The sequence below is a fragment of the Dasypus novemcinctus genome, chromosome 13 (assembly GCF_030445035.2).
Source record: "Dasypus novemcinctus isolate mDasNov1 chromosome 13, mDasNov1.1.hap2, whole genome shotgun sequence".
NCBI lineage: Eukaryota > Metazoa > Chordata > Mammalia > Cingulata > Dasypodidae > Dasypus > Dasypus novemcinctus.
In genome coordinates, this window is record NC_080685.1 from 89,130,698 (window position 1) to 89,274,876 (window position 144,179).

Consider the following 144,179-nt stretch of genomic DNA (forward strand, 5'->3'; position numbering starts at 1 on the left):
TGCTTCCCCCTGCTCTAATTTTTAAAATTGCTATCTCATTCCTTCTAGGATGTACATGCTTTCAAATGTTAATGTCTCTCCTCAATGACCTGTCAGACTTTAACTGGCTTGCAGGTTTTCTCGAGGTCCATAAAATAATAGAGCATTTTACAATCAATGATAACTTAAATATGAGGAAATATAACTATCAACTATGTATACAGCCTGGCAGTGAGGCCAGGAAAACAATTTGGAAAGACCTAGGCTGGGAAATTCTTAAGCTGTTTGGAGGGCCCTCTGTTAAATTGAAAATCCCTAGGTATTGTGGCACAGACAGAAGTTGGTTACCAGCAACCTGCTTGTTAGGTCTGGTTGACATGGCAATAACAGGCTATTGACATGTAAGGTAGGGATTGGGGCTAGGATTCTAATGTAGTGGTTTACCACTTAGAAGAGAGATAAAAGCCCAAGTGTGAGGAAAATCAGGACCTCTCTGACCTGATAGATCTCCAGTCAAGAGCTGCCTGGGACTCACACCAAGCTGGCAGCTGGCCACACAAGCCAAGAGAGAACAAAAGGTGGCTGGAGTCCTGTTTGTTTTACATCAAGTGTATCCTTTCTTGGTAGCCCAACTTATCCTTTATCCAAGTTAGGTAACATGTTGACACCTAAGCAAGTTTTGCCACCTACTAACCCAGGGAGATCTTGGGCTCCTACCATATCAATGTAATATACATATTTGCATACAAAAAAGATAAGATATATCCTAAACTGAGAGGTTATTTCTCAGGTATGAGATTAATAGAGATTTTAACTTTCTTTTCTTTTTTTTTTTTTTTAAAGATTTTTTATTTATTTAATTCCCCTCCCCTCCCCCGGTTGTCTGTTTTCTGTGTCTTTTTGCTGTGTCTTGTTTCTTTGTCCGTTTCTGTTGTCGTCAGCGGCACTTAACTTTCTATTTCATATAGTTTTACATTATTTAAATCTAAAAAAAATCCACACGAGTCATTTTTATAATGGGGGAAGGTAAAAACATTCAAATGAGAAAATACAGGATAACGTTTAACATTGAATCAGGGAGGCGACTGCTTATGTTTTCCTCTTTCAGCCCCAAACCCTCATGAAATTTTTAATAAGAATGAATTACTTTTACAATACAAAAATTTGTTTTGAGAAATAAATTCCTCAAAGCCCAATTTCACTTTATCAAATAAAAGTCAGTACACAAATTCTTCTACATTGCATGCGAAAAATTCAATTTATTTCTAAATTAAATTTATACACAGTTTGGACACTTGATTCATTAAGCAAACACTTTGCTAAGAATATACTGAATGCCTACTGTCAAGCAGATACGGTTCTTGCGGCTTTCACATTTGTTACCTCTTTTGACTCAAAAAAAAAAAGACTTTACCCAAAGATGTTTTCAAGAAACCGTTAACTTTCTAAAATGCCTTCCTTGGAAACGAAGGAACCCCGCGGTCTAGCACCTCCCTTCTCACGTGACCGTGTGACCCCAGGACGCCATCTTGAGCATTGCCTCATAGAGGAAACTACATCTCCCAGAATCCTTGCGCTCTGCGTCGTGCTGGCACTTTTACTGGCCGGGTCTTAGAACTGTGCTTGTAGTCAAGCGCCATCTTTGACGCTGGCAGTCTGGGATTTCTGCTGGTGTTGCAGTTCCGAGGACGGCGGGCGGCAGCGGATAAGAGAGAAGAAAGACGTGGCAGCAAGCGGGAATTAGGGATAGTGTCGTCGGTTCGGTAAAGTTTCTGTTCTCTGGTAACTAGACCCGTTTTTTGATTCCCGGGTGGTTGGGGGCCGGGGAGGTGGGGTCAGGGTGACGGGAGTGGCAGTGGCCTCCCCTCGCCCTTGGGTCGCGGCCTAGCCCGGGAAGTTAGAACGGGTCCCTTAGGCCCCGCCGTAACGATCTCTTCCCCCACCTCCCGGCCGCTGCCCTCGCCGGGGCGGGCTGGGAGCCCTAGGCTCCCGCTCACTTTTCCCATCCACCCCACCCCCACGGCGCCTGCTCCTTTCCCAGCCAACCTCCTCCCCTCCCCCACATCCGGTGTTAGCGAAATTGTAGGAGCCGGAGCAGCCCCAGAAAGCATTCTGTTCTCCCGACTCCCGGGGAGAGAACTGACACTAGATTGCTTTCTCCGGGGCAACAGTTTCTCTAGTTTAGCGGACCCCGACTGCTTAAATCGAACAGTGCAAGGAGCTGAATTTACCTACTCTCATTCCTCTCCAGGATCCCACTACTTTGGAAATTTTCTCAAACTCCACATAGAGAAAGCCACCGACTTTATTCCGGTATCCTACACCCATTCCCTACCCTAATTACATTCCCACTCCCAGCCCTCAGCATCGGAGTCAAGAGCATCAGGGACACTTCCGTTCTTGTATGATTGGTGAAACCGTAATGAAGAACACCCCCCAAACTCCCATAATCGGTGCGGATTTCTATGGGGAAGGCCTATATTGTTCGCATCTTCTAGGCCTTGGTTCTGGACCTTGAGAAGGAGGCTGTGAAACTAGTGATAGCGATGCTTTTTAGAGTAAATGTATGTAGGTATTGGGGGAAGAGGAGGGATCAACCGAGAAGCAATGAAAGTGGTTTAAAGCTTTATACACTCGTAGAGTTCAGCTTGTGAGGTACTCATTTACAGGCTGCGTAAGGCTTCTGCTGTCTAAAAATGTCGGAAAAATACACTTGAATTGATCCTTGATGCAAACAGTAAATTGAAAATGCAGTTTGTAACCTTGTTTTGTAATTTTACTCCCAAAGCATTTTTTTCAGGCACCCACCTTTTTAAAAACGGTAATACTTTTAGTTAGAGCTGAGAGGCCTCAGCTAGCATTTGCTGTTAATGACCAGTATGTGGAGTTCGATTTAGCTTTCCAGAATTGACTTTTTGGCTTGTTTTGGCAAATCACAGTCCTAAATGAGAAATGTTGAATGATGCACTATGTTTTTGTTTAAATAAAGTTTCCTGAAAATAATTAATTTCAGAATTAAGGAGAAATCGATGTTGCTGTCATGAAGCATCATAAAAATATATTCCTGTAAAGCTGAAGGCAGTTATAGTTCTTGATGAAGCAGAAGGAACATGGACTTGGGATTTGGAAGACCTGGCTTCTAGCTGCTCCTGACCAACTAACTCTATGACTAGGAAAGTGGGCCTTCGTTCTTTTTTCTGTAACATGAGGAAACTGAACTCTTTGAATTCAGAACTCAGAGAGTTGGAAGGGATCTTAAAGCCCTCTAAGAAAAATTTCGGGAATGTTCTCCGTTGTTGTCACTTTTCCTTCAAAAATAACCTGGCTTACAAGTCACTGGTCCAGAGGGAATTTGACTCCCCATAGAAACGGGAGAAAAGGTAACGTAAGTAGAGAGGAACAGCTGTGTTTCTGCTTGAGTAATAATCCAACTACCCGATCCTGGTACGAATTTTGGAGACCTAACAAGAATGAGTGTATGTACCTTAAGTGTGCCAGTTTCCTCACTCTCTCCTAGGAGAAGATGCAGCACTTTAAGTGGTCCTGGGATTCTGGGATGTGTTCCTATTAATTCCAGTACAGGTGAGGAAGATGTGGTAGAGGGAAAGATGGTGGCGGAAGGAGTAGATAAAGAGACAAAGTTGCCTGCCAAAAAGAAAAGAAAAAAGGGTTTGCGAATGAAGGGGAAGAGGCGCCGAAAAAAATTGATCCTTGCCAAAAAGTTTAGTAAGGATTTGGGATCTGGGAGGCCTGTTACAGATGCTCCTGCTTTATTAGCTTCCAGTGTTCCGGGGCAAGATGAAGAAAGTCTTTTTGAGAGCAACATAGAAAAGCAGATCTATTTACCTAGTACCAGAGCCAAGACGTCCATTGTGTGGCATTTCTTTCATGTTGACCCCCAGTACACATGGCGGGCTATTTGTAACCTCTGTGAAAAAAGTGTCAGCAGGGGTAAACCAGGGAGCCATCTTGGTACATCCACTCTTCAAAGACATTTGCAGGCAAGGCATTCACCTCACTGGACCAGGGCCAACAAATATGGAGTCACCAGTGGGGAGGAGGATTTTACCTTTGATGTACCTTTATCTCCCTCTTCTCCTGGAAGCAGTGGAAGCTTTGAATACATTTCTACTGATCCATTAGATGACAGTAGAATGGGTAAGAAACGTGATAAATCAGCATCTGATGCCCTGAGGGCAGAAAGAGGGAGATTTCTCATCAAAAGTAACATTGTCAAGCATGCTTTAATTCCTGGAACAAGAGCCAAGACATCTGCAGTTTGGAATTTTTTTTATACTGATCCTCAGCACATCTCAAGAGCTGTTTGTAATATATGTAAAAGGAGTGTGAGCAGGGGTAGACCAGGTTCCCACTTAGGAACTTCAACACTTCAAAGACACCTGCAGGCCACGCATCCCATCCATTGGGCTGTTGCTAACAAAGATAATGGTGCTGTTGGAAATGGATTAGATGAGGTTGAGACTGAGAGAAATGATCTCTTAAGTGATTCTCTGCATGGTGCAAAGTCTACAGGCAGGCAAGATTTAACAGCTGAGGAGCTTAGTGACTCTGAATCAGATGAACCTCCTGTGTTAGAGGTTGAAAGTAGGCGATCTGAGAGTCCCATTCCTGTGGCAGAGCAGGACAATCTGGTGCATGCCCAGGAGAGGGAAGCAACATATTGTGGAAATTCTGTCTCAAGTCAAATAAGTCAGGCAATCATTCAAATGATTGTGGAGGATATGCATCCTTACAACTATTTCTCAACCCCAGCCTTTCAGAGATTCATGCAGATTGTGGCCCCTGATTATAAGTTGCCATCAGAGACTTACTTTTTTACTAAGGCTGTACCTCAGTTATATGACTGGGTCAGAGAAAAAATTTTCTTAACTTTGGAGAATGTTCAAAGCCAAAAGATACATCTCACTGTTGACATATGGTCCCATGACCCATCCACTGACTATTTCATTGTTACTGTACACTGGGTCTCTTTGGAAACCACACCTCCTCCCAATAATGGTAGGAGCCCCAATTTTAGAAAGTGGGCAGTGCTTTGTGTAACAGGTTTGGCCAAAGACTGTTTAATAACCAACATTTTACAAGAATTAAATGACCAGATTGGTCTGTGGCTTTCGCCTAATTTCCTCATCCCTAGGTTCATTGTTTCTGACAATTCCTCTAATGTAGTACATGCAATCAAAGATGGCGGTTTTACCCATGTGCCATGCTTACTACATTGTTTAAATATAGTCATTCAGGACTTTTTCTGTGAGCACAAAAGTATTGAGAATATGTTAGTGGCTGCTAGAAAAACCTGTCATCGTTTTAGTCATTCAGTCAAGGCCCGTCAGATATTGCAAGAGTTTCAAAATGATCACCAACTTCCGTGGAAGAATTTGAAGCAGGATGAAACTGGCCATTGGATTTCTACCTTTTATATGTTAAAATGGCTCTTAGAGCATTGCTACTCAGTTCACCATAGTCTTGGCAGAGCCAGTGGTGTTGTGCTCACTTCCCTTCAGTGGACTCTAATGACCCATGTTTGCGATATTCTTAAACCATTTGAGGAGGCCACTCAGAAAGTGAGTGTGAAGACCACAGGATTGAATCAGGTGCTACCCCTCATCCATCATCTATTCCTTTCCCTGCAGAAACTCAGAGAAGATTTTCAAATCAAAGGTATTACTCAGGCCCTTAATCTGGTGGACAGTTTATCTTTGAAACTTGAAACTGACACCCTACTAAGTGCTATGCTCAAATCCAAACCCTGTATCTTGGCTACTTTGTTAGATCCTTGCTTTAAAAACAGTTTGGAAGGCTTTTTTCCTCAAGGTGCTGATTTAGAAACTTATAAGCAGATCCTTGCAGAAGAGGTTTGTAACTATATGGCATCTTCACCAGGCGTATGCCATATTGCAACTTCAGAACCTTCTGGTCCTTCAGCTGCAGTAGGAGCTGATTCATTTACCTCACCTGTAAAAGAAGGCACTTCCAGTTCAGGCCCCATTGATAGCTCAGCTGTAGATAGTGTTGGCATTAGAAGCAAAAGCTTGGTGTTCCCTTCTGCTCTAGCAGTAGTGGATGAATACTTCAAAGATAGGTATTTAGAGATCTCAGGAGGTGATGACCCTTTGATTTACTGGCAGAGGAAGATGAACATATGGCCAGCTTTGACCCAAGTTGCCATACAGTATCTAAGCTGTCCCATTTGTAGTTGGCAATCGGAATGTATCTATACTACAAATAGCCACTTTCATCCAAAACAGATCATGAGCCTGGACTTTGACAATATAGAACAGCTGATGTTTCTGAAAATGAACTTGAAAAATGTCAACTATGATTATTCTACATTGGTTCTGAGCTGGGATTCTGAGAATGAAGTTCAAAGCAACGAAAAAGAAATACCTTAATTTCTTTTCCCTTTCTCCACATAAAATGGACACCTTCTTTCTACTACTGTATCCTAATAGTCATACTAATTATTATTTAAAAACAAATCTGGGGAAACTTGAAAACATTAAAAGGGCAAGAAATTCCTTGGAGGCAATATAACATTGATAAAGTGAAGATTAACTTCACAGATGTCAAGTGCTAGCTCTGTGTAGCTAGCACTTGAAATTTTGTTTATACCAATTGAGAGAAGAGATATATTTTTTCAATAAAAATATAGTGCAGCATTGAAAGGCCTTGGGCTATTTCTGGCTGGTAGATTGAGGTAGTAATTGGTTTTAACTAAAAATTCCCCTCTCTGTGGGGAGCATGATTCCTCTGAAACCAGTAGAGTGAGAATAAAGCATTCTAAGCTGGTATTCCTTTTTTTTTTTTTTTAATCCATTTTTCTCTTCAAAAGCCCTCATGCTTACCTACAACTTGGCAAAAACAAACTCCTATGAAATTGTTTTATATTTGGAAAATTCTAATTGCCTCCTCATACTGGTCAGCTTTATAAATTTCAACTTCTTGAGTGCGTTAGAGTTATCCCTTATTTATCCGGTTGGGTCTTTAAAAGAATTGGGAAACATTAGAAAACAATTAAGAAAAAATTACTTTTGTTCTTTGAATCTTTCTTTAGCCTTAACAAAATCATGTAAATACTATAAAAGACTTGGTACATTTGCATAATTTATAGGTAAATGACATTTAAAAAGTGGAAAAAGATTGAGTGAGAATTGGATTGAAAGCCCCATGAGCATATACTTTGGATAACCCCAGTATGAATTTTTTAATTGATCTTAAATGTCTTTTAAAAATATAGCGAATGATCCATAATACTGTGTTTTTTACTTTGAGATTGGTTTTGACCACAGTATTCTAAACTTAAAATAAGCAGTCAGTATTTTCATGTGTTAGGAATACCTCACTAGTAGAATGAGGAAATTGATCTCAGTGATCTTCAAGGTCCCTTTCCACTCTGAAAGTATGTGATTGAGTGGGAAGTCAGAAAATTGACGGCTTTTAGTAAAAGTCTATTTGAAGTTTCAGACTGAATAACTAATTTAAGATCCCAATTTTTCCTTTTTTTCATTTTAGATTTGGGGATATTCCCTGCCCAAAAAAATCCTGGAAAATTGACTAGTATTAAGTGTGAGTAAAAGGTGTCCACTTTTTTTTTTTTTAAGTTTTGATTTTAGTTTTGTCTTGGATAGTATTTGGCAAGATTTAGCCTAGAAATTATGTAGTTTTTATTACATGAGAATCAAAATTGCTTTGTTACTGGGCTGGTTTCAAAATTTAGAACTCATTTCTATGTATCAAAATGGTTTTTTGGGGTTTTTGTTTTTGTTTTTAATTCTAAAAGGGTGTATACACCATTCATTGTGAAATGAAATTTCAACTCCAATAGCTTATCCTTTGCTAACTGGAGTAAATGGATGATTACAAAGTCTTTAGTTATAGCCATTAGTAGTAAAGAATTCAGAACTAGGCTGCATAAGTAAGCCTTTGCAGGCCAATATTAAATTGTCATACGAATGACATTGGTGTTGATATAAAAGAAAAAAAAAATCTTCCCTTAGTAAGAGTTCTGTGTTTTAACTGTGCCAGTTCAGGATGGCTATAATGCTGCTCTGCCTTCTACAGCTTGCTGCACCACTCTGTAGTTACTCTATAACTATACGTTTCTATCTTTTTTGGTTAAACACTCCCTGAAGATAGGATGACGATATACATACATCCATATTATACACATTCATATATGTGTAAGGATTTCCCTTCATCTTTGTTTTGTGGGCCGGGCAAAATTTAGTGTAACATAATGACTTCATGATACTTTGATATAAGAGTAAGTTCACTATTTTTATAATGAACCCAAATCTAAAGGCTTTTATATTTATCTTAAAAGGGAAAGCTTACTCAAATATTTTATTTCTACACATTTGTGTATATGTGTGTGTGTATAAGCTAGTTAGTATATATATATGTATGTTATATACATAAAACACTATATTTTTACATACAAGTATGCTTTTATTATACAGATAATAAAGATGGGGGAAGGTTTCTGTTTTTTTCTTAATAGGTGAAGAAATCTTGAAGACCAGAAATTGGATCTTATTGAATTTTGATGTGTTTTTTTTTTTAATTTTTTGTTTTTGTTTTTGTTTTTAAATTATATTGTTCGGCTATGGAAGATGGATCTTTTTTCTTTTTCTTTTTTTCCCAAAAACCCCTTGAATCTCAGGTTCATCTTTAAATGAACTCTTTTTTGGTTTTTGGTTTTTGGTTTTTGTTTTTGAGGAGATAACTAACTTTAGCTGTCTCCAGTCTGACAAAGGTTATTCAAATGGACTTACTCTCCCAGTAGTTGGGAGATGTTTTAAAAAAACACGTCCTGTGTTTGACTTGTGGCTGAGAGATTTCCTTGGCATTGTGAGGAGGAAAATTCTTTCTGCCTCATTATTATTAATTCATGGATTGAGTGTTGGTTCGACCTACAGGAGTAATAGATTGGAACTCATTGAAGACACAGACGTTCCTGTTGCGATCAACCAGCTAATGTAAGTATGAAAATGGTTTTTTTGGTGTTTTTTTTTTTTTAAATCTCATTAAGGGACTGAATATTTTTGTAAATTAAGACAGATACTTTTCATGGATTAGTAAGAAATTAAAAGGTAATTGTCAAGACAGTTTTCTTTGTTCACAGGCTGTTTTTGTGCAGAAGCTTTTTTCAAAATAATGCATGCACATTGTAAAAGGTAAAAACGATATAGCCAAAGTGAAAATCCCCATTATATTTTCCCACCAGAGAAAGTACTGCTGATAGTTTATATGAGCTATCATGTCCATTCATCCATTCATATAGGTCAGTGCATACTTGCTTCACCTTTTTTTAATGACTATGTAATGTTCCATTATATTGCTATGCCGTAATTTATCGTGCCCTCATTGATAGACGTTTGATGGTCTTGCATCCAGTAACAGCTTTATATACACATCAGTGAACTTGTTTATTTATAACCAGTTCTCAGATATAAATTTGTTGAATTGTGTTAAATATTACTTTCAAAAAAGGCGGTACCAATTTACTGAACAACTGACAAGTTCTTTTTGATTTGTAAAAATCGTTGATGCATCCCATATATGTATATACACACACATTTTTTTTAACTTAGATTACATAAATGTTATATAAAAAATATAGGGGATTCCCATATTCCCCAGTCTCTACACCTTCCGCATTTTCCTCCATTAACAACATCCTTCATTAGTGTGGTACATTCATTGCAGTAGAGGTTAATCCTTTTAGCAAAGATACTGATCATTGATTATTTTGCTGATAGGTCTTTTGCTATATAAATGTTTTTCATTTTATGTAGCCATATCTATCAATTTTTTATTATCAGTTTTAGTTTTGTTACCATGCTAAGAAGGATGTTTTGTTTTGTTTTTACCCTGAGCTTATAACCCTACCTTTTTCCTACAACTTGGGTAATTATACTTTTTATATTTAAAATGTTATCAGCGATTGTAATTATGTCACATTGCACTCTTCCTTCTGCAAACCTAGACTATCAAATATGGCTTGTCTTTTTGCTGAGCGCCATTGGGAATTCAGAATCCTTCTTAGTTTAGTGCTCAACTTAACCAGCATTGACCTCTTCCATCCCTACTTGAATTCCCCTGGAATTTTTTGTATGAAGTAGAAATGATTTTTTTCAAATTGCTAGCCAGTTTTTTGTCAGTTTCAAATGTTATGTTTTTCATAAATCACAATTATTCATAGACTTCAGTTCTATTAATCTGTGTACTCATTCAGTTGCCAGTTTTACATAAATTGTTATATTTCACATCTATTATAGTATCAATAGAACAAGGCCCTTCCATTCTTTAAAAAAAAAACTTTTCCTGGATAATTTAAAAATCAGTCAAGCTCCAGTGATAAACTCTCACTGAGATTTTGATGTGACTTGCATTCAATGCGTGGATATTTGGGGGAGAAGTAACTTCTTTAAGCTTCTTTATCTAGGTCTTTTGTCCCTTAGTAGTTTCATAATTTTTTGTTTTTTGTTTTAATTTGGTATGGGTCTTGCATACTTCTTAAATTTTTAAATTTCTTCCTGTATATATTATCATTCATTATGAATAGGACTCTTTATTACCATCTTATTGCTGGCATATGGGAAATTTACTGATTTTGTTCATCTTACTAGTCAGTTTACTGAATTTCATTTTCATTATTTTTAGTTGGTGGATTTTCCAGTTTGCAAGCATATAATCTGCAGATGTTTTGTCTCATCTAGTATTTGTAACAAAAAAAAATTGTTACTATACTTTCCAGAACCTCTTAAATAGTGTTGCAGGATAGTAGATAAAGTGGACATTCCCTTTCAGTGAGTGTTTTCTTTGAGTGAGTGTACCTGTAGTAGTGAGTGTACCTGCAGATGCTGATGGTTTCCTTAGCACTGATGCTGAGGATGTTTTCTAGTTTACTAAGGGTTTTTATCAGTAGATGTTGCAGTTTAGCTTTTTTTTTTCCTTTAAACTTTTTGGTATCTTAAGATGATGGCAGGGTCCCTGCCCCTCTCATCTATTAATGTAATGAATTATATAGTACATTTCCTAATGTTAAATCATTCCTAGTTGAGGAGTAACTCTTTTTGATAATGAGATGCTATGCTTTAAAACTTTTTAAAAAGCAGTGAAATAGTGCCTTTGACATGGCTTATTTTTTTTTTTTAAGTTTTATTCTTTTCTTCTAAAATTTTTCAAGAATACATGGAATATATACATGGAATATTTTTTAGAGGCTTTCCTTTCCATGTCTGAAAACTTTTTTGTCCAGAGCTGTCCTTGAAATGTAGTTTGAAAGGCAAAATCTAAGGTTATAATCTCTCCTTCAGAATTCTGGATTCATAGTGTTATTGTTTTTTACTTTTAGAGATTCAGATGAGAGTCCAATACCAGGTTTGATTTTCCTGTCTTTGTAATCAATCTGCTTTTTCCTGGAAATTTGAACTTAATTTCACCATATCTAGTACAGTAGGTATGTTGTTAAAGAAAATTTCTTTTTGGCATCTGATGAGCCCCTTTAAAAACACGAGTCCTTCCAATTTAGGGAAACTTTCTTGGATTTTTTTTTATTATCTGTATCATATTCCACTATTTCCTGTTAGAGTTTGCATTGTGTAAAAATTGGGTCTCCTAAATCTGTTTCCATGTCATATACCTTTTATATTTACAACTCTTTGCAGTTTCACCTTGCATTCCACGAGGTGTCCTGGCAGTGATATCTTTTTTTTTTTTTTAAGATTTATTTTTTATTTATATCTCTTCCCCCCTCCCCACCCCAGTTGTCTGTTCTCTGGGTCCATTTGCTGCATATTCTTCTTTGTCCGCTTCTGTTGTCGGTGGCACAGGAATCTGTCTCTCTTTTTGTTGCGTCATCTTGTTGCATCAGCTCTCCGTGTGTGTGGTGCCATTCTTGGGCAGGCTGCACTTTTTTTCACGCTGGGTGGCTCTCCTTACGGGGCGCACTCCTTGTGCGTAGGGCTCCCCTACGCAGGGGGCACCCCTGCGTGGCACAGCACTCCTTGTGCGCATCAGCACTGCCCATGGGCCAGCTCCACACAGATCAAGGAGGCCCAGGGTTTGAACCATGGACCTCTCAAGTGGTTAGATGGATGCCTTATCCATTGGGCCAAGTCTGCTTCCCAGCAATAATATCTTATAATTCAGTTTTTCATTTCTCATCAATGTTTATTCTGCTGTCCATTCCCTCTTTTGAAATCTCTTTGGGAGTGGAGCCTGGAAAATTGAATTTTCTTACTTTTTGAGCTTTATCTTCCAACTTTTTTTTCACTTGTATCAATGAAATGCATCCTTTTCAAGTTTTCTGGGAGTTTGTATTAGAATTTTAAAAGAATTGTCCCTTTTTCAAAGATTAAAGTGTAGATCACTCATTTTGACCTCTCACTTTCAAATGGCTATTTTCAGGTTTTCTTAACCTGGATACTTTTTGTTCCTTTTAAAACTTAAATTTATCAGAATACATTTTGGGGTAATATTGATACCTGTCAATTTTTAAATTTTTAATTTCTAGAAAGTTTTTTTTTTTGGTCATTTTGTTGACTAGCCAGTCCATTTTTTTTTTTTTTTCGTAGTGAGTTATTGAAGTTCAGTGTGTAAAATAGATTATGTATATGAAGGAAAATTTCTGTCCCAAGTTTTACTAATGGGTACACATCTACTCATAATCTTCCCACGGCCTGCCTATCCCTGAGGGAGCCATAAAAGCCTAATATGAAAATAGTTACCATAGTACAATTCATGCCATTTGGTTGTTTAATCATTATGTTGGGAGGAGAGTCCTCCTGAAAACCAAGAATAGATCCATATATGTTCTTGGGATGTTCATTCTTGTCAGATGATGACTTTTTCTTTTTTGCATATGTATCATTGTGACATTGGCATTCTGTTAAAGGTCTAAGCTTTGTTCCATTCTTCAGCAGATCACTGGTCATGAGGCCAGCTAGGCAGACTTAAAATTTTTATTATGCCTATTTTACACTGTATAGAAAAGTTAGTATGGTGCCGAGTGATAAACAAGATAAGTACTTATAATCCTGCCAATATGGCAGTAACTACAGCCAACATTCTGATGTTTATTCTTTTAAGCTTTATTTTATATAAATATATTTGTTTATGAGTATGATTTGTTTATGAGTATAGATAAATGAGATCATATTATTTATGTGTATTTTTGTAACCTTTAAAAACAAATAATCCATAGTTCCATAGTACAAATATAATCTTCAGTGGCTTCATATTGGTTTTTTTGTTTTTTTTTTTTTTTTTTTAGATTTATTTTATTTATTTATTTTCCCCCCCTCCCCTGGTTGTCTGTTCTTGGTGTCTATTTGCTGCGTCTTGTTTCTTTGTCCGCTTCTGTTGTCGTCAGCGGCTCAGCGGCACGGGAAGTGTGGGCGGTGCCATTCCTGGGCAGGCTGCTCTTTCTTTTCACGCTGGGCGGCTCTCCTTACGGGGCGCACTCCTTGCGCGTGGGGCTCCCCTACGCGGGGGACACCCTGCGTGGCACGGCACTCCTTGCGCGCATCAGCGCTGCACATGGCCAGCTCCACACGGGTCAAGGAGGCCCGGGGTTTGAACCGCGGACCTCCCATATGGTAGACGGACGCCCTAACCACTGGGCCAAAGTCCGTTTCCCTCATATTGTTGCATTATTTGGATGTTACAGTTATTTTTAAAGTCTTAAAATTCTTTGATCATTTAGGTTTTTAGGTGTTTTTCCATTATTAGAAACAAGATGTGATAAACTTGTGCATTATTACCTAGCATTTTTGTCCTTTATTTACCTCAGGACAAATTGTAGAAAGGGAATCCTTGGGTCAAAAGGCATGCAGATTTTTAAAATTTTGGTATGTGGCAAGTGGTAGACATTAACTCCTAACCTAGGTTATTGATCTCAAGGCTTGTTTCATCTTGGTGTTGTAGAATATTTGCTTAAGATTTATCAGTGGGATATATGCTTGAATTTGGTTTAATTGATTTCAGATTGTTTATTAGTGTTTCTGAAACCTGAGCTATTGGTATAGGAGTTGGTAGGCACCCCTCAGTATTCTGAATAGGGCTCTTGTCATGTGCTTTTACTAGAGGTTTTCTTGGACACTTTTTTATTGTTGTTGTTGTGTCATCTTGCTGTCAGCTCTCCATGTGTGTGGCACCATTCCTGGGCAGGCTGTACTTTCTTTCGCGCTGGGCAGCTCTCCTTACGGGGCACAATCCTTGTGCATGGGGCTCCCCTACATGGGGACACCCCTGCGTGGCAGGGCACTCTTTGCACCGCATCAGCACTGCGCATGGGCCAGCTCCACATGGGTCAAGCAGGCCCGGGGTTTGAACCGCGGACCCCCCATGTGGTAGACAGACGCCCTAACCACTGGGCCAAGTCCACGTCCCTTCTTAGACACTTTAATGGGGACCTGGTTATGGCAGGGACTGGGGCTTCCCTTAGTGTTGGTGGTTGTAATCTTGGCTGTTTGTTGAATCACTGTTTTATGGAAAGAACTTGGAGGAATTCTTTTGCTCCTTGTTTATGATTGGTGTGCAACTCTTGAGCCATCTTTATTACGTAAGCTAGATCAATAGATGTTTTTAGAGATAATTGTTTCACCAGTTATTCTGGCCAGTTTTCCCCAAATAGTATAACTTAATACCTTTTTTTTTTAAGGTTTAATTATATTTTATTTTTTAAATTAACCTCCCCTCCCCCAGGTGGTTCTTTTTGTCTGTCTCTTCATTGTTTGCTCACCTTCTCCAGGAGGCACTGGTAATGGAACCCAGGACCTCCTGCCTGGGAGGCAAATGCCCAGCAGCCTGAGCCACACTCACTCTCCTAATATACTTTTTTTTTTTTTTTAAAGATTTATTTATTTATTTAATTTCCCCCCCTCCCCTGGTTGTCTGTTCTTGGTGTCTATTTGCTGCATCTTGTTTCTTTGTCCGCTTCTGTTGTCGTCAGCGGCACGGGAAGTGTGGGCGGCGCCATTCCTGGGCAGGCTGCACTTTCTTTTCACGCTGGGCGGCTCTCCTCACGGGCGCACTCCTTGCGCGTGGGGCTCCCCCACGCGGGGGACACCCTTGCGTGGCACGGCACTCCTTGCGCGCATCAGCACTGCGCATGGCCAGCTCCACACGGGTCAAGGAGGCCCGGGGTTTGAACCGCGGACCTCCCATATGGTAGACGGACGCCCTAACCACTGGGCCAAAGTCCATTTCCCCCTAATATACTTTTGAAATAGCAAAACTGCTTGTGAAAATATTGAAAATTTGTTAGGTGAGAAAAATTCAGTTTGTCAGAATGTATATTTAGCAAGTATCCTGTGTAAAATAATCTAAATATAAAATATAGATCATTTGTTTAGTTAGCAATGCTTATTTAATTTATGCTGTGCATTATAAGAAGCACCATAGAAAATACAAAAGAAAGAAGGGCATGGCTGTTTTCCTTAACAAAAAATATACATTGTGGATGGGAATGTACCATATTTACATAAGAATAAAATATGAATCAGTGTTTACAAGGTTATGTATAGGCAAGTACATATTAAGGTTCGGTTTTAACAATGTGATCTCATTAGTCATATTGATTTGGGGAAGGAAGTTGAAGAATTTACCTGCAATACTTTAATTCAATGTCTCCTCATTTTAGGATTACATTTTAAAGGCAATTTCTGTCATTGAATTGTCTTTTGGAAGAGTAAACCCATTTCAAGAGGTCTTGGAGCTGGTCCTCATCTTGAGGAAGGAGTGGTTTGTGTTCAAGAAGCTGCTTCTAATCCAAGGATCTACTCAGCATGCCTAATCAAGGAGAAGACTGCTATTTTTTTTTCTATTCTACATGTACCAAAGTAAGAATTGACATCTCTGTATCAGTTCTTTCTTACAATTTCTTTTTTTGAGGTACCAGGGGCCAGAGATTGAGGTACCGGGACCTTGTATGTGGGAAGATAGCACTCAGCCACTGAGCCATATCAGTTTCCTTGAGTGGGTTTTTTCTGTTTGTTTTGCTTGTTTTTTCAGGAGGCACCAGGAACTGAACCTGGAACCTCCCGTGTGGGAGGCGGGGACTCAGCTGCTTAGGCCACATTCCCCTCCCCACCACCAGGTTGTTTTTATGTTTTGTTTTACCCAACTTTTTATCTGCTATCAGATTTTTAGTAAAGGATAACATATCTAGGAGAATGCGTATTCATTTTTTTTCTTTCATTTTTTATATAACTGTAATTTTCCCATGTTCTCCAAAAGTGAAAAGGCCCATGGCATATGGTTGTCAGTCAGTGTTCTCTATAACTGATCTATTCTGTGTGTCTTTGGAATCAAGGGCACTTTGGCCAGTGGATTCCTAACTTTGATTTTATTTACTTTGTATTAAATATGTGGGTGGTTTTTATTATACTTCTAGAAACTGTCATGGATTAAATTTGATTTCTTTCCCAGTTTTCCTCTGAAAATTCCTAGAAATAAATTCAGTATAAAAATTTAGAACTATTTTTTTATTCATTTTTTTTTTAATATTACATTAAAAAAATATGAGGTCCCCATTCACCTTCACTGTCCCCACCCCACCACTCCCCCCACAGTAACACTCTCCCCCATCATCATGACACATCCATTGCATCTGGTGAGTACATCTCTGGGCATCGCTGCACCCCATGGCCTGTGGTCCACACCATAGCCCACACTCTCCCACGTTCCATCCAGTGGGCCATGGGAGGGCATACAGTGTCCAGCAATTGTCCCAGCAGCACCACTCAGGACAACTCCAAGTCCCGAAAATGCTTCCACATCTCATCTCTTCCTCCCCTTCCCCGCACCCAGCAGCCACCATGGCCACTTTTTCCACACCAACCCCACATTTTCTCGATTATTAACCACAATAGTTCATGAATAGAATATCATTAAGTCCACTCTAATCCTTGCCGTATTCCTCCTTCCTGTGGACCTTGGCTTGGTTGTGTCCATTCCACATCTGTGTCAAGAGGGGGCTTAGATTCCACATGGATACTGGATGCAATTCTGCTTTCAGTTGCAGGCACTCTAGGCTCCATGGTGTGGTGGTTGACATTCTTCAACTCCATGTTAGCTGAGTGGGGTAAGTCCAATAAATCAGAGTGTAGGAGCTGAAGTCTGTTGAGGCTCAAGGGCCTGGCTATCATATTGTCAGTCCAGAGATTCAAATCCCCTAGATATATCTTAAACCCCAGCACCAACTACAATTACAGTAAAGTAGCATGAAAGGCTTGTGAAAAGAGATCACATCTCAGTCCAGCTCCATCACGTAGAAACACCAGCTCCAAAGAAGGGCCAACTGACATGGCAGTGAACTCCCATCTGCCATGACCATAGAACCTGTGGGTCTCTTTAGCCCTCAAAAGAACCAATACCTGGGGTTGTATCTACTTTATCTGTCTCTGAGACTTTGCTCAGGTGTGCATAAGGGCAATCCTTCTGACAACCTCCAGCCTCTTTTTTAGAGACTTATAGCCATATAAACTCATTTGTCCTTTCCATTTCCCCCTACTTTAGGTCAAACAGCATTTTTAACTCCTATTATTATATGTAGACAGGGATATTCTGCTGGTCCGCATTGAACCTTTAATTCAAGGTCATTTTCTAGTTACGTCATCAGCTGGTACTTGGTAGTGATCCCTTGGTGCCAGGGAGGCCTTTCATCCCCAGGTGTCATGTCCCACGCTGGGGGGAAGGCATTGCATTTACATGCTGAGTTTGGCTTTGAGACTGGCCACATTTGAGTAACACGGAGGCTGTCAGGAGGGAACTCTTAGGCACAGTGCTGCTCTAGGCCTTGTTCTTATTTCAGGCGTATAGGCTCACAAGCATAGTCATTAGTATCAGGGGGTCATTGTTGGACCCTCATTCCTTCCTGGTCCTTGCCTTTGCACCTGGGGGACTGCCACTGCTCCCCTAGGGACCACGACAGAGCCTCCCCCCCCAGCCCCCCAGCCAGGAACCCAGTACCTCCCCCAGCTTTTAATTGTTGTTTTTAATTGTTTCCGCTATGAGTATATCCAAATATTTCCATGCACCCTGGACACATGACCTATATAACTCCTTGTCAACCATATGTCCTCTGTCAATAACATCCCATACCAGTATTCCTCTGCTGCCATTGTTGAACCACTCTGTGATCCAAAACTTCCTGAAAAATGAAGCCCAATATAATGTCAGTTTCCCTTACTAGTAAAATGGAATATAGCGATGAGTTTAAAGGTTAGATATAGAATACATACTGATTTGGAAAAATTCTACATCCTATCTTTTTCTTTTCTTTTTTCCTAATTATTGAGCTTCTCTTCACAAGAGCCTTAGATCACAGTAATTCATATATACAATATACAGTACTCTCACATATCCATTATAAAACCTTTTCCTTTCCACAGCAATAATCTTTTAACTTATTCATGTCATATTTACTGAAACTGATGTACAGATATTGAGACAATAGCTTTTAAACAAGGTAACATTTGTGTTTACATTGTGGTTTATACTTTAGGCTATACAATTTTCTAAATTTTTTAGTTATCCTATGTTTTACATTATGGTTTACATTTTTAGGCTGTCGTCCGCTATAGGTTTTTGGTGTAATATTACATGTTTTATATCCATCCTTGTGTACTCTTGTGAAACACTTCTTTTGCCCTCACATTTACTTTGGTTCCATCTATTTAATACCTATTTCCCCCTCCCCTTGGGGCCCACAGTGACAGTCAATCTTCATTTCTTTTTTTTTTATTATTTTTTTAATTTTAATTCAAACACCCCGCCCCGGTTGTCTGTTCTCGGTGTCTATTTGCTGCGTCTTGTTTCTTTGTCTGCTACTGTTGTCGTAAGCGGCACGGGAAGTGTGGGCGGCGCCATTCCTGGGCAGGCTGCACTTTCTTTCGCGCTGGGCGGCTCTCCTTAGGGGGCGTACTCCTTGCTCGTGGGGCTCCCCTACGTGGGGGACACCCCTGCGTGGCAGGGCACTCCTTACGCGCATCAGCAGTGCGCATGGGCCAGCTCCACACGGGTCAAGGAGGCCCGGGGTTTGAACCGCGGACCTCCCATGTGGTAGATGGACGCCCTAACCACTGGGCCAAGTCCGTTTCCCAATCTTCATTTCTTGAGGAGCCATGTTCAGAGATACTTGCAACAGTGTTGAGGGCTTGACTTGTTCAACTGCCTTAATGCTCTGGGAGCCACCATTTCTCTTGAGAGATACAGTTCCCTCTATTTGATGGCATTAGTCCTCCCCAGGTTGTGGTCTACCTTCACTCTCATTATATGGGTCTCTACCCAATGGTATAACCCACTCTGGCAAAATGAGCATTCACATATTCCCTAGGAGTCTGTCCTGCGTCAGATTATCCCCTTTGAGTATCTTAAAACAGGTAACTTTCCTAATTATATTTTGAAAAGGTTTTCTCAGCATTTTACTCTCAACCAACACCTGACAATCTCCTATTAGAACTATTTTTATAAATATGCTTTTGTACCTTCTTTGCTTTATGTTTGTGAGAACTTTCTCTTTTTCCATGTGATTCTTCTGCAGCTCTTGTTTAGATGTATCTGCTGGTTTTCTGTCATTACATATGATCAGTTCTATAAATCTATGTTTTCAGATTTTTTTCTTAAATCTTAATACTTTGTTTTAAATTACCAGTTTTGAGCAAAACTCTGGTAATTTTATTTATCTTAAATATAGCAGTTTATGTAGAGCAAATGTAAGTCAGTGGTTGAGTGCCTGTTTCCCGTGTACAAAGTCCCAAGAAATACAGTAGTTCCAACAACAGTAGTAGTATGTTTCAGGTATCACCATTGTACAAAGTACGTAATGAAGCATAACTTACTTTCTGATTTTTCCATCAAAAGCTAAAGTTACAGAAATTGGAATGTATGAAACAGTTTTGAAGGTAAACTATAAAATGTATGTTTAAGGATTACTTAGTACTACCCTTGTCTTTTTCTCTGTTATCTCAGCTTATGGCATTCATGTTTTCAGATCAGATGAAGGGTGCTATCAAGAGATACAGGGAAGTGGATTTGACCCAATGGATAGGGCGTCCGCCTACCAAATGAGAGGTCCAAGGTTCAAACCCAGGGCCTCCTGACCTATGTGATGCACTGGCCCACGTGCAGTTCTGAGGCTTACAAGGAGTGCCCTGCCACGCAGGGGTGTCCCCGGCATAGGGGATCCCCATGTGCAAGGAGCGTGCTCCGTAAGGATAGCTGCCCAGTGTGAAAAAAGTGCAGCCTGCCCAGAAATGGTGCCGCACACATGGAGAACTGATGCAGCAAGATGACACAACAAAACGAGACAGATTCTGGGTGCCGCTGACAAGCATACAAGCGGACACAGAAGAACACACAGGGAATGGACACAGAGATAGACAATTGGAGGGCGGGAGGGAGAGGAGAGGGGAAAAAAGAGAGTACAGGAAATTATTTTTTTTGCCCTTAGTTTGTTGTCTTCATATTTGTTTTCTACCTTAACTAACTTTTCTTGACCCTTTATGCTTGTCTACATTCCAGAAAACTCTTATTATGGATATTTTAACTTGGGATGTATTTTGAAGCCACAATTCTTTATTTTCTTTTTATTTATAGGGAGACAGCTGCCCATTCCGTCACTGTGAAGCTGCACTAGGAAATGAAACTGTTTGCACATTATGGCAAGAAGGGCGCTGTTTTCGACAGGTGTGCAGATTCCGGCACATGGAGATTGATGTAAGTTTTCAGTTTGCATTATTATGATATAACAAGTAGTCTGGGGTCATGGTGGACCCCTAAAAAACAGGAAGAAGAATCACATTTTGTTTTATGCATTATAACATGGATTAAAATTTTTTAAAAATGACCCAGTGAAATTTCTCTTATTATTATAGTACTCGCTTAATATCTAAATGTTTTTCAGCATGACTTGCAAGGTATAATGTTTCTGAGAGACAGTTTGGTAATACATCTGAAGCTTAAAAATAGAAATGCGTATTTGAGGAGTATTTATATTTCTATTTTTTAATTTGTTTCCTTTTCTTTTTTTGAAACAATCTCAAACTTAGAGAAAAATTGTAAATACTATCTAAAACTTTTCTGAACCTTTTAAGAATTGTTACTGATATATTTCCTTTTACCTCCAAATACTTTCATTAATATTTACTACAAATAAGAACCTTCTCCTCCATAACTACAGTACAGCCATCAAAATTAGAAAATTATCATTGATATGTTACCTCCATTTAATCCATTCATGTTTTGCCAGTTGTCACAGTAAATGTCCTTTTTAGCAGAAGGAGTGAGTCCAGATTCAGATTTGCATTTAGTTGTCATGACTTTTAATCTCCTTCAGTCAGGAACATTTGCTTATTCTTTTCTTGCCTTTATTGGCCTTCACACTTGGTGATTACAGGTCAGGTATTTTGTAGAATATCCCTCAGTTTTGGTCTGTTTGACTTATGCTAATGACTAAATTCAGTTTGTGTATCTTTGGCAAGAATATCACAAAACTGATATTTTTCTCTTTGGCTGCTGTCAGGTGTTAGACAGTTTTTAATTTTCCGTTTACTGGTGATGTTGACTTGGATCACTTGTTTAAGGTGAGGTCTGCGGGACTTCTTCGCTCAAAAGTTTTTCTTTTTGTTATACATATTCTTTGGAGAGGTACTTGGACACCCTGTAAATAACTCATTTCTCTTCAAACTTTTCATCTTTTTCCAGTGTTTGTTTATATTAGTGGAAACTCATGGTTTCCTGTTACTTAGTGTTATAATCTGTTACTGCTAATAATTTTTTATGCTCAAATTGACCCAGATTTGGTCATTACGAGTGCTTCAGATGTGTTTTTTATGTGTCCTTTGACATATTTCCATCATTCTTTGAGCAACTGTTTGCTTTCTGGAAACAAGGTTTCCGGGCTCAACCTGTCCTTTTCCTATCTAGTCCAAAATCAGCCATTTCTCCAAGGTACCCTGGTTTCAGCATATAGAAACTAGGGTCTGGGCTGCTTCTGTTACTTTTAGACCCTCTGAGTGGACAAAAAAATGCCTGTATTGAAAATTATGGGTTAACATGGGTGCCTTCAATTCCAGTCGACTACCACAGGGTTTATTCTAGGCATCTCCTTTTTCATACTTGTAACTTTCTTCCCCAAAAGTGAGAAACTTGATTCCTGTTGTCCTTAATATTCTTACTTATTTGGTCAGTCATCTAGTATGTAAACTAATACTATATTACAGTCCCTTCCTCTGACATCACACATGAGGGTGCCTCTCCACAAGGACATCCTTCTCTCATCTTGTGCTGACTCCAACACCCTGTGCCAGGCCACCCTACCCCACTATGGGGACCCCATGCTTGGACCACAACACCCCACTCTGGATTCCTCCCCACCACCAACATGGATGTCCTTTTCACTCATTCAGGCTCTTATATCCTGCCCATGTGCTGATCTCCTTACCTTGCTCATTCTCTCTTTGCCAGGTCCCTGCTTTAGGAAAACTTTGCTTGTTTTTTGATTCCCTGTTCCAGGCTGCCACTGCATGGGGACACCCTTCTTACTCTGCATTAGGTTGCCTTTCTGCACAGAGGCCTTGCTCACCATGCCCAAGCTCCAACACTGTGTAACGCCACCCTTTTATGTAGATGCCTTTCTAACTCATGGATTCTGATACCCTTTGCCAGGCTTCCACTTCATCCGTGGATACTGTGCTCTGGGCCACCATCTCCTTCCCTCCCCCAGCATGGATGGCTACCTCTCTTAGCCCCATCTAATAACTTTGGACTGACTTGTTTGAGAGGAGGTGGGGAAAGAAGGAAAAGACTGCATTTTGTATGTCTGGGGTCATGTAAGAACTCTGGTTCCAGATTTCTCTTCTCTTTACTACATTTAGTGCTACCTGTCTTCCACATAGCAGGAAAGTCACTAAATAATTTCAAGGGAAGGAATACTTTGCAACATTTGAAAAATCATGTTGTAACATTGCTGGCAGAGCGTAAATTGGTACAACTCCTATGGAGGGTGTGTTGGAGTCTCTAAGACTGTCCCTACATTTAGAGATTCACTAGAAAAGCTCACGGGATTCAACATATGGTTCCATTCATGGCAAAGATTTATTGCAGTGATAAGTTAAGGATACATACATAGCTGGATCACAAGGAAATAAGAAAAAGGCAGAGTCTGGAAGGACCCTTATGCAGATTTCCTTATGTTCTCTCCTTCCCATGAGGAGGCACAGAATGTACTCTTTCACCAGCAGTGAAAATGCGGCAACACAGATGTGATGTTTTTGCCCAGGCAAAACCGTTTAGAGGCTAGTCACCCAAGGTTTTTGGGGGGACTGGTCATATGTATCCTCTCTCTAACAACTACCTACATTCCAGGCTTCTTTATGGAAGGCAGGTGTTCAGCATAAACCATATTGTTTGCACAGTCAAGGCAAAGTGAACCACCCTTAGCAGTTAACTGACTGGGAACATTCACAGAGCCAAGTTCCAGATGCCAGCCAAGGCCAACCTTGTAAGCAGCCCTGTCAAAGGGTAGCAGTCTGCAACCAGCTATTTTCTTTTGCTCCTTCCAGCGACTGTATTATCTTTATTAAATGGAGTTAGAGGCCAATAGTGCTAGTACTCTCCATTCAGTTTACAAAAAAGTGGTCACATTACCCACCTTGGCTCTCAGAGAATCCATCTTGACTTTATACACTCAGTTTTGCATGTTATATCACAGAGAGGGAGGAAGTTCTGGGTGCCAGTTTTAAAATGAGAGTAAGGCATCCCAACTGCTCTGAAACCAACAGCCATCCCATTTCAGCTGCCAACTTCACACTGAGCATTAACAAAAAAATAAAATAAAATAAATGGAGACTATTGGGAAATAATGCTTACATGCAGAGAAAGTATGTATCCACTTAAGTCTTTCTAAAAACCACTTGCTGTAATAATTTTATTGCTCTATAACACAATATATCAAAGTGGTGCTGATTCCAAAGTCATTATGAGTTGATGTTTAACCATATCGGTGGTTAATATGATGCAAGTTTGGATGCTAAGGGGAGGGTTAGGAGGAGGGCATCACAGTACATTGCGTTTTACAAACATTAGTACGAGTACAGAGTAATAGAGATTCTCCAACTTTCCAACAGGCCCTAACTCCCTCTGCCTTCAGAAAGATGAAGTATTAAGGATTCTTTTCCACTTTACAGCTGCTAGGATATATTATATACTGCCCTCAAGACAAATGGATTCCAATTCAGCCACATTTCTTCTAAGATGCTGTATTAGTCAGCCAAAGGGGTGCTGATGGAAAGTGCCAGAAATCTGTTGGCTTTTATAAAGGCTATTTATTTGGGGTAGAAGCTTACAGTCACAGGGCCCTAAAGAGTCCACCTTAGGGTACCATAAGAGGTACTTCGGGAAGGAGATGTGGCTGAACAGATAGAGCTTCTGTGTCTGCCTACTATATAGCAGGTCTGGAGTCCGATACCCAGGGCCTCCTGGCCCATATGGTGAGCTGGCCCACGTGCAGTGCTGCCGTGCGCAAGGAGTGCCCTGCCACGCAGGGGTGTCCCCTCTGTAGGGGAGTCCCACATGCAAGGAGTGCACCCCGCAAGGAGAGCCACCCCATGTGAAAAAAAGCGCAGCCTGCGCAGGAGTGGCACTGCACACACGGAGAGCTGACACAGCAAGATAATGCAACAAAAAGAGACAGATTCCCAGTACCACCAAGAATGCAAGGGAACAGAAGAACACACAGCAAATGGACACAGAGAGCAGACAATGGGGTGGGGGGGTGGGGGTGGGGAATGGGTACGGAAAGGGGAGAGAAATAAATAAAAAATAAATCTTAAAAAAAAAAAGGTACTTCCTCCGCCAAAGTCATTTGCCACGTGTTGATGGTGGGCATGCCTTCCTCTTCCAGCTTCGTGGTTCCAGTTTCTTCCAATCTCAGCAGTATACTGGAGGGCTCATCTCTTTCCCAGGCTCAGCTTCTCAGGGCTCTGGTCTTTACAGCTAGAATGACTTGGCTTTCTCCTGGGGGCTCCAGCGTCCAAAACTAAGTTCTCTCCTCTGTTGTGTCCTTTTTCTGTGTGAGTGTCTACCCACCAAGGGGGCAGGGACTCAGTCTCCTGCTGATGTGTCCATATTTAATATAATCAAGTAAAAGTGAAACTTCTGAACCGAATACCATCTGAAACACCCAGAGAAACAGCAGTTTACAAACAACGGTATCTCTTTTTGGAATCCCAGAGAAACAGCAGTTTATAAACATAACAGTATCTCTTTTTGGAATCCATAAATAGATGCTGTTGTTGGTTCCAACAAAAGTTTTTAACGAAGACCGATTTATCTATTTTTTTTCTTTTGCTACTCATACTTTTGATATACAGCCTAGGAAACCATTGCCTAATACAGGGTTCTGAGACGCTTCCCTAAGCTTTCTTTTAGGAGTTTAATTCTTTTGGTTCTCATATTTAGGTCTTTGATCCATTTTGAGTTAATGGTCCATTTTGTATGTTATGAGGTAGAGGCCCACCTTCATTTTTGGCATATTACTATCCAGTTTTCCTAGCACTCATTTTTTGAAGAGATGATTCTTTCCCCGTGCAATGGACTTGGCACCCTTGTAAAAAGTAAATTGGCCATAGATATGAGGGTTTGTTTCTGACCTCTCAGTTCATTTCCATTGGTCTGTTTGTCTGTCCTTGTGCCAGTTCCACGCTGATTTGATTACTGTGGCTTTGTAATAGTTTCTAAAATCAGGAAGAGCGAGTCCTCCAACTTTGTTCTTTTTCAAGATGGCTTTGGCTATTTAGGGTCCTTTAACTAAACTTCCATATAATTTTTTTTAACAAGTCAATTTTATTGATACGTAGTAATAAAGCATAAATCCATCCAATGTGTACAATCACTGATGTTTGGTATAATCACTGCAGTCATATTAGAGCATTTTCATTTAAATAATAATAAACAACAAAAATAAACTCATCACCTCTCAATCTCTCTGTGCTTCCCCTCCCATATTAATGTAAATTTGTTGATTGGTTTTTCCATTTCTGCAAAGAGAGCTGTTGGAATTTCTGTTGGGGCTGCATTAAATCTGTAATCGCTTTGGGTGGACTTGACATTGTAACAATATTTAGTCTTCCAGTCTGTGAACTGGTAGTGTTTTACCATTTATTTAGGTCCTTTTTTCTTTCTTTTAGCAATGTTTTGTAGTTTTCTGTGTATAAGTCCATTACATCCTTGGTTAAATTTATTCCTAGATATTTGATTCTTTTATTGGCTATTATAAATGAATTTTTTTTCTTGATTTCCTCGTTTTGTTCATTACTACTGTGTAGAAACACTACTGATATTTGTGTGTTGATCTTGTACCCCACCACTTTGCTGAATTCATCTATTAGCTCTAGTAGCTTTTTGTGGATTTTTCAGGATTTTTTGTATATTTGATCATGTCGTCCTCAAATAGGGAGAGTTGTATTTCATCCTTTTCAATGTGAATGCCTTGTTTCTTTTTCTTGCCTAATTTCTGTGGATAGAAATTCCCAGTACCTTGTTGAATAACACCAGTGACAGTGAGCATCCTTATCTTGCTCCTGATGTTGGGGGAAAGCGTTGAGTCTACCACCATTAGTATGATGTTAACTGTAGGTTTTTCATATATACCCTTTATCATGTTTGAAGTTTTGCTTCTATTCCTAGTTTTTGTTTTCTGTTTTTATCAAGAAGGGATGCTAGATTTTGTCTGATGTCTTTTCATTGTCAATTGATATGATCATATGGGTTTTTCCCCTCCATTCTATTAATGTAGTATATTATATTAATTGATTTTATTATGTTGAACCACCCTTGATCATGGTGTATAATTCTTTTTTCTTTTTTTCTTTTTTTGAGGTACCAGGGGCTGGGGATTGAACCTGAGATCTTGTATGTGGTGAGCTGGAGCTCAGCCAGTGAGCCCCATTGGCTTCCCTGAGTTGGTTTTTTTGTTTGTTTTGCTTGTTGTTTGCTTTTTATTTTTTCAGGAGGCTCCAGGAACCAAACCTAGAAAGAACCTCTCAACTGCTGGAGCTGTAATGTGCTGTTGAATTCAGCATGCTAGTATATTATTGAGAACTTTCGGCATTTATATTCATAAGGGATATTGGGCTGTAATTTTCTTTGCTTATGGTATCTTTATCTGGCTGTGGTATTAGAGTAATATTGGTCTCATAGAATGAGTTAGGGAGTCTTCCTTTCTCTTTAATACTTTGGAAGATTTTGAACAGAATTGGTTTTAATTCTTTTTGGGATGCTTGGTAAAATTCACCGTGAAGCCACCTGGTCCTGGGCTTTTCTTTGTTGGAAGATTTTTTTTTTTTCTGGTGATGTACCTCCTTGGTGGGCCAATATAAATTGGACACTCACTCATGTAGACACTCCAGAAGAGAGAGCTCTGTCATTTTTGATCCTGGGGCCCCGGAAGTGGGGAGCAAAACAGCTGAGACCCATATTGAAAGCCCAGGAAGAAATGAGTCCTACCTGTGCCAGGAGAAAGATGAAACCCTGAGAGGCAAGCCCTATGCCACCCTGCAGCTAAGAGAAAGGAAACCCAGAGGGGAAGGCTGAACCGTCGCAGAAATCTGCAATTATCTTGCTACAACGTGTGGTGACTGGGAAGTGGACTTGGCCCAGTGGTTAGGGCGTCCGTCTACCGCATGGGAGGTCCCTGTTTCAAACCCTGGGCCTGCTTGACCCGTGTGGAACTGGCCCATGCGCAGTGCTGATGCGCACAAGGAGTGCCCTGCCACGCAGGGGTGTCCCCTGCGTAGGGGAGCCTCACGCGCAAGGAGTGTGCCCTGTAAAGAGAGCCACCCAGCGCGAAAGAAAGTGCAGCCTGCCTAAGAATGGCGCCGCCCACATGGAGAGCTGACACAAGATGATGCAACCAAAATCCACAGATTCCCATGTCACTGACAACAACAGAAGCGGACGAAGACGACGACGCAGCAAATAGACACAGAGAACAGACAACCAAGTTGGGGGGGGGAGTGGGGGGAGGGAAGAGAAATAAATAAATCTTTAAAAAAAAAGAAAACGTGGTGACTGACTTTGGTGAGAAAGCAGCCTTGAGTTGTACTCTTTAGAGCCTTGTAACTATGTTTTTACCTGAAATAAATACCCTCTATAAAAGCTAACAGATTTCTCATACTTTGCATTGGATTCCTTTGGCAGACTAATATAGAATTTGGTACCAGGAGAGTGGAGTACAGTCTGTTGCAATTACCAAAAATGCTGAAACTGTTTTATAAATGAGTAAGGGGTATTTTTTTTGGAGGAGTCGTGAGGTGCTTGATGGGAAAGGCCTAGATTGCTTTTCTTTGTCATTCTAGTTAAAAAATTTTTTTTTGTTTTATTTAGCCTTTTAAAGAACCAACTTTTGGTTTTGTTGATTCTCTTAATTCTTTTAAATACTTTAATTTTTGTTATTTCCTTCCTTTGCTCACTTTGGGTTTAGCTTGCTCTTTTTTTAGGTCCTCCAGTTATGAGGTTAAGTCTCTGATCTAGTCTCTTTTTTAATGTAAGCACTTAGAGCTAGGAATTTCCCTTTCAGCACTGCGTTTGCTGCATGCTTTTTGTTTTCATTCACCTCAAGATATTTACTAATTTCCCTTGTGATTTCTTTTTTTCACCCATTGCTTTTTATAACAGTGTGTTGTGGAATATCCACATATTTGTGAGTTTCCCAGTCCTCCCTCTTATTGATTTCTGGCTTCATTCCATTGTGACTGCAGAAGATGCATTGTATGATATCAATATTTTTCAATTTATTGAGACTTGTTTTGTGACTTAACATATAGTCTATCCTGGAGAATGACCCACGCTCACTAGAAAAGAAAAGTATTCCTTTGTTGGTTTAGGTTTTCTTTATTTGTCAGTTATATCTATTTAGTTCAAGACTTCTTTTACCTTATTGATCTTCTGTTTAGATGTGGTGTATTGAAGTCTCCTATTAATGAAAATGGTCTAGTCTATTCTTCCTTCAAATCTGTCAATATTTACTGTATGTATTTGGGGCTCTGCCATAGAGTGCATATATCTTTATGTGTTCCTGTTGAATTTTATGAAGTATGTGAGGCCTTCTTAGTCCTTCATAACAGTTTTGGCTTAAAGTTTATTTTATATAAGTATGGCTGTCCCAACTTTCTTTAGGTCCCTACTTGCATGGTATATTTTTTTCCATCCTTTCACTTTCAACCTCCCTATGTCTTTGAGTTTAAGATGAGTTTCTATAGATAGCACATAGTTGCGTCATGTGTTTTTATCCATTCTGTCAGTCACTGCCTTTGACTGGAGAGTTTAATCCATTTACATTTAAATTTACTCCTCTTAATGCAAGACTTTCTTCTGCCATTTTGCTATTTTGTCTTTGTAAGCCTTGTACCTTTTTGATCCTCAGGTTTTCCATTACTGTCTGGTTTCATATATATTTGATTGTTTTGTAGTGATACTATTTTGAGTTCCTTCTCATTCCTTGCTGTATATTTTTCATATATTTCCTTTGTGTTTACCATGGGGCTTGCTTTTAACTTTCTAAATGTATAACAGTTATGTTTGATTTGATACCAAACTTCATTTGGGAAGGATAAATACTATCTTTGTGTGTTACTGTATACCACTTTCAGCAGCCCTCTTCATGCTCAGAATCATCTCACATGCCTCAGGTTTCTGAGCCCTGATACAAACTTTGTCAGAAAACATATTTACCAGATTAATATAGGCCTCGCTTCATTTTTTACTTTTTAAAAATGTGTTTTTCCTTCCTACAGAAAAAACGCAGTGAAATTCCTTGTTATTGGGAAAATCAGCCAGTGGGATGTCAGAAGCTAAATTGTGCGTTCCATCACAACAGAGGACGTTATGTTGATGGCCTTTTCCTACCTCCAAGCAAAAGTAAGATCTATTTTTAATTTTAAAAGAATAATTACCAATTAACAAATGCTTACTATGTGTATTCTACGGAGTTATTTATGTGCAGTGCCTTCTTTCAGTCTAATAACAGTGGTATATTCTAATTTACAGATAAGGGAACTGAACTTTATTAAGGTTAAATGAATTGTGTACATGGTCACACAAGCAATAAAAGGCAGAACCATGATTAAAACTTTATTTTACCAAAGGCCATGCTGCCTCACAAATGTTTCTTGGCATTACAGCTTAGATTATTATAGTGTATTTCATTTCCCATTTTCTCACCTGACCTGTATAGATTTTCGAAAGAAACTTGATTCTCTAGGCCAAGAATCAGGAAATCTGGTCCTTTGCCTGTTTTCTCACTCATTCATTTACATATTTTCTATAGCCAATTTTGTGCTACAGCTGAAGAGTTGAATACTTGAGACAGAGACCTTATGCCCTGCAAAGCTTAAAATATTTAATACGTAGCTCTTTAAATAAAAAGGTTTGCCAGCCCTGCTCTAGCCATAATCTAAAATAGGACTTGCACTCTACAAAAAACTAGAATTTCCTTGGTGATGCAAGTTGAAAATAAATGCTAATAGGATAAAGAGAGGGAATGACCTGATCCTGTAACATTAAATTATTTCCAAAGCTCCAGAGCTTGAAAGAATTTCCTTGTATAATGACTAGCCATTTAAAAGTAAAATCTTCAAAAGTGTCATCTACTATCTCTTAAAAGCTATTCTTTGCTGAACAAAAAGCCTAGGACTTATATATTAATTTAAACATCTAGAATCTGCCAACAGTTACCATGCACCTAGCTTCCTGTTCATTCTCTCAGCAGTGTTTTGAATGTGTTTATATATAGGGAAGAGTTATTAGCTAAAAGGCATATTTCTCCCTCTGGGAGTTTAGAATCTACTTGGGAAAATTAGGTGAAAAGACATAAGTGCTCATAAGGAAAATACACCTAACTTAACCTAGATGGACAGGGAATTATTTTAAAAATTAATTTTATTGATACATTTTAATAAAGTGTACAGTTCATCCAAAGTGTAGAATCAGTGGTATTTGTTATAATCACATGGTTGTGCATTCATCACTTCAATCATTATTAGAGATTTTTATTATTCCAATAATAATAATAAAGGAAAATAAACCAGGGTTTTGATGAATTAGGGTTATATCATCTATTTTTTAATTTAATGCTGATTTTGTATGTTTAGCTGTGTTGCCCACCGTGCCTGAGTCACCAGAAGAGGAAGTGAAGGCTTGCAGCCAGCTCCCAGTTCAACAGAACAAATTGTCTGTCCAGTCTAATCCCTCCCCGCAGCTGCGGAGTATTATGAAAGTAGAAAGTTCAGAAAATGTTCCTAGCCCCACACATCCACCAGTTGTAATCAATGCTGCAGATGATGATGAAGATGATGATGGTAAGTTTTATTAGCTCTTTCTTGAAGGTCAGCATCATTTAGTGAATTAAACAGAATCAGGATTAAAGCTTTGAGCCTGTTTTTTATTGTAAATTTGCCTTAAATGTTGATATTTAGATCAATTTTCTGAAGAAGGTGATGAAACCAAAACACCGACCCTGCAACCAACTCCCGAACTTCATAATGGATTAAGAGTGGCTTCTGCCCGGAAACCGGGGGTCAGTTTAAAGCAAGGTAAGAGGAGGCTATTGGTGCTGGCCCTGCTAATAAATATTGCACACTACATGAATATGTATAAATTATTTTAACTACCTTTGGAATTTAGTTCACTATCATCACCTCCCTCTTCCCTTCCCATATGCTTCTCCCCAACACACACTTTTATCTTATTAATTCAGAAAAATTTGAATGTTAGATAAAGATAAAATGCAAAGGTGAGAAGATACTACTTCCTCATGTGATTTCTTTTTGCGTTTTTTAGGTGAATGTTTGAATTTTGGAATAAAAACTCTTGAGGAAATCAAATCAAAGAAAATGAAGGAAAAATCCAAGAAGCAAGGTGGTAAGTCATCAGATGTTTAGACATGTATGGTTGTATATTGCTAGAAAAGGATAATGAGGTCACTTCTGGAAGCAACAACCAAAGTTAACAAATAGATTTTGACTTCTGTGGCCTTGCGTGAAGTAAAACACAGAATTCAAATCATGATTGCTTTTAGAGTTCATTGCAGCTCTGTTTCAGTCCCTAATGCTTCAGAGCTAGGCATATATAGTAAAGAATCTGAAGGAACCTATTTATCTTAAGAAATATAACTCTGAAGAACAGCATATAAAGAGGGGAGAAACTTCATTCTATTGTAGAAGAGTTCTTCTGCAAGGGCTACAAGAATTTTCCTCTGGTCTGATTGACATACATTTCCAACCCTAAAAATTATAGATGTAGTATGAAATGAATTTAAAGAGAAACAATGGTGGTGGGTTCTAAGAACCATCTTGCTACAGCTTTTTTATAGGATACTTGGCATTATGCTTTGCAGGTGATTAAATTCAGATAGAAAAGGTTGATTTGACACATCTCATGCCAAGTGTACTTCTCAAGTTATTTTTACAGTATTTAACAGTTGGTATATTTTGTTTTCACAGTGTGCCTGGAGATGATAAGAAACAGGGATATTATCTCCCTTCCCTGCCCCCATTTCACTATAGGCAAACAGATACAGAAAGACTGCTTGGCTTGTAGTCATTGGACAGTCTATATTGGACTTAGCTGGATGCAAAAACAAAATTTCTTGTCTTGTGATAACTTTGCTATTTTGCATAAAGTATATCTTGTTCTTTGACTTGCTTTATTCAGAAGGTTCTTCTGGAGTCCCCAACCTTTTGCGCCAACCTGAGCCCATTCCAGGTCCTGAAAAAGAGAATGTCCGGACTGTGGTGAGGACAGTAACTCTGTCAAGCAAACAAGGTAGGACTTAAAGCTGTCAGACTACTACATTTATATAATTGGGTGAAAAAGATGCTTGACAGTTTCTGCCTTTGATGGATTTGCAGATAAACTTTTTAGCATGTTGATCAGTTACACAAATGAAATAAAATGTTTGTGCATTTCACTTTTTACTGTTTTAAAAATTAAAATTCTTATTCAAGCAGCCCTTGCATTTAATGTGTTAATTTTCACATTTATTGTCTATTTGTGTCCATTCAACAAATTTAATTGATTTCCCATTGTGGTAAAGAACTGTAGTAAACCCTTTGAATTAAAGAAAAATGCAAAATTTTCCCCTCTTCAATAATTTTAAACCTAATCTAGCAAGAAAAGTGATACAAGTAATTGTAGTATGTAGATTCATCTAAATATTTTTGCCAAAAAACAAAGATTAGAAGAAAGAGACCTTCTTTCTGGGATGATCAAGGAAAGTTTTTTAGTAGGATTAGCATTAGAGTATAGAGTAGGCTTTCTTTTAACATATTAAAGTACACAAGCAAAGTTATAGTTTGGGCTTTATAATCAGTTGATTAGAAAAACCACCTGTCATCTTATACTTGGCTACTGTAAATAATTAGGACTGTGTCACTTCTTCCCATTAGAAGGTGCTTTAATTTGGCTATTTAATAGTTAAAAATCTTTTTCTCCCCTTAAATGTGATTGTCTTACATCCTTAAGACTGAGGTAGGATTTTTCAAGAGACTTTTTGGTTGGTTTTATGTTAATAGGAGAACATTTTTTTTTTTCATATTAGTCGTTACCTAATACAGAAAAATGTGCTAATGTGGAGAAATTCTTTTTCCATTTCAGGAGAAGAACCCTTGGTTAGATTGAGTCTCACTGAGAGACTGGGGAAACGAAAATTTTCAGTAGGTAAGTTAAGTTTTGTGCATATCCCTTTTTTTTTTTTTTTCTTGTTTGTGCATGAATATGATCACTTCTCCAAAACTTTATCTGTGCAGATCCATTGTCAACATTGGTTGATTTGCCAATCCATCTGTATCTTTTTTCAAAAAAGCAATTTTATTGAGAGGTAGTCACATATACAGCCCATCTAAAATATGCATTCATTGGCTTTTGGTATAAGCCCAGAATTGTTCGTTCATTACCACAGTCAATATAGAGCATTTTCATTACTCCAAAAAGAAAAACCTCCTATCCCGTAGCAGTCACCTCTGAATCCCTCTGTCCTTCCCTGTCGTGCATGTCTACTAATCTAATTTCATCTCAATAAATTTATTTATATTTACATTTTATATAAATGGAGTCAACATGCAGAACTTTGTGTCTGGTTTCTTTTGCTTAGCATAATTCTCTTTATTTTTTACAGTCGATGAAAATACATTAGTACATTACTATTCACTGTAGTGTATAGTTTGCTTCCGTGTATTTTTGCCCAAATACTACCCTATTATTAACATTTTATATATATTTTTTTAACATCTGATCATGATTTAATGACTGGAATATACAAACAACACCTAAAACCCAAAAACAAAAAGACAGCCCAATTAAAAATGGACAAGGGACTTGAACAGACGCTTTTCCAAACAAGACACACAAATGGCCAACAAGCACATGAAAAGATGTTCCACATCAGTGACCATGAGGCAAATCAAAATAACAAACTAACACTTCAAATGCATCAGCATGGGTATTATTAAAAACAGAAAACCAACAAAAACAGAAAATAAGAGTTGAAAAGATGAGAAATTGGAACCCTGACGCATCTTTTAAAAATCAGTTTTATTGATACATATTCTTAAAGCATATAGTCCAAAGTGTACAATCATTGGTATTTAGTATAGTCACAGAGTTGTGCATTCATCACTTCAATCAATATTAGAACATTTTCATAATTCCAATAATAATAATAAACAGACAAAAAAAATTCTTCTTAATCGTTTTTCAATCTCTCTGTCATTTCCCTGCAGTTCATAGCTGCTATTCTGTTACCGTCTAATTTATTTAATATCTTGTAATATTAATATATGTTTATTTTGTATTCTTGATTGAAAGCACTTTTATTAAACTCTTTTTTTAATGTGTGCATTACCCCTTTTATTAAAGTTACAGAAGTTATCATAGTCTAATTAGATTATGGCCAACTTTTAGAAGGTAATAGGTTTAAAAAAGAATACCTCACTTTCTTTGGATAAATTGAAGTTTGAGTTTTTTAGAGGGAAGAAAGAATCCAGTTAAAACATAGTTTGGGTCCTTGCATTTATTGGTGCTATTTTCTATTTAGGGAAGTACTTTGCATCTTTTTACTGAATTTTTTTAATATATGTGCTATATATAAAATACACTGTATATGTTGCAAAAGAATTATTTTGAAAACCTTTCCTGACTTCAGAGGTTTCTTCATTCTCTTTTAAAAGTGTACATACAAATATGAGACATATCTTTATTTTTGTTGTCTTTGAGACTGATTTCACTGCTTCATCTTTAAAACGGTTCTGAACCTACATTTCAAGTTTTCAGACTGTCAGAAAATGTGAACGAATCTTTGATAATGTTTAGAATTATTGACCTTATTGACCAATTATTGACCTGAGTTTTATATACTCAGATGAACTTACTATAGGTTATGTGGTCATTTCCAAAAAGAGAGCTTAGACAGAAATGGGGCAGTCTTTACAAATCTTTCCTATCTTTATTTCAAGAAACAGCCTTACTTGATCTTTTACCAGTTCTGTTTTTAAAAACAGAGTTTGATTATCTAAGCATGTGTTTAGCACACAATCCAGAAATTGAGACTTCCAGCTTTGATAAAACTGATCTAGAAAGTTTTAAGTAAAACAAATAAATAATACAGAAGTAAGCTGTTCTGATATCTGATACATCTAAACTTTATGATTTTTGGTTTCACATTTAAATTATAAATGAGGGGAGAGGGAAAATGAAGTGTGTAGTCTTTCACGGTTATAATCTGACCCTGCAAATGAATATATCTTCTGTAAAGCAAGCTGAAAAACAGTTTTTAAAAATCTGTGACATTTTAAAAACTTGTATCAAACAGTGTAATATAAACCAGGGGTCAGGAAACTTGGATTTGGGTCTTGGCTCCATCAATAACTAGACAGTAATGTGGGTGGGTTTCTGAACTTTGAACTTCAGCTTTAACCGGGACTTATGGTTCTTCAGTCTTAGTTTTAGTTGATCATTTGGTAAATGCTGATTTGTACATTCTAATCTTTTGTTCCTTCCCTTACTGTTTCTGGGACATTTTTATTCCTTCTCTTACATTGAGTTCCATGGGAGCAGACACCACATAAATGCAGAAAATTTACAGAATTATTTTACATTGTCTGTTTTCTGTTTGTATTTCTGGACCTTGCTTAAGATTGAACTCTTAAACTCTGTTCCCCATTTGTAGGTGGTGACAGTGATCCTCCATTGAAGCGTAGCCTTGCACAGAGGCTAGGGAAGAAAGTTGAAACTTCAGAAACTAACACTGACAAAACACCAAAGAAAGGTAAATTTTTTCTAATACGTGGGGTGTGTTTGTACTTAACACTTGTTTAATGTTGTGTTAACAACTGTGGTCTGTCATTCTTTTGTTCAGATAAATTAGATTATCTAATAGTATCTGTTTTATTATTCCTTCAGTAAACATGAGTGCTTACTCTGATTAATTCTGGCTATATCCCACTAAATAAAATAAACACCACACTCTTAAGGAGCTTATAGTATAATGATTGATTTGTAAAATTTTAATATTGTGATAAGTTCTGTCATGGAAGTATACAGTGCTATGGGAGAACATAGGAAGAGTACTTAATCTTGCCATCTGTTAGGGAAAGATTCCTAAAGGAAAGGATGTTGAAGCTTAAACCTGAAACATGAGTTAGGAAGTAGCCAGATGGAGTTTGATGGCATGGAGTTTGATGGCCAGGGACTGTGTTCCAGGCATCAAGAACAATGTGCAAAGGCCCAAAGATAAGAAAGTATGATGTGCTCAAGGAAGTGAGTATGACTGAAACATAGAATTGGGGTCAAGAATTGGGATCAGTTGTAGAGGGAAGAGGGAACTAGACTCTGTAGACCTTTTAAAGTCATGTTCAAGGGGTAGCAAACCATGAAAAGTTCATAAACAGGGTTCAAAAGCTTAGATAAGCATTTTAGAACCATTGCCCTACCTGCAATATGGTGAAAAATTAGAAGAGGACAAGATTGATTGCTGGCCTTAAGAAGTTGATAAAATAATTCAGACAAGTTAGTGGTATAGATTTAGTGTTCTAAAAGTAGGTCTGGAAAGATATGAACTAATCAAGAGATATTTGGGAGTTAGAATGATTTATAGTTGAGGGAGAGAAAGTAGTCAAGGGTTAGCTCCTTTTATAACTTGCAGTTAAACACTGGACTTACTTTTAAAAGAATAGGTATTTTTTTCTTTCTCATTTAGTTTTTAATTTTTCTTGAAAATAAGAAATTAGCTTAGATACCTTCTTTCCGCTTTTCCTCTAGCCCAAGAGGTAGTGATGAGTAGTAGTTCTTGTTTTGGGACATTCTCTATCATTCTCAGAGAAAGCAAAGGTTACTTTTAACTTGGCTGCCAAATTCCCTTCCCCCTGCTTCCTTTCTTCTTTGTGTATCAATTACATTGATTATATCCATGTAACTAAAAAGCATGTTTCCAAGAGATTTAAGGGGAAAAAATCTTTGATGCCAATAAGATTTTTGAAGGTTGTGCAGTAATAAAATAAGGGAAGCAGATTTGAACCAATGGATAGGGTGTCTGCCTACCACATTACTACTGACCCGTGTGATGAGCTGGCTCATGCGCAGTGCTGATGCGCGCAAGGAGTGCCGTGCCACTCCACACAGAAGGAGTGCGCCCTATAAGGAAAGCCTCCCGGCACGAAAAAGTGCAGCCTGCCCAGGAATGGCGCTGCACACACAGAGAGCTGACACAGCAAAATGACACAACAAAATGAGGTGCAGATTCCAGGTGCCACTGACCAGAATACAAGTGGACACAGGAAAACACAGCAAATGGATGAAGAGAACAGCCAACTGGGGCAGGGGGCGGGGGGGGGGGGGGTGTGGTGGAGGGGAGAGAAATAAATAAAAAATAAATCTTTAAATAAATTTAAAAATCTTTTGAAAAACATTCTTTTTACAGTTCAAGTTTCTAAGTCTCTGAAGGAACGATTAGGCATGTCCAGTGATCCAAACACTGAGGAGGCAACAGGTAGGTAAATTCTGAGACCAGGTTCTGATATGTTTTCCTGCCATAAAAATCTTTGTTTTTTCTACAGTTTCGTAGTGCAGTTAGATTATGGCTTGTGTTTTTTGTGGGTTTGTTTGTTTTTTTGCATAATGAATTACTTGCTGGTATAAATTCCCTTTTTGTATTTGATGTTCATCACAGCATTAATTGTGGAGAATTAGAAACATCCTAAATATCCAACAAAAGGGAATTGGATTAAATTATGGTAGTTATGTGCTAAAATAAACATTAAAAACCATGTTCTGAACAATAATGACATGGGAAAATACTTATATTATACTAAGTGAAGAAAGGTTACAAAAGAGCATGTATCTTTTTTAAGATTGTTTTTTTTTTTTTATTTTTTATTTTATTTTACTTTATTTATCCCTCCCTTCTCCCAGATGGTTCTCTTGTTTGTCTGCTCATTGTTTCCGTGCCTTCTGCAGGAGGCACTGGGAACCGAACCTGGGACCTCCCACATGAGAGGCGACTGCCCAATGGTCTGAGCCACATCCACCGAGGGCGGAGGCAGTGTCTCACTCGTTGTAGCAGGGGTGGCTTCTGCTCTCTTCTTTTAAGAGGCACCAGGACCCAAACCCGGGACCTCCCATGTGGTAGACTGGCGCCTGACTGCTTGAGCCACATCATCCCCATATATCACTTTTGGCTTAGAGCAATAGAGGAATCTTTTTTTCTTTCTTTTTTTAAATGATGTTATTTTCTTATATAGAAACTTTTCAGGAAAAATATCCGTATGTATGGGATAATTCCAGCTTTGTACAGTATTGAAATTTTTAAACTTTTAAAATTATGAGATATAACTACTTAAGTGTATATATGCACAGCTTAAAGAATAATAAAAGAAACATCCATGTACTTAATCATTCAGCCTTTTTAGACATTGCTGGATTCCATTTAATGCTTGTTTAAGGTTTATTTTTATATCCATATTTATAAACGATGTTAGCCCGATTAATTTACCGTGATAGCCTCATCTGATTCAGGTATTAAGATTACATTAACATCGTAAAAGGGAATCTAATATCAGATCTTCTTTTGTAGGCAACCTGAATTCATACCCCAGAAACTTCTTAGGATTTTTTTCTTTTTATCCTTGGTATGCTGCAACATCACTGTGATGGATCTAAATCTGCATCATTTTAATTCATTCTTCTCAGTGTTCAGCAGGCCCTTTGGATCTAAGGACTTGTCCTCTGTCTTCTTTAGTTCTAGGAAACATTGCTATAATTTCTTGTGGTCCTCCCAACTTTTCTTTGTTTTCTCTTTATGGAATTCTTGTTAGACAGATGTTAGAACTTTTGGATATAATGCTCTAAATGTCCTTTGACTTAACCTTCATGCTTTCCATTGCTTTCTCTTTTTTTTTTTTTTTTTTTTGCCTCACTTTCTGTGAGCTTTCCATGGCTTTAATTTATAAATTGGGTTGGCAGATTTTTTTCTGTAAAGGGCCACATAGTAAATGTTTTTAGGCTATACAGTCCACAGTCTGCCACTGCTCTATGTAAGTGAATGAGCATGGCTGCATTCCAGTAAGACTTTATTTATAAAACTAGACGGCAGCCAGATTGGCCCACAGTCTGTATGTAGTTTGCTGACCCTGTTCTCTATGGCTGGTTTCAGACTAGCCTTGCCTGCTATACTATTCAGTTCTTCAATTAGATATGTTTTTATTTTCTGAGTACTTCTTTTGTTTTCTGATTTCTCCTTTTTCATAACCTGATTTGGCTGCTCTGGAGTTTCTAATTCAAATTTTTTTAGAGGTTTTTATTTATTTAATGTGTTATTTTGGCTACTTAATCACTTCTCTTTATCATGGTTTTTTTAATTGAAGTATATCACTTATACATAAACATACATAAACAATAAATGTATAGTAATAGTTTTGAACTTAAAAAAACAAACATATATAACATCATACAGGACTCTCATAACTCACCCTACCACCAATAACTTGAACTGTTGTTAACCTTTTTAATGATAAATGAGCATTGTCAAAATATTACTACTAACCAAGGTATTTCCCCCCCAACCAATCCTATTATTATTATCTTTATATCATTTATATACGAACATACACATAAACAAGTGTATGGTAAAAGTTCTGAACTTAAAAAGCAAACATGCATAACATCATACAGGGGTCCCATACATCAACCCTCCACCAATACCTTTCATTGTCATGAGATGTTTGTTACAAATTATGAAAGAATACTGTCAAAAATCTTACTACTAATTAGTCCTTACCTTAAATTTGGTATGTTTTCCCCCAACCCACCCTATTATTATTTTTTAAATATATTTTTATGACAAGTTTTAAACTTATGAAACAATCATGCACATGTGCAGAATTCCCAAACAACACCCCTCCATCAACACAACACAATGTGGTATGTCATTTGCTACAGATAAAATAATATGATTGTTTCCATGGCCATAGTGTACATTTGGCTCACATTTTCCATACTGCCTCATTATCAACACAGTACATCTCTCACATAGGTGCAAGAATATTATATTATTACTACTAACCACAGTCCATAGGTCACTCCAGCTATATTTTTCCCATGCTTCTCCACATTCCCAACACCCTGCAGTAGTGATATACATTTGCTGTAGCTCACAAAGAACACTCTTGCATCTGTACCATCAACCACATTTCTCATCCACCTCTTGGTGTACTGTGCTATCCTGTTCCTAGATTATTCTCTAGCATTCTGTCAATTGGCATTTACATAACTAGACTACCATTTCAGTCCCATCCCCATTTATAAACTACGTGTTACTGTGTGTTACCATCCAGTCAGTACATTTCCACAAGAATCCACCATCTACCACCAGGTCTTGAAGATATTTTCCAATAATTTCTTCTAGAAGTTTTATGGTTCTTGCTTTTATTCTTAGGTTTTTGATCGATTATGAGTTAATTTTTGGATAGGGTGTGAGATAGGGGTCCTCTTTCCTTCTTTCGGCTATGGATATCTAATTTTTCAGCACCATTTGTTGAATGGACTGTTCTGCCTGAGCTGTGTGAGTTTGATGGGTTAGTCAAAAATCACTGGACCATACCTGTGAGGATCTGTTTCTGAACCATCAATTTGGTTTCATTGGTCTCTTGTGTCTGTCTTTAGGCCAGTAACATGTTGTTTTTACCACTATAGGTCGGTATTATGATTTAAAGTCTGGGGATGAGGGTTCACTTTTCCTTTTTATGATGTTTTGGCTAAGTCAGGCCAACTAGCATGAAAAGCAATAGCCAGAATGGGCTTGGGACCCTTAACAAAAATCAACTGCCATAGATGTGTGGGTTTATTTCTGGACTCTGAATTTTATTCAGATGGTTTATATGTCTATCCTTACTCCAGTACCACTCACTATTTAACGTAGTGTAGTTTTTTGTAGTAAATATTGAAATTTGGAAGTGTTGGTTCTCCATCTTTGTTCTTCAAGATTGTTTTGGCTTTTCGGGGCCCCTTGCCAGTTTCATTTGAATTTGAGGATTGGCTTTTCCATTTCTACAAAAAACAACTCCTGAAAGTTGGATTCAGTTTGCACTAAATCTGTAGATCAGTTCATGTAGTATTGACATCTTAACAGTTTTAAGTTTTTTAGTTCATGTACACAGATTGTATTTCCATTTATTTAGATTATTTTTTTAAGGAGGTACGGGGGATTGAATCCAGACCTTGTACATAGGAAGCAGTGCTCAACCACTGAGCTACAATCACTTCCCAATGAGAGTTGGTTTTTTCGTTTGTCTTTGTTTTTAGGTGGTACTGGGGATCAAACCTGGGACCTCATACATGGGAAGCAGGCACTCAACCACTTGAGCTGTATCTACTCCCCTATTCAGGTCTTTAATTTCTTTCAGTATTTTTCAGTTTTCATTTTACAAGTTTTTCACTTCCTTGATGAAATTTATTCCTGGGTAATTTTTTCTTTCAGATGCTATTATAAATGGATTCTAAATTTCCTTTTCAGATTAGACACTACTGGTATATAAAAACACAGTGGGCTTTTTTGTGTCAATCTTGCATCCTACAACTTTGCTGTAATCATTCAGTAGTTCTTTTAGCTTTCTTATGGATTCTTTGGGATTTTCTGTATATAATCATGTCATCTTCAAAGAGAGATAGTTTTACTTCTTCTTTTCCAATATGGGTGCCTTTTATTTCTTTCTCTTACCTACTTGCTTTGGCTGGAACTTCTGGCACAATATTGGATAGCATTGGTAACAGTGGGCATCCTTTTCTTTTTCCTGATCTTACCATTGAGTATGCTATTTGCTGTGGATTTTTCATGCCCTTTATCATGTTGAGAAAGTTACCTTCTATTTCTAGTTTCCTGAAACTAGATGCTGGGTTTTGTCAGATGCCTTTTCTGCATCCATTATTTTTGTTGTTTGTTTTGTTTTTTGATTCCATGTTTTTTTTCCCTTCATTATATTATTGTATATTATATTGATTGGTTTTATTATGTGGAACCATGCTTGCATTCCTGGAGTAAATCCCACTTGATCATGGGGTATAGCCCTTTTTTTTTAAAGATTTGTTTTATTTCTCTCCCACCCCAGTTGTCTGTTCTCTGTGTCCATTTGCTGCATGTTCTTTTTGTCTGCTTCTGTTGTTGTCAGCAGCACTGGAATCTGTGTTTCTTTTTGTTGCTTCATCTTGCTGTGCCAGCTCTCTCTGTGTGCGGTGCCATTCCTGGGCAGGCTGCGTTTTCTTTCTCACCGGGCAGCTCTCCTTAGGGGCGCACTGCTTGCGCGTGGGGCTCCCGTATGCGGGGGGGCACCGCTGCGTGGCAGGGCACTCCTTGCGTGCATCAGCACTGCACGTGGGCCAGCTCCACACGGGTCAAGGAGGCCCCGGATTTGAACCGCAGACCTCCCATGTGGTAGAGGGACGCCCTATCCACTGGGCCAAGTCCACTTCCCTAACCTTTTTATTATATTAAATTCTGTTTGCCAGTATTTTGTTGACGATTTTTGCATTTATATTCATAAGGGATTATGATCTGTAATTTTCTTTTCTTGTGCTTTATCTAATTGTATTAGTCAGCCAAAGGGGTACTGATAACCAGAAATCAGATTGTTTTTATAAAAGTTATTTATTTGGGGTAGAAGCTTACAGTCACAAGGCCCTAAAGAATCCAACTCAAGGGACCATAAGAGGTACTTTCTCACCCAGAGCCTGTTGCTATGTGTTGGCGCAAGATGGCACATGATGTCTGCGAGGGTTCAGTCTTCCTCCTTCCATGGCTCCATGGTTCCACATTTTTCCAGTCTCAGCTGTAAGCTGGCATAAGGCTTGTCATTCTCAGTGTGGCCCAATCAAAGCCTTAATTGTTATTTAATCAAGTAAAAGTGAAACCTCTGAATCCAGTCCAATCTAATATGCCCAGAGGAACAGACCAGGTCACAAACATACCCCAATATTTATTTTTGGAATTCATAAATAATACCAAACTGCTGCACTGATCAAGTGTGAATTTAAACAGATTTATTATTAAAAATAGCTCCTCAATTAGGTTTCATGACATAACCCTGTCTGGACCCTTTCCTGATTTTCTTATATCTTGTTAGCAGTTTTATATCCTTTGCATCTTTTCATCATTTAAATACCATTAACTCTGTAAAGTGTCTTTTTTTTTTTCTTCCCTATCTGGTTGTGTCTTTTTTCTTTCTTTTTTTTTTTTGGGTGTGCCTCTTTGTACCTTGTAGGTCTGGGATGCCTTTTTTCTTTTTTTACGAGGAGGGTCCTGGGGATCAAACCCGGGTAAACAAGAGCTCAGTTGCTTGAGCCACAGCCGTGCAAAGCGTCCTTTAACTCATTGCCAGATGAAGGTTGGAATTCTTGCTCTGTGCTTCTATAGCATACTTTTTTTTAATGAAAGTAATTTCATTATCATACTTTGTTATTGCTTGTGTAATTGTTGGTTTTTGTTAGAGTGTAAAATTACATGTGGGTTGAGATTGTTTTTGCTTGCTATTTTTTATTTCTAGCACAGTGTTCTGGATATGTTTATATGAGTGAGCAAAAGAATTTATTGTTATTTTTAATGGGATGGTTTATAATGACAAGTCTCCAACTAGTAGTGACTTTCAAGTGCCTCAAGAATAAGCCTCTGAATAGAAACACGTATCAGTAATTTTTGCCTTTTAAAAGTTTTTCTCGAGGGTCACTACCTGAAACATGCAATAAGGTAAAATTGGGATTGAAACTAATGTAGTACTTTAGATTGTTGTCCTTGCCTGTATAAATGATACCTATTTAGAGGACTTTGTTCTATTTCAAGAGTAGAGGAATCACAAGTCAATAAGTGATATACCCCAGGTATATTGAGAACAATGACATATTATTTTTCCCCATGAAAACAGAGAGAGTTACTAAAGTTGGTGAGATCCATGTGAAGACACTTGAAGAAATTCTTCTTGAAAGAGCCAGTCAAAAACGTGGAGAATTGCAAACAAAACTCAAGACAGAAGGATCTTCAAAAGCTGATGATTCCATCTCAGGAACAAGAAGCTCCTCCACTATCCGAATCAAAACCTTCTCTGAGGTCCTGGCTGAAAAGAAACATCGACAGCAGGAAGCAGAGAGACAAAAAAACAAAAAGGATGTAACTTGCATCAAGTTAAAGACTGATAGTGATGTTAAAAAAACAGTGGTTTTGCCACCCATAGTTGTCAGCAAAGGACAGTCAGAGGAGCCTGCAAGTAGAACAAAGCCTATGCAAGAGGTGCATATCAAAACGCTGGAGGAAATTAAGTTGGAGAAAGCACTGAGGGTGCAGCAGAACACGAGCAGCACCAGTTCCCAGCCTCAACCTGAGGCCACCCCAGGGACAAGGCGGCTGCTCCGCATCACCAAAAGAACAGGTACAAAAGAGCTTAGACTGTAGATCCATGTCCCCAAATGATATTCCAAAGGGCATTGTTCCACCAGATATTCATGGGAGTTCTATGAGAATTTTTCTTCCAGTAACTTTCAAAACCATTAGATTAAATGAGGTTAATCTGTTTCTTTACAGCAGCACTCTTCAGACCCTATATACCTGTAGTGTGCATTTTGAGACCTGAAGAAAATTCTTAGTTTTAGATTGTTAGACTGTTGGTTTTATCTACAATTTGATTTGTTCTGTTTTCTATGCATTAGGAAAAATTATGTTTAATTTCAGACATCATGTAGTTGCAGCCTAAATGAAATAACCAACTATGTGCTTAATGTGAATATAGGTATAAAAGAAGAGAAGAAACTTCAGGAGGGAAGTGAAATTGTTTCTCAGAGTAGTGTTACTTCAGCAGACCCTAAAGAGGTAAGTTAATTTAGAACCATTTTATAAAGTTTTGTCTCATGGCAAGCAAGGGCTACAACATGGATGGTAAAATATGCTGCTTAGTTTTCACTTAAAATAAATTTCTGTTCAACACTTCAGTGACATATTAGTAAATAGTCTTTCACTATGCATATAGTTGTTTATGAGAAGTTTTCTGTACTTCTATTATATCAGTGTTCTCTGCCCTTATAAAGTTGTTTTTAATTGATCATTAATTTTTTTTAGGAGGTATGGTGGCATGAACCTGGGGCCTTGAAACAGGCACTCAGTCACTGAGCTTCACCTACTCCCCATAATAGTTTTTAAATTAAGTTTTTTCCTGCCTTTGAGAGTAATATTGCTCATCATTCTTAACTTGGGAATTTTTACTTTGGAAAAGAATGAAAAATTCTTTTTTCCACAACCAGACATAGCCACCATTAATTTTTTCGTGGATTTCTTTCAAGCCTTTTGTTTAGATATGCATGCATCTGAACTTGTTTAGTGTTTAATTCATGCTTAAAACACAATTGCGAACTTGTAGCCTGCCTCTTCTTAAAAATAATCTTTATCATAGTGATAATTCTTTAGAAACATTTATTTTTGCTCGCCACATAATATCCTATTGTACATATATAATCTGTTTCCCGAACATTTAGATTTTGTCTTACACAATTATAATTAGTAGGGTAATGAATACTTTAATACGTAAATCTTTGTTCAAGTGTATGAGTTAGGGGTCATGATTGTGTAACCTGTAAAAGCTGTGGGTTATTGTTCCACACATCTTTAATTCTGATCTTTCATCTTAAGCTTGGCATTGTCTCTTTAATATCACTTAGCTTTTCACTTCACTTCTCTCAAATTGTGCTTGACTTAGATGTTAGCCTGTTACCTAGTAAATAATGTTTATCATATGGGTTGTTAGGAATACCTGATTCTATCATTTAAATTTATCTGCAGGCTTCAGATGAGACCACAGCAATTGAGATCACGAAAATTCACGTCAAGAGATGTGAGACCATGAGAGAGAAGCACATGCAGAAACAGCAGGAAAGGGGACCTCAACAGAAGGAAAAATCAGTTTTCATACCCCTTCAGGGAGATGTAGCCTCTTGCAATACTGAAGTGGTGGAGAAACCTGTGTCAGGCATCCCTCGGCACCTGACAAAACGACTTCCAACAAAGTCATCCCAGAAAGTAGAGGTAGAAACCTCAGGGATTGGAGATTCAATATTGAATGTGAAATGTGCAGCACAGCCCTTAGAAAAAAGGGGTAAAGGTGAGTGTTCCTTACAGTGCATCTTGCTTTAGGACTTCACAATTACCAAATTTTCATAACTCCCTGGAAACATTTAATTGGCCTTGTATACAGTCAGGGAGCTAGAAACTAGTATTTCTGATGACGCTATTTGAAAAGACAAAACTAGATGAACTCCTTTCCAGAATTTAAGATTGTTGTTTAAAAAGCCCTATCTTGGAAAGTGGATGTGGCTCAAGTGGCCGAACGCCTGCTCCCCACATGGGAGGTCCTGGGTTTGGTTCCTGGTACCTCCTAAAAAAAGCCAACAACAAGGAAACAAACGGAAGAAAAAACAACTCAAGGAAGTCAATGTGGCTTAGTGTTTGAGCATTGGCTTCTGACATGCAAGGTCCTTGGTTCAATCCCCGGCCCCAATACCTCAATAAAGGAAAAAAAAAAAAAAGTCCTGTTTAAAACTTTCTGTGGGTGCTTCTTCCTTCTGGAATAAAAATACCAGAAATAGAAGAATAGTGGAGAATTTAAGAGTCAGTGAAAAGGATCAGTTGCATATGTAGCATTATGGCCATATGTAGTACAGATTGCCTGAGGGTAATTTTCAACGCTTTTTAAAATAGTTGTGGTATATATAATAAAGAATTTTTGGTATTTTATTTGGAATTATTCTCCATGTAAAAGAGATTATTAATCAGATATTTTCTGCCCCTTGTAGCAAAACCCAAAGTGAATGTGAAGCCATCTGTGGTTAAAGTTGTTGCATCCTCTAAATTGGCACCCAAACGCAAAGCAGCAGAGGTCCACCCTGCCGTCATTGCAGCTGTGAAGCCACTCAGTTCCAGCAGCATCCTTCAGGAAAACCCAGCCAAAAAAGTAGCTGTGGTAAGAAGGAATCCAACTTCATAGTACTTTATGTAGGAGGAAAGGAGAAAAAATTAACTCTTTATCTTTGTGTAATACTTCCTGCCATTTCCTAAGCATTTCAGTTGTTTAGGTTGTTAACTTTATTTTACATTTACATTAGACATTTGTGGAGTGGCAGGTGGGTGTTTTAGATTTGTTTGTTTAAGCTAGTGTTTAAAGTATTTACTTATTTGAACACTTGACCTTGGGTTACTGATTATTGGACTTCCAGGATAAAGATAACTATGATTCTAAGAGCAAAAGAAAATGAATATGGTGAGATAAAAAAGCCTGGCTCTCTCACTGAATTGTCCCTCTTCTTTCTTTTGCAGGCTGTTGTCCCACTCCTCTCTGAGGACAAATCAGTCACTGTGCCTGAGACAGAAAAACCTAGGGACAGGTAATACCTTGCAATTCTTGTTAACTCAACTTTATTTATTTATTTTTTTAACTTTAACCTCTGCTTTTTATTATCTTTTAGTTCAATTTATGCAATAATTTGTATCTGTACAAATTCAAGTTTACTGAATAAAAGGCATTTTTTATGGTTTATAAAGCAAAGAAAAATAAGTTGCTGATGGGGTAGCATTTAGTGAATCAAATAATACACATTTCCCAATAGATCTATATTTATACATAAAATAAACTGCAAAAGAAAATGTTTGTATTATGACACCACGAAGCAGATTTACATACAACAATAAGTAAAAAAAACAAAAAAATTTCGGTGATCCCACTAGAGGTGCCCTTTCCTTGACCATAAGAAAACCAAATGTTTTTAGAAGTTAAAGTTTAAAGGGTTTATAGTCACACAAACACCAAAACATTTTAAGTGAAGCATTATTTTTAAGGAAAAAAGTATGTTCTTGGCATAAATTTTAATTCTTTTCGGTAGACCCAAAACCTCCTGAACCCCTTTCAGTGACATCCAAAACCTGAACTTCCTCTATTTCTGGATAAAAAATCCATTCACAAATCAGCTGTGCAATTCGATCACCCTTTTTCACTTCAAACTTTTCTTTGCCAAAATTAAAAAGCACAACACCAACATTTCCTCCATAATCTTCATCTATGACACCAACTCCTACATCCGTGGAGTGTTTTGCAGCCAAGCCAGAACGTGGAGCTACTCTTTCATAACATCCAGAAGGAAGGGCTCTCTGAATGTCTGCTTTCACAAGGGCTTTCTCCATGGGTGGTATTGTATAATCATAGGCACTGTACAGGTCAAAGCTGGACCCCTTGGCCGGGGCCATGGCGTGCTCCGAAAGCCGAGCAAAGCAGATCCGCACGCCGCCCTCCTCTGCAGGCCGGGCCCGCTTACTGGGGGAAATGGCGGGGGTCTCTTCAGAGCAGGGCATGGTGGTGTAGAGAACGGAAGAGAGAAGAAAGAACCCAAAAAGAGAGCACAAGATGAGGCCCCCAGGAGGCAACAGACCAAGTTCTCTGTTAACTCAACTTTAGACTACAGTTATTTTGCAACCTAGAGTATAAACACTGTTAAATAACTTTGAACATTTACAGTTTAGCCATATCTAAATAAATCCTCTAAACTTCTAATTAATTGTAAGAAAACATGAAACTCAGAATTACTGTTCTCTCTGTATCATCTTGTTTATATTTTGCTATATTATATAAAAGATGAATTGAATTATGCTTTAAATTATGAAGATGGTTGGTCCCAAATTAGTAAGACAGTTTTTTGTGTCCTAAGAAACAAGTCTTGGTAAACCTTTGTGTCCCTGAAACTAGGCGATTCTGCAGACCACTGAAAAGGGTCAGCTTTCTAATCTTTTTTATTTTTCTCCTTACAGTCTTACAATGCCTCCAACCCAGTCTTTTTCAAATCCCTCATCACCAGAAGTATCTGGCCCTTCCTCATCCCATACGGCCACAAAAACTCGCCGGCTCAGCTCTGCCTCAACAGGAAAGCCCCCGCTCTCTGTGGAGGATGATTTTGAGAAATTAATATGGGAGATTTCTGGAGGCAAATTAGAAGCTGAGATTGACCTGGATCCTGGGAAGGATGAAGATGACCTTCTACTTGAGCTATCCGAAATGATTGATAGTTGAAGGTGGTAGTGAACACACGTTTAAAAAAAAAAAAAAAAAAAAAAACTCACCAAAAAAACTGGACTTAGTTTCATCTATTATAACATTTACCCAAGGTGATGATTTCTTTAGTCTAGAATTTGCCCCAAATGAGAAGTATACCTCTGAATTATCTGTATGTGTCCTGTATTCTTTGGGGTCAGATTTTTAAGACCCTTGATAACCATTTTTGTCCATTTGATGCCATTGTTTAGCATCTTTGAGATGAAGTTCTGTTTTACCTTTCTCTCCACCAGAGACTGAGAGGGAGATCCAAATGAAAGGGTGCAAGAGAACTTAGTGACTCCTTGAGGTGTTTGTCATTTGTGACTTATTTTCCCCCTTTGTTGTATTTCCTTTCTGTGTTGTGTTAATGTACTTAATATTACATGAGTTTGAAAGGATGAAGACAGCTGCTACCATTAAGGACCAAATTTCATGCTACCACTAAACAAAAAAATCAACTTAATCTGTGTTAAACTGTATGTCTTTTTAAATGTATTTAGAGATTCAACTGAGCTTTAGAGAGGGCTAAGCAGCTCACGAAGCTGGTAATCTGGACCTACTCTTTGGACCTGATTTTGATGCTTCTGCTGCTCTGTAAGCCTCTGAAGAGCAATAGCTAATTTATTATTACTGTAATTTTTTAATTTTTTAAGGCTTTAAAGTGCCTCAGGGGTCCCCTGAAACTAATTTTCTATTTCTGGGATTCCTTGGATTCTCTATAAGAGGTGACATGATTAGAGGAATTCTTTTTTAGTATGAAAGTTGTCCCTTTTCTTCTTCAGCACTTGCTTCTTACTGGCATTGAATTATACAAGGACAAAAATTGGTTAATTTTTTAATTTTTAACTCTCCAGTATTTATTGGGTGCCCTTTAACCACCTAAGGGAACAAAATGAACTCATTCAAGCTGCCGATATTTATCTATTGACTGTAGCAGTACATTGAAGTGTACTGTAGCTGGGATATTGAGATTCTCTGGGGGTGTATTGTATACCTTCCATTACTACCATTTTTTTCATTTCAGAATTGAATTTTCTTTTCTTGATGTTGGTCTCCTTCATATCACCTCAAGGGTTTAGACTTGTGAAGGAACAAGTATGATGGGGATAATAATCTTAACGGAGACACATTGTACAATAATCAGAAGAGGAAAGAAGGACTTGCCCATTTTGATATTTTGCTCTGGGTGGCCAGTTTTGTTTCTCATAGGGAAATCTGACCCACCTGTCATGTTGGCTCCTAAGGAACTGCTGTTGTAAGCAGCTCATCAAGAGTTGAACTTCATGTAGCCTTGTTGGAAATATGGAAAAAGAAGAAAGCCACAGGATTACCTTGTTCATTCTTGGAAAGATCTGGATGATTCTGCACAAGCAAAACTGGCTTGAAATTTATATAGAGACATCTTTCTACTGATCCATCTTCAACTGAGTGTTGTATGATAGCCCTTCTCCAAAGCAGAAATGGAATGTTGTGGTTTCACCACAGATTTTCTACTCATATCATTTTGGGATCAGCTTGCCGATTCCAGGTCCCTTTTGTATATAACCTTGATTCTTTTGCTTTTTTAAAAAATAATTTTGTTTCATATTTAAATCCCTTGTATTAGTCAACGATTCATGTTCAGCATTATCTGAATCATTTGCCATTACAGAGAGAAATACCTATTTGTGTTTTAAATAAAACTGGTGTAGGAAAGTCTTGATGTGAGTAAGTAGTCTTACTTAAGCCTAGGATCTGCCTTGACAGAGGTAACCCTCAGAAAGCTGTTCGCCTTTTGTGTAAATGCTCAAATTTCACAAATATTTGGCTCTAGATATCTTTCACTAGGACATGGCGAAAAATACCCACAAATGTGCTTCAGTTCTGGGTGCTTATACATTAGGTAAGAATACATACTATTATGTCATCTATCACATGGACTATTTTTCTGACACTGATATTTAGTTGTTTATCAGTATAATTCAAGTGGTGCCATTAATCTTTTAATGGAGGGTTTAAAAGTGATCTTAGCATCTGTGATTTAGAATTTTAAAGTATGAAGGTATATAAAAATTTAATTCAGTAGAGTCCAAGTTTTTTTTAGCAGTGTGCTATTTTTTTATAGCACAAGGATACATATAAACTTGAACAGATTTTTTAAAGTGGTGGTATAAAAGTAATCCCAACATGCAGAATTATTTTTCCCAAAAAAACAAAACATTCATTTGAATAATGATGTTTTTCAATTTTAACTGTAGAAGGACCCAAATATTGCAGAGTTTGGCATAACCAAAAATTTCAAGATTTGGAATTCACGTATTTATCTCAAATGATCCCCAAAGTTCTAACCTTAACCCCAAATTCCAGCAGATCAAGCCTGTCATCTCTACAGACAAGTTTACTTTCAACTCAACCAGTCTTTGAAACCACACAGAAATAAAGACTAATATTTAATAATTACAGCTTCAGGAACAAAGTTTGATCTATACTGGTCAAAGTTCTATTATCCTTTTAGAAGACAGGCTTAATTTTGCCAGAATAATTAAGAATTTTGCAATTCTTCAAAATATTTAATTGCAATTTGGCAGTTTAGCAGCAGGAAATGTATGGTGTCCAGGTGCCAATTGCCTAATAGTAAACTCTATTTTAAACTGGCTAACACTTATTGATCACTTGCAGTGGCCTCTCAATTCACATATCCATTTTGACACTAAGTCTTGCATCCCATTCGAAGATCACTGCCATTTCCCCCCCAACTGTAGGTTCAAGTTCAGTAAACATATCATAGCTGTGAGAGTACACTTAGGAGCCATGAGATTTGATTAGTTTAACCTTTGAAAGCTTTTTTCCCCTAAATCTGATCGTAGGAGTCTGCTCAATAAATTTTTGCAAGTTTCCACAATTCAAATTAGACTGCATTAATCTCCAGACTACTTCAATTTAATTTGCAAAATGATGTTAAGGGCATGAACACAAAATACTTGATCATTTTAATGTGCAATGAAAAAGTTCTTGATCCATTTCAAAGGCTGTGAATCTTTACTAGTCTGCCACTGCCTATTCCCAATTCCTTTCTTTGACATGCTTCTAGTTAATGAGGCTAGGCAACCATCCAAGTTGTAAGGTTTCTGGGTGAGATGGAAGGAAACTTCAAGCTGAGAGAAAGGATGCACTTAAATATTTGGGAGGCCTGTAGGTAACTTCTAAGTCGTATCTCTTTGGGTCAGTGACTCTCAAAGTCTTTTGCAGATAGCTTGGCAAAGTCATGACAATCTCAAATTTTATAAGCACATTATGATTTGTTGCAATCAAAGGAAATAGGGAAGCAGATGTGGCTCAAGCAGTTGGCACCTGCCTACCACATGGGAGGTCCCAGTTTCCTTTCCCAGTGCCTCCTAAAGAAGATGAGCAAGCAGTGAGCTGAGACAACTAAGACGCAATAAGAGGCAATAAGCGACAATAAGCGGGAGCAGAGCTGGCTCAAGCCGCGTGGGAGGTCCTGGTTTGGTTCCAGGTGCCTCCTAAAAAGAAGACAAGCACACAACAGAGCATATAGGGAGTGCAAAACAAGGGAGGAGGGAGAAATCTTTAAAAAAAAAAAAAAAAAAAGTTTCATAGCACTATCCACTATTTAATAGTTTTTTTTTCATTCATTGGATTGGTGATAAATTCACAAGTTTCAAAATTCAAAAAATATGAGTATACAGTAAAAATCCTCCCTCCTACTCTTGCCCCAACAACCAAGTTCTCCAGAATTGATGTTATCAGTTCCTCAGGTATAGATCCAGAGATATTTTAGGTATATAAGCAAATATACTTTCATACAATATCATGTATTTTATATACTTGCTTTTTTTAATTAGGGAAAATTCAAATATATTCAGAAGTAAAAAGTGATAATAAATCCCCATGTAATTACCCAGCTTCAACAATGACAAATTCATGGCCCATCCTGTTTCATCTATAACCATACCAACGCATCTCTATTCCCAGAGCCTGGACTAGGGTGAGGCAAGCAAGGCACCTAGGCACAAAATTTAAGGAGGCACTCATTCTCATTGTCATGCTCGCCACCTTAAGTTTTGCTGCCTAGGTGCCTGCCTCCTTTGCCTCACTCTACTTTCTGCTTGACTCTACCGGATTATTTTGGGGTAAATCTCAGACATATCATAGGTTGTTGGTTTTTTTCTCTTAACACATATTGGAGGGAAACGGATGTGGCTCAGCCAATTCAGCTCCTGTCCACCCTATAGGAGGTCCAAGGTTCAATGCCCAGGGCTTCCTGGTGAGGGCAAGCTGGCCCACACAGCGAGCTGGCCCATGCAGAGTGCTGGCCCATGCGGGAGCACGGCCCCCGTGCAGGAGTGCCGCCCTGCGTGGGAATGCCTGCAGGAGTGCCGCCCTGTGTGGGAATGCCGTATCCCAGGGGAAAAGTCACTCCATGCAGGAGTGCCAGCAGATGTGGAGAGCTGGCACAGCAAGATGACTCAACAAGAGACACACAAGAGAAAATAAGATGTAACAGAACAGGGGAGCTGAGGTGTTGCAAGAGAGTAATCCCCTCTCTCCCACTCCGGAAGGTCCCAGGATCGGTTTCTGGAGCTGCCTAATGCGAATACAAGCAGACACAAAAGAACACACAGTGAAAGGACACAGAAGACAGACGGAAGGGAGGGGTATAAATTTAAAAAAACATATTGGAGATCATTTAATATCAGAACATAAAAAAGGAGCTTCAATTTTTACTTGAGTAAATATTGAAATATTTATTAAAATATGTAATATTGCATAATATTACACAATATGCAATAGCAATAATTTAGCTAGTTCCTGTTGATAAACATTGTGGCAGTTTGAAATTCTTTTATGAATCCCAAAAAGAACTAATCTATTCCTGTGGGTGTGATACCCCTTGATTGCATGAAATTTAGTTGAGGGGTCTTTGATTAGATCATTTGATAAGATTGATTTAGGGCTTTTGATTGGTATGATTCAGGTTGGGTCTCCGCCCTCTTGCTGGGGCTGATAGAAACTATTACACAGCCATATTTGATCCTGCCATGTGAGAGAGTTTTCGCCCACAGCTGAGCTGCAAAGAGAGAAGCCCCTGAGAGGCTCCAGGAGTGGGGGGGCAGGGAGGAGGGAGAGAGAGAGATACTCTGAAAAAATTATATCTCAGTGTAGTTTTAATTTGCACTTCTCTTATAACTGGTGAAGTTGGGCATCAGTTCATATGTTTAAAGACCATTTGTATTTCCTTTGCTGTGGCATGACCCAGGTTAAGTCTCCACCCTCTTGCTGGGTCTTATATAAACTGAGAACACACAGAGAGAAAGACACACAGAAAAGGAGCTCTGCCATTTTGACCTGGCCATGTGAGAAAGTGGACTGCAGGTTCACCTACAGCTGCAGAAAGACAGATAAGCTTGGAGAGCCTCCCAGAAACAAAGCCCAGGGAGAGATGCCTGATGGCCTGCGGCTGAGTTCCAGGAGAAATTAGAGACAGCCTGGCAGACCCGCCATTTTGCCTCACTACGTGGCAGGACCCCAGGACTGGCTCACAGCCGACCTTCGGTGAGACAGCATCTCTGATGATTCCTTCATTTGGACATTTTTGCAGTCATGGAACTGTGTGTAAGCTTTTACCCAAATGCCTTTTGTAAAAGCCAACCCATTTCTGGTATTTTTCCATAGGCAGCCTTTGGCAGACTGACAGCGAAATTAGCTATTTGTCTGATAACTTACAAACATTTTTCCCATTGTAACTCGATTTTGTCTAGGTTCTTGACTATGCTACAGAAACGAATTTCAAGAGCATATCGGGTGAATAAGGCCAGTAATTTTTTAAGGTAGGGAGGGAAGAGAAATGGGAGAAAATAACAGATCATGGGTCCCAGCTTAAGAAGGGCCTGAAAAGTGATAAAGTGGACTGATTTACAGACTACAATTTCCCATTATAGATTATAAATGCCCAGGTTTTACTTGAGTGTTGATCCATGTGGGGGGGCATGATGAGAGAAAGGCACAGAAGGCAGGAACAGGGCAGGACTGGCACCGGGACAGGGAGAAGGCAAGAGAGCAATACTTGGTGCTTGCTTTTTAAACCATTCATTATTCCATGCCATGCTAATGGCAGGGGAGGAGTCCCAGCTGTTTGCTGTTTTGATTGATTACTCCACCTATCATTCCCCCAGGAGGGCCCAATAATTAAGTCCTTGGGAAAAATCAGGGCTTCTCCTGGCTTCCAAAGGAAATCTTGCTCTGAACGGCAGAATCTTCTGGGGGGGTGGGGAGGAGCTCTTCCAGCAGCCATCTTGGGGTTACTGATGTTCACATGGACTCTTTGCCAGGTACCAGATCCATCTACTGATTCCCTTACTAAGCGGCTTCACCTAGTTCTTTTGACTTTGCTCATTATGATAGATTTTTAGTCATGTAAACTTTATAATTTTTTATGTAATTTAATTCATCATTCTTTTTCTTTTAGAAACTAGACAACCAACTAGAGCATATGATTAAGGAAAAGACCCATTTTTTAAATAACGAGATGAAATATCTAGGATTAAACTTATAAAATGCACTAGAGCTATATGAAGAAAGAAAAAACTTCTGAAGTACTCAAAGAAGGATATGAACAAATGGAAATATGTCATGTACTTGGATAAATTATTCTATTTAATATAAAAACCCCAATAAAAATCCCAAAAGGACTTTTTTAGATTAAATAAACTAATTTTGAAGTTTATATTAAAAATAAGTAAACAAGAATAGCTACGAAAATTCGTCCTACTTTTGGTTCTATCATAAAAAAACGTACAACTATAGTAGTTCTGTGTTCTGGTCCATAAAAACTCAAGTATCAACTGAACAAAATACAAATCATATTTATATATGCATATATACATACACACACACATATATATACATACACTTGGTATAAATGTGGCATTTTAAATTGAAAAAGGAAATTTTTTCTTGTAAAGAAGATGGAAAACTGGGTAGCTATCTAGAAAATACAAAGCTGCATCATCTCTAGGATATATATTAGGATACTAAGCTAAATTCCAGATGGATCACAGATTTAAATGTAAAAAAGCAAAATCATGCTTTTTTAAAAAGAAGAAAACCACAGCAATTCAGATGCGTTGTATGATCAGTTAAATGAGTGGTTTTAGGAATCAATTTCCAAAAGTTTAAGGAATCATAATTTCAGAAACAGATAGGAAAATACAAAAACAAGTAGCTAAGTCTCCCTGCATCTGAGATGGAATAGATATTGCTATTGCTGGTGTATTCTACAAATACTAATTTTAATACAGCATATATTTCTCAAGTTTACTCTGTGAACAGTGTGAACAGTGTGAACAGTGTGACTCCCCAAATTGGGTTTGGGGAATAAATTTTTAAAAGAAATAACCAATGCATTTCTTAGCTCTTTATATTGCTTAAAAATCACTGTCATATTATTTGATCTCGGCATCTTGATTACATAGGCATTAGTGTTATCTTCCTCTAAACAGAAATTAAGCAAGTTCTCATTCTGCCAGTTTCTCTAAGTGATGTACCCTCTAAACGAGTTCCTTCAGCTGGTCTATAAAATGGGAAGTCTAATTAAATGATTTCTGCCAGGCCACAAGTCATAATGACATAATAGTGAGACAGGGTAGACTTTGGGGTCAGACACCCTCACAAATCACTACTCCCCTCACTTACTAGTTGTTACCCAGGGAAACATATGTAACATCTATCATTGACTGAGACTTCAATGTATATACATACAAACTATTACTTCATCGAATCCTCACCAGAACCCCATGAAGGAGGTACTATTATTTTACCTCCATTTTACAAAAGACTGTCTTTGGGGAGCGGATGTGGTTCAAGCAATTGAGCATCCACTTCCCACATGGGAGGGTCAGGGTTCATCCAGGTGTCGCCTAAAAACCAGCGACAAGTAAAACAAAAGAAAACCCAACTCAGGGGAGCCAACGTGGCTCAGTAGTTGACCGCCGGCTTCCACCACAAAGGCGGTCTGGTGTTCAATCCCCGGTACCAAAAAATATACATAAATATACATATATACACATCGGCGAGGCTAAGTAACTTATTCTTTTGTCACACAACTAGCGAGCCAGATTCGAGTCCAGCAATCGGATTTCAGCGCCTTCACGCTAGACCACCATACAATAAAACTCCTTGCAAAGTTGATGCAAGAATTGAATCCGTTTTTGGAGCAAACCACAGCGCCTGGCTTTTGCGTTCAGAATGCCTGGTGCTAAGAGTCCTGGAGTTTGTTTGGGCTTCTTGCCGCCCTACCTTCTCTCCTACAACGCTACCCTCAATGTTAAATTCCAGGAAACTAGGCCTCAGAAAAAACACCAAGTTAATCAATTTTACGGACAAGATTAGCAGTCGGGAGATGGTGGTTCATAAAGCACAATCAGAAAATGGAAACGCGCTGGCGCCTGCGCCTTGGCCGCCTCCACAACACGGCCGCAGCACCGCCGAAGTCCCTCGGCACTTCCGGCTGTCTCCCTCCAGGTGGCGCCATAGGCTCTACCCAGGTTCCAAAATGCGGTTGCCTGGGTTAGGCTTCCCCCGAATGCTGCAGAGCACAGAGAAAGCGACCCCGCAGCTAGAGAGGCACTTCCTAGGCACCGCCCAGATCGTCGCGTAGGCAGCATACACTTCCGCTTCCGGTTTTTAATTCCGGAAGTTGCTTTCTGAGGTGCTGTGCTGGTTCGTGTGGTCTTTGTGAACTTCCACCATGGCTTACCGTGGCCAGGGCCAAAAAGTGCAGAAGGTGATGGTGCAGCCCATCGTATCCTACGCGGAATGTCAGGACTAGAAGGTTCAGACCAGGGATCGGGGCGAAAGAGCAAGTAGAAAGCGGTTCAGAGGGAGCAGAGTGCGGCTCTACATCCCATCAGCCCCCGGGGCTATCGAGACTGGGAGAAAGCGCGGGTAGTTGAAGAACCGGTGGGAGGTGGGAAATGCAGGAATGCGAGAGGTGAGCGGAGGGAAGACAATTTATTAAATTGCGAGTTACGGTTTGGGGAAGGAGGAAAATTTTAGCGCCAAGGAAACCCCTGGAGAGTAAGGGAATCGGAACAGATTCCTTCAGGATCTTTAGGAACCCTTGTTGACTGCCTTTTTTCGGGCACTCTTCGTCGCGTAGATACCAGGCCTCGCTTTCAGAAAACCAAAAAAAAAAAAAAAAAAAAAAGTGAGGTGGGGGTGGGAGCGGCCAGTTTCGGGAAGCAGAGCCTCTGCTATTCGTGTATTTTTTTTCTTAACCACTGTGGTGCAGAACCTCATCTTCAGATATTTGCAAAATGTACGTAAGTTATTTGTTGCTTTATTATGGTATTTTAAGTTGAGTGACTTTATTTAGCTGTTCCTGTCAACGTGCCCAATCTGATGTGTTACTAAAGTTAAAAAAAAATAGATGAAAGTTGGGGTTGTTGGGAATGAGGGGAAAGGATCGCAAGGAAAGCTCTAATGTGATAAAATGGCATGTATTGCTGCCATCTCCAAGCATGCAAAGAATTGTACTGTCTTTACTAATTTTAAAGCTATTTATTAGCAGACATAGCAATGGTATGTGGACATTGGTTCTTTTATTGTGATTTTGGCCAGATCATTGGCTCCTTCCTCCCTGTCCCCAATGGTTATATTGCTTGGAAGAAAAACCCAACCAATTTAAGCCTTGTCACAAGGTTGTGTGTTTGGTGCCTGTGGGAAAGCTTAAATATAAAAAAGACACTAGAAGGGAAGAAAAGTAATATAAAAAAGACACTGAAAAGGGGGAAGAGGAGAGGTAGATTCAGAGAATTTAGTAGCAGACTGCTTTCTTTGAGTTGGCAGGTCAGGGTGTTTTTAAGTTATGACTGAAAGAAAATAATTCCTGTTGCTTTGGCAAAGTTTAGTGTGTGATAGGCAACACAATTGTAAAATGGAGTAAATAAAAGCCATTGTAATCTCTAATCACCGGAATTAATGATCCCTCCCTGATTATTAGATGTGTGACGTGGAACATTCAGAACCTAGAGGAACCTCTGATTTGAGGCTAGGTTTTGCTTTAGAAGATAAAGAAGAAGCCCTTAGTCTTGATCTTTGAAAACTAACTGATTCGCCCTTAGTTGTCACCAGTTTTCACTCTAAATATTTTAGGACTAGAAGCAGTAAGAAATCTGATCAAGTCCCAAGGTAATAGAAAAATTATCAGCTGGGACAGGCTCAGTATAGCATTTTTTAAATGAAAAGGTTTCTTGGCAAATAACCAACCTTCATTCTTAGGTTCAGGTTTTATGGTTAAAACTGCTTCTGTTTGTCAGAAAGTTTTTAGGAGATATGTTTCTCTTCTTTTCAACCAGGGTGATTCAATTTTGTTTACTTATTTTAACATTTCTATCTTTATGATTATTTCAGAGATCCCGGATTCAGGTGTGGCTCTATGAGCAAGTAAATATGCGGATAGAAGGGTGTATTATTGTGAGTACCCAGGATATTTTATTTTAAAGCAGTTTGTTCATAGAAAAAGATTCATAGAACAAAGCCAGCAGAGGTGTATACAAGAAGTCAGTTTTAAATTATTTAAATAACAATATTAGTATATGCGGAAGGAGACAGAAAAGATAAAACATAACAATAGAGGGTGAGATTAATAGAGTATTAGTTCTGGATTGAGTGATAACTGAGTAGGGCTAGCTGGATTAAATAAGATTTCCAGAATGGGAGGATACCCTGAATAGTATACAGATAAAACATGACTGAAAGTACTGTCTCAGGGCCCTTTGGTATTCTGTTTGGTATTCCATCTTAGAATCCATCAGTACTCTCTTCCCCATTTAGCAGTTAGAAAACAAGTGTGGTTAGTAGTAAATCATGTTTTGTGTGAAACATGGGTAGAGTAGTGGCAATAGAAGCTAACTGATAAATAGTCACACCTATTTTATATTGGACAGGTTAGAAAAGATAGGGAAAATGTATCCTTGGCATAGTTTATGAAATATTAAGTCCAAAGGATTTGAGAAGTAATTTAAAATATATTCTGGCTTTTTTTGTTATTTAAAAAGACTTAGGGTGGGAGGCAGTGCCTCCATTTGCCTTGTTTCAGCTGAAAGGTTGTTAGTGGGGTGAATTTCTGAAGTTCGTTGACATTCTAGATAGGTATATCTGTTTTGGAATGGTTTGGATATATCTCGATGATGACAATGAATTGGCTTATCTTCTAGGGTTTTGATGAGTACATGAACCTCGTATTAGATGATGCAGAAGAAATTCATTCTAAAACAAAGTCAAGAAAACAACTGGGTAAGAATATAGATGGTCTTAAAGAATCCCAGAAGTTTTTATTCACTTGCAGAATTGAATGATCTGCAGCTCAGTTCATGTTTAAATTTAGTTTGCATTTCAGAAATTATTGTTTGGGGCAGTGGTAGGTCTTTAGGTCTTACCCTACTCCATTCTGTTTCTGTCAGTCCATCCAAACAACTTTCACTAAGGTCACCGTGTTAAATCTATAGTCATATTAGTCCTTATTTTACTTAAGAGTGATAAGCAGCATTTGATATTGTTGGGGGTGGAGGGGAATGACACACCATTTTTCAGAAAGGCCCTGCATGATTTGGCAGTTACCTCCCTCTTGAAGCTTACATTGTATCACTCTCTGCTTCTTTTTTTTTTTTTTTTTTTTTTCCTGCTTCATTTTTTGAGCTTCAGTCACACTTGGCTTTCTTTCATTTTTGAGTCTGCAAATCTGTCCCACCATAAACCTTTGTGTATTATATGCTGATTCCTATATGTAAGTCAGATATCACTTCATCTAAGCTCAGGCTTTGGTGATGGTTTGCTAGAGTAGGGGGCTATGATATGTTCTTTGAATTTATAGTAAAGCATTTATTAGTAGGGTTATTTTATTATAATAGCCTTCCATTATACATAAGTGCATGCACGGATCATGTCTTTTTTGCTCCTAGTGTACTCTGCTAATTGCTCAGTACCTAATTCAATTCCTGACACAGTGGAAAATCGAAAATATTTGTCAACAGTGAACAGTTGATGCAGTTTCTTAACCCAGTGAACAGTCTTTAGGATACATGGCTTCACCAAGACGAACTGAATAATACCTCATTGATTTGAGGTTTATTCAGGTATTTTGTCTTTTCTTTATTTCTTTAAAGACCACAGGTAGATTTCAGGTGACTTTTCCAGACCCTGAGGACTCTCTTGAGCCTCTATTAGAAATATGGAAATTAGATTTTGAGAAGTGGTATGCTATTTCACTGTGCTTCTTCCTTCTTTTCTTATGAAAGTCTTGACTTTTCAAATTTAAAGATGCTTTGCCTTGAAGGGCAAGTTAGCCTTATTAAGATTATATTATTTATAAATTATTTGAAAAATGTTGAATTCCATCCTCTGGAATAGATTAATATACTGCTTTACCTATGGAAGCCTGGAAAAGTGAAGCAATTTAAACACTGTCAGAGTTTATTAGCATTTCCCAAGCTGTTTTGCTGAACTCTAGCAGTACTCAAGAGATTTATAGGGATTCTCTGGGGGGCGGGTAGGTGATCGGTGTTCAAGTAAGTTTAGGAAATGTTGGGTAAAGCTTAAACAAGCTAGTTTATTACAGGATGGGCCGTTATAACATTTAACAGCTCTAAGAGTAGGGTTATATAGTATGCTTGCTGCATTTCCTGAATTGTTTGACATGCAACCTGTTTCTATACTTTCACAAATACAAAAAGTTAGGAAATGCTGGCATAACTTCTTGGGTTGACTTAGCCTGAGTGTACTTTTCATAAAATAACATTCATGTACCTTCCTGAGGTCATTGTTGAAAAAGTGTTATAGAGCCTAACAGCTTTTAAGTATACAGACACTTGAAATGTTCACATACCTTTATAAGAAAGCATTTTCAAAATATTTTTCAAATAGGATGTGAAATTCTGAGGTTAAAAATTTGTGTGTGTGTGGCTTTTAATAGTTTCTTTTTTCTGTGTGTTGCAGGTCGGATCATGCTAAAAGGAGATAATATTACTCTGCTACAAAGTGTTTCCAACTAGAAATGGAGTGACAAGTTGTTGAGAAATGAATACATTTTTTTAGGTGTCAGTTGTTAGAAGTATAGTTCTAAAACAATTGTTCAAATTTTTTTTTATTACCGTTATATTATTATCATACCACAATAAATGCTTTGGGGTTGTTTTTATTGAAAAGTTTACATTGTTTTTATATCCACTGATCGAGACCCTGGTAGGCACAGTGACACCATTAGTTGCTGTATTTATTTTAACGCTATTAAAAGGTGGCAGTTTCCCTGGACATTTGCTAGTCTCTGAGCACAGACCTGTAGGGTTCCCTCCCCTCCCCCCAATATTTATCTATCTGTCTGTCTGTCCATCCATCCATCCCCCGCTCCTCTTTGTCTGTTCTCTCTGTCCATTTGCTGTGTACTCTTCTGTGTGTCTGCTTATCTTCTCTTTAGGCGGCCCTGGGAAATGATCCTGGGACCTTCTGGAGTGGGAGAGGTGCTCAGTCTCTTGCACCACCTCAGCTCCCTGGTCTGCTGTGTCTCATTGTCTCCTCTGTGTCTCTTTTTGTTGAATCATCTTGCTGCACCAGCTCTGTGTCGGCCAGCTTGCCATCACCAGGAGGCCCCAGAAATTGAACCCTAGACCTTCCATATGGTAGACAGGAGCACAATCGCTTGAGCCACATCTGCTTCCCCTGTAGATTCTTAAGGCAAGGTTTAGGAATTCTCTTTGACAGGTAAGCTTTCAGTTTTGGACTTGGGAGAAGAGAGAGGGATCACAAAATAAACAAGAGTTATTGCACTAATTATATGTGTCTTCATCACATTCTGGATACTGAAACACTAAGGTTTTAATTAACATGTTGGGGACATATTAATAGCTTCAGTATTTACTCAGCATTCTCATACTCTTATAAGGTCCTTATGAATTCTTTTATCACCAAGATCAAAAGGTAAAAAGTATTTGAGAATAGGCAAAGAATGAAATGTCTTAAAAAGTACATTAAAAATGAGCTCTGAGAGAGATTATGAGCCTAGTCTGAAAAACACAAGGCAGAATAATAGGCGGAATAATAGTATGCTTGAATAAATGATTGTCTTTTTTTCCTGTCTTGAGAATTTTGTTTTCTCCCCTAGTAATTGCATATTTCCTAGTTGAATTCTTAAACAGAATAAATTTCCCTTCTCAATATGTCTGGATGCTTCTATTTAAATTTCTGTTAAACAAATGGTTATTGAGCATCTGCTCTTTGCTTAGGCACAGAGGATGGGGATACAAAAGTAAATACAATAAGACAGACTGGTAGCAAGTAGTTTCAATACCGTGTGCTAAGTGATATTTATTTAAAGATTTATTTTTTTATTTCTCTCCCCTTCCCCCCCCCCAGTTGTCCTCTGTGTCCATTTTGCTGCATGTTCTTTGTCCACTTCTGTTGTCAGCAGCACAGGAATCTGTGTCTCTTTTTGTTGAGTCATCTTGCTGCATCAATTCTGTATGTGCGGCGCCATTCCTGGGCAGGCTGAACTTTATTTTGCACTGGGCGGCTCTCCTTACAGGGCACACTCCTTGCGCGTGGGGCTCCCCTAAGCGGGGGACACCCCCATGTGGCACAGCACTCCTTCGCATATCAGCACTGTGCATGGGCCAGCTCCACACGGGTCAAGGAGGCCCGGGGTTTGAACCGTGTACCTCCCATGTGGTAGATGGACGCCCTAACCACTGGGCCAAGTCCACTCCCTGTAAGTGATATTTAAACGGCATCTTGAAAGATGATTCAAGACCTAGCTTAAATTAGCTAGTAAGGCAGTATTGTTATGGATGGGTTAAGGAAGTAGCACTTGAAAGTCTTAATTCCTGCTTTACCAGGTGCCAATCAGAGAGAAATATTCTTTGAACTGAGTAAAAGGAAATTCCTAAAATAGAGGAGATTTGTAGGTGAGTTTGACTTGTAGAAGTCAATCCAACTTTTACCATTTTGGTCATATTTTGAAATAAAGACAGTTTTAGATCTTTTAATATATTTGAGTTTGAAATATGTTGAATGAATCACTTTACAGCATGCACAGAAAGCACTGGGCAGCAGAGGGAGTTTCAGCCCTGAGACTGCCTCAGCCCTTTGGTGAAAAGATTGGCGCTGTTTTAGAACAGCAAAGACTTCCCTGTAGTTTTCTTGGCACCAAAATAGCTGGGAAGAAGGATAAAAGCTGGAGCAGTATAATCCCTAAGAAAACCTGCTGGCTGCTTTTTCAATTTCCCTGTATGGCCTCTGACCTGGCTGCCCTGTGTAAGCAGAGCTGTGCCTGCTGTGGCTTATTCTGAATGGATCAAGACATGGAAGGTTCTATTTTTGGCAGAGCAAATGATGATAGTGAGAAATAAGGTACAGTGAACTCTTAGAATTGAGCTCTGTATTTAGAAATCTCTGCTTGCTTTTCTGCTTTACTGGAGCCTGTGGTGTTTGCTTTTTAAGTTGTACTTTTCCATAATCTGTAGATCTTTTCTTCCAACCAGATTTTGTATTATAGGAGCTGTTGCTCTATTTCATTAAAGTCACTAAAACATGCTGCTGGGAAGTTGCTGTTAACTGCCAGCCCTTGGTATGTGAGCAATTATTTTTGTAGAATGGCTCTTGGTTTCTGAGTGGGTCTTGTTAACCACCCTTATAACATTCCTGGAGCAGGGGTAGGAGGGGTAGAGAAATAAGCTCTGAAAGAAAAGTAAGTGGGCCTGGTTTTCTATTAGTATGCAGTAGGTAGGGAGAAAGAAGAATAAGAATAGTTTGAAAACCCTGTGATTTTGTGTTTCAGGTACCAGCTCTTGTCATTGTATCACATTTGTCAAAAAAGTTTTGTATTTAGGGAGTAGATCTGAGTTTAATTTGGATTAAAGCCTTTTGAGCCAGGAGGTATCATGGCATCAATGGAATTTTTAAAAACTCAATGAAAAAAACGAGTGCATTTATTGATGAAAATGTGGACTACAGAAGGATATAAAGTAGAAAACAAATGTTGTTCTTTTCCCACTGCTGTTCTTCAGAGGTAACCACTCTTAGGAAAGAATTAATGTATAGGTATAGTTTGGTTATTTTGGTATTTTTACTTGTCTATGCACACATATTGTCTTTAACTTGACTCTTTAACAACAAAATTTGGATATTTCCCACATTAAACAGATGTGGTCTGTTGTGCAATTCTCAATTTAAGTAATCACTCCCCAGTTGATGGGTATTTTAGGTGGTTCCAATTTTTTTCTTTTAAAAAGTTTTGTAACGTTTTTATTTCTGGTTTGTGTGTGTATGTGTATGCAGTTACATATTTCTGTAAGTTGAGTTAGATGTGGAATTGCTAGATGAAAGAATTTGCACATTTTAAAAAATTCTATAGTTATTCTAAATTTCCCTCCAAAGCACTTAAGAGAAAATTCTTTCCCTTATACCAGCCAACCATCAGGCAGCACTTTAAATGAAACTCACAGGGTTGTTGCAAGGCTAGTATGAAGTAATAACCACCAATATCCTTAGGATGGCTGAGTAGAAAAATGGGGGAAAACCTGCTTTTTGGTGACTTTTGAGCCAAAAAATTATCCATGTGGAACTACCCTTCCATCAAACTTGGTATGTGAAATAAGTTTCCCTACTTAGGCCTGTTGGAGTTGGGTGCCTGTTTAATACAGACCATAAAGAATTGTAATTGTTCCAGAACAGGGACCTCCTATCTTCAGCCTGGAAGGGAATTGGGTGTTTGGTTAAGAACTGTTAAATGCCAATTGAAGTAGTAATCTTGGGCTAGATGGGGGAATACAAATGAAGTCATGTGACTGATTTTCCTTATCTGGTAGCTGAAGTATACAAGGAACCAGGGGACTTGGTTTTAACTCCTGGAGAACTGGTCCTCATTCCCAGGGGTATCTTTCTCAATAAATAGTAAATTTAACTCCCTTCCCTAGTTAAGAAAATAATTCCTGAGAAAGATGATCTTGGATCATCATTTCATGTCCATAGAAACTACTGTCTCTGGAGTATTAACAGATTAGTTTGTCCCCAGGGCCATCCTGAGATGAGAGATGTTTTGTTGTGCAGGGAAGAATAAACAAATGAATGCCTCTTGCTGATGGATTGCATTGCTAAACCAGAGATACGGTAGGAGAGGTGGTGAGTGATTATTATTTCTAGAAAAGCAGTCTGGTTTGTATCCTATACTTGATAAGGAGCTCAGTTTGGGAGGTTGTTATATTTTTCATCAATGTCAGTTCTACTGGATGTTAATATGTTAGACACAGTAAAGAATGTAAAATTTAGTTTTTGTTTTTGGATGCCTCAAATGCTTAAGAATTATTTGTCTACAAACAAGGATAATTTGTGGTTTAAAATTTTTTTCTGTGAATGTGTGTGGGGAAAGGTAAACTCAAACTTTTATTTCACACAAAGCAAGACAGATTTTTAAAACTTAGTTTAACATGTTTAATCTCAAACTTATAGGAAACAGCATAAAAGGTAACATTAAAAGCACGTACTTGCGTATAGGACAGTTTTGAAAAGTACAATGAATGGATGGAATCTACTGTATAATAAAAGTGCTACAAACACCATTTAGTTGCTGTCAGTAAGAAATTTACTTCTTTTTTAAAAAAACTAAATGTTGGCATTGTCCAGAAAAATTTAATAGGTTTATTTATAATTTTTATAAAGTTGAACTGTCGAAACTTGTTCACTGAAACATTTTTTTTTTTAAAGATTATTTTATTTATTTATCTCCCCTTCCCCCCAGTAGTCTGCTCTCTCTGTCATTTGCTGTGTGTTCTGCATCCGCTTGCATTATCCGGTGGCACTGGGAAACTGCATCTCTTTTTTGTTGCATCATCTTGCTGCGTCAGCTCTCCATGTGTGCAGTGCCACTCCCAGGTGGGCTGTGCTTTTTTCACACGAGGTGGCTGTCCTTATGGGGCATGCTCCTTGCGTGTGGGGCACCCCTACACGGGGGAGCCTCTGCATGGCACGGCACTCCTTGCGTGCGGCAGCACTGTGCGTGGGCCAGCTCGCCACACAGGTCAGACGGATGCTCCATCAGTTGAGCCATGTCTGCTTCCCAAAACATTTTGACTTACATCAATGCTCAGTCTCTACATTTATATTTAAAAACCACATAAGTGAAAATAGAAAAATTACCAATACCTGATTTCTATCTGTGTATTTCCATTCGCTATCATACTTAGGTACCTTTTGACCCCATGGAAGAAAATACTTAATGTTTGAAACTGCCAGTAACAGGAAGAAGGTAAAAAATTTTTTTGAGAAAAATGTTTCCCATCATGGTGGATTCTTTTGCACATTCTCCATTATATAGCACACTAGCTGGATATCTTGGCATAATTGCCATGGATAGCAAACAGGTTGATGTCTTCAAAAAAGGGCAGCCAGATGGGCCTCACTTGCCTCCTGCAAAGCACTAATAGTTGTGTTCTGGAAACATTTGTTTTGAAGTTTTGAGTAATTCCATGCACGTACCAGGTGCAGGAAGGGAAGTTTGTGAATCAGAAGTTCAGTGAACTTCTGACAATGTCCAGTTTCACAGTGCCACAATACCAGTAATGAAGTTTTGTGGGTTTTTTTCCTCTCCTCGCCCCGCCCCTCAGTTGTCTGCTCTCTCTGTGTTCTGTGTCCGTTTGTATTCTTGTCAGCGGCGCCTGGAATCTGTCTTGTTGAGTCATCTTACTGCATCAGCTCTCTGTGTGTGCGGTGCCATTCCTGGGCAGGCTGCACTTCTTTTTTCACACGGGGCGGCTCTCCTTACAGGGCACACTCCTTGCGCATGGGGCTCCCCTACGCGGGGGACACTCCTGTGTGTCAGGGCACTCCTTGCGTGCATCAGCACTGCACGTGGGCCAGCTCCACATGGGTCAAGGAGGCCCAGGGTTTGAACCGCAGACCTCCCGTGTGGTAAGTGGACGCCCTATCCATTGGGCTGAATCCACTTCCCAGTAATGAAGTTTCTTCACCCCTCCAAGAGGGGTCATGATATAATACTTTTGAGATTCACATTGTTGTTTATCAATAGTTCATTCCTCTTTATTGCTGAATACTATTGTGTTATATGGATATATAAGAATTTGTTTATCCATTAACTATTGATGGACATTTGGGTTTCCAATTTTTGTCAATTTTGCATAAACTGCTGTAAATACCATATGCAGGCCTTTTGAGGGGACATGTTTGCACTTCCTTGAATAAGTATCTAGGAATGAGCTAGATCAAATGAGGTGTGTATGTTTAAATGAGACTGTCAGGCTGTTTTAAAGGTGACTTTACAATTTTTGCATTACTACCATCAATGTATGAGAGTTCCAATTGCTCTGTATCTTCACCAGCACTAGGAATTGTCAAATTTTTTGTTTTTAATTTTTTTCCATTCTCATATAGATGTGTAGTGCTATCCTGTGGTTTTAATTTGTATTTGTCTAATGCCTAACAATTTTGTGGGCTTTTCTTGTACTCAGTTGACATATATATCTCTTTGGTGAAGCATCTCCTCAAATGTTTTGTCCATTTCTTAAATTGTGTTCTTGCCTCTGTGTGTGTGTGTGTTTTGATGTTATAATAAGTGGTTCTCTTTCTAATTTTGATTTCCAATTATTTATTTTTAGTATATAGAAATACAGCAGTTTTATAATTGACCTTGTTTGTATCCTATGACTGTTAAACTGAGTTATTAATTTGAGTAGCTTTTTTGGGGCGATTTTTTGGGATTTTCTGTGTAGATGATCATGTCTGCAGATATAAGAATCAGTTTTATTTTTTCTCCAAATGTAAACCTTTCCTTTTTTCCCCCTTATTACAATGCTAGGACCACTCTACTGTCAATAGTAGGAGGAGACATCTTTGTTTTGTTCTTCTTTTTTGGGAGAAAATATACCATTAAGAATGATACAGGGAAATGGATGTGGCTCGACCAATTGGGCTCCCATCTGCCATTGGAGGCCCAGGGTTCGATGCTCAGGGCCTCCTGGTGAGGGCAAGCTGGCCCACGTGGAATGTCGGCCCTGCACAGAAGTACGGCTCCGTGCAGGAGTGCCGCTCTGCATGGGAATGTCGCCCAGCGTGGGAAAGGCACCCTGCGCAAGAGTGCGGACCAACACAGAGAGCTGGCGCACAAGATGATGCAACAGGAGACACGGAGGAGAGAAAATGAGAAGACGTGGCAGAACAGGGAGATGGGGATGGCACAAGAGTATAACTGCCACTCTCCCACTCTAGAGGTCCCAGGATTGGTTCCCAGAGCTGCCTGATGAGAATTTACAAGCAGACGCAGAAGAACACATAGTGAATGGACACAGAAAGACAATTGGGGGAACAGGGTGGGGAGGGAAATAAATAAAAAATATTAAAAAAAAAAAGTGATAACAGTTGTAGGATTTTCATAGATTCCCCTTTATCAGGTTGAGGAAGTACCCTAGTTATCTAGTTTGTTTAGAGCTTTTATCATTAATGTAGTTAAATTTTGTCACTTTTTTCTGTTCTATTGAGATGATATGGTTTTAGCCTATGATAAGGTAATCACAACTGATTTTCAATGTTCAATTAACCTTACATTTCTGAGATAAATACCAGGTGGTTATGGTGTATGTTTTAGTTTGTTAAAGGCTGCCAAGACAATATACCAGAAATGGGTTGGTTTTTACAATGGGGATTTATTAATTTAAAAGCTTACAGTTCCAAGGCTGAGAAAAATGTCCAAGGCATCATCACGAGATGCTTTCTCACTGAGCTGCAGATGGGAGCAATCAGGCACATGTAGGGCACAGTGGTGGCATCTGCTGGTCTCCACCATCTCTTTCAGGCTCTGTTGCTTTTAGTTTCTGGCTGCCTCTGACTTTCTCTCTGCTCCTGTGGCCTTCTGTCTCCTGGGTTCTGTTGATTTCAGCTTCTGGCTTCCAGGGCTTCCTCTCAGCTTCTAGTTTTTCTCTGTATTTCTCCCATTTAAGGACTCCAGTAAGAGAATTATAACCCACCCTGGGTCATGCATTCTAATCAAAAGCCCTAAACTGAAGTGATTTAATCAAAAGGTCCCATGTACAACAGGTTTACAGGCACAGATATGGATTAGCTTTTATCTCCTGGGGTCTGCCCAACTTCAAACTGGTTACAGTATATTATCCGTTTTATATTTTGCTGAATTCAGTTTCCTTATTTGCTTAAGGAATTTTGTGTCTAAGTTCATGAGGGATACTGGTCTGTAGTCCTGTAATGTTTTTATCTTGTTTTAGTATTGGTAATAGCCTCTCTTTTTTTAAAGATTTATTTATTAATCCTCCCTCCTGCCCACCCACCCCCCCCCACCCTGTTGGTTTGTTCTCTGTCCATTGGCTATGTGTTCTATGTCTGCTTATATTCTCATTAGGTAGCTCTGGGAACTGATCCTGGGACCTTCTGGAGTGGGAGAGAGGCGATTACTCTTTTGTGCCTGTTCTGCTATGTCTTCTTGTTTTCTCTCCTCTGTGTCTCTTGTGTCATCTTGCTGTGCCAGCCCTCTACATCAGCCAGCACTCCTGTGCAGGGCGACATTCCTGCTCAGGGTGGCAGTCCCGCACAAGGCGGCATTTCCACGTGGGCCAGTACTCTGTGTGGGCTGGCTCGCCACGCAGGCCAGCTTGCCCTCACCAGGAGGCCCTGGGCATTGAATCCTGGACCTCCTATGTGGTAGATGGGAGCCCAACTGCTTGAGCCACATCCGTTTCCCGGTAATAGTCTCTTAAAATCATTTCGGAAATGTTTATCTTCTGTTTCTGTAAGAGTTTTTTAAAAATTAGTATCATCTCTTCCTCAAATGTTTGGTATTTTTCACCTGTGAAGCCATATGAAACTAGAGTTTTCTTTGATGGAAGTGTTTTTAAATCCCCATCCCCAAATTAGGAAATCTTTATGTGATTTGTCCTAAGGTATATTAAACTCAGAGCACTCTGACATATATCCAGCAGAGAAAATAGTACAAGACAATATATACTAAATAATAAGTGGCATACAAAATGCAGAGGGTGGTCTGGAGCACAGTGAAAAAGACATCATACAATAGAAATTGAAGTCCTTTATCTGTTTTCTACAATCTGGTTCCAACCTACCTTTCAGCCTTATCTCTGAGGTTTCCCCTCTAAGAGTGCTCCTCTAAAATCAATACAGGCAAGTCACTTTACCCAAGGTAACCTACCTCTTTGCGCCTTTTTTTTTTTAAACAAATCAATTTTACTGATACATGTTAGTGAAGCATATAATCCATCCAAAGTGTACAATTGATGGTATTTGGCATAGTCACGTAGTTGTGAATTCATCACTTCAGTCATTATTAGAACATTTTCATTATTTCAAAGCATTTGCGTGCCCATCTCCCATATGGGAGGTCCCGGGTTCGGTTCCTGTGCCTCCTGACAGACGAGTAGACAGTGGACAGACAACGAGCAAAAAAAAAGAACAGATAATGAGAAAAAGCAATGATCAGACAAATAGCAAAAATAAAATGAGCAGGGAGTGGATGTGGTTCAAGCAGTTGTGTGCCCACCTCCCACATGGGAAGTCCCGGGTTTGGTTCCTGGTGCCTCCTAAAGAAAAGGCAGGCAGACAAGGAGCATAGAATGAGCAAAGAGCAACAAGCAGACAATGAGTGCAAACAACGAGCAAAAACAGCAAGCAAAAAAAACAAGCAAACAGATGAGGGCGCCACCTCAGGGTGGGGGAAATAAACAGGAGTGGGAGGTGGTACAAGCAGTTGAGTGCCTGCTTCCCACACGGGTCCTGGTACCTCCTAAAAACAAATACTAATAACAAGCAAATAGACAAAAGGGCCAACTCAGGAGCTAATGTGGCTCAGCAGTTGAGTACTGGCTTCCCACATATGAGGTCCTGGGTTCAGTGCCCAGCCCCAGTACCTCAAAGTCATCATCATCCCAATAAATAAAAACCAGACAAAACTTGACACTTTCCAATCTGCTTTTCTCCCCTGCTGTACATAGGTGCTATTTCTGGCTATTCTTGCGTATTTATTTATTTTATAAAGCACTTTTATTGAGATATATTCACATACCATACAATCCAAATTGTACAATCAATGAGCCTTAGTATAATCACAATGTTGTGGCTTCATCACCAAAAAAGTTTTAGAACAATTTCATTATTCCATTTTTATGATGGGAAGATTTTAGTTATGAATTCAATTATTTTAATAAATTTAGGACTATTCAGGCTATCTACTTTTTCTTGAATAAGCTCTGGAAATCTGTTTTATAAGGAATTTGTTCGTTTTATCTAAGCCATCAAATATATTGACAAAGTTCATAATATTCCCTTAGTGCCTTTGGATCTGTAGAGATATCTTCTTTCATTCCTAATATTAGTAATTTGAGTGTTTTTCTCCTTAATCAATCTGACCAGAAATTTATCATTTTTATTGATCTTCTCAAAGAACCAGTTTTTCTTTCATTATTTTTTTCTCTAATGTTCTACTGTTTTTAATTTCATTGATTTATGCTCTAATCTTTATTGTTTCCTTTCACCTACTTGCTTTGGGTTTAATTTGCGATTTTTTTTTTTTTTTTTTAGTTTACAATGTTAGAAACTTAGATAATTCAAACATTTATTTTCTAATATAAATGTTTGAACATTTATTTTCTAATATAAGCATTTAGTAATGTCCCACAAATTTTATGTTGCGTTTTCATTTTTATGCAATTCAAAACATTTTTTAAAAATTTTCTTTTTTACTTCCTCATTGATACATGGGTTATTTTTAAAATATGTGGTTAATTTCCAAATATTTGGGGTTTGTTGGGATATCTTTGTTACTGATTTCTGGTTTAATTCTCTTGTGACCAGATAATATACTTTGTTTGACTTCAGTTATTCTAAATTCCTTAGGTTTGTTTATGGTCTACAATATGATTTCTCTTGGTTACTGTTACACAAACGTTTGTAAAGAATGTGTATTCTGCTCTTGTTGAGGGGCGTGCTCTATAAAGTCAGTTAGGTCATATTGGTTATAGTGTTGTTCAGGTCTCCTATATCCTTACTAATATTCTCTCTATTCATTCTTTCCATTACAGAACAATGAACATTATGTCTTGGTCGACTGACCTCTTTATCATTATGTAATGGCCTTCTTTAATTCCTGGCAAATTTTTTAAAATTTTTAAATAGACTTTATATTTGTAGGTTTACAGAAAAATTTGTAGGTTTACAGAAAATACAAGTTCCCTTATCCCCTTCCACACACACAGTTTTTCCTATTATTCATATTTTGTATTAGTGTGGTACACTTGATGAACCAGTACTATTAGAATTATATTCTTAACCAAAGCCCATAGTTTACATTAGGGTTCACTCTTTGTTTTATACAAGTCTATGTGGTTTTTTGTTTTTATTTTTTCTGGTAACATTATATCAATATAAAATTTCCCGTTTTAATCATTTTCAAATATACAATTCAGTTGTAATAATTACATTCCCAATATTATGATACCATCAAAATTATCCATTATCAAAACTTCCAGGAAGTGGATGTGGCTCAAGTGATAGTGCTTCCACCTACCATATGGGAGGACCTGGGTTTGATCCCTGGGGCCTTCTGGTGAAAAAGAAGAAGAAAAAGTGTGCCTACATGGCTAGCCAGTGCCCGCATGGTGAGCTGAGTGCCCCCAAGCAAGATGATGACACAACAAAATAGAGACAAAGGGGAGAGTCAAGGTGAAGCACAGCAGAAACCAGAAACTGAGATGGCACAGCTAACAGGGAACCTTCCCCACATCAGAGGTCCCCAGGATCGAATACTGGTGAATCCTAGAGGAGAAAAAATAAGAAGAGAAGACCAAGAAACAGAAGATCACACAGCGAATGGATACAGACAGCAAAAGCAACAGGGAGGGGAGAGGGGCAAGGGGAGGGAGGAAAATAAATAAATCTTTAAAAAAAAAACCTTCCCATCACTCCAAACAGAAGTTGTACCCACTGATAAAAAAAAAACTTTTTAACAACATAAAAAGTAGGCTCTTACAACATTATTGATGATTCACAAATCTGGCAGCATTCTATCCAGAAAGTAGAAGGGAGCTCCAAAGAGTGGTAGAAATGGCAGGTCTTTATACATAGGCTTATACAACCAATAAGGAAGCTAGCAGTATAAATGATCCATCGGCTATATCAAGAGATTAACTTTACTTGGCTAACACCATGCCAGAAGGGCCAGGACACACAAATTAAATTGGAGCTGACAAACTGAGATAGTTTTGCCTGAGGTTTCAGATTCTAGAAGAGCCCAGTGCACACAAGAATCAGAAACTAAGTTAAGTTTTGGTTTGCTGAGGTGGGGCATATCCTGAGTGGCTTCATCTTGGGCCTATGTACATTATTTTAAAATCTCCCCCTTTTTGATCTGGTTCTTAGCCACTGAGAGCTGTCATCCAAATTTAAGGCATGGACAACCACTCCCAATTACCTCTTAGAGTTTCAGAGTAGTATCAGAGGTCACTATGCTAGACTCATAAGTGGTTGTGACACCAATGTCGCCTCCTTGTCAGTCCCTTTTTTTTTTTTTTTTTTGTCATTCTAGTTGCAGAGAGTTCATTTGCTGATTCATGGGGCAGCTGGGCATACCCATTTAAAGTTCTTGAGAGAACACAGCACACCAGGGAGACTATAATGATCACTATGAGCAGTAAAATGCCCAGTGTTTGGAGTATACTCCTTAGTCAAGGTTCTTGTTACCCAAACCAATTGAAATAAAAGAGAAAAAATGACCCTGAAGAAGGGCCTACCTGTCTAACTGTGTAGCCTTTTAATTCTTTTATGTAATGTTGTCTCACCTTCCCCAGAACAGTTTATCCGAGTACATCAGGTTGTGTTGGCAACTGTGCAAATTCCTCCTTGCTCAGCTAGCAAATAATGTGCAATCCTATTGTCTAAAACAACCTTAGCTAATGAATCTAATGATTGTTTCTGTGCAGCCATAGCTTGAGTGGTAGATTCAGTGATTTTTCACACTGTGATGGATGGAATTCTAATCATGTGTTCATTAGTATTGACCCCAAGTCAAAGCAACAACAATCTACTGAAAGAAGCAAATTCATAATCATGAACTACCCCCTGCAAATCACTGTTTGTTCAAGAATGTAAATAGAGGGGAGTAGTCCAATGAAATGTTTCAGCTTGGTTCTGAACTTCTAAGGGGACAGTTTGGATGCCAAGGGTGCATTGTTCTACCATTGTCCAATGACCCATTCAGGGATTGGCCCAACCAGTAGAGGTTTTGTTTCCTCCACAAAGGAAGATAAATCCTGAAGGGGCACAATCCACCTTACTGTTCATTTCTGGAGTGCCAATGGAAAGTTGTCTGAGCCAGCCACCACTCTGGTTCTATTTGGAATTGTTACATCTAGAGAGACTACCTGATGATGCAAAAAATGGGTGCATGGACAATGGCGATGCTGTTACTTTTATCATAGGGTGATATTAAAGGCTTGCCTGTCCCATGGGAGTAAACATGAGGCAGGGGAAACCAGCTCCTGGGGTAGTAGTCCTGATCTGATAAAGGAGAGAGAGCGAGGATGAGTGATATTTACAAAGGTGGTATTTGGGACCTGAGAAAAAAGTAGTCACAGGTAAAACAATTGGGTCTGGGGTATCATGCACAGAATAGAGATTATGGTGACAATTCCAACACTCTGTTAGATTACTCCCCAACCCCCCACCGCCAATGGCCTGAGAGAAGCAGACAATGACACTTTTTAAAGGCCAGTGCAAGGACAAAGCATAAAGAAAGGAAAAGGAATGTATGCCTTATGGGAAAAAGTCCATGTGAAGCCTTGATCCATTGTCTTGGGAACAAGCAGTCTACTTCATGGCATCGTCTGCTTCACTTCCTGGTTTGATTTTTAGCTCTCCAGTGTTGGAAGAGTTCTAGGATGCTGGTGAAATCCTATACCTTTTTCAGTTGAGAATTGTGGATGCACAATTCCCAACACCTTATAACTTAACTACAATGTCAGAAGTCAGCAGCACTTCGTAGTTTTACTTTAAACCATGTTCTAGGACTATCTTTTGTTGGTGCCATTTCTAGAAGACCCAAATTCCTAGGGGTTTTTTTTGTTTTGCTTTTTAGGAGGTACTCGGGAAAAAGCCCAGGATGTTGCACAGGGAAGCAGGCACTCAACCACTGAGTTGCATCTGCTCCCCGGTAAGAGATGGGTTTTTTGTTTATGGGTTTTGTGTTTTAGGAGGTAACTGGGATCGAACCTGGGACCTTATTCATGGGAAGCAGGTGCTCAGTCACTTGTAGGCTACATCCTCTCCCTCAAACTCCTGGTTTTAAGCTATGATTTATCAGGTGCCTATTGTGTGACATTCTTTACCTGTTAGAGATAATCTCTGGCATAATGCATTAAGGATTTGAAATACTGAGTCATGTCCTAATATTACAGTAAAGGCTCACTGGTCAAGCTCATTCCCAGAGACATGTCTACCAGTAACAATTCCATATGGGGTAAGCTTATATTTTCCAAAGGGAGTACTGTGGATGGTTGTTAGAGCCAAGGATAAAACCTTGGGCCGAGGAAGTCTAGTGTCTTTAGTTAACTTAGACAACTTTAGTTTAAATATACCATTTGTTCTATCTTGCCTAAGATTGAATATGGTAGAGGCAATGATTATGCCAATTGACTTGTAATAACTTTGTCAGGGCTTTAACAATTTGTCTAGTAAAATGAGTGCCACAATCACTGGAAATGATGGCAGGAATGCCCCAAGTGGGAAATATGTTTTCTAGTAATTTCTTAGCCATTGTCAGGGTGTCAGCCTTACGGCAAGGAAATGCCTCAATCCATCCAGAAAACAGACACACAAACCAGGCTTGATGGAAGCAGAATGAAATCAAGCTGCAAATGATCAAAGGGACAGATGGAGGTGGAAAATATCCTCTTGGGACAGGAATTGTTTTTCCAGGGTTATGGGTTTGGCAAATTAAACACTTATTATATACATCTGTAATTGCGTTATAAAAGTTTCCCTGCCAGTCCTTGCTTACAACTTGGATCATTTTATCAACACCACGATGAATAAAAGAATGCAAAAACCTGGTTCTTTTAGATAGAGAATCTGGGGGTACCAGGCAGCCATCTTGGCTTTCCCAAAGCTCCAATTCTGAATTAAAAGGGGAACAACTCTTTAGGTAATATTCTTTTTCAGATTTTGAGACATGTTTTCTATATGCTAAATGTTGAAGATGACATGAAGCAAAGTTAGACAATAAAGCACACACCTCATTTTGTGTCATGTGAACTGCAATTCTGGGAGTCTAGATTTAGGAGGGGCTTTACTTAAATGTGCTATAATTTGTTGTCTTAGCAGCATCTATCTTTGCATGGAAGTCACCAAGGGCATTTACTTGATATTCAGACTCGATTATTTTAGTGTGATCCTGTATTTTATTATGGTGTCCATAGAAGGAAACAGTGGAAAGGAGATCATTCACTTGTTATCCATTTTTATCGCATACCAAATAGAAGTAAGTAACCCCCTTTCTTTCTATAACATACCAAAATTGTAGACTACCCCATAAGTATATCTGTTGTCAGTGTAAATGTTAACAGTTTTCCTTTGGATAGGAATCATAGCTCAGGTAAGAGGATGGAATTCAGCCTGTTGGGCAGAAGAATATTGCAGAAGGCTACCTCATTCGGTAAGTTCATATTGAGTGGTGACTGCATAATCCACTTGGAACTTCTCATTAGAATTTCTGGCATAAGTGCCATATACAAATAGAACTGGGTCTGGGTTGGGTAGAGAGGTAAACTATAAATCAAGGTGTGGGGTTACTAATTGTGAAGTTTCATAATCAGGGGGTTCCCCTTCATAGGGTAAAGGCAGCAGAGTAGCAGAGTTGAGAACATTATAGCACCTTAAGTGAAGTAGGTGAAAGTGGGATGATCTTTTTTTTTTCAAGATTTATTTCTTTATTTCTCCCTTTCCCTCTCATTGTTTGCACTTGCTGTCTACTCTCTGTGCACTTCTTTTTTTTAGGAGGCGTGGGAAACTAAACCTGGGACCTCCCATGTGGGAAAGAGGTGCCCAGTTGCTTAAGCCACCTCCACTCCCTGCTTGCCGTGTCTCTCATTGTGTTTTCTTGTGTCTCTTCATTGTATCATCTCATCATGTCAGCTTGCTGTCTCGCTCGTCTTCTTTAGGAGGCACCAGGAACCAAACCCGGAACCCCCCCCATGTGATAGGCAGGTGCCCAACTGCTTGAGCCACATTTACTTCCGAGGAGGATCTTTTAAAAGGTTAGTCTGCTGGAGGAAAAGTGTTGTGTCAGCTTAGCTTTTAGAAGACTTTGAACAGCATGTGGGGTTTGCAGGTAAATATCATTTCCCAATGTTAAATCTACTGAGGCTTGGACTAATTTGGCAGCTGCTGCTTTAGCCTTTAAGCAATTTGGGTATGCATGGGGCTACTGTACCAAACTGCATGTTATAATAGGCAATAGGTCTAGATTTCCCACCACATTCTTGGATTAACATTCCTAAAGCTTCCATGAACAGGCTATTTCGTTCATGAACAAATAGTGTGAATGATTTGGAATAGTTTGGCCGCGCTAAGGTGGGTGATGCTTGTACTGCCAGTTGTAGTTCCCTAAAGGCCTGTTTATATTTATCCACCCATGGCAAAGGCTCAGGTGTGGTCGTTCGGGTTAATTCATAAAAGGGCATAGCCGTTAGTGACAAGGTCTGAAATAACCAGCCGGATCCCCAAATCCTCTCAGTTGTCTTTTAGTTGTGGGTCTAGGAGATTCCTGAATCAATGTATTCCCAGGAGAAAACTGAATTTCTGTAGCACTCAGGTCATGACCCAAAGTAATGAATGTTTTCTTTGGGAAGTTGCAATTTTTCCTTTGACACTTTGTGCCCCTTTGGTGGGTGCTGTTGCAATGGATAGAGTCTCTTTTGGAGGCCTCTTTGGCTAGTGAGCATAGCAGCAAATCATATACATCGGGCAAAATGGTTGAGCTTTCAGAGAATTGTAGCATACTTAAATTTTGGTGAAGTGCTTCAGAAAAACAAAAGGGTATCTCAGTAAAATTTGGGGCATTACAGTCCAACTGTATTATTGGTTATTCCAGGTGAAAGTGAATAAATACTGGCTCTCTGATCCACATAAATTTATAACTGTAAACCATTGTGAATCTGGAGGAAATGGAAATAAAAGGATATTTGTGTTTGAAATCATTGGGAAATGTGGCATCACCATCATCTTTTTTTTTTTTCAACTGTCCTTACATTTTGGACAAAATGTCAGCGCTGACTGTTGAGTTACTTAACCAGTAAGATTGGCATATTACATGGGCTAGTACATGATATGATTATACCTTGAGAAATTAGGTTCTCAGCTATAGGAGCAAGACCTATAATGCTTTATGTTTTAATAGACATTTGGGAAAGGGTTGAGATGCACTTATTTGTATCTATTATTTCAACATTCTCTATCTAACCAATATCAGTGCTGGAAGTGGCCCATAAGGAATCAGGCACTTCAGAAAGGTTGGGGTTGTCATAAGTAATTTCTATTTCATCCATATCTAAGGTAGTTTTTTTAAAAAAATCAGGTTCAGTTTTTTTCAGGAAATTCTAGAGTAAGTTCTCCATTAGGAGCAAATCGAATTATTCTCAATTTTGATAAGAGATCCCTGCTTAACAAATTGTAGCTGAAATGCAAAGCAAAAAAAGTGTTTTTTAGTGAAAGGTCCAAGAGACCTTTGGATCAGTTAGTGTTGGCGGAAGACAGTTCTGGGCTTCTAGGAACTTGGCTTACATTGCATAAAAGAATTTAAGGCCATGCCATAGGGTAGGAAAGGAAGTAAAGAGGTTATTAAGAAAAAAGAAAACACAAAAAGTACATGGTTGGGAGGTATAGACTGCCAGCAATAGCCAATCTGCTGCAGAGTGAGACCCACAAGTGGGACACCAGGTCAGGCCTTTTAAAAGGTTAGGGCGTCTGCCTACCACATGGGAGGTCCGCGGCTCAAACCCCGGGCCTCTTTGACCCGTGTGGAGCTGGCCCATGCGCAGTGCTGATGCGCGCAAGGAGTGCCGTGCCACGCAGGGCTGTCCCCCGCATAGGGGAGCCCCACGCGCAAGGAGTGCGCCCATAAGGAGAGCCGCCCAGCGCGAAAGAAAGTGCAGCCTGCCCAGGAATGGCGCCGCACACACGGAGAGCTGACACAGCAAGATGATGCAACAAAAAGAAACAGATTCCTGGTGCTGCTGCTAAGGATAGAAGCAGTCAGAGAAGAACACACAGCAAATGCACACAGAGAGCAGACAATTGGGGGGGGGGGGGAATAAATAAAAAATAAATTTTAAAAAAATAAATAAAAGTCTTTCCTCCAACCCCTTCATAATGTTGGGGGAGGGGCCCCAGCTGTTTGCTGTTCTGATTGGTTGCCCCACCTGTCAATTCCCAGGGCACCGATGGTGAGATCTTTTGAGGGTATCTGGGGCTTTCCCTTGACCCCAAACAGGATTCTTGTTCCAAATGGGATTCACATGGCCAGGGTCTTGCAGAATCCCTCAGGAGGGTTCTGGGCAGGGTCTCATGGTCATGTGGTCTGCCAGGCCTCAGCTGTCTTCCCTCTTTCCTATACTAACCTCCTCAACAGGATAAAAATTTGCTTGGACTTTATTTGATAGCCCCACTTTAGATATTTGCTTTTGACTCTGAGGAACTTTCAGGAGAGTGGGATTTATTTATTTATTTATTTATTTATTTGGAAAGATTTATTTATTTCTCTCCCCTTCCACCCCACCCCACCCCACCCCAGTTGTCTGTTCTTTTGTGTCCATTTTGCTGCGTGTTCTTTTTGTCTGCTTCTGTTATTGTCAGCGGCACAGGAATCTGTGTCTCTTTTTGTTGTGTCATCTTGCTGCGTCAACTCTCCATGTGTGCGATGCCATTCTCGGGCAGGCTGCAGTTCTTTTGCGCTGGGCGGCTCTCCTTATGGGCGCACTCCTTGCACACAGGGCTCCCCTACGCGGGGGACACCCCTGCCTGGCAGGGCACTCCTTGCGCTTATCAGCACTGCGCATGGGCCAGCTCCACACGGGTCAAGGAGGCCCAGGGTTTGAACCTTGGACCTCCCATGTGGTAGACAGACGCCCTAAGCACTGGGCCAAGTCCACTGCCCAGGAGAGTGGGATTTAGAGAGTGCAACACTGGTATCCACTAGAACTTTACAGGATTCCCCATTTATTTAAACTCAAGTTTTGCCTTGGGTATTTTAGGGTATTGTAGGAAATAGAGCAAAGAATATCTCTGAGCCTCATTAATGTTGTGAAATTCCAGCTGGAAGTTCCCCTCTCCAGTAAAATAAGGACATTTGATTAGTCATTGGAGCTTCCTCTGGGCCAGTCCTTCTGACAGTGGCCAGGTTGATTGCAAATTAGGCATCTATTTCTATGCCATTGCTTTTGTGAAGTTCTTCCAGTTCTGTGGAAGCAAATAGGATGAAAAAGACCTATTGTTATTTCTCCTAAAATTTTGGCCTTGTAATTGTTGCAACATTATTTTAGCAAGTTTTTTTGTTTATAGTCTTATACTTATGTTTTCTCAAAATGTTCTGCCATTGTCATAAGTTTAGTTATATTGTAGCCTCCCATCCTATTCTCTGTCTTTCGATAAGTCCCCCTAATTCAGGGAACAGCCCATTTAAAAATAAAGTTGAAGCAGCAATACTATTGCTGGGTACATACTCAGAAGTACTGAGAGCAGTGACAGTAATAGACATTTGCACATTGATGTTCATAGCAGCATTATTTTTTTTTAAACTATTCTTTTTTTTTAAAGATTTTAAAAAATTTCTCTCCCCTTCCCTCCCTCTCCCCCTCCCCCCAGTTGTCTGCTCTCTCTGTCCATTTGCTGTGTGTTCTTTTGTGTCCGCTTGTATTCTTGTCAGTGGCACCTGGAATCTGTGTCTCATTTTTAATGCGTCATCTTGCTGCGTCAGCTCTCCATGTAGGCAGCGCCATTCCTGGGCAGGCTGCATTTTCTTTCGCGCTGGGCGGCTCTCCTTACGAGGTGTACTCCTTGCGCGTGGGGCTCCCCTATGCAGAGAACACCCCTGTGTGGCAGGGCACTCCTTGCGCACATCAGCACTGCGCATGGGCCAGCTCCACACGGGTCAAGGAGGGTTTGAACCTTGGACCTCCCATGTGGTAGGCGGACGCCCTATCCATTGGGCCAAATCTGCTTCCCAGCAGCATTATTCACTATAGCCAAAAGCTGGAAACAACCCAGGTGTCCACCAACTGATGAATGGATAAACAAATTATGGAGTATACACACAGTGGAATATATGCAGTGGTAAAAAGAAATGAAGTCGTGAAGCATATGACAACATGAATGAACCTAGTGGACATTATGTTGAGTGAAGCAAGTCAGACACAAAAGGACAAACACTGTATGATTACCCTATTATGAACTAAATGTATTATGTGAAATATAAATATATTATGTGAAATATGAATATGGGTAGAATTGCATATATAAGACCGTTTTTCTTTGAAGCTGAACAAATATAGGTTAATACTACAAAATATTAAATCAGACAAAAAAAACCATTATACTAAGTGAGGGAGACCAGACACAGAATACTACATATTGTATGATTCCATCTATATAAAATGTAAATATAAATCAATGTATAAAGATGAAATTAAATTAGTGGTTATGTAGGGCTGAGGAAGGAATACTGAGGGGTGTGGAGTCTTTCTTTTTGGAGTAATGAAATTGTTCTAAAATTTTTGAGATGATGAATGTACAATATTGTGATTATACTAAAAACCATTGATTGTACACTTTGAATAGATCACATGGTATATGAATATATCTCAATAAAACTGCTTAATAAACAAATAGATAATTGTGCAAGAATAGCCAGAAATAGCAGCTATGTACAGCAAGGGAAACAGAGATATTGAGATGTGAGGAAATTTCCTTTTTGTTTATCCATTTCTTATTATCATTGAAATAATGAAAATGATTTATTTTTTAATATTTTAAAAAGATTTATTTTTTATTCTCTCTCCTTCCCCCTGCTGCTCTTTGTGTCCATTTGCTGTGTGTTCTTCTGCATCCACTTGCATTATCCAGCAGCACTGGGAAACTGCTTCTCTTTTTTGTTGCATCATCTTGCTGCGTCAGCTCTCCATGTGTGTGGTGCCACTCCTGGGCAGGCTGTGCTTTTTTCACGTGGGGCAGCTCTCCTTGTGGGGCGCACTCCTTGTGCATGGGGCTCCCCTACACAGGTATGGCCCTGCGTGACACGGCAATCCTTGCACGCCGCAGTACTGCACATGGGCCAGCTTACCAAACAGGTCAGGAGGCCCTGGGGATCGAACCCTGGACCCTCCATATGGTAGAGGGATGTCCTATCAGTTGAGCCACATCCGCTTCCCATGAAAATGATTTAATAATGACTGAAGTGATGAACACACAACTATGTGATTATACCAAATACCCTTGATTGTGCACTTTGGATAAATTGTATGCTTTATTAATATGTGTAATAAAATTGATTTGTTAAAAAAAAAAAAAAAAGAAGGTTGAGGGAGCAGAGTAGCTCAGTGGTAGAGTGCCTGCTTCCTTTTTACAAAGTCCCAGGTTCAATCCCCAGCACCTCCTAAAAGTAGACAGATAGATAGATAGATAGATAGATACATACATACATACATACATAAGTGGCTGAGTATCAGTGGGTATGGCATGAAACCCAGAATATCTAGAGAAAAGTGTTTCCAAACAGGTTTTTTTTCCCAAATGGGTTTTTAAATCCACCACAGACTTGCATTTCTTTTGTTTGTGTATTTGAATTATATACTAATCAGTACAGGCTAGGAAAACCTTGGGGATAGGTTTTAAAAGGCCAGTGGCAACCTTTCAGACTTTCCAAGTCCTGTAGATGGAGAAAGTAGAAGTATTAGGGTCCTTCCTGAGTATCATCCCCAATGGTTATGCCATTCTGCTTCATGCATTGATTTATTTTTTATTTTTAGGAGGTACTGGGGATTGTGCACCACACATGGGCCAGCTTACCACATGGGTCAGGAGGTCCTGGATATCAAACCCTGGACCCTCCACATGGTAGGTGGATGCTCCAACAGCCGAGCCACAATGCTTCCCTCATTTACTTTTTATAAAGAATGCTTTATTGAAGCTATTTTAGAATCTTGCAATTTCTTCATAGACTATGAGTACCAATTAAATATGTATTCCACCTGGCTTCCTTTTTTTTGAGTTTCCTCTGAGATTTTGTCAAATTGAAATATTATCTATAAAAGCCATTCCAGCTCTAGGTTGTCTTTGGTGAGATTTGCCATTTTGTTAAATAGGCACATTTTCCAGTCCCATAATTTAAACAGATAATATGCTGGGGTGCCATAGGGTAGAGAATCTAAACTCTAAAGAGTTTGAGGGGGAAATGGACTTTGGCCCAGTGGTTAGGGCGTCCGTCTACCATATGGGAGGTCCGCGGTTCAAACCCCGGGCCTCCTTGACCCGTGTGGAGCTGGCCATGCGCAGTGCTGATGCGCGCAAGGAGTGCTGTGCCACACAGGGGTGTCCCCCGCGTGGGGGAGCCCCACGCGCAAGGAGTGCGCCCGTGAGGAAAGCCGCCCAGCGCGAAAAGAAAGAGCAGCCTGCCCAGGAATGGCGCCGCCCACACTTCCTGTGCTGCTGACGACAACAGAAGCGGACAAAGAAACAAGACCCAGCAAATAGACACCAAGAACAGACAACCAGGGGACGGGGGGAAATTAAATAAATAAATAAATCTTTAAAAAAAAATAAAATAAAATAAAGAGTTTGAGGATCTCATCTTTATCTTGTCACATCTTACTTGTGCATAGGACAAAGAAACCAGCAAAAGCAAAGGAGAACTGTGGACTGCATTGAAAGGCTAGGGACTTGGGCTCAAAGTTTGAGCCTTTTTTTCATTAATGTAGTTGGTGCTAATTTTTAGGTTCTTTGTTATGTCATGAGAAAGAATTGATAGACACACTACAGTTATGAGAAAGTTAGAAAAAAATTTAATAAAGGGAAAGTATACCCATCCAGAAGTGTGGGCGGTCATGCTCAAGATAGAGATGCCCCCCTTTCTAGGGGCTTCTGGTTTTATTGGCTGTCATTGGGGTTAGAATCAATTTACACTGATTGGAGTATTTAGGACAAAGCAGGGAAAATTCATTGGGTGGGATGATTTTTAGGGGTTGGTGTCCAGTGGTAATTGGCTTCTGGTTATTGCTCTGAGCCCTGCTGGAGTTTGCTGCCCAAGGGGCTTATGAAAATAGGTGGGTAGTGTGGGAATTTCCTGTTTTTCTCCTTTTTTCTTCTGGGTGGACGCTACAAGCTGCATTCCCATAATGTGCCTGCATGAGTCCAGCAGGATGTTGCTTCAGTATTTTCCACTGGGTGGTGTTTGTGTGGAGATTTACTGGGTTTTCTGCCTCTCCTCCTTAGGTTTCTATTCTATCCTGCCTCAAAAAGGTTGAGCTGCTCACATTTTGACTGAGAGCTATTAAGATCAGAGAGCATGAACAGAGACAGGTGCTCAAATCTGAGAGGGGCTCACCTACAATTCTTGGAGATGGTAGGGAAAACAGAGAATTCAAAAGGTTCAGCAGGCATCTTCACTTGTCTTTTCGGTTGTCTCCAGAGTCATCAATAATCGCCTTCATATCCCATCCTCATCGTCAAACTGATAAAAGAAAAAAATTTTTAACAGCATGAAAATTAGGACCTTACAGCTTTATCAAGCAATTTACAAATCAGGCAGCATCCAGTCCAGAGAACAGAAGGGAGCTCTGAAGAGTGGTAGAAAGGGCAGAGTTTATATAGACAGGCTTATACAACCCACAAGGAAGCTAGCAGTATAAATGATTCCATAACTATATAAAGATACTATCCTTATTTGGCTAGGGGGCCAAGACATACAAACTTACTTGGAGCTGGCAGAATAAGAGTGGTTGGCCTTAGGTTTGGGTTCTGGGAGAGCTCAGCACTCAAAAAAAAAAAAAGTTAAGTTTTGATTTGCTGAGATGGGGCTTAGCATAAGCAGCTCCATCTTGGGTCTGTGTGCATTATTTAACACCGTTAAGCAACATCTCCCCATTCCTCCTCCCTTCCTCCCATGATGCCTTATATTTTCTCTTGCTGTGAATTTGCATATTCTAGTTATTTCAAATAAGTGAAATCATGCAATATTTGTCTTTTTGGTCTGCCTTATTTCACACAACATGATATATTCAAGATTCATCCACGTTGTACCATGTATCCGAACTTCATTCCTTTTTATGGCTGAATAATATTTCATTGTAGGTATAACTACATTTTGTTTATCCATCCATCCATTGATGGACTCTTGGGTTTATTTTCAATTTTTGGCTACTGTGACTAATGCTGTATGAACATTGGTGTACATATATCTGCTTTCAATTTTTTTGGGGTATGTACCTAGAAATGGGGTTCTGGGTCATAGGGTAGTTCTATGTTCTTTTTGAAGAAAGGCCAATCTCTTTTCCACAGCAGCTGCACCGTTCGCAATCCCACCAACAATGTATGAGGGTACTTATTTCTCTGAATCTTCTCTAATACTTGTTATTTTCCTTTTTTCATAACAGCCGTTCTACTGGGTGTGAATTGGTATCTCCTTGTTTGATTTGTTTCCCTCTGTTTTTGAGCATTATTTGTGTGTTTATTGACTCATTTAGAGAAATGATAATTCAAGTCTTTGCCCATTTTTTAATTGGGTTGTTTGCCTTTTTATTGTTGCATTGTAGGATTTAATTATCTATTCTCAGTTTTAAACCCTTTTTGTTTTTTTGGGTTTTTTTTTTTCAAAGATTTATTTTTATTTATTTAATTCCCCTCCCCTCCCCCGGTTGTCTGTTTTTTTCTGTGTCTTTTTGCTGCGTCTTGTTTCTTTGTCCGCCTCTGTTGTCATCAGCGGCACGGGAAGTGTGGGCGGCGCCATTCCTCGCAGGCTGCTCCCTCCTTCGCGCTGGGCGGCTCTCCTTATGGGGCGCACTCCTTGCGCGTGGGGCTCCCCTACGCGGGGGACACCCCTGTGTGGCAAGCACTCCTTGCGCGCATCAGCACTGCGCATGGGCCAGCTCCACTCGTTAAACCCTTTTTGTATCTGTGGCTTCCAAATCTTTTCTCCTAGTCAGAACGTTGTCTTTTTACTTTCATGGTAAAGTCCTTCATTGCACAAAATTTTTTATTTTGATGAGGTCTCACTTATCTAATTTTTTTATTTTGTTGCTTGTGCTTTGGGTGTAAAGTCTAAGAAACCATTGCCTAATACAAGGTCCTGAAAATGCTTCCTTATGTTTTCTTCCATGAGTTTTATAGTTCTAGTTCTTATATTTAGGTCTTTGACCTATTTTGAGTAGATTTTTTATTAGATGTTAGGTAGGGGTCCACCATCATACTTTTGCATGTTTGTTGAAGAGACTGTTCTTTCCCAATTGCCTGGATTTTGTACCCTTGTCAAAAATGAGCTAACCATAAACATGATGGTTGATTCTAAATTCTCAATTTGATTCCAGTGGTCTATATGTGTGTCCTTGTGTCAGTAGCATGCTGTTTTGATTATGGGTAGCTTTGTAATAAGTTTTAAGATTGGGAAGGTGAGTCCTCCAACTTGTTTTTCTTTTTCAAGATGCTTTTGGCTATTTGGGGTCCCCTACCCTTCCTTCCACATAATTTGAGTATTGACTTTTCCACTTCAGCAAAGAAGACTATTGGAATTTTGATTGCGCTTATGTGAATCTGTAAATCACTTTGGGTAGAAATGACATCTTGAAAATATTTGTTCTTGCAATCCATTTATTTAGATCTTCTTTAATTTCTTTTTGCAGTATTTTGTAGTTTTGTATGTACAAGTCCTAGATAGTTGATTCTTTTAGCTATTATTGTAAATGGAATTTTTTTCTTAATTTCTCTTTCAGATTGTTCATTACTAGGGTATAGAAACACTGCTGGTTTTTGCATGTTGATTTTGTACCCTACCACTTTGCTGAATTTGTTTATTAATTCCAGTAGTTGTATTGTAGATTTTTCAGGATTTTTCTGTATATAGAATCATGTCATTTGCAAATAGGGAAAATTTCACTTCTTTCTTTCTAATTTGGATGCTTTTTATTTCTTTCTCTAGCCTAATTCCTCTAGCTAGAAATTCTAGTACAATATTGAATAGCAGTGGTGACAACAGGCATCCTTGTCTTGTTTCAGATCTTAGAGGAAGAGCTTCTAATTTTTCACCATTAAGTGTGATATTAGCTGTGGATTTTTCATTTTTGCTGTTAATCATGTTGAGGAAGTTTCCTTCCATTCCTAATTTTCTAAGTGTCTTTATAAAGAAGAGGTGGTAGGTTTTGTCAAAAGCCTTTTCTTCATTGAGATGGTCGTGTGTGTTCTTTGTTAATTTAGATGCATTACATTTATTGATTTTCTTAAGATGAATCACCCTTGCATTCCTGAGATAAATCCCACTTGATCATGCTGTACAATTCTTGTGATGTAATGTTGGATTTGGTTTGCTAATATATTGTTAAGGACTTTTGCATCTATATTCATAAGGGATATTGGTCTGTAGTTTCCTTTTTTGTGGTATCTTTATCTGGCTTTGGTATGAAGGTGCTGGTGTCTCACAGAATGAGTTAGGGAGTCTTCCCTCCTCTTCAATTTTTTGGAAGAGCTTGAACAGGATTGGTGTTAATTCTTGGAATGTTTGGTAAAGTTCACTTGTGAAGCCATCTGATTATGGGTTTTTCTTTTTTGGGAAGATTTTGATTACTGATTCAATCTCTTGTTATTGGTCTGTTGAAATCTTCTCTTTTTTCTTGAGTCAGTGTAGATATTTTGTATGTTCATATTATCCTTTTATAGGCATTTGTATTTCTGTAAGGTCAGTAGTAATATGATCTATTTCTTATTCTTTTCATTTGCTTTAGTTATTTGTGCCCCCTCCTTTTTTCTTTGTCTGTCTGTCTTTTAAAAAGATATATAATAAACTTTATTTTTAAAGAGGTTTTAGATTACAGAAAAATTACATCAAAAGTATGAGGGATTCCCTGTACCCCCCTCCTTCTCCCACATCAACCCCTATTTTTAAAAAATGATGTATCCGTAAAAGTCGCTCATTAAAAAAATTACTCACTTGTGATAAGGGCTAACCTACCAACAGTAATAATCTAAAAAATAAAACCATTATTGTGACATTTCTCAGTATCTCACACATATAACAAATACTGAAGGAGGCAGCTACCAGTTATAACTTCTTTAAAGCCAAAAACTTAACCACAAATCAGAATTAAGAAAAACCTCAGAATGTTCACATTTGCATGCATTTTTGGCTGAACTTTCAAGGATTTCACATATAACAAAACCACAACTTTGAATAAAAATGAATATTAAAAACATTTAAGACTTGTGACAAACTTACTCTGCAGAAGCAAGGAAAACAGAATGAATAGTAATAGCAGTATATTTCTAGGAGAGAAAGCAATCACTTATTTCCTTTATCATAAAACAAAAGTCAATGGGTTGATTACAGCAAGATGGTGGTGGAGTAAGGAGCTCCTAGAGTCAGCTCCTGCTGCAGGGCAGTTAGTAAACATCCAGAGATATCTGAGCTAGCTGAGGCACCTGTTTGGGGCCTGCAGGAGACCAGAAGAGTATCCTGCAACGTCCTTGAAGGAACGAAAGACGGAGGCTGCTCATCTGCAGAGAAGACTCTTAAGTAGAGGCTCCAGGCCCCGGAGGCCAGTGCCCATCCTCCACCTAAGGCGCAAGCCCTCTTAGGAGCTGTTCCGCGGCTGGAATTGAAAGCTCCACTTCCCAAAAATGGGGGAGGAAGAGACGGTTGGGCACCAACTTCAGCTACTGATGAGTAAAATTCAGTGGGCTAAAGTATAATCCTGAAAACAGCTAAAGTATGAACCTGTCCAAGTTAGAAAGAGGCTGGGAGCTGCCATCTTAGCTCCACACCTGATACGAGGGGAAGCAGGGCGGACTGAAAATCCCAGTGGTGGTGGGGACCAGCTTCTTTCCATCCAGGTCCAATTGCAGATCTAGCCTAAGACCCAGTGCCACCTCCATCAGGGAGGAAGCTGCAGGGACCTGCACCAGCCTCTCTGGGAAATTGCCGGCCAAGCTGTGGAGGCCTGTGATTGTCCTACTCTGGTGGTGCTGCCCCAGGAGCTGTTCTGTGACCAGAATTGGAAGCTCCATTTCCCAAAAACGGGAGGAGGAGACGGTTGGCTGCCGATTTCAGCTACTGATTGGTAGACTTGGATGGCTAAGGAATAACACAAGGAACAGCTGGGGTGTGAATTTGTCCAAGTTGGAAAAAGACCGGTGGCTGCCATTTTGACTCCACCCCCAGCCTGAGGGGAAGCCGGACTGACCAAATATCACAGTGACAGGAGGAACGGGTTTCTTTCACCCGGATCAGCCTGCAGCCCTAGCTTAGGCTTCAGTCCCACCTTGCAGGGAGGAGGCTGCCTAGCTCAGCACCAGTCTATCCAGGTAACTGAGGGTACCTTTGGCTGGCACGAACTGAATAATTAAGTCTATGGGGGCAACTGCCATCATCTTAAACCTGCACTGCCTAGATTGCTGCCCACACCTGCAGCTCCATCTATGCCCCAGGCAGGGGAGAAAGGGGCAGGAAGCTTCATCAGTCTCTCTGGGCAACTACAGTCTAGGCCTGCATGACTTGGATTATTCCACACAACTGTGACTCTGTCCCTACCTCTGGGAAAGGAGAAAGCTGGGAGAAGCTTCATCCATTCATAGGGCAATGGGGGCAGCTTGAGCCTCCACAGTTTATAGCACCAATTACATCCTTGGCTCCTGCTGCATAATCAGCAAGTGAGAAAGGGCAGGAAGCCCTAAATAAAAGAGAAAAACTGCACCCAGAATAAATACTCTAGTAATCCAGATGCCAAGACAACAACCAAAAATTACAATCCACACCAAGAAACAGGAAGCTATGGCCCAGTTAAAGGAACAAAATAAGCCTCCAGATGACATAAAGGAGTTAAGACAACTACTCATAGATGTTCAAACAAATTTCCTCAATAAATTCAATGAGATGGCTATAGAGATTAAGGATATTAAGAAGACACTGGATGAGCACAAAGAAGAATTTGAAAGCATGCAGAGAAAAATAGCAGATCTTATGGGAATGAAAAGTGCAATAAATGAAGTTAAAAAAACATTGAAATCATGTAATAGCAGATTTGAGGAGCAGAAGAAAGGATTGGTGAGCTTGATAAAATGGCCTCTGAAAGTGAACATACAAAAGAACAGATGGAGAAAATAATGGAAAAATTTGAATAAGTTCTCAGAAAACTAAATGACAGCCAGAGATGTGCAAACATACATGTCATGGGTCCCAGAAAGGGGAGGGAACGGAAAAGGACAGAAGGAATATTTAAAGAAATAATGTTAGAAAATTTCCCAACCCTATTGAAGACATAGATATCTGTGCCCAAGAAGCGCAACGTACTCGCATCTGAAAAAATCCAAATAGACCAACACCGAGTCACGTATTAATCAGAATATCAAATGCCAAAGACAAAGAGAGACTCCTGAGAACAGCAAGAGAAAAGCAATGCATAATATATAAGGGATATCCAATAAGATTAAGTGTGAATTTCTCACCAGAAACCATGGAGGCAAGAAGACAGTAGTCTGATATATTTAAGATACTACTGCAGAAAAACTTCAGGCCAAGAATTTTATATCCAGCAAGACTGTCTTTCAAAAATGAGGGCAAGATTAGAATATTCACAGATAAACAGAAACTGAGAGAAGTTCTAAGTAAGAGACCAGATTTTCAGGAAATACTAAAGGGTGTGCTAGAACCCAAAAAGAAAAGACAGGAGAGAGGGGCCTGGAAGAGAGTCTAGAAATGAAGATTATATCAATAAAAGTAATTAAAAGTGTCAAAAGAGTGGTGAAAATAAAATATTACAGGTAAAACTCAAATAGTCAAGAATAAACTTAACCAACAATGTAAAGCACTTGTATTCATAAAACTGCAACCCAATGTTAAAAGAAATGTAAAAAGTCCTAAATAGCTGGAAGAACATTCCATGCTCATGGATTGGAAGACTAAATATCATTAAGATGTCAATCCTACTCAAATTGATATACAGATTCAATGCAACCCTGATAAAAAATTCCACCAGCATTAAAAAAAAAGAAAAAGAAAACACAGTTAGCAAATTTATTTGGAAGTGTAAGGGGTCCTGACAGTCAGAAACATCATAAAAGGGAAAGCGAACCCTCATCTCCCGACTTTAAATCATACTACCAATCTATAGTGGTAAAAAGAGCATAGTACTGGCATAAAGACAGATACATAGACCAATGGAACCAAACTGATAGCTCAGAAACAGATCCTTACATGTATGGTCAAGTGATTTTTGACTAGCCAGTCAAACCCACACAGCTCAGGCAGAAGAGTCCATTCAGCAAAATGGTGCTGAAAGAACTGGATACCAATAGCCAAAAGAAGGAAAGAGGGCCTCTATCTCACACCTTATCCAAAAATTAATTCAAAATGGATCAAAAACCTAAAAATAAAAGCAAGAACCATAAAACTTCTTGAAGAAATTGTAGGAAAATATCTTCAAGACCTGGTGATAGGTGGTGGATTCTTTTTTTTTTTTTTTTTTTATTGACTTTGTAATAATATTACATTAAAAAATATATATATATGAGGTCCCATTGAACCCTACCACCCCCACCCCACCTCTCCCCCCCCCAGCAACACTCCTTCCCATCATCATGACACATCCATTGCATTTGGCAAGTACATCTTTGGGCACCTCTGCACCTCATGGTCAGTGGTCCACATCATGGCCCATACTGTCCCCCATTCCATCCAGTGGGCCCTGTGAGGATTTACAATGTCCAGTGATTGCCCCTGAAGCACCATCCAGGGCAGCTCCATGTCCCAAAGACGAGGTGGTGGATTCTTGACGGAGATAAGAGAAGGACTAAGATGGACTACTGATGTTTACTGTATGTAGAAGTTTTAATTAGCTTTACTGTAAAACTGTGGAAATGTATAGAATGGATGATAAAAATAGTAATAGTTAGTTGATAAATAGGGATGTGGCTGAAAATGGTAGTCTAGGGATGTAAATACCAATGGACAGAATGCTAGAGAATAATCTAGGAACTGAATAGCAGAGTAAACCAAGAGGTAGATGAGAATTATGGTTAATGGTACAAATGCAAGAGTGTCCTTTGTGTGTTGGAGCAAGTGTATATCACTACTGCAGGGTATTGGGAACACATGGGAAAAATACAACTGGATTGACCTATATGGATGGACTGTGGTTAGCAGTAATAATATTCTTGCATCTATGCCAAAGATGTACTGGGTTGATAATGGGGCAGTATGGAAAATGTGAGCCAAATGTATACTATGTACATGATAACAATCAGATGATATTGTCTTATCTGTAGCAAATGTTCCACCACAGTGTGTTGTGTTGATAGAGGGGTGCTACTTGGGAATTCTGCATATATGCATGATTGTTTTATCAGTTTACAACTTCTGTCATAAAAAAGATATTTTAAAAATAATAAGGTGTATTGGGGGGAAACACACCAAATGTAAGAGAAGGACTATAATAGTAAGATTTTGACAATATTCATTTGTAATTTGTTACAAACATCTCATGACAATGCAAGGTGTTGGTACAGGGTTGATGTAGGGGACCCCTGTATGATGTTATGCATGTTTGCTTTGTAAGTTCACAACTTCTACTATACACTCAATTGTTTATGTATGTTCATATATAGATGACATAAAGATAATAATAGGGAGGGTTGGGGGAAAATACTTTGGTTAGTAATAATATTTTGACAATGCTCTTGAATCATTAGTTAAAAAGGCTTAACAACAATGTAAGGTATGGAGTTAGGGTGAGTTATGAGAGCCTTGTATGATGTTATATGTGTTTGTTTTGTAAATTCACAACTATTACTATACACTTATTGTTTATGTATCTTTTTGTGTGGGTGATATATTTCAATAAATTTTTTTAAAAAGTCAATGGGTCAACATCTTAATAAAACTGACCAAGTTACTTATTAGAATTTGCTTTACAAGTTGTGTCTTTAAAATGTATCCATCCATATATTTGGATTAAATTAAATTGATACATTGAAAACATTTTGCTCAGAATTCTAATATTTAGAATAAACCAGAACATATTAAAGCATAGTCCAAATACTATACCATAATGTTACCATTTAGATTTATATGCTTTATCTGAAAACCTTATTGTACACACAGGAGTTTTTTCCTGTTTCTCCAGAATAAATGTCCTTATGTCTAAAACTTTACATGATAATCAAAAAAGACAGATTCAAATAATTCATGCTATGCATTTTCCATCTGATGTTGGAGCAGTATCTTCCTTCTCAGGTACAGTCTCTTCAGTCCCAGAAGTAGATACCATAACCATTGTTTTATTTGTTGAAGCTGTCTTCTGTATCTCAGCAATAGCTGCACAAACAGCAACAACCTCATCACTTTCAAAGTCATAGTCAGGAATTGACTTTGGTGATAAATCTGTTACTTCTGCTGCTGATTCACTCTTTTTAATCCTTTGTGCCACTTTCTGTGTTCCTGGAGTGTTCTTGACCAAGAAAGGTCTTCTTTCCATATTTCAGGGTTCATTGGATAGATGTGAAGGGCTGCTTGAAAACTTTGAATTGCTTCATCCATTTTGTCCTTTGTCTCTCTGTTGTCATATTGTTCTTTTTTTTTTTTTAGGATTTATTTATTTCTCCCCCCTTGTTGTTTTTGAGCTTGCTGTCTTCTTTCTGTGTCCATTTGCTGCATGTTCCTCTGTGTCTGCTTGTCTTCTCTTTAGACGCCACCAGGAACTGATCCTGGGACCTTCTGGAGTGGGAGAGAGGTGCTCAATTTCTTGCGCCACCTCAACTCCCTGGTCTGCTTCATCTCTTATTGTCTCTCCTCTCTTTCTCTTTTTGTTGTGCCATCTTGCTGTGCCAGCTCTCTGCATGCCAACACTCCTGTGCAGGCCACCGCTCTACATGGACCACTCTGGCCAGCTTGCTGTGCGGGTCAGCCTGCCCTTGCCAGGAGGCCCCAGGAATCAAACCCCAGACCTCCTATATGGTAGACGGGAGCCCAATCACTTGAGCCACATCCTCTTCCCTGTCATATCGTTCTATTGTCTGTCTTTTTAACCTTTAGTTTACCCTCCTTAATAATCTTCATTTCTAAACTCTTCTCTAAATCTCTCACCCTTTTTTCCTTTCAGTCTGGAGCACCCCTTTAGTATCTCTTGCAAATCAGGTCTTTTGGTAACATATTCCATTTTTGTTTGTCTGTGAAGATTTTGAACTCACCCTCATTTATGAAGGACAGCTTTGCTGGATACAGAATTCTTGACTGACAGTTTTTCTCTTTCAGTATTTTAAATACATCATATCACTTTCTTTTCTCCTCTATGGTTTCTGATGAGAGGTCGGCACTTAATCTTATGGAGTTTCCCTTGTATGTAATGCTTTTCTTTTCTTTTGATGCTTTCAGAATCCTCTCTTTATCTCTGATTTGTCGTTCTGAATACCCGGTGTCTCGGGGTAGGTCTACTTGGATTTATTCTGTTTAGGGCTTGTTATCCTTCTTGGACAGTGATATTTATATCCTTCATAAGGATTTGCAAGTTTTCAGTCATTATTTCCTCAAATATTCTCTTTTCCCCTTTTCCATTCTCTTCTCCTTCTGGGACACAATAATGTGAATGTTTGTGCGTTTTGCAATGTCATTCATTTCCCTGTGATTCTGTTCTATTTCTTCTATTCTCTTTTCTTTCTGTTCTCCTGTCTTTTCTAGTTGAGATGTTCTGTGTTTGAAATCACTAATTCTGTCTTCAAGCAATTCAAATCGGCTCTTATGTGCCTCTGCTGTATTTTTAATTTCATCCATTGTGTCTTTCATTCCCATAAGGTTTGTTACTTTTCTTTGCAGGCTTTCAAATTGTTGTTTATGTTCTCCCAGTGGCTTCTTAATATCTTTTATTTTTTTAGTTGTATTTGCTTTAAATTCTTTGAAGTGATTTAGGAGAGTTGTGTGATATCACTGATTGATTGTATTAAATTCTGTCTCTCTTCAGGAAATTTGTTTTTTTCTTTTGGCTGGGCCAACTCTTCCTATTTCCTAGCATGGCATGTAATTTTTTGCTGATATCTAGGCATCTGAATATATTGGTATACTTACTCTGATGGCTAATTTCTCTCTCTTGCCTATTTTTTTTCTCCCACAGTTCTTCTTTGATATTTGGTTCAACTTATTTTCAATCTTTAATATTGCCCAACTTAAGTTTTCAGAATTGGGCCAGGGACTCACTAGTGGGGCACTGATTTTCTCCGAGGGGTTGGATCAGAGAGCAGTTTTTGTCTATGCAGTTCCCACACTGGCCAGCAGATGGCTGTAGTCAGTGCACCTTTCCACAGAGGTGTTTCAGTCTTGGCTTTCCTGTGTTTCTGTGGATCTCCAGATCAGAGATTCAAAGTGGGCTCTACTGGCCAAATTCACTGAAGAAAAGCACACTGACCTCCCCTCTCTTTTCCTGTGAAAAAACTCACAGGGAAGAAGATGTCTGTTCCCCCCTCAGTTGGCTTCAGTGAACCAGGGGTGGGTTTTACCCCAGCTTAATATCTTGGGGGTGAGGGAGGGGAGCCCTTCCTGGTCACTAAGGGGGCTTGGTAACTCATGTTTGTCTTTTTGGCTTCTTTGTCTCTCTGTCTCTTACCCTCCTGGGAGTTGTGTAGCACTATCCTGGTCTGCTGACCCCCAAAGCAGGTCCCTTGGAGAGCTTTGACTCTTTCTCCATTATTTTTGTGAGGACATTCAGTTCTGCTTGTCAGTCCTTCACCATCGTCCCACAATTCTCTGGTTTTTGATTTATTGATCTTTTCAAAGAACCAACTTTTGACTTTGTCGATTATTGTTTTTTTCTCTATTTCATTAATTTATGCTCTAATCTTTGTTATTTCTTTCCTTCTGCTTGCTTTGTGTTTTGTTTGCTCTTCTTCTAGAACCTGTCATTGTGAGGCAAGATATGAGATCTACTTTTTAATGTAACCATTTAGAACTATAAATTTCCCTCTCAGCACTGCCTTTGCTGCATTCAATAATTTTTTAAAATAAATTTTGCATGTAGCCATTTTCCTTCACCTCAAGATATTTTTTAAATTAATTTTTATTTTTAAAGAAGCTTTTTTTAAAAAAGATTTATTTATTTATCCCTCCCCCCTCCATTGTCTGCTTGTATTCTCATTAGGCAGCTCTGGGAACCGATCTTGGGACCTTCCAGAGTGGGAGAGGTGCAATTGTAGCAGTTTGATATGGTTATGAATTCCAAAAATAGATATTGGATTATGTTTGTGGTCTGGTCTGTACCTGGGCATGATTGAGTTATGATTGGGGCTTTGATAGGACCACGTCATTAGGACATTGAGTCCCTGCCCCTTGCTGGGTGGGGACTCACAGATAAAAGGCATGGCAAAGGACAGATTTGAGGGCTTTTAATGTTGGAGTTTTGATGTTGGAGTTTGATGCTGGAGTCTTAAGCTGGAGGGAAGAGACAGAGCCATTCACCTGATAGTCTACAGCTGACGTTGTGGAGAGAGGCAAAGCCTAGAGAGCCTCATCGTCTACAGCTGTCCTTGTGGAGAAAACAGGAGCTGAGCCCAGAGGAACCCAAACCTGAACTCTCGCAGACATCGGCAGCCATCTTGCTCCAACACGTGAAAATAGACTTTGGCGAGGGAAGTAACTTTTGCATTACGGCCTGGTATCTGTAAGTTCCTACCCCTAATAAATACCCTTTTTAAAGACCAACCAATTTCTGGTATTTTGCTTCAGCACCCCTTTGGCTGACTAATACAGCAGTCATTCTCTTGCGCCACCTCAGCTCCCTGTTCTGCTACGTCTCCTATTGTCTCTCCTCTGTGTCTCTTGTTGCGTCATCTTGCTGTACTAGCTCTCTGTGTTGACCAGCACTCCTGCACAGGGTGGCACTCCTGCATGGGGTGGTAATCCCACATGGGCCAGTACTCCACGTGGGCCAGTTTGCCACGTGGGCCAGCTTGCCTTCACCAGGAGGCCCTGGGCATTGAACTCTGGACCTCCTGTGTGGTAATCAGGAGCCCAACTGCTTGAGCCACATCCACTTCCTTTGAAGCTTTATATTACATAAAAGCTACATAAAAAATTATAAGGTATTCCCATTTGCCCCACTCCCTTCCCCTCCCATACTTTCCCACATTAACAACATCCTTCATTAGTGTGGTACATTTGTTACATTTGATGAGCCCTTATTGAAGCACTGCTGCTAACCATGGACCACAGTTTACATTATAGTTTCCATTCTGTCACACACAATTTTGTAACTTATGACAAAATATACAATGGCCTGCATTTGTCACTGCAATGTCATGCAGAACAAACCCAATGTCCCAAAAAAAGCCCCCATATTACACCTATTCTTCCTCTCCCCTCCCTCAGAACCTCTGGTGGCCACAGCCTTCACATCAATGATAAGAGCTTCTCCATTGCTAGAATAATAGTAAGTCTATAGTAGAATAATAATAAGTCTACTTTAGTCCATTGTTCATTCCCCAATCTTGAGGATTTGGGGACGGTGACTCCCACTCTGCTTCTGATTGACAGGGGCTTAGATTCCGTGTGGCAGAAGATGTATCTTAATTTCCCCTGTGATTTCTTCGTGACCCATTGGTTGTATAAGAGTATAGTGTTTTAATTTCCATATGTGTGAATTTTCCTTTTCTCCCCCAGTTATTGATTTCTAGTTTCATTCTATTGTGGCTGGAGAATATACATTGCATGATTTCTACTTTTTTAATTAATTGAGAGTTTTTTGTGAACTAACATTATGGTCTACCCTGCAGAATGATCTATGTACAATAGAGAAGAATGTGTATTCTGCTGCTGTTGAGTGAAATGTTATTTATGTCTGTTAGGTCTAACTGGCTTAAAGTATTGTTCAAGTCTTCTATTTTCTTTGTGATCTTTTGTCTATTCGTTCTCTCCATTATTGTGTATTGAAATCTCCGACTTTTAATGTAGAAACATCTATTTCTCCCTTCAAATCTGTCAATATTTTCTTCCTATTTTTTGGAGTTCTTCTGTTAGGTACATATATATTTATAAACGCTATGTCTTCTTGTTGAACTGACCACTTTATGAGTATATAAGGACCTTTTTTGTCCCTTATAATAGTTTTTGGCTTAATGTCTACTTTTTTAAAGAGTTTTTCTTTTTTTAAAATTTAGTTCCCTCCCCTTGCCCCTCTCCCCAGTTGTCTGTGTCCATTCGCTATGTGTTCTTCTATGTCCACTTGTATTCTTCTCAGCGGCACCAGGAATCTGTGTCTCTTTTTGTTGCTTCATCTTGCTACATCAGCTCTCCGTGTGTGCGGTGCCACTCCTGGGCAGGCTGTGATTTTTTCACACGGGGCAGCTCTCCTTACAGGGCATACTCCTAGTGTGTGGGGCTCCCCTATGCGTGGCAGGGCACTCCTTGCATGCGTAAGCCCTGCACATGGGCCAGCTCACCACATGGATCAGGAGGCCCTGGGTTTGAACGCTGGACCTCCCATGTGGAAGGTGGACACTCTATCCATTGAGCCAGATCTGCTTCCCTGGCTTACTGTCTATTTTATCTGATATTAGTATAGCTTCCTCAGCTATAGTTTGGTTACTATTTGCATGATATATTTCATTTTCAGCCTACTTATGTCTTTGAATTTAAAGTGAGTGTCTTGTAAATAGCCTATAGTTGATTTATCCATTCTGCTGATCTCTTCCTTTTGACTAGAGAGTTTAATGCGTTAAAATAACTACTGATAATGCATTACTTTCTTCTGCCATTTTGCTATTTGGTCTTTGTATGTCTTACACATTTTTGAACCTCAATTTTTCCATTAATGCCTACTTCCATGTTTACTTGTTTGTTTTTACTGTGCCACATTGAGTCCCTTCTCATTTCTTTCTGAATATATTTTAATATATTTTCTTTGTAGTTACCATAGGTTAAAATTTAACATCCTACATCTTTGTACATTATACATCTGAAACATTTGATATATCATTACTTTTTATGCATCTGTATTTTAGCACCTATGAGAAGTGAAGTTACATAATAAAAAGTACAATACAGTAGTGCTGGCATTTATAATTACCCATATGGGTACCTTACCAGAGGTCTGTCTTTTTTTTATCTAGTGTCTTTTCCTTTCAATCTGAAGAACTCTCTTTAAGATTGCTTGTAGAGAAGGTCTAATGGTGACAAATTTCCCTCAGCTTTTGTTTATCTGGGAATGTCTTAATCTTTCCCCCATTTTTGAAAAAAAAAATGTCTTGCTGGATACAAAACTCTTGGTTGGCAATTGTTTTCTTTCAGAACTTTAAATATTTCATACAACTGTCTTTTTGCCTCCATGGTTTCTTATGAAAAATTGGCACCTGATCTTATTGGAATTCCCTTTTTCACAAGTCATTGCTTTTTTCTTGCATCTTTCAGATCTCTTGCCTTGTCCTTGGCATTGGGCAATTTGATTAAAATATATCTAGGCATGGTTCTTTTTGAGTTTATCCTTTTTAGGGTTTGTTGGGCTTTTGAATGTGTATATTCATCTCTTTTGTTAAATTTGAGGATTTTTATGCCATTATTTCTTTGAATATTCCTTCTGCCACTTTTTCCATTTCTTCTCCTTTTGGGACTCCCATAATGTATATATTGGTATGCTTCTTATTGTCCCACAGGTCTCTTAGACTCTTTTCATTCCTTTTTATTTTTTTCTTTCTGCTCCTTAGCCTGAATCATTCCCCTTGGCTTGTATTCAAAATCACTGATTCTTTCTTCTGCCTTGTCAAATCTGCTGTTGCAACTGTCTGGGTAATTTTTCTTATCAGTAATTGCGTTCTTCAATTCTAATATTTCTCTAGAGATATTCCCATATTGTTCATTCATTGTTGCCCTCATATCCTTTAGTTTTTTTCTCTGTGTTTTCCCTTATCTCCTTGAGCATATTGAGGAGCATGTTTTTTTTGGTTGTTGTTGTTGATTTTTTAAAAGGTGGTACCAGGGATTGATCCCAGGTCCTCAAACATGGGTAGAAGGTGCTCAACCCCTGAGTTACATCCACTCCTCAAGTATTATGTTTTTATTTTTGTTTTCTTTATTTTTTAGTATCGTGTTTTTAAAGTCTCTGTCTGGTAACCCTAAGTCTGGTCCTCTTAATCAAAGGTTTCTGGATTTTTGTGTTGTTCCTTTGGATGGGCCATCACTTCCTATTTGTCTTTATCTTGCAATCCTTTGTTGTACACTGAACATTTTAATATTTTAAGGATTTAGTCCATAAGCTATTTGTTCCTAAAATTTATGTCCAGCTAGTGATATGACAGATTTTTTTGAATGCCAAGAGCTAATAAAAAACAAACTAAGGCTAAAAGCCCCTCTCACTGTCTTTTCAAACTGGCTCTACTTGGCTGGTGATCTCCTTCAGACCTTAGTCCTCCTATCAGGAAGATCAGCCCGAGGCAAATGGGAAGTAGAAATGTGGGGTCCTTTCTGTCTTATCTGAGCCTGTGTAAAGCAGGAGTCATAGAGCTTGCTCCCTTTCCTTGGCTTGTGCTTGCTAAGACTTTAGGAATTTCTCATATACAGTTTATAGGAGTTCTAGTGAATGATCCCTCTAGTTTTTTCTTTTTTTTAATTATCTTTTTTTTTTTTTTAAGATACATAGATCACACAAAACCTCTAATCCCTTTGATATTGACCTCCTTCTCTTTCTGGGTGGTCTCTTGAATGACTCAGTGCAAATGCAGGTAGTCCTTGCCCCAGGTTGCCTCAGAGTAATTGTTTCTCACACTATCCCAACTGTCTGCAAGTTTCTTCTCTGCCCTTAGGACAAACTCTGGCTCAGTCTCTCAGAATTCCCCCTGACAGTTTGGCACTGACATTCACGCACCCCAGTATGCACACAGAGGCCACAGTGTTTCCTTTGGAACAGGACAAGGACCCACAAAGGGAGCATAAGCTGGCTCTCCCCTACATTGTGAAGTGGTGGGGGAGCAGTCAGCCAGGGTACTAGGAGCTTCTTCTATGACCTGCGAAGCTATACTTTTCTTGATTCAGCACTGACTTAATTGTTTTCTATAGTTTTGAGGAAAGTTACTGTCTTCAAAATTCCTCTACTGCCTTTGCCTGAGGGAAGTTGATACAATGGTGGCCATCAGAGCCAACTCCAAAGTAGCTGATCCAAGGTAGGGATTTGCAACCAGAACACACCCACCTGGAACTGGAGGACCATCTATTTATAACTCACCAAGATCTAGTCCCAATTGCTGCTTGCCATGTGTCTGGGGGAAAGGGGACGGTAGCCACTGTAGGAAGGGTGAAACTCACTGATATTTATCACAATTACCAGCCTCTTTCTCTCATACCTCTCTGAATGCTGCACCAGTGGTACCAGATGGCTCTGGTTTCTGGGCTTCTAGGTTCTTGGCTTATGTCACAGGAAAGATTTAAGGATGTGCCATAGGGTAGGCAAGGGAGTTAAAAGTTTATTAAGTAACAAGAAAATGAGAAAAATACATGATCTGAGGTGTGGACTGCAGGTATACTGCAGGGTGAGCTACACCTATGGAGTCCCAGGTCAGGCCTTTTAAAGTCTTTTCTCCTTCCCTTAATAATGTTGGGGCAGCGCCCCAGCTGTTTGCTGTTTTGATTGGTTGCCCCACCTGTCAGTTCCCAGGGGGCCATCCCAGGGGGGTGAGGTGTTTTGAGGGTATCTGAGGCTTTCCCTCTTGTTCCAAATGAGATTCTTATGGCCGGGGTCTCGTGAGATCCCTCAGGATGTTTCCAGGCAGGGTCTCACAGCAATGTGTTTTGTCGGCCATGTTGTCTGCTGGCCTCGGCTGCCTTCCCCCTTTCACTATACTAATCTGCCCCACCAGGAGAATCCAGAATTTCAAAGTAGTTGATTCAGGCAGTTTCTTCCAGTTCAATAGTTGTTTGGTGGAGGGACTGATTCCCAGAGATTCCTACTCCATCATCTTCCCACAGTCCTCCTCCTTCACCCTTTTACTTTTGATCTATGTAAATCTTTATATTTAAAGTGGGTTTATTGTGAATAGCATATCATTGGGGTCCAATCTGACAATCTGTGTCTTTCATCTGGGTCATTTACTTTTAATGTAATTATTGATAAGATTGGACTTAAATCTATCATCTGGTGGAAGATGATTCTCCATAGGTCTCTTGCATTTCTGCATGTCTTGCAAACAAGGCAGTGACTGCCCTTTTTTCTGTATTATCTTTTCAAGGATGTTATTTAACAACCAGCCATGGAAGATAGTTTCTCCTTCTAGAGCCAGAAGCAGGCATATTACGATCCATTATAAAAAATTCAGGCTTTCCAAGCTCAGGGTTTTTCTCTTATAACATAATCTTTTGTGTGTGTTGGTATTATTTTGTCCTCTTTGCCTTGCTTTATTGTTTTGGTAACAAGCAGAGAAATATTGATACTCTAAATACTGCCATTCATGTGAGTAATAAAATGTCTTTCATCCCTGACCCAGATGTCTCATGTCTTCTAAGAACATCCATGGAACTGTGACAGGCTAAATTGTTAACTTTCAAGCAGGGTAAAACTTCAGACATATTTCTTGACTTCATCTTCCTTTTTTTTTTTTTTTAGGTACTGAGCTGGGGATTGAACCCAGAACCTTGTGTGTAGGAAGCTGGTGTTCAATCTCTGAGCCACATTGGCTCCCCTGAGTTGGTTTTCTCATTTGTTTGCTTGCTGCTTGTTCATTTGTTGTTCTTTTTTTTTTTTTGTTCTTAGGAGGCACCAGGAACTGAACCCAGGACCTCTCATGTGGGAAGCAGATGCTCAACTGCTTGAGCCACATCCACTCCCTTGGGTTTTTTTTAATCCCATCTCTTCTTTCTCCTTTCTCTCTCTCCCCTTTCCCCTGCCCCCAGCCCCCGTTTGCCTTCTTTTGAAGTTATTTTTATGATTCCATTTTATCTCTACTCTTGCCTTGTTAGTTACAAACCATTTTTAAACATTTTTGTATGATTCCCTAGGAATTGCAATATATTTCTTTTAATTTTAGTCTAACTTCAAATATTATTTTACCATTTCATGTATGGTGTAAGAACTTTATACGTCCAATTCCTTCTTCCCATCCTTTGGGCTATTTTTTGTTATACATTTACATATACTATAAATACCACAAGACCATGCTATTATCTTTGCTATAGACAATTGTCAAGATTCACATTGTGTTCCTGCATATTAAATATAAGTCAGTCATGAATTGAGAAGTACCACCTTTTCTTAGAATTTTTAGAAAATTAACATGAAAGTTTGGATTGGAAATAATTTTTAGGTCATTCTTTTGATAAGGTGAGATTAAATTATATTTTTATTTTTCTATTTTTTTATGTTTTTTTTTAACAAATGCATCTTCATCTTTTCTTGATTTCCACATGAGGTTGTTCCGTACATAACCTTTGTAAGCTTGTTTTAGAGGAAACCTCACAGCTAACTTCTTTTATATATATACTGCTTTTAAAATCCTTCCTAGGGTTCAATGTCAGGGCATTAGAAGCAGGAAAGGCTGCAAAGAAGGTTAATGAAGGCATTTCCTTTTCTCTTACTGTTAATTTCTTTCAGGCAGCTAAATAAAATAAAATGTACTTTTTGCTTTGGTCTTTATACCTTGTTTCAACACTAAGCTATTCCCTTTTTCTGGATTCCATTGTTACAAGTTTATTATGACATTCAAGGATTTTTAAAATATCACCCTTAATTGTACTTCCTACAATAGCCATTTTCTGCTCTCCTATAGGCTTTGTGTATAATATTCCACTGAGTTGACAAATCATCATTTATGAAACATTTCCTTATGTCATTTTAGCTGTTTTAATCTATAAATGATGCTACAGTGAACATCTTTATTCATCTTTTTATGCTTTAGAAGGTATATTTCTATGAGTGGTTTTCTGTATATAAGAGCTATCAATGTTTTCATAGTTCTTATTATATATTATAAAAATAAAAAGGAGAAACTTGGGACTTATATACCTTTGGGGGATGGGTCTTACTACTTTGCCTAAAGAAGGTTAATGCAATAGATTAAAGACTTGTTGGAGTCATGCTGTTGCAAGAAACATTTTTAAAATGTGTTTATAGATGTCTATGCCTTTTTCAGAGATTAATATTTGAAGTTTCAATTCTCTTAATTTAAAAAAATTATTTGAGAAGTTGTAGGCTTACAGAAAAATCATATAAAATACGGAGTTCTCATATACTACCCTATTATTAACACTTGCGTTAGTGTGATAGATTTGTTACATTTGATGAAAGAACATTTTTATAATAGTACTATGTACTATATTCCATGGTTTACCTTAGGGTTCACTATTTGTGTTGTACAGTCCTATGACTTTTTTTCAATAGAAACCATTTTTATTTAAAAATTATTTAATACACAAATGTATGCATTCAACGTGGTTACCATGTTTAATAATCACTCAATAACATGTTTCCTTAAGTTGCATTGTACAAGAACAGGCAGTTCAAGGAATGATGTTTCAACATCCTCAGGGGATTAGAGTCTACCAAGTGTGTTTCTTCATTAGCACCTTCTTCAAGGAAACAATGTATGAAGCAAAGATTTTTCAGATTGGCTCGTTTGTCTTTTATAAGTAATATTGCTACCTCTATAGCACGACAAAACCTACAATTGTACAGACATTACAAAATCTGTGCATAAGTGCAGTGTGAAGCAGCAGTTTAATGACAACTTCTGACAAGACACACCTAAAATTTGAGTGTTTTTTTGTTTTTCTTTTATTAGTAGAGATCGCTTCTAGATTGATTGACCTTACCGCTCTTAGTAAATAGATACCACTCTGCTATTATATAGAGTTTATTGAAGTATAAAAGGTGGCTGTACATTTTAATCATCAAACAATTATTGGGAAATGCAAATATGCACAGTTAAGAAATTTCTTAAGATGGTGGTCTGGCTTTACATTTTCTGTTCGGTGGCTGCATTTAGTCCAATCCTGGCGGTTCTGGCTCTCTGTGTTGGGTCTGCTTCCGGTGTGGGTTTAACAGAGCGGGGCCAGCTTCAAGATTCCCTTGCCTGTCAGTGGTTTGGGGGTTGGCCTTCAGGTTGGAAAACAAAGTAAGAACAGGAGACGGCTTTTCTCCAGGAGACCACTGCTGACAGAAAATGAGTCTGGTCTTGAAAGGACTGGCTCTCTCTGAAGCCATTCAGCATACGGAAGATCCCTGGGATCCACTGAGAAGGGAGCTCAGGTTGCACAGGCTGGGGCTCCTGCATCTGCACAACCTCGGCCCTTCCCAGTGTGTCTCCCAAATCCTGGAGCAGCTCCACGTCATACTTGTGGCAGGTCTCAGTCATGTCTGTACATTTCTCTCGAGTTTTCCATGTGTTTGGTCATTCTGGCTTCACTATCCTTGAGTTTTTGGAAAAATCTCTTCTGCTTCCCTCTCCAGTTTCTCCAGATGGAGATACTCCTCCTCATCGATAATTTGATGCATGATCTGGTATTGAACCTTGACTATCGCCTTCCTAAAAACACATAATCAGGAAGCAGACTTACCCCAATGGATTGGGCATCCGTTTACCACATGGGAGGTCCACGGTTCAAACCCCGGGCCTCCCTGACCCGTGTGGAGCTGGCCCATGCACAGGGCTGATGCGGGCAAGGAGTGCCCTGCCACGCAGGGGTGTCCCCCGTGTAGGGGAGCCCACGCGCAAGGAGTGCGCCCCATAAGGAGGGCCGTCCAGAGTGAAAGAAAGTGCAGCCTGCCCAGGAATGGCACCGCACACACGGAGAGCTGACACAACAAGATGACTCAACAAAAAGAAACACAGATTCCTGTGCCACTGACAACAACAGAAGCGGACAAAGAAGAACACGCAGCAAATGGACACAGAGAACAGACAACTTTGTGTGTGGGGGGGAAGAAATAAATAAAATAAATCTTAAAAACAAAAAAACCCCACATAATCCTCTAATATGTGGGTTTTTGATAGTTTCGTTGGTTAGATTTTTTTGAGTTTTTGGAGTCATTTTCCATAGAGTCCATTTTGTTTAGAATTTTATTCCTGTATTCCCCAGCAGCCCATTCCTCTGCTCTGTGGCTGTGACCCACATGCTCTGGGGACTCACAGCAGGGCCCAAGAGCAGGTTCTTGTCAGCCTCACAGAAGAGCTCCTTTGCCTCCTTGTTGGCCCCACAGATCTGTGCCTCAGAGCTCTGGTCTTGGCGAGGTCTGGCCTTTCTGGCAAGGGAAGCCAGCTTCTTCAGTGCAAAGCTGGTTTTGAAATCTGTTTTCCCTGATGTTTCCCTGCACTCAGGACAGCAAATTGGAGCTTGGGTATCCTCCCAGCAGAGGCAGAGACAGGGTCTGCAAAACATGTGGCCACAGTTCAAGGTGACAGGTTCTATGAAAGAGTTCATGCAGATGGAGCAGGTGAGTTCGTTCGGGAAGGCTTCCAGTGTGTCTGAATCCATGTTCTCTAGTAGGTCTGGAAGATCTGTTGAAATCAGAGCAGGTAGTAGATCTTAACAGGGGTAGAAATAGCTCACAGTTCTCCAGTCAAAGCAGCAGCAATTTTAGTCTGTGTTTCCTGGAGATGTTTTTTGTTTCTTTTTAATTTATTCTAATAACATATATAACCTAAGATTTCCCTTTTTAGCCACATTCAAATATATAATTAAGTCGTTTAGTTACATTCATAATGTGCTACTATCACTACCATCCATTACCAAAACTTTCAGTTACCCCAGATAGAAATGCTGTATAATTTAAGCATAATTTCCCATTCCTTTCCCTGACCCCCGGCCCTGGGAACTGGTATTCTAGTTTCTGACTCAATGAATTTGCTTATTCTAATTTTTATATTTCATATCAGTGAGGTCATACATTATTTGTCCTTTGGTGTCTGGCTTATTTCACTTTACATTATGTATTCAAGGTTCATACATATTTGTAAATGTATCGGAACCTCATTCCCTTTTATGGCTGCATAATATTCCACTGTATGGATATACCACATTTTGCTTATCCATTTATCTGTTGATGGACACTTGGGTTACTTCCATCTTTTGGTTATTGTGAATAATGCCACTATGAACTTTGGTGTGCAAATATCTGTTCAAGTCCCTGCTTTCAGTTCTTTTGAATATGTAACTAGAAGTGTGATTGCCAGGACATATGGTACTTCCACACTTACCTTCCTGAGGAACACCAAACTGTTTTCCACAGTGTCTGCACCATTTTACATTCCCAGAAACAAGGAAGGAGTGTTATTTTTTCTCTACATCCTCTCCAACACTTATTTTAAATTAAAAAATTTTTTTTCACTATTGAGTTTTTTAGAAATTTATTTTGTACTTTTAATAATTGAAAATATAAACAAAAACTAAAAAGAAAATACAGTTGAATAAAAACATACATTTCTCAATTAAATGTACTGGATACCTATAAATTTTTTTGTGAATCATACAGTATATTATACAATATATTTGGTTCATAGTAATGCAATCATACAGTATTTATCCTTTTGTGTCTGGCTTGCTTCACTCAACATAATGTCCTCCAGGTTCATCCATGTTGTCATATGCTTTACGACTTCATTTCTTCTTCTTACAGCTGCATAATATTCCATCGTGTGAATATCCACAATTTGTTTATCCATTTATCTGTCGATGGGTCCCTGATTGTTTCCAAATTTTCGCAATCATGAATAATGTCACTAAGAACATTGATGTGGAGATGTCTGTTCGTCTCACTGTTCTCAGTTCTTCTGGGGTATATACTCAGAAGTGGTATTGCAGGGTCATGTGGCAACTCTATATTCAACTTCTTTAGGACCTGTCAATCAGTCCTCCACAGTGGCTATACCATTCAGCATTCCCACCAATGGTGAATAATTGTTTCTAACTCTCCACATCCTCTCCAACACCTGTAGTTCTCTGTCTTTTTAATAGTGGCCATTCTGATAGGTGTGAAATGACATCTCATTATAGTTTTGATTTGCATTTCTCTAATCATTAGTGATGTTAAGCATTTCTTCATGGTTTTTTTTGCCACTTGTATTTCTTCTTTGAACAAATGCCTATTCAAATCTTTTGCCCATTTTTTAATTGGGTCATTTGTCTTTTTATTGTTGAGTTGTAACATCTCTTTATATATCCTGGATATTGAACACTTATCAGATATGTGATTTCCAAATATTTTCTCCCATTGAGTTGACTGCCTTTTTACCCTTTTGACAAAGTCCTGGTGCTAAAGTGTTTAATTTTGAGGTGGTCCCATTTATCTATTTTTTCTTTTATTGCATGTGCTTTGGGTGTAAGGTCCAAGAAACTACCACCTACTACAAGGTCTTGAAGATGTTTCCCTACATTTTCTTTTAGTAGTTTTATGGTCCTGTCTTTTATATTTAGGTCTTTGATCATTTTGAGTTGATTCTTATATAGGGAGTGAGATAGGGGTCCTCTTTCATTCTTTTGGTTCTAGATATCCAGTTGTCCCAGCACCATTTGTTGAAGAGACTATTTTGTCCCATTAACATTAACTTGGTAGGTTTGTCAAAAACAAGTTGACTGTATAGGTGAGGGATTATTTCTGGACTCTCAATTCTATTCCACTGATGGATGTGTCTATCTTTATGTCAGTACCATGCAGTTTTTTATTTGTTTGTTTAAAGATTTATTTATTTTTAAATTTATTTCTCTCCTCTTCCTCCCTCCCCCATTGTCAGCTTTCTGTGTCCATTCGCTGTGTGTTCTTCTGTGTGTTTGCATTCTTTTCAGTGGCACCAGGAATCTGTATCTCTTTTTGTTGTGTCATCTTGCTGCATCAGCTCTCCATGTGTGCGGTGTCACTCCTAGGCAGTCTGCACTTTTTTTTGCACAGGGCAGCTCTCCTTGCAAGTGCACTCCTTGCACGTAGGCTCCCCTACGTGGGGGACACCTCTGCGTGGCTTGGTCCTCCTTGGGTGCATCAGCACTGCACATGGGCCAGCTCACCACACAGGTCAGGAGGCTCTGGGTTTGAACCCTGGACCTCTTATATGGTAGACAGATGCTCTATCAGTTGAGCCAAATCCACTTCCCTACCATGCTGTTTTGGCCACTGTAGCTTAGTAATATTTTCAAGATCAGGCAGTGAATTTCCTCCCACATTGCTCTTCTATTTTAGAATGCTTTTAGCTATTCAGGTGCACTTTCCCTTCCAAATGAATTTGGTAATTGCCTTTTCTAGTTCTGTAAAGTAAGCTGTTGGGTTTTGATTGGTATTGCATTGAATCTACGAATCAGTTTGGATAAGATTGACATCTTCACAATATTTATTTTTCCAGTCCACAAACTGGAATGTTTTCCCAGTTGTTTAGGTCTTTAAAAAAAAAAATTTTAGCATTGTTTTGTAGTTTTCTGCATATATGTCCTATACTTCTTTGGTTAAATTAATTCCTAGGTATTCAAGTCTTTTTGTTGCTATTATAAATTGAATTTTCCCCCTGATTTCCTCCTCAGATTGTTTAGTACTAGCATACAAACACATTACTGATTGAATATTGCGTGTTGATCTTTTTTCTTGTCACTTTGTTGAACTCATTTATTAACTCAAGTAGCTTTGTCGTGGATACTTGAGGATTTTTTAAGTATAGGATCATGTCATCCACAAACAGTGAGAGTTTTACTTCCTGTTTTCCTATTTGGATGCCTTTAATTTTTTTTTCTTATCTAATTGCCCTAGATAGAACTTCTAGTACAATATTGAATAACAATGGTGACAGTGGATATCTTGTCTTGTTCTTGAACAAAGAGGGAAAGCTTTTAACCTTTCCCCATTGAGTATGATGTTGGATATGGGTTTTTCATATATGCCTTTTATCATATTGAGGAATTTTCCTTCTATTCCTATCTTTTGAAGTATTTTTTATCAAAAACAGGATGCTGGATTTTGGCAAATGCCTTTCCTGTGTCGATTGGGACTACCATATATTCTTTTTCCATTCAGTTTGTTAATGTGGTGTATTCCATTGATTGATTGATTTTCTTATGTTGAACCAGCCTTGCATACCAGGAATAAATCCCACTTGGTCGTGATGTATAAGTCTTTTGATATGCTGTTGGATTTGATTTGCAAGTATTTTGTTGAGAATTTTTGCTTCTATGTTCATTAAAGAGATTGATCTGTAATTTTCTTTTCTTGTAGTGTCTTTATCTGGCTTTGATATTAGATTGATGTTGGTTTCATAAAATGTGTTGGGTAATTTTCTCTTCTCAATTTTTTGGAAGAGTTTAAACAGGATTGGTGTTAACTCTTCAAAATGCTTGGTAGAATTCACCTGTGAAGCCATCTGGTCCTGGACTTTTCTTTGCTGGGAGATTTTTGATGATAGATTCAATCTCCTTAAAAGTAATTGGTTTGTTAAGTTCTTGTATTTCTTGTAGCATCAGTGTAGGTTGGTTGCACATTTCTAGGAATTTGTCATTTTATCTAGGTTGTCTAGTTTGTTGGCATACAATTTCTCATAATATCCTCTTATTATTCCTTTTACTTCTGTTGGGTCAGTTGTAACACCCCCCCCCCCCTTTCATTTCTGATTGTATTTATTTGCATTTTCTCTACTTTTTTCTTTGTTAGTCTAGTAGAGGGTTGCCAATTTTATTGATCTTCTCAAAGGACCAGGTTTTGGTTTTGTTGATTTTTCTTTATTGTTTGTTGTTGTTGTTGTTCTCAGTTTCATTTATTTCTGCACTAACCTTTATTTTTTCTTTCCTTCTGCTTGCTTTAAGATTGGTTTGCTATTATTTTCTAGTTTCTCTAGTTGTTCAGTTAAACCTTTGAGTTTAACTGTTACTTCTTTTTTAATATAGGCATTTAGGGTTATAAATTTCACTCTCAAGATTGCCTCCACCATATCCCATAAGTTTTGATATGTTGTGTTCTCATTTTCATTTGTCTCAATATATTTACTGATTTCACTTGCAATTTCATCTTTGACCCATTAATTATTTATGTGTATGTTGTTCAGTTTCCACACATTTGCAAATTTACTTTTTTCCTGTCTATTATTGATTTTCCATTTCATTCCATTATGATCTGAGAAGGTGCTTTGTATAATTTCATTCTTTTTGTATTTATTGAGAGCTGCATTGTGCCCTAACATGTGGTCTATCCTGGAGAAAGATCCTGGAGAAGAATGTATAATCTGCTGAGTTTGGATGTAGTGCTCTGTATATGTCTGTTAGGTCTAACTCATTTATGATATTGTTCAAGTTCTCTGCTCCTTGTTGATCTTCTGTCTAGTTGTTTTATCTAATGATGTGCACGGGGTGTTGAAGTCTCCAGGGATTATTGTAGAGATGTCTATTTCTCCCTTCAGTATTCCCAGAGTTTGTCTCATGTTTTTGGGGCACCCAGGTTAGGTGTATAGATATTTATTACTGTTATATCCTCCTGGTGGATTGTCCCTTTTATTAATATATAATGGCCTTCTGTATCTCTTATAACTTTTTTGTATTTAAAGTTTGTTTTGTCCAATACTAGCATAGCTTCCCCTGCTGTTTTCTGGTTACTTTTCATATGGAGTATCTTTTTCCACCCTTTCACTTTCAGCCAGTTCATATCCCTGCATCTAAGGTGAATTTCTTGTAAGCAATTTATGGATGGCTCATGTTTTTTTATCCATTCTGTCAGCCTGTATCTTTTGATTGGGGAGTTTAATCCATTTACATTCAATGATATTACTGTAAATCACTATTTACTTCTTCCATTTTATTATTTGGTTTTCATATATCATACCTTATTTTTGTCTGTCTTTTTACTCTTTTAGTTATCCTTTCTGCTATTCTTTATTCTATACTTTCCTTCAACCCTGTCTCTCCTGCCTTTTCTTTCTGGTTCTAAGGCTTCCTTTAATATTTCCTGCAAAGTTGGATTCTTTTTTGCAAACTCCTGTAGTTTCTGTTTGTTTGTGAATATTTAATACTCACCTTCATAGTTGAGGGACAATTTTGCTGGATAAAGAACTCTTGGCTGGCAATTTCTCTATTTCAGTATCCTAATTGATCATACCACTGTCTTCTCACCTCCATGGTTTCTGAAGAGAAATCTGCACTAAGTCTTACTGGACATCCCTTGTACATGATGGTTTGCTTCTCCATTGCTGCTCTGAGAATTTTATCTTTATCTTTGACGTTTCACATTCTGAGTAGTATGCATCTTAAGGTAAGTTTATTCAGATTTATTCTGATTGGGGTACGAAGTGCTTTTTGGACATGTAAGTTCATTTCTTTTGTGAGAGTTGGGAAATTTTCAGCTATGATTACCTCAAATAAACTTTCTGCTCCTTTTCCCTTTTCATCTTCTGGAACCCCCATGACATGTATGTAGTTGCATTTTGTGTTGTCTTTCAACTCTCTGAGCTGCTGCTCAATTTTTCCCATTCTTTTCTCTCTCTTCAATTTTAGCTATTCTGTCTTTGGTATCACTTATTCTTTCTTCTATCATTTCAAGTCATTGTTGTATGCTTCAAATGTGTTTTTGATCTCACCTATGTGTTTTACATTCCCATGAGCTCTGTTACTTTTCTCTTCAGGATTTCAAATTCTTTTTTGCACTTGCTTAATGTTTTCTTGATGTCATTTATCTCTTTGACCATATTTTCTTTCTTTTTTTGCCTCCCCCTCCCCCTCTGCTGTTTTGCTGTATCCATTCACTGTGCAATCTTCTGTCTTTTTTTGTCTTCTCATTTTCTCCTCTAGACTTTACTGGGATTCAATCCCGAGGACTTCTGATGTGGGAGAGAGGTTCCCTGTCACTTATGCCACCTCAGTTCCTGGATTCTGTTGTGTCTCACCTTGACTCTTCCCTGTGTCTCTCTTTTGTTGTGTCAAAATCTTGCTGCAGGGAAGCAGATTTGGTCCAATGGATAGGGCATCCACCTACCACATGGGAGGTCCAAGGTTCAAACCCAGGGCCTCCTGACCTGCGTGATGAGCTGGCCCATGCTCAGTGCTGATGTGTGCAAGGAGTGCCATGCCACACACACAGATTCCAGGTACCACTGACAAGAATACAAGTGGACACAAAAGAACACACAGCGAATGGGCACAGAGAGCAGATGACTGGGGAAGGGGGCAGGGAAGGGGAGAGAAATAAATTAAAAAATAAATCTTAAAAAAAATCTTGCTGCATTGCTTGCCATGCAGGCCTGGCTTCCAGCACAGGCCTGGCTCACCATGCATGCACACCTTTACCAGGAGACCCTGGGTATCAAACCCGGGTTTTACCATATAGTAGATGGAAGCCCAGTCCCTTGAGCCACATCCACTTCCCCATATTGTCTTTTTTTTTTTTTTAAGATTTATTTTATTTAATTCTATCTCCTTCCCCCCTGTCGTCTTCTCTCTGTGTCTATTTACTGTGTGTTCTTCTGTGTCTGCTGGCATTCTTGTCATGTGGCACCAGGAAACTGTCACTTTTTTTGTTGCATCATCTTGCTGTGTCAGCTCTCTGTGTGGTGCCACTCCTGGGTGGGCTGTGCTTTTTTCACATGGGACGGCTGTCCTTGCACAGCACACTCCTTGCATGTGGGGCACCCCTATGTGGGGGACACACCTGTGTGGCATGGCACTCCTTGTGTGTGGCAGCACTGCATGTGGGCCAGCTCTCCACATGGGTCAGTAGGCCCTGGGTATCGAATCCTGGGCCCTCCATTTGGTAGGCTCTATCAGGTAAGCCATAACTGCTTCCCCATATTGTCTTTCAATCATTATTTTAATTTTGGAAATTTGTGTGTCTCTCACTGATTAGTTCTCTCAAATTCTGCATCTATTCTGGGGCTTTAATATATTCCTTTTCTTGGGACATGTCTTCTATTTTCTTAGTATGGCTCACAATTTTTTTGCTAATGTCTAGGCATCTGATTAGGATGTAGTTTACTCAGATGTAGTTACTCAGATGCTCAATTTCTTTCTCTTTTGTAGGGGTTTAGCAGCAGGAGACTGTGTGCTACCACTGCTCTTTAATTCTTGGCTTGATCTGGATTGTTAGGATTGTCCTGCTGGCTGCTCAAAACTGGGCACTGGACCTGTAATTGATTATAGATTTACTTTCTAGGGCCTTGAGGGAGGGAGGCTATGGAAGCCAAAAAAATCATCTATATATTTTTAATTTCTTGCATGCACTTCCTTGTTCTGCCAGCAGATGGCACACTTTGACAGCTCTCAGTTCAGTGTCTGGTCTGAGTGAATCTGTTGCAACACAGACTGGATCATTGTGGTAGAGCTTCCTGTCCCGAGGCAATGAGCCTTGTAATTCAAACTTTCTCTGAGACAGTTTTCTAGCCTTCTCTGGCAGCCCCCTCCCTTTTCCTGGTTGGAAATATTTCCACTCTCCTCTGAGTCCTCAACTATCAGTCCCTGTTAGTAGAGAAGGAGATTGGGAGGTCATATATCTTTAGCCCCTTGCCGGCTCCCACTGCAAACAATGGCACAGCCCCACCTGGCCCTGGAAGGGCTCCTGGGATGCTGCAGACCAAATTTGTGAGTCAAAAGCTGAGTCAGCCTTAGGCTGTGTCCCTCTCTCTCCCCTTTCCTGGGGTTCTCAACAATGAGTCCCAGCTAGAAGAGAGGGAGGCTGCAAGGGTCGGATTTCTCCAGTCCTTCCCTGGCTCCCAGGGCAAACCAGTGTGTGGTCCCACCTGGCCTGGAGGGGCTCGTGGGACACAGCAGACCCAATTTGTGGGTCAGTAGCTGAGTCAACCTTAGGCTGTGCCCCTCTCTCTCCCCTTTCCTGGGGTGGTAGATCCCTGGAGCCCTGTCTGTAGGCACAGGCCCAGAGGCCCAAGGATTCTAAAGTGTCTTTTGTGTGGGGGATGGTGGTGGTTTCAACTCACAGTTCTGTAGTCATGGTTTCCTTCCTTTGTCCCTCTTTCCTCTGGGGGGTATCCAGCCTTTGCCTGGTGTCCTAAACCCTAGCAGATCTTTTTCTAGGCTTTTTCAGCCTGTTCTCTGGCTATTTTTCTGGAGGAGAAGAGAGTCCTCTGTCTTTCTAGTCTGACATCTTCCTGGAAGTCCTCTCATTTTTTACATAGCAACCCTTCTAGTGGGTCTGAAGTTGTAACTCATTGTGGTTTTGATTTGCATTTCCCTATTGTATAAAGATGTTGAGCATTTTTTCACGTGATTTTTGGCCATTTGTATATCTTCTTCAGAGAAATGTCTATTCAAATCTTGTGACCATTTTTTAAATGGGTTGTTTGTCTTTCTACTGTTACGTTGTAGGATTTCTTTATAGGTTCTGGAAATTAAATCCTTATCAGAAATGTGGTTTCCAAATATTTTTCCCCTTCTGAAGCTTTACTTTTTACTTGCTTATGAAATTCTTTGATGCACAGGTTTTTACTTTTGACAATGTCCCATTTATTTTTTCTTTTGTTGTTCATGCTTTTGTTGTAAGGTCTAAGACGTCATTGACTAACACAAGGTCCTAAAGCTGTTTCCCTATGTTTTTTGTTTCTCTAGCAGTTTTATAGTACTGGCTCTTTTATTTACGTCTTTGAACCATTTTGCGTTAATTTTTATATATTGTGTGAGATAGGGGTCCACCTTCATTCTTTTGCTTATGGATATCCAGTTTTGTTTTTTAAAGATTTATTTATTCATTTAATTCCCCCCCCCCCCCCCCCCCCGGCTGTCTGTTTTCTGTGTCCATTTGCTGCGTCTTGTTTCTTTGTCCACTTCTGTTGTGGTCAGCGGCACGGGAAGTGTGGGCGGCGCCATTCCTGGGCAGGGTGCACTCTCCCTCGCGCTAGGCGGCTCTCCTTACGGGGCGCACTCCCTGTGCGCAGGGCTCCCCCACGCGGGGGACACCCCTGCACCAGGCGGCATTCCTCGAGCACCAGTGCTGCGCATGGGCCAGCTCCACACGGGTCAAGGAGGCCCGGGGCCTGAACCGCGGACCTCCCATGTGGTAGACGGACGCCCTAACCACTGGGCCAAGTCCGCTTCCCCTGGATATCCAGTTTTCCCAGTACTGTTTGTTGAGAAGAATATTATGTCTAAATTGAGTGGACTTGGCCTCCTGGTAAAAAACTCAAACAATTGACTAAATTTAAAAGGGGGAAAAGCCTTAAATATACATTTCTCCAAAGAGGAAATACAAATGGTCAAAAGCACATGAAAAACTGTTCAATATCACTAGCTATTAGGAAAATACAAATAAAAATGACAATGAGATATCATCTCACATCACCTAGAATGAACTTTTAAAAAAAATCAGAAAACAAAAAGTGCTGGAGAGGATGTGGCGAAATAGGAACACTCCTTCACTGTTGGTGGGAGTGTAAAATGGTGCAGCCTCTGTGGATGAGAGTTTGGCAGTTCCTGAGGAAGCTAATATAGAACTGCCATATGATCCAGCAATTCCTCTGCTAGGACTATATCCAGAAGAACTGAAAACTGTGATGCAAATGGATATTTTCACACTGATGTTCATAGCAGCATTATTCACAATTGCCAAAAGATAGAAACCCCAAGTGTCCATCAACAAATGCGGTATATACATATGATGGAATACTATGCCACTGTAAGAAGAAATTAAATTGGGACACGTATGATAACGTGGATGAATGTTGAAGACATTATGCTAAATGAAATAAGTCAGACACAAAAGGACAAATATTACATGGTCTCACTAACATGAACTAAATATGAAGAATAAATGCATGGAGTTAAAACTTAAGAGTATAGTTTATTAGGAGAAAAGAGGAGGGCTGAGAAGGAGTACTGATGCTTAATGTATGTAGAAGTTTTAATTAACTTGACTGTAAAAGTGTGGAAATGGATAGAGTTGATGGTGACACATTATAGTGAGTAGAACTAACACAACTTTTTTATAAATGGAATGGTGACTGAAAAGGATAGTCTAGGGAGGTAAATTTCAACTGAAAGAAAGCTAGAGAATAATCTAGGGGCTGAATAGTATAATGAACCCAGAGGTGCATGAGAATCGTGGTTAATAGTACAAATATAAGAATGTCCTTTTATGAACTAGAACTAATACATTATGAACTAGTACATCACTATTGCAAGGTGGTAAGTATGTGAAGAAGCATGGGAAAAATGCAATTAAGATCACTTATGGACTATAGCACGGGTTCTTAACCTTTTTTTTTGTTCCATGGATACCTTTGCCAGTCAGGTGAAAACCACAGATCCCTTACTAAGTCCAAACTATACTGTGTATTATTTAATAAATATGTTGCACCTGCACCAACACATTCCCACAAGAATAACGTTCTTTTGAATTTTCAATTCAAGTTCTCAGACCCCCTGAATCTTTCCATGGAAGATCCCCATTTAAGAACCCTTGGACTATAGTCAACAGCAATACTGTAATATTCTTACATCAATGCCAAAGATGTACTGTGTTAAAAATAGGGGGGTATGGAAAAAATATACCAAATGTATGCTATAGACCATAGTTAGTGGTAATAGTCTGATGATATTATCTCATAATTTGTAAACAAATGTTCCATAACAATGTAGTATGTTGGTGGAGGGGTGTTGTGTGGGAATTCCACACATGTTCATGATTGTTTTGCAAGTTCACAATTTTAATACAAATATATATTTTAAAACATCATGGGAGTGGATAGAGCTCAAGTGGTTGAGCACCTACTTCCCATGTACGAGGTCCTGGGTTCGATCCCTGGTAGCTTCTAAAAACAAAACAAATAAACAAATGAAAAATACAATTCTCATTGTGGAGCAGATGTAGCTCAGTGGTTGAGTGCCTTCTTCCCATGTATGAGGTCCTGGGTTCAATTCTTGGTGCCTCCAAAAAAAAAATCAGTTGACCATACAGGTGCAGGTCTATTTCTGAACTTGCAAATCATTTCTACTGTTCAGTGTGTCTATGTTTATACCAATATCATGATGTTTTAACAATTGTAGCTTCATAATATGCTTCAAGTTCAGGAACCATGAGTCCTCTCGCTTCCCTCCACTTTTTAGGATGTTTTTGTCCATCTGGGTCCTCTTTCCCTTCTAAATAAATTTATAATTGGCATTTCTATTTCTGTAAAATAGGCTGTTGGAATTTTGATTGGTATTGTGTTGAATCTATAAATCAGTTTGGATAGAATTGACATCTTCATGATGTTTAGTCTTCCAATCCATGAATGTCCTTCCATTTGTTTAGGTCTTCTTTGATATCTTTTAGCAGTGTTTTGTAATTTTTTAAAAATAGGACTGTTTCCTTATTGAAATCATAATAGTATTCTTTTTTTAAAAAAAAATTTATTTCTCTCCCCTTCCCTCCTGTTGTCTGCTCTTTGTGTCCATTCGCTGTCTGTTCTTCTGTGTCCACTTGCATTCTCTAGCAGAACTGGGAAATTGCATCTCTTTTTGTTCTGTCATCTTGCTGAGTAAGCTCTCCGTGTGTACAGCGCCACTCCAGGGTGGGCTGTGCTTTTTCCCCACAGAATGGCTCTCCTTGTGGGGCACACCCCTTGTGCTTGGGGCACCCCTATGCAGGAGCACCCCTGCATGGCATAGCACTCCTTGCATGTGGCAGCACTGCATGTGGGCCAGCTCACCACATGGGCCAGGAGGCCCTGGGGATCGAACCCTGGACCCTCTATATGGTAGATGGATGCTCCATCAGTTGAGCCATGTCTGCTTCCCATGTTTTGTAATTTTCTGAATACAGATCATTTACATTCCTGGTTAAATTAATTCCTAGATATTTGAATCTTTTTTTTTTTTTTGCAATTATAAATGGATTTTTTCCTTGATTTCCAATTCAGCTTGGTCATTATTAGTGTATAGAAACACTACTATTTTTGTGTGTTGATCTTGTATCCTGCCACTTTGCTGAACTTATTTATTAGCTCTAATAGCTTTGTTGTAGATATTTCCAAATTTTCTAAATATAGGATCATGTCATCTGTGAATAGTGAGAGTTTTACTCTTCTTTTCCAATTTGATTGCCTTTTATTTCTTTTTCTTGACTACTTGCTCTTGGTAGAACTTGCACAGTGTTGAATGACAGTGGTGACATTGGATATGCTTTTCTTATTCACGATCTTAGAGGGAGAGCTTTCAACCTCTCCCCGTTGAATACAATGTTGGCTGTGGGATTTTTATATATGCCTGTTATTATGTTGAGGAACTTTTCTTCTCTATCTTTTTTTTTTTAAGATTTATTTTTATTTATTTCTCTCCCGCCCCCGCCCCCGCCCCTGCCCCCGCCCCTGCCCCTCCCCTAGTTGTCTGTTCTCTGTGTCCATTCATTGTGTGTTCTTCTGTGTCTGCTTCTATTCTTGTCAGCGGCACCGGGTATCTGTGTCTCTTTTTTGTTGTTGTTGTTGTTGCGTCATCTTGCTGCGTCAGCTCTCCGTGTGTGCGGCGCCACTCCTGGGCAGGCTGGACTTTATTTCACGCTGGGCGGCTCTTCTTATGGGGCGCACTCCTTGCATGTGGGGCTCCCCTATGCGGGGGACACCCCTGCGTGGCATAGCACTCTGCACACATCAGCACTGCTCATGGGCCAGCTCCACATGGGTCAAGGAAGTCCTGAGTTTGAACCGTGGACCTCCCGTGTGGTAGGCAGATGACCTATCCATTGGACCAAGTCCGCTTCCCTCTTTACGTATCTTTTGAAGTGCTTTTATCAAGAAAGATGCTTGATTTTGTTAAATGCCTTTTCTGCATCAATCAAGGTGATCATGTGTTGTTGTTTTTCCCTTCAATTTGATATTGTGGTGTCCTACATTAATTGATTTTCTTACGTTGAATCACCTTTGATTACTAGGACTAAAAGCCTCTTCATCATGGTGTATAATTCTTTTAATATGCTGTTGGAGTCTATTTGCAAGTATTTTGCTGAGAATTTTTACATCTATATTCATTAGAGAGATTGCTCTGTAATTTTATTTTCTTGTATCTTTACATGGCTTTGGTATTAGGGTGATGGTTAGCTTCATAGAATGTGTTGGCTAATTTTCTCTCCTTTTCAATATTTTGGAAGAGTTTAAATAGGATTGGTATTGATTCTTCTCAAAGTATTTCATAGAATTCACCTGTGAAGCAATCTGTTCCTGGACTTTTCTTTGTTGATAGATATTATATGATTGATTTACTCTTTTTACTTATGATAGGTTTGTTGAGTTACTGTATTTCTTGTAGAGTCAATGTACAATGTACAATGTTTGTGCATTCCTAGGAATTTGTCCATTTTACCTCAGTTGTCTAATTTGTTGGCATACAGTTTCTCATAATATCCTCTTTTGAGCCTTTTTATTTCTGTGAGTCAGTTGTAGTGCCCCCCATTACTGATTTTATTTGCATGTTCTCTCTTTTATTCTTTGTTAGTCTAGTTTGTCTAGTTAGTTAGTCAATTTTATTGATCTCAAAGAAGCAGCTTTTGGTTTTGTTGATTTTCTCTGTTGTTTTCTGTTGTTGATGTTGCTCTCAATTTCATTTATTTCTGCTCTAATCTTTGTTATTTCTTCCTTTCTGTTTGCTTTGGAATTGGTTTACTGTTCTTTTTATAGTTTTGCCACATGTTCAAGTTAGGTCTTTGATTTTAGCTCTTTCTTCTTTTTTAATATAGGTATTTAGGACTATAAATTTCCCTCTCAGCATTGCCTTCATTATATACCATAAGTTTTGATAAGTTGTGTTCTCATTTTCGTTCATTTAGTGACATCTACTAATTTCTCTAGCAGTTTCTTCTTTGACCCACTAACTGTTTAGGAGTGTGTTGTTTAGCCTCCATATATTTGAGAATTTCCCTTTCATGCCTATAATTGATTTCCAGTTTCATTCCATTATGATCAGAGAAGGTTCTTTGTATAATTTCAATCTTCTTAAATTTATTGAGAGCTGTTTTGTGGCCCAACATATGGTCTGTCCTGGAGAAAGATCCACTAGCACTTGAGTAGAATGTATAACCTGCTCATTTCAGGTGCAATGCTCTGTATATATCTGTCAGGTCCACCTCTTTTATCATATTGTTCAAGTTCTTTGTTTCCTTGTTGATCTTCTGTGTAGTTTGTTCTGTCTTTTTTTTTTTTTTTTAAGTTAGGCCAGTAATTTATTCAGGCAGGGAAGGATGAAAAATGGGAGAAAATAACAGATCAGGGGTCCCAGGTAGAGAAGAAGGGGTTGAAAAGTGATAAAGTGGGCTGATTTACATACTACAATTTCCCCTTATAGATTATAAATCCCCAGGTTTACTTGCATAGTGATCCAAAAGGGGGAAAGCAGCCAGAGTCGGGGTCCAGAGGCAAGAGAGTGCATTCAGGCCTCAAGCCCAGTTTTTTTTAACTATTAATTATTTCACCCCTTTGGTAATGGCAGGCAAGGAGTTCCAGCTGTTAGCTGTTTTGATTGATTACCCCACCCATCAATTCCCTATGAGAGCCCAATGATAAAGTCCTTGGGGAATATCACAGGCTTCTCCTGGCTTCCAGAAGAAGTCTTTGTTCTGAATGGCAGAATCTTGGGGAGGGTCTTCCAGCAGCCATCCTGGGGGCCACTATGTCCACGTGGACTCTCTGCCAGGCTCCAGATCCATCCACCGATTCCCCATCCCACCAGCCTGCTTCAGTAAGGTTGGCTAGCATCTGGAGAGTTGGGCAACAAGGGGTTTTCTTTTCTAGAAAAGAAAGAACCAGGCATGGGGAAGTCGGAATGAAGCAGGCTAGTAAGATAGGGAATCAATAGATGGACCTAGAACCCGGCAAGAAGTCCACGCAGACATCAACAACCCCAAGATGGCTGCTGGAAGGCCTGTTCTATCTATTGATGTGTGACATGGTGAAGTCTCCAACTATTACTGTAATATCTATTTCTCCTTTCAGTTTTGCCAGAGTTTGCGTCAAGTGTTTTGGGGCACCCTTTTTAGGTGCATAGATATTTATGACTGTTACTACTTTCTGGTGGATTGACCCCCTTATTATCATATAACGGCTTCTTCATCTTATCACTATTTTCTATTTAAAGTCTGTTTTGTCCAACACCAGTATGGCTACCCCTGCTCTCTTTTGATTACTGTTTGTGTGAAATATCTTTTTCCAGCCTTTCACTTTCAGTCTATTTGCATACTTGGGTCTAAGTTGAGTCCTGCAGACAGCCTATTTATGGCTCATGTTTTCTCATCCATTCTCTCAGCCTATGTCCTTTGATTGGGAAATTTAATCCATTAACATTCAAAGTTATTATTGAAAAGGTATTACTTCAACTATTTCATCCTTTCGCTTTCATATCTTCTTTTTGTCAGTCTTTTTACACTTTTGGCTACCATTTCTTTTTTTTTTTTTAATGATTTTTAAAAATTTATTTCTCTTCCCTTCCCCCTCCCTGCCCCCTTGTTGTCTTCTCTTTGTATCCATTCACCATGTGTTCTTCTATGTCCACTTATATTCTTGTCAGCAGCACCAGGAATCTGTGTCTCTTTTTGTTGCTTCATCTTGCTGCATGCCACTCCTGGGCAGGCTGCCCTTTTTTCAGGCAGGGTGGCTCTCCTTATGAGGTGCACTCCTTGCGCATGGGGCTCCCCTACGTGGGGGACACCCCTGCATGGCACAGCACTCCTTGCGCACATCAGCCCTGCACGTGGGCCAGCTCACTACACGGGTCAGGAGGCCCTGGGTTTGAACCCTGGACCTCCCGTGTGGTAGGCAGATACTCTATCAGTTGAGCCAAATCCGCTTTCCTGGTTACCGTTTCTGATAGTCTTCACTCTCACACTCTCCTTCAAGCCACTCTCTCTGTCTTTTCTTTTCTGGCTGCAGAACTCCCTTTAGGTTTCCTGCAGAGCTAGATTCTTATTTATGAATTCTCTTAGTTTCTGCTTATCTCTGAATCTTTTAAACTGTCATATTTGAAGAATAGTTTTGCCGGATAAATAATTCTTGGCTGGCAATTTTTCTTCTTCAGTCTCTTAATTATATCATGCTTTTTTGCCTTTGTGGTTTCTGAAAAGAAATCTTCACTAAGTCTTACTGGATGAACTTAAATGTGATAATTTGCTTCTTACTTGCTGCTTTCAGAAATTTCTCTTTAATTTTGGCATTCTGACTATTATGTGTACTGGGGTAGATCTATTTGGATTTATTCTAATTGGAGTATGCTGGGCTTCCTGGACATGTACGAGTCATGTCACTCATGAGAGTTGGGAAATTTTGGGCCATTATTTCCTCAAATACTCTTTCTGTCCCTTTTCCTTTCTCTGCTCCTTCTGGAACTCCCATAACTATGTTGGTGAGCTTTGTGCTATCACTCAACTCGCTGAGCTCCTGCTCAATTTTTTTCCATTCCTTTCTCTCTTTTCAATTTCAGCTGTTCTGTCCTCTGTGTCACTGATTCTTTCTTCCATTATTTCAAATCTGCTCTTGTATGCCTCTATTGTATTTTAATCTCACTTAGTGAGTCTTTCATTCCCATAAACTCTATTATTTTTCTATCCAAAGTTTTAAAGTTTTCTTTGTGCTCACCCAGTGTCTTTTTTTTTTTTAAAGATTTATTTTCCCCCTTCTCCATCCCCCTGCCCTGCTGGGGTTTTTTGCTGTCTGTGTCCATTTCCTGTGTGATTCTGTTTCTATCTCTCTTTTTTGTCTCCTCTTCTCATTTTTTCTCCTCTAGGATTCATCAGGATTCAATCCTGGGGGCCTCTGATGTGGAGAAAGTTTCCATGTCAGCTGTGCCATCTCAGTTCCTGGTTTCTGTTGCACTTCACCTTGACTCTCACCTTCATCTTTTGTTGTGTCATCATCTTGCTGCATGACTAACTTGCATGGGCACTGGCTCACTGTGTGGACACTTGGCTCACCTTGTGGGCACTGGCTAACCACATGGGCACTCATGTGGGCACTCGGCTTGCCAGGTGGGCACTCAGCTTGCCAGGTGGGCACTCAGCTTGCCACGCAGGCACTTGGCTCACCACACAGGTACTGGTTCACTGCACAGGCATGCTTTCTCTTCTTCTTTTTCACCAGGAGCCTCCAGTGATTGAACCTGGGTCCTACCATATGGTAGGCAGAAGGCCTGTCACCTGAGCCACATCCACTTCCCCCAGTCTTTCTAATGTCTTTTATTTCTTTAGCCATATTGTCCTTCAACTCCATTATTTGATTTAGGAGATTCAATGAATCTCATTGCTTAGTTGTTTCAAGTCCTGCATCTCATCTGGAGCTTTGAATTGTTCCTTTGCCTGAGTCATATCTTCCTTTTTCTTAGTAAGGCTTATAATTTTTTGCTGATGTCTAGGCACTTGATTATGATACTGAGTCCACTCTGATGTTCAGTTTCTTTTTCTTGCCTAGGGATTTATTGTTAAGTAGCTGTGTGCTACCAATTTCCTTGATTCTTGGTTCAATTTGTTCTAAACAGGGGATTGCCCTTGTTTAACTTCTCAAAACAAGATTAAGGACCTAGTAATGGGGTGCAGGTCAGTTTCTCAGGGTGCAGGAGAGGGGAACAGTAAAGGCACCAGATTGGGTTTTTTTAATGTATTTCTTACTATTTTTTGCTTCTTTGCATGCACTTTCCTGACCTACCAGCAGATAGCATTCTTCAGCAAGCTTCTCAGCCTAGTCCCCAGACACTAGGGGGGAATGCATTCACTGTGACCTTGACCAGGCAGGCAGTGCAGAAGCAATGTCCCCAGGATGGGTCATGCATCCAAGCTGCACCCTCCCTCACTCTGTCCACAGCAACCAGCCCAGGTAAGTAGGTAGGGTGTTTGAGAAGGCAAATTATCTTTAGCTCCCTGTTGGTAATCAGGATAAACAATGTCACAGCCTCACCCAGCCTGGAACTGTGTAACCACTCCAAAGCAGCAGACCGAGTTCATTGACCAAAATCTGAATTTGCCATGGGCTGTGTCCCTCTTTCTGCTCTCTCTTGGGGAAGAGGACCCCTGCAACCCCTCAGTTCACAGTCGCCTGCCAGGGGCTGGAGGACCAGTGCTGTTTGCTCTGAAGGTGGGGAATGGGTGTGAGCAGCTGCTGGTGAAGCTTTACTCACAGGATTTTTCCAGTCAGCTGAGACTCTTTTCCTTCACCCCTCTCTCTTCTGGGTGGTGTCTCACCTTCCCCAGGGCCCCAGAACAGCCCTCCAAACAATCTCTGCCTGTCCTCTAGCTATTTTTCTGCAAGAGAAATGATCCTGCTGCCGCTCTATTCCTCAATCTTCCTGGAAGCCCACCAGCTGTGGAATTTTGATTGGGATTGTGTTAATCTGTAATCGTTTTGGGTAGAATTGACATCTGTGGCAGTTTGATATTATTTATGAATTCTAAAATGAGATGTTGATTATGTTTATAAAAATCTATTCCTCTGGTTGTGATACTCTTTGATTGTATTAGATTCAGCTGACATGTCTTTGATTAAATTATGTTAAGAAGGGAAGCAGATTTGGCTCAACTGATAGAGCATCTGCCTACCATATGGGAGGTCCAGGGTTCAAACCCAGGGCCTCCTGACCTGTGTGGTGAGCTGGCCCATGTGCAGTGCTGATGTGTGCAAGGAGTGCCGTACCATGCAGGGGTGTCCCCCATGTAGGGGAGCCCCACGCACAAGCAGTGTGCCATGCATGGAAAGCTGCCCTGGGTTAAAAAAGCACAGTCTGCCCAGGAGTGGCACCACACACCTGGAGAGCTGATGCAGCAAGATGACGCAACAAAAAGAGACACAGATTCCCGGTGCCACTGACAAGAATGCAAGTGGACACAGAAGAACACACAGCAAATGGACACAGAGAGCAGACAACGGGGGGTGAGGGGGGAGGAGAGAAATGAATAAAAAATAAATCTTAGGGAAGCAGATGTGGCTCAAATGATAGAGTGCTCACCTACCATATGGAGGGTCCAGAGTTCTATACCCAGGACCCCCTGACCCGTGTAGTTAACTGGCCCATGTGCAGTGCTGCTGCGCACTAGGAGTGCTGTGCTATGCAGAGGCACCCCCGTTTAGGGGTGCCCCATGAGCAAGGAATGCACCCTGCAAGGAGAGCCACCCTGCATGAAAAAGCGCAGCCTGCCCAAGTGTGGCACTGCATACACGGAGAGGAGACGCAGCAAGATGACATAATAAAAAAGAGTCACAGTTTCCCAGTGCTGCCAGATAATACAAGCAGATGCAGAACAACACACAGTGAATGGACACAGCACACAATGGGGGAGAATGGGAGAGAAATAAATAAAATAAATCTTTTTTAAAAAAATCCTAAAAAAAGTATGTTACAGTTAGGGCTTTGATGTGACCATGTCATTAGGGCATGCGGGGATGAGTCCCTGCCCCTTTGGTGGGCTATATAAAGGGACACTCAATCAAGAACACAGAAGTAGATACACAGAGGAAGTGAGACAGCTCCATAGACACAACAGAGGCCCCGGGAAGAGAGGAGCCATTTGCCTGACAGTTTACAGCTGACCTTGTGAAGAGAACAGAGCAGCAGAGCCCAGAAGGAAATGAGCCCTAGAAAGAGAGATGAGCCCTATGCCAGCATACAGCTGAGATTGGAAGAAACTGGAACCACAGAGCCTTAAGTGGGAAGAGGAAGTCTGAACCCTCCCAGACATCACCTACCATCTTCCTTCAACATGTGGCAACAGACATTTGGTGAGGAAGAATCTCTCATGGTACTTTGAGTTGGACTCTTTAAGGCTTTTTAACTATAAACATCTACCCCAAATAAATACCCTTTATAAAAGCCAACATACTTTTGGTACTTTGCCTCAGGACCCCTTTGGCTGACTAATACACTATCTTAATGATATTTAGTCTTCCAATCCATGGACGTATAATGTCCTTCCATTTATTTAGGGCTTCTTTGATTTCTTTTAGCAATGTTTTGTAGTTTTCTGAACACAAGTCTTTTATATCCGTGGTTAAATTTACCCCTAGATATTTGATTCTTTTAGTTGTTATTGTAAATAGAAATTTTTCTTGATTCCCTCCTCAGTTTGCTCATTACTAATGTATAGATATACTACTGATGTTTGAGGGTTGATCTTGTAACCCTGACATTTTGCGGAATGTATTAGTTCTAGTAGCTTTGCTATCGATTTTCAGGACTTTCTATGTATAAGATCATGTCATCAGCAAATAAAGAGAGTTTTACTTCTTCCTTTTTGATTTGGATGCCTTTCATTTATTTCTCTTGCCTAATGGTTCTGGCTAGAAATTCCAGTGCAATGTTGAATAACAGAGGTGAACAGTGGACATCCTTGTCTTGTTCCAGATCTTAGAGGGAGAGGTTTCAGTCTTTCACGATTGAGTATATTAGCTGTGGGCTTTTCATATATGGGCATCCTGTATTTTTATTTCCTAAATCTAGAAACCCTTATTAGAGTGTGGACAATCCAAATAACCTAGACTACCATTACTACAAAAAGAAACGTTTCTTTTTTTATTTTCTCCAGCTTTGCTAGAGCTTTCAAAGACATTTGAATGAGTAATTTTTTAAAAGGTCTTTTTGTGGAAAAAAGAGTTTAGATTGTATTTGAACTTTGTATGACCTGTACATTATTGTAGATGTTGCAGTTGTTCCTTATTGTAGATGATGATGTTGCAGTTCTGATAGCAAACAGCTGCTTGGTAGTTTCCAACAAATATGATGTGGAAACTAGGGTGGAGGCTCTCAGTTCCAGAAGCTGTGAGTCCTCTGGTTCCATCTTTATCTCCTCTCTTGTGTCTCTCTATTCTTTTATTTCATCAAGTTCTGTGTTGCCTTCCCTTCGAGCCAACCTATCACTGAGCTGATCTCAGCATCTTTCTTTTTCCTTTCTGGTTGTAAAGAGTATCTCTTGCTTTTCTTCATTAAATCAAATATTGGCTCTTGGTTTTTATATTAAGGATATACCTATACTTTTAATGAGAATGATGTTAAATTTTATGCCGTTTTTTTTTCAATCTTCTGATGAAATATCAATAAATTTAACTTTTCTATTTGATGTGGTTTTTGGTTTTTATATTAATTTTTCATAAAGGATAGCTCCAGGTTTTATGAGACCTGAAGTTTGTATAATTTGGAGGACTCTTTAAAATATATATATATGTGAAATTATAAACTCAAAATTAGGTATAGAAGTGAGTATTCATTTAAAATGAAAAAAGAAATCATAACATATTTTAAAACTTTTACAAAGTTGACAGAACAAAACTACAAAGTCCAGAAAAACCACATAGTATTTTTGTTAACTAACTGCTGTGAAATTTCTCCCTGCAACTCTTCGATTTATCTTCATATGACAAGATTTTGTAATATTATTTTCTGCAAAATGGATAGAAAGATAAAGCATTCCTTCTTTCATGGTTGTTTGAAATTTTCTTCATTATTGTTAGTTTAAAGAAGTTTTATTTCACTTACAATTACAAGTTGGTTTTTTTTAAAGATTTATTTATTTATTTCTCTCCCAGTTGTCTGTTCTCTATGTCTATTTGCTGCATGTTCTTTGTCCGCTTCTGTTGTTGTCAGCAGCACGGGAATCTGTTTCTTTTTGTTGCATCACCTTGTTGTGTCAGCTCTCTGTGTAGGCGGTGCCATTCTTAGGCAGGCTGCACTTTCTTCGCACTGGGCGGCTCTCCTTACAGGGTGCATTCCTTGCACGTGGGGCTCCCCTATGCGGGGACACCTCTGTGTGGCACGGCACTCCTTGTGCGCATCAGCACTGTGCATGGGCCAGCTGCACACAGGTCAAGGAGGCCCAGGGTGTGAACTGCGGACCTCCCGTGTGGTAGACAGACGCCCTAACCACTAGGCCGAGTCCACTTCCCACAAGTTGTTATTGATTATACTATGTAACTTCTTCAATTTGTTATCAAAGTCAGGGGGACCTCTATCAAGTTCCTATTATGGATAAGCCATAAGATTTCAGGGCATTTTGCGTTTCTTTTGTCAATGACTAATCTTAAATCCTCTTTGTACTGATGACCTCACTAACTAATTTGTCATAGATGTCTTAATTTAGTAGTATTATGAGTTATCTTCGTAGTCAATTCAGCAAGAAACTTAAATCTATTTCCAGTATGTTCATATGATAAATTTCTCTTCATTGATCAGATTATTAAGCAAAGAAACCCCTCATTACCTCTATCTGAAATTTAGTTCTTACTCTTAATGAATATTTTTGACATGTTGTAATAAAAAATTTTCCTGTTATAATGCACTTCTTTAAAAAAAATTAAATGGATTACATGGCTGATTTTTTTTTGCTTTTGTTTCCTATTTCACTAAGATTTCTTCGAATATTCTCGATTCTTTAATTAATTTTTTAAAAAGATTTATTTATTATTTATTTCTCTCCCCTTCCCGCCCCCAGGTGTCTGCCCTCTGTGTCCATTCGCTGTGTGTTCTTCTGTGACCGCTTCTATCCTTATCTGCGGCACTGGGAATCTGTCTTTCTTTTTGTTGCGTCATCTTGTTGTGTCAGCTCTCTGTGTGTGTGGCGCCATTCCTGGGCAGGCTGCACTTTCTTTCGCGCTGGGCGGCTCTCCTTATGGGGTGCACTCCTTGCGCATGGGGCTCCCCTATGCAGGGGACACCCCTGCGTGGCACGGCACTCCTTGCGCTTATCAGCACTGCGCATGGGCCAGCTCCACACGGGTCAAGGAGGCCTGGGTTTGAACCCTGAAACCTCCCATGTGGTAGGTGGACGCCCTATCCATTGGGCCAAGTTCGCTTCCCCTTTAATTAATTTAAAGATGACAAATTCATCTTCATATAAATCTAAACTAGGAGTCTATTTCTTACTTGCTTTATTAAAACATTTCAAGACAGCTGTCCAACTTGTAGTAAAAATGGTGGATTAAGCTTTATCACATGTTCCATTCCCATCAAAAAAACTATGGTATATTTAAAATTGTGTAGGTTGCATTATCAGTATTTTTCTGACAGGAAAGATCTTTTGTTTTAATTAGGTTTTTATGAGATTGGAATCCTTTATATAGAATTTTACATGACCTTTTACCCTGCACCTTCCTCCATCAATGCCAGAAGACTCAGCACAGGTAGCAATGGAACTAGTCCTGGAAGTCAGTCTGTAGCAGTTTGATATAGTTATGACTTCTGAAAATAGAGATTGGATAATGTTTGTAATCTGATCTATTACTGGGCATGATCGAGTTATGATCTGGGCTTTGATTGGGCCATGTCATTAGAGTGTTGAATCCCTACCCACCAAGGGGTAGGGACTCACAGATAAAAGGCATGGCAAAGGACAGAATTGGAGCTCCCCCACCCTCCTTCCCCTCCTCCCACCCAGCTGTTTTTGCTGTCTGTGTTGTCTTCTCTTCTCCTTTTCTCTCCTCTAGGATTCACCAGGAGTTGATCCTGGAGACCTCTGATGGGGAGAGAGGTTCCCGGCAGTTGCACCACCACAGTTCCTGGTTTCTGTTGCACTTCACCTTGACTCTCCCCTTGTCTCTCTTTTGATGCATCATATTCTTGCTGTGTGACTCACTTGTGTGGGGCACTGGCTCACCACGAGGGAACTCACGTGTGCACTCGTGCGGGCACTGGCTCACCACGCGGGCACTTGCATGGGCACTGGCTTGCTGTGCAGGCACACTTTCTCTTCTACTTTTTCACCAGAAGGCCCCAGGGATCGAACCCAGGTCCTCCCATGTGGTAGGCAGAAGCTCTATCAGTTGAAGCCATCTCTGCTTTCGAGTTGGAGCTTTTGATGCAAGCATTTTTGATGTTGGAGTTTTGATGTTGAAGTTTGATGCTGAAGGCTTAAACTGGAGCTCTGGGAAGTTAGCTCACCGAAGAAACAGAAGCAAGCCCCAGGAAAAAGAGGAACCCTGAACCCAGAGAGAAGCAAAACCTCGAAGGGAGGAACCCAGGAAGCCTGAACCCTTGTGGACGTTGGCAGCCATCTTGCTCCAACACGTGGAAATAGACTTTGATGAGGGAAATAACTTATGCTTTATGGCCTGGTATCTGTTAGCTCCTACCCTAAATAAATACCCTTTATAAAAACCAACCAATTTCTGGTATTTTGCATCAGCACCCCTTTGGCTGACTAATACACAGTCCTTCCCTGGAAATTTATTCATTGAAATGACTGTGAACTACATAAAATATCCCGTGTAATTATAACTAAATGTATCCCCAACTCAACTTTCTCTTAGCCAGATCTCAAATATGTCTGTGACCAATATAACACTGCCCAACATAAGGATAAGTATGATGGAGGGAAAGTCAAGGTGGAAAGAGATGGCAATTTATCCTATTGCAGTTTAGATATTTTAATTTTTCAAAAAAAAAAAAAGTGATAATGTGAACACATTGCTAAGGTCCCACCTAGGGCTTTGGAAGGGTCCTGTATAAGTGAGAGGCCAAGTACTTAAGTTTTTTTATCTTCATGGTCAATTTGCCTCTGCCATTAGTTCTTCTTAAACTTTCTCACCAAAGAATCCATATGAGTGGAGAATATGGGCATTCATACTATCTTAGCTCGCCTGGGCTGCTGTAACAAAGTACTACAGACCAGATGGCTCAAATAGGAATTTATGGTCTCACAGATCTGGAAGCTAAATGTCCAAAATTGAAATGTGGGTAGGGCCCTGTTTCCTCTGAAGTCTGTAGGGTTCTGATGGTGGTTTGTGAGCAACCCATACCTCTGTCTCTGCCTCTGTCATGTGGCTATCTCTGTCGCCAATCAGTCACCTTGTCCAAATTTCCTTTCCTTAGAAGGACTTGAGTCATGTTGGACTAGGACCCAGAGTAATCCCGATTCGCCTCATCTTAATTAATATCAACCTCAAAGATCCTATTTATAAATGAGTTCACATTCACAGGACTAGGATTAGGTCTCAGACAGGCCTTTTCAGGGGTTATGATTCAATCCCTAACAATCCTCAAGGCTTTAAGGACATAAATCTAAAAAATGTGCTTCAAAGGGAAAGACTTCTTTAAAATGTTAGGTTTTATCTTAAAAATCCATGTGAATTTTGCCTGTTTTATTCCTTTATATCCATCAATGTAAACATACAAAGAATAACTAAATTCACCTTCCATGCTTCCTTGAAGAGAACAGATGAAAATCGATGTTTTGGTTGATGCTATTGCTTCACATATTTTATAACTTCTTGTTTTCCTACCTTTCCCCCTTGGATTTATTATATGGAAATGCCTTCACCTGCAAATAACAAAACCCAACTAACAGTAGCTGAAATAAATACCAATTTATTTAGCTCACGTAATAAGAAAGCTGGGATAGGTAATCCAGTGCTAGAACAGTGGTCCAACAATGCCAACAGAGACTTAGACTATTTCCATCCTTCTTCACCACTTTCCTTAGCATGCAGGACATTTTCCTTACGCCTGTCCCTTTGTAATCACAGATGGATGCTTCTTCTCCAGGAAAACAGCATGCTCCTTTAGCATATCAGATTTTCTTTTCAAAGACTTCCAGTTTTATGCCATTGACCATACTGAGATCACAAGGAAATATGGGAGGGTAGGCATTTTTAGCTGGACACATTACCACACTAAAAATCATGATTCTGTAACTGTAGCAGACTCTGTTGGTGCTCTGCCTAAATCCCCTTGGCCCACTTTGGAGGGCACCTGCAGACAGGTGCTGTGTAATCCCTGACGGTTTCATTTAGCAGCAAGCAACTATATCCAGATTTTCCAATGTGAGAAAAATAAACTTTATTTTATTTAACTTGTCTCATATTCTCTTACTTATAGGCAAATACATTCCTAAATTATTTATAAAAGGGTATAATTATTTTCTCTTTATTAACAATTTTTATACAGTTCAATATATATATTGGGCATCTGCTATTGTGCTAGGAGCTGCTGTTAAAAAAATTAGTAGAAAAGGAATCCTATTCTCAAGGAGTTCATAAGCTAATTGTGGAGAAAGACATTTTTTACTACTATGACACAACATGTTAAACAGTCTACTGGTTGTTTCGATAGTATAAGAAAGGAATTAATTATTTCTTCCTTGAGATAATTAGAAAAGACTTTTCAGAAGAATCCTGGCTCTACTAGCTATGCAACTTGGACGTGTTACTTAAATGCCCTGTGCCCCAGTTTCCTCATCCATATTAGTTAGTAAGGGTAAGGCCTTTAGAAGAATATGTGATACAGAGCCAGCACCGTAAGTTAGCTACTACTGATGAAAGCTATGTACAAATTCATCAAGCATAAGTGAAACCATGGAAAGGGGTAAACACAAGGGAAAAGCCTAGAAGAAGGAAAGAGGGTAAAGGATGGAGTAATGTAAGCAGCAGGCAAAAGAAAAGCCAGCAACTAAACAAAACAAAACTGAAGGAGAGGTAGAACTAGGAGAGGTTTTATCCATATGAAATAAACAAAGAATAGCTGTGGTGGTTTGAATAATGCAGTGCGTTAATCCCATCATTTGTATTTTACTTTGTAGTTTACCAAGAACTATCAGTACTTAATACCATCTAATAACTTTATTGTATATTTATATTTCTTCTGTGAGTTGCCTGCTGTGTGCTCTTATTCTTTGCTTGACTTTTAAAAAAGATTTATTTTATTTATTTACTTCCTCCCCCCTTATTGTGCTTGCCATCTGCTCTCTGTGCCTATTCAACGTGTGCTCCGTGTCTGTTCATCTTTTCTTTAGGAGGCACCGGGAACTGAACCTGGGACCTCCCATGTGGGAGAGAGCCACTCACTTGCTTGAGGCACCTCCACACCTTCTTTGTTGTCTCTCTCATTGTGTTTCCTCTTTGTGTCTCCTTGTTGCGCCATCTTGTTGTGTCAGCTTGTCACACCATCCTGTCATGTCAGCTCACTGTCTTGCTCATCTTCTCCAGGAGGTGCCAGGAACTGAAACTGGGACCTCCCATGTAGTAGGTAGGAGCTCAATTGCTTGAATCAATCTACTTCCCTGCTTGATTTTTCACTGAATTAATTTTTCTCAGTGATTTATAGAAGCTTTCCACAAATTATGGAATCACCTCTTTGGTATATATTGTAGACTTCCCCCTGATCGGGAATTTATCTTTTAATTTTATTTAAGGATTTTTTGTGTGTGTGTTTTTTTAACCATATAGATTTTTTTAAAAAATGTATAGTTAAATCTGACATTCTTTTCCTATTGACTTCTATATTCTGTGTCATACTTAAAGACAGAAATATTTTTGTTGTTTTTTTCTTTTAGTATCCTTATGGTTTTGTGTTTTACAATTAGAAGACTTAATCCATATGAAATTCATTTTAGTGGCAAGTTGTATTACTTTTATTTAGGATATTTCATCTATGTTCATGAGAGAGATTAATTTATAATCTTCCTTTCTTGTACTATTTCTGTTATGTTTTGGCATTATGGTTATATTAGTTTTATAAAATGATTTAGAGTTCCTCTTTTTCTATATTCTAAAATAGTTTTTGTAAGAATAGATCTATTTGTTCTTTGAATGTTGGCAGAACTTACTGGTAAAACTATCTTAACCTGGAGTTGTCTTTGTCAGAAGATTCTAAACTACTGATATCATTTCTTAATGATTATAAGATAACTTGAGTACTCTATTTCTTCTTGAGTCAGTTCTGGTACATATTATTTCTCTAAGGTCTTGTCCATTTCATTTAAGTTCTCAAATACATCGTCATAAAATTGTTATATATTAATGTTTGTAGTATTTATAGTTATTCTGTATATGTGGGAAGCCAGCACTCAACCACAGAACCACATCAGCTCCCCAGTTAATTTTTTCATCGTTTGCTTGTTGTTTGTTTTTTTGTTTGTAAGGAGGCACCAGAAATGAAACCCAGGACCTCCCATGTGGGAAATAGGCACTCAACTGCTTAAGCCACATCCGCTCCCATCTTTCCAATTTCTTAAGATGAATTTTTGTCTAGTGGTTAGACTATTTTATTTTCTTTGATAAGCATTCAAGGCTATAAATTTTTCTCTAAATACTTATTTAGCTGCATAGCACACATTTTGAGATGTAATCATTATGCTTTTTTTCTTTTAAATGTTTTTCTAATTATGATCTTGTGAGTTATTTAGAAGTATGCTTGTTCACTTCTTTTTTTTTCTCCCCTTCCCCCACCCCCACCCCAGTTGTCTGTTCTCTGTGTCCATTTGCTGCATGTTCTTCTTTTGTCCACTTCTGTTGTCAGTGTCACGGAAATCTGTGTTTCTTTTTGTTGCGTTATCTTGCTGTGTCAGCTCTCCGTGTGTGTGGCGCCATTCTTAGGCAGGCTGAACTTTCTTTCGTGCTGGGTGGTTCTCCTTATGGGCGCACTCCTTGCGCATGGGGCTCCCCAACACGGGGGCACACCTGCGTGGCAGGGCACTCCTTGCACGCATCAGCGCTATGCCTGGGCCACCTCCACATGGCCTGGGCTAGCTCCACATGGTCAAGGAGGCCCGGGGTTTGAACTGCAGACCTCCCATGTGGTAGGCAGATGCCCTATCCACTGGGCCAAGTCCACTTCCCTGCTTGTTCATTTCAATCCTTTTAGTTGAGACTTTTGTATCTTGTTTTAGGTGTGTTTCAAATAATTAGCATATAAATTTCTTTTAAAATAATCTAGTCTGGCAATCTTTAAATTTTATCTGTACTTTTAGTTCCACTTATATTTTGTATAATTACTCTACTCAATATAGTTAAAATTAAGATTTATTTCTGTCATTTTGTACTTTCTTTTTGTCTTGTCTTCTGTTTGTTTTTGCCTCCTGTTTTTGTCTTCTTTTGAACTTTTTCTCACTTGATTTTTTATCTCTAGTCATTGAGATTTAGATTTGGCTTTTGCTGTGCAGCAATCCCCCCTACCCTCTACAAACAAATAAATAAACAAACAAAAAGACTCAATGACTTCAACAACAACCATTTATTTGGCTCACAATTCTATGGGCAAGCTTATAGACATTTCTGGTCTGAGTCAATTCAATCTGGATTCTCTCATGCATCTGCAGCCATTTGGCAGATTGGCTGGCAATTGGATGATCTAAGATAACCTCTCTCACATATCTGGCAGGTTGTCACCAGTACAATAGGGGTGTTTGTTGACTGAGCCATATGTCTCTTACTATCTCTGAGTCTATCTTGGACTTCTTTATGTGGCATCTTGAAATTCTAAGAGTCAAGTGAGCAAGATCCAACAACACCACTTTTCATTACTCTACTTACTTTCTGTTTCTAAATTTCTGCTGGTCAGAGCAAATCACATGGTCCGCGCAGATTCAAGGGGTGGAAGAGGGCACTTCACCTCTTGATGGAATGGTAAGGATTTGTGGCCATTTTTGCAATCTAATACAAGTATATACTATTAACTTTCATGGTTTTAGAAATTACCCTAGCATTTTATTTTTGAGGTACCAGGGCCAGGTATTGAACCCAGGACCTCGTATCATATGTGAGAAGCTGGTGCTCAACCACTGAGCCACATTGGCTCACCTGAGTTGGTTTTTATTTGTTTGTTTGTTGTTTCATTTTTAGGAGGTCCTGGGGATCAAACCTGGGACCTTGTATGTGGGAAGCAGGCGCTCAACCCTTGAGCTACAGCCACTCCCCACCCTAGAAATTTTAATGTGTATGACTAATTTCTTATAGTCTAAAGTGATTCATAATCTGGCCATGACAGAGTAACTAATATTGGACTTAACCCCACCACCCCCACACACCATAAACCAATAAAAAACCTGGAAAAACCTATGAAATAAATGTTTTCAGGGCTTTAGCAACAGGCAGCACAGGACTGTGATCCCTGAAAGAAGGGAAACAAATAAATTAAGTCCTATGATCACCCTTGATTTCAGCCTGTCCTACTTTGTGGGCAGTAGCTTAGAGACAATAGCTTGGGGACAGGGATCTGAATCAGAGTACCATGGTCTTGCTGAATTAAGGAGACAGAGATCAGAGTTTGACAAAGCTGAAACAATTGAAATTCATGAGGCAGAGTACCAGAGAGGAGTAAGCTATACAGACAAAGAGTTCTAGATATCTGAATAGGGGTCCCATATTGTTTTTTGACCCAGTACTAATGGTGTATACATAGGGAGAAATGCCTCAAGGCTATGCAAAGAATTCCTGAAGAATTCTAAGGTGAAAACTCCCAGAGCACACTAGAGTGGGCAGTCTTCGAGTCCACACCAGCCAGAATGCAGAGAACTTTCCCAACACTTGGGTACTCAGCAGACACCCTGGAAAGGTCAAGCTTAGTTCTGAACTAATCTTGTTTCCAGACTAGGAGCAATGAGTACTCTACCTGTGCTCTAAAAAATCTTAAAACAGGCTTTGAAAGAATCAAGGTGATCCTGAAGTAACTTAGTTGCCAGCTAAAACAAAATTTAATATTCTTGTAAAGAAGGCAACAAAATCTATCACTTAACATCAAAACACTCATTATGTCCAAAATTTAATAAACAATTAGTACATATGCAAAGAAGTTGGTTACAGAATTTCAGGTTAACAATTATTTCTCTCAGCACATTAAACTCTTAAAAGATTATTCCACTATCTTTTAGCTTCCATTGTTGCTCTTGATAAATCACCTGTCATACTAATTGTGACCCATGTGAGGAAAATTTGACTTTGTATTTTTAAGGCTAGCCTTAAATATATACACATTTTTTCTTTTTGGTTTTGGTGTTCTGTAGTTTCCTTGCTGTGAACCTGAGTGTAATTTTCTTTTTCTTTTTTCTACTTAGGGTTCATTTGATTTCTTGCATCTGTGGATTGAATTATTTCTTTAGATCTAAAACATTATCAATCATTTCCTCAATTACTGTCTCTGCCCCATTTTCTTTCTCCCCAGTTCTGGAACCCTGAATAGTCATTTGGCAGACAATTGCACTATACCATCCATTATCTTTTCATGTTTATCATCTTTTTCTTTGTATCTATATCCTATATAATTTTTTTCAGATCTATCCTCCAATTCCTTCTTTTTTCGATTGTGTCTCAAGAACTATTAAACCCATCCACAAAATATTTAACTTTAATCATTGTTCTTTTTTTTCAAAGTTCTTTTTAGTTTCTTTTCAGATCTGTTGGTTTTTCATCATATTTTTAACCTGCTCTTTTGTTTTGCAGATATACTTTTAAAAATTTAGCATTTCATTATTTCATAATCTGACGTATTTCCAGTTCTGCTTTTGCTGTCATTTCTGCTGGCTCTTACTCGTGGTGCTTTGTATTTGATGTTTTGTGATTTTTTTTTTTTTTTTTTTTTTGTCATATACTGTGAACTGATTCTTTTTCTTTAAACATTGTCTTTGGGGATTCTTTGAGACTTGGGATGAAGTTTAGTTTCCTCCAAAGAGATTTGCTTTTGCTTCTTCAGGACGCCTGAAGGCATCATTGTACTAGGACTACTTTAAACCTAATTCTTTGCTTAAGTTTTCTTTTCTTTTCCTTCTTTTTCTTTCTCTTTTTTCCCATGTATCAGGTTATATGTATTTGGATTGAAAATCTTCATTAAGACTGGTTTGTGGTTACAGATTCTTAGAGATGATAATCCCCTGCCCAACTGAGCACTAAGTTTTGAAATGAGAAAATGTTGTTGTAGTCTCATAGTGATAGTGGTCATGGTAGGGAGGTGGATTATTTCTGGCTTTCTTCATTCTAAGAGTGTAGGCCTTTGGGACCCCAGCTTTAAGGGGGCTGGTGTCCTATTTAATACCCTATTTTAGGAATACCTGGGCTTTGGTAATTTGTGTGCTGTATAATACTATCAAATTTGAAACTTATGCTCTGCCAGTCTTGCCAGATAGTCTCTCTATATCTCTTCATTCCCACTTTAACCAATATTTCATTACTTAAAACATGTTTTCCACATTTTAACATCTCTGAAATCAGCATGCGTATTAAACTGATGGTATCCTACAATTTCTGTCAGCCATGATCAAGCATGACATAGATGTTATTGTTTATGCAAAAATGAATATCAAAAGCACAATATCTTAACTTGCATAACAAGTATCAGCGGCTTAAGATTTTCCTTGCCAATTAAATGGAGCATTCTTTTAACCCCCTGTGGATCAAATGTCTGTACAGAAGAGATGGGGAAAGTAGTGAATCAGACATATTTAGCAACATTCCTGAAACAAGAGTGTCAAGTCAGTTAGCTCTATATAATTACGAAGTCGGGCTTAAGAGCCTAGCATCGTAGTTAGTAGTAATATCTTGACTTCTTTCATCGTTTGTAGCAAATGATTCACAAAAATGCAAGGTTTTGTTGGTGGGGTGAGGTGTGAGAGCCCTGTATGATAGGCATGTTTGTTTTGTAAATTCACAACTTTTACTATCCACTTATTGTTTATGTATATGCATGTATGTGTGATATACTTCAATAAAATTTAAAAAGAGCCTAGCATCAATGATTTTTAGTTCTTTAAAGGACTATTTATGAAATAATGCATCCTCAACATTCTCAATGGTACAGACCATTGTGTAGAAAATCAAACACGATTCAAAAGAGTCAGATTAAATGGGAAGCAGTTTTAGGAATACTTTAAGCAATTTTCTTACATTTTACTTTTTAGGTATGCCCAAAAGTGATATGTGAAAAATATATATGACTATGTATAAAACATCTCCTGTAGTGAGTGTAAAAGAAAAGTTTTGAATTATAGGAAAATAACATTAATATGTCATAGTTTGACAGCATTTTTTTCTTTCTTAGTATTACATAATGGCACATTTTTGAGCTAATGATGCCTCAGACTAGATATAATACATTAAGTGACAGAAATCTAACAACTTTGCTTGAGCAAACAAAAATTAGTGGTTCACAAACTGAGAAATCCAAATATACCTTCAAGCATAGCTAGGTACATTAAGTAATATTTACTTTCTTTTCAGTTTTGAAATACATTTAAGATTTTTAAAAACTCCAGTATTTTTTTTTTAAGATTTATGTTATTTACTTCTCTCCCTCCCCCACCCCCCCCCCCATTGTCTGACCTCTGTGTCCACTTGCACCCTCGGTGGCACCGGGAATCTGTCTCTCTTTTTTATTGCATCATCTTGCTGCATCAGCTCTCTGTGTGTGCAGCGCGTGTGGGGCACGGCACTCCTTGAGTGCGACAGCTCTGTGCGTGGGCCAGCTCACCACACAGGTCAGGAGGCCTTGGTCTTGAACCCTGGACCTTCCATATGGTAGGTGGATGCTCTGTCAGTTGAGCCACATCCACTTCCCTAAACTCCAGTAATTTTAGTTGATTTTAGCAAGTGGCTCAGTTTTCTAGCACCAAGTATTGGATACTAACAAAAATTTAAGTCCTGCATTACTTTCATAAACAGGTAACATACTATTTCTAAAAATTTTTTGATATTGAAGGAGCTTTTCAACAGGAGGGAAGGACAACTATAGAAAAAGAAAGGGAGTTTTGTTCTTTTTTAGGATAGAAAAAATTTTAGCATGTTTTATATTATTTTACCTCCTTCTTTCTAATATTGTGTATATATTTGCTCTCTTCTTGTCTTTTTTTTTAAGATTTATTTTTTATTTATTTCCCCTCCCCCCCCAGCTGTCTGCTCTCTGTGTCCATTCACTGTGTGTTCTTCTGTGTTCACTTGTATTCTTGTCAGTGGCACCAGGAATCTGTGTCTCTTTTTGTTGCATCGTCTTGCTGCGTCAGCTCTCCATGTGTGCAGTGCCACTCCTTGGCCGGCTGCACTTTTTTTGCATGGGGTGGCTCTCCTTAGAGGGCGCACTCCTTGCTTGTGGGGCTCCCCTACGTGGGGGACACCTCTGTATGGCAGGGCACTCCTTGCGCACATCAGCACTGCCCGCTGATGTGGGCCAGCTCATCACATGGGTCAGGAGGCCCTGGGTTTGAACCATGGACCTCCCATGTAGTAGGTAGATGCTCTATCCATTGAGCCAAATCTGCTTCCCCTCTCTTCTTGTTTTGGTCTTAATTATTCCCATTCTTCTATTTACTTTGGGGGATTTTGTTGTTGTTGTTGTTTTATTTTATTTTTAAAGAAGCTTTAGATTACATAAGTGATACATCGAAAATACAGGGGAATTCCCATATACCCCATTCTTCCCCCTCCTACTGTTGTTGCTTTTTATGATAATCTCTTGTTCTCTCTTTAAAAATAACATTTAAAAGTATATGTTTTCCTCCAAATATTGCCTTGCCTTTATAACAAAGATTTAGATAGGCTGGTATGTTCATTATTATTTTTAAAATAGGTAACCAATAATAATTACTAACTGTTGCCATATACTTTTATAGTCTACAGAGCATTCCTTTTTATATTCTCTTTTTTTTTCTTTCTGTCCAAGTTATTTGTGGAGTTCATATTTATTTTACATGTGATTGTGAATTAATTATAAAAAACATTTGCACCATTAATGTCTAATTATGGACAGAAAGTACCTGTATAGCCCATAAAATGTGTTCCTTTATTGTCTTTAATGAGAGTTTTCTTTATAGCCTGGTATATGTTCAATTGCTATACATGAATATGTAAAACCCTTATTTGTAGACTGTAAAATCTGGAATAATGCTCTATGTTATGAATTACATTGTTTAGATCCTCCAAACCTTTTTTAAAATTTTATTTTATTTTTAAAGAAGCTTTAGATTACATAAATGTTACATTCCATGCCTTTACATATGGGCTGCCTAATCTGTCATTGATACTGGAGAATTAAATTCTCCCACTATAATTATATTATCATTTTCTCATTAAAAGCCTACCAGTCTACATTACGTATTTAGCTGCCATGTTGGCCCATATCAATTCATTATCATATTTCCATTATTGCCTACCTTTAATCATGTGTGGTAAGTTCACCTGCCTTAGTGGCTTTTTGCCCTAAGTTCTCCTTTACCTGACATTAACATTGTTAACCCTGTGTTTTAGTTTGCCAAAGGGCTGCCAATGCAAAGTACTAGAAATCTGTTGGCCTTTATAAAGGGGATTTATTTGGGGTAAAAGCTTACAGTTCCAAAGTCATGATAAGTCCAAACTGAGGTACCATCAGAGATGTTTCCTCACCAAAGTCTTCTACTGTTGATCCTGGCATGCTGACACGTGGTGAAGCAAGATGGCTGCCCATCTCTGCCCAGGTTTCAGAATTCCCCTCCCTCCAGGCTCACCACCCTTTCCTCTTAAGCTGCCACATGGGCCCAGCCACTCAGGGGCTGCTGCTTAAGTAATCCTGTAGTCCTTTCTTTCCTAACACAGGGCTTATTTCTTTCTTGGTCTCCTATATCAGTCTCAGCTGTTCCACTCTCTTCCCAATTTCAGCTATTAGCTATCAGGCAAATGGCTCATCTCTCCCTA

At 39.1% G+C, this 144,179-nt stretch overlaps 5 protein-coding genes across 16 annotated transcripts; 3 read left to right on the plus strand and 2 right to left on the minus strand.

Annotated features, from left to right (window-relative positions):
* The first annotated feature begins 1,592 nt into the window (after window positions 1-1,592).
* On the plus strand, window positions 1,593-51,361 carry ZC3H11A (zinc finger CCCH-type containing 11A). 10 transcript variants are annotated; one of them, XM_058274996.2, is made up of 20 exons: window positions 1,593-1,761; window positions 2,231-2,292; window positions 7,510-7,563; window positions 8,916-8,975; window positions 15,647-15,845; window positions 20,605-20,724; window positions 29,802-29,925; window positions 31,158-31,364; window positions 31,482-31,598; window positions 31,846-31,926; window positions 32,719-32,829; window positions 33,661-33,723; window positions 36,230-36,328; window positions 37,979-38,047; window positions 44,466-44,966; window positions 45,324-45,403; window positions 46,367-46,685; window positions 47,377-47,543; window positions 47,897-47,964; window positions 49,379-51,361. In XM_058274996.2, the coding sequence occupies exons 5-20, from the start codon at window positions 15,792-15,794 to the stop codon at window positions 49,635-49,637; spliced, it is 2,439 nt and encodes an 812-aa protein (XP_058130979.1). In that variant the 5' UTR covers window positions 1,593-1,761; window positions 2,231-2,292; window positions 7,510-7,563; window positions 8,916-8,975; window positions 15,647-15,791; the 3' UTR covers window positions 49,638-51,361. The 10 variants fall into 10 exon arrangements, with proteins under 10 accessions (XP_058130979.1, XP_071063757.1, XP_058130977.1 ...); XM_058274997.2 differs by having other exon boundaries at window positions 1,638-1,742; XM_071207656.1 differs by having other exon boundaries at window positions 2,231-2,432; window positions 7,510-8,975.
* ZBED6 (zinc finger BED-type containing 6) lies at window positions 3,316-6,902 on the plus strand. Its single transcript, XM_071207655.1, has one exon. The coding sequence runs from the start codon at window positions 3,450-3,452 to the stop codon at window positions 6,387-6,389; it is 2,940 nt and encodes a 979-aa protein (XP_071063756.1). The 5' UTR covers window positions 3,316-3,449; the 3' UTR covers window positions 6,390-6,902.
* On the minus strand, window positions 48,358-48,986 carry LOC105746172 (deoxyuridine 5'-triphosphate nucleotidohydrolase, mitochondrial-like). Its single transcript, XM_058275002.2, has one exon. The coding sequence runs from the start codon at window positions 48,923-48,925 to the stop codon at window positions 48,443-48,445; it is 483 nt and encodes a 160-aa protein (XP_058130985.1). The 5' UTR covers window positions 48,926-48,986; the 3' UTR covers window positions 48,358-48,442.
* Window positions 51,362-58,322: 6,961 nt separating the features above from the next.
* Window positions 58,323-67,267, plus strand: SNRPE (small nuclear ribonucleoprotein polypeptide E). 3 transcript variants are annotated; one of them, XM_004459062.4, is made up of 5 exons: window positions 58,323-58,461; window positions 58,951-58,977; window positions 60,072-60,134; window positions 60,878-60,956; window positions 62,655-67,267. In XM_004459062.4, the coding sequence occupies exons 1-5, from the start codon at window positions 58,408-58,410 to the stop codon at window positions 62,708-62,710; spliced, it is 279 nt and encodes a 92-aa protein (XP_004459119.1). In that variant the 5' UTR covers window positions 58,323-58,407; the 3' UTR covers window positions 62,711-67,267. The 3 variants fall into 3 exon arrangements, with proteins under 3 accessions (XP_004459119.1, XP_004459120.1, XP_071063760.1); XM_071207659.1 differs by having other exon boundaries at window positions 58,344-58,443; XM_004459063.4 differs by lacking the exon at window positions 58,951-58,977 and having other exon boundaries at window positions 58,327-58,443.
* A 40,071-nt stretch (window positions 67,268-107,338) lies between these two features.
* LOC139436220 (putative tripartite motif-containing protein 64B) lies at window positions 107,339-108,408 on the minus strand. Its single transcript, XM_071207303.1, is given in 4 exon segments — window positions 107,339-107,459; window positions 107,885-107,974; window positions 107,976-108,075; window positions 108,078-108,408. Coding segments are annotated over 4 exon segments (642 nt in total).
* Window positions 108,409-144,179: the final 35,771 nt, after the last annotated feature.

Bases quoted from the DNA above. Each gene is read 5' to 3' on its own strand.
- SNRPE (XM_004459062.4), top strand. From the start codon at position 58,408: ATGGCTTACCGTGGCCAGGGCCAAAAAGTGCAGAAGGTGATGGTGCAG. The intron at 58,978-60,071 runs GTACGTAAGTTA...TGATTATTTCAG, and splicing joins TCTTCAGATATTTGCAAAAT to AGATCCCGGATTCAGGTGTG. The intron at 60,135-60,877 runs GTGAGTACCCAG...CTTATCTTCTAG, and splicing joins GGATAGAAGGGTGTATTATT to GGTTTTGATGAGTACATGAA.
- LOC105746172 (XM_058275002.2), bottom strand. From the start codon at position 48,925: ATGCCCTGCTCTGAAGAGACCCCCGCCATTTCCCCCAGTAAGCGGGCC.
- ZBED6 (XM_071207655.1), top strand. From the start codon at position 3,450: ATGAGTGTATGTACCTTAAGTGTGCCAGTTTCCTCACTCTCTCCTAGG.
- ZC3H11A (XM_071207656.1), top strand. From the start codon at position 15,792: ATGCCTAATCAAGGAGAAGACTGCTATTTTTTTTTCTATTCTACATGT. The intron at 29,926-31,157 runs GTAAGATCTATT...TTGTATGTTTAG, and splicing joins TTTCCTACCTCCAAGCAAAA to CTGTGTTGCCCACCGTGCCT. The intron at 38,048-44,465 runs GTAGGTAAATTC...CCATGAAAACAG, and splicing joins AAACACTGAGGAGGCAACAG to AGAGAGTTACTAAAGTTGGT.